This window comes from Acomys minous (genome assembly GCF_964271855.1).
Source record: "Acomys minous genome assembly, chromosome: 3".
NCBI lineage: Eukaryota > Metazoa > Chordata > Mammalia > Rodentia > Muridae > Acomys > Acomys minous.
The window spans coordinates 50,788,564-50,932,742 of record NC_140485.1 but is presented as its reverse complement, the minus strand read 5'-3'; the positions used below and the strand labels follow the sequence as shown (position 1 = coordinate 50,932,742).

The following is a 144,179-nucleotide window of genomic DNA, read 5'->3' as shown; positions in this document are numbered from 1 at the left end:
ATGGAAGCACAGGAGAATGAAGGAGAAAGGAATGGCAGAAGGGCCAACCAAACTGAAAACTTCAAGAAAATTCCATAAAGAATTTTTACTTTATAAACTTTGTTTTAAAGAGAGAGAAAAAGAAAGAAAGAAAGAAAGAAAGAAAGAAAATGAAAATGAAAAGAAATAGTCAAGATAGATATTGGTAAGTTCAAGAAATTTATCTCTTGAGGTCCAACCATAACTTCTTCAGTATACAACTTTTTTTTATAGGATCTATGTTTTCAGAAGGTGTATATTCGACAGGTATATTAGCAAATGATCAATTCTTCTGTAGATGATATGAAAACAATTTGTCTCTCTTAAGAAAGTGTAACTCCTTTCCAACTGATTAGGTGACTCATGTTTTGCAAATCCTAGATTCTGAAGATAATTTTAGTAATAAAGGAAATTGAAGACATTTTGTTAATCTGAGATACTTTTGGTGTATTGTCCTTCATAATTCATATCATGATCGCTGATAAAATAATTAAGAGTTTTAATCATTTGGCTGAAATGTATGTAATTTGCAGAGCACATGGGATCACTAGTCATGTTCATAAGCCATTTTCTTCAATGCACAATCAGACTTTAATTACATTTAGGACAGCAATCATTTTAAAAAACTGTAATAATTAAAGTTTACTGATATTGAAAAGGTAGGCTAAAATAGTGGTTATTTACTCAGTAACAACTATTATTTATAACAAATCTTACATTTTTTATAAAGTTAGATTTTTTAAGACCCTATATCATTGTCACCACTATAAAAGAGATGGCCTGTGGCAAAAAATGAAATGGTGATGTTTCATTTTAGTGAATCCTATGACCTTATATATCAGGTTTTATGCCAAAGAGTTAAATAAGATCATGGCTGTCAGGTGTTAAGGCTGAAGTAGGAGATGCTATTTAAGATTGGGAGTTGAGAGCTTGGTCTCCAGCTGGTATTGCTATTTTCAAAGACACTTTCTTTTGTAGGGTTTCCAGATGTGTTGTTAAGTTGCTTAAATGGGATGTTTCCAATTTCTTTATAAAGGCACTTAGTGCTATGAATTTTCCTCTTAGCAGGGTTTTCAATGTGTTCCACAGATTTGGGTATGTTATTCTTTCATTTTCATTGAATTTCAGGAAATCCTTAATTTCTTTCTTCATTTCTTCCCTGACTCACATGTTGTTAAGTGGAGAGTTGTTTAGTTTCCATGTGTGTGTAGGTTTTTGATATTTCTGTTTTTGTTGAAGTCCAGCTTTGAGGGTTGCTTTGTGATCAACTTTGGAGAAAGTTCCATGGGGTGCTGAGAAGAAGGTATAATCCTTTGTGTTTGGGTGAAAAGTTCTGTAGCTATCTGTTAGATCCATTTGATTCATGATGTTGGTTAGTATCGTTATTTCTTGGTTTAGTTTCTGTCTCGCTGACCTATCCTTTGGTGGAAATGGGGTGTTGAAGTCTCCGACTATTAATTATTGTGTGGGGATCAATGTGTGGTTTAAGCTTTGTTAATAGTTCTTTTAAATATGTGGGTGCCCTTGTATTGGGAGCATATATGTTTAGAATTGTGATGTCCTCTTGGTTGGCTTTACCTTTGATGAGTATGAAGTGAACATCTTCCTTTCTTCTGATTAATTTTTGTTGGAAGTCTATTTTATTAGATATTATAATGGCTACACCAGCTTTCTTCTTGTGTCTGTTTGCTTGGAATACCTTTTTCTAGCCTTTTACCCTGAGGTAATGTGTATCCTTGTGGCTGAGATGCATTTTTTGAATGCATAAGAATATTGGGTCTTGTTTATGCATCCATTCAGCTAGTCTATGCCTTTTTATTGGAGAATTCTTTAGGAAGGGAGCTTAGCTTTATGAAGTCAGTCCCTAGGTGTGGATTTGAAAGTTAGTCCTGATCCCAGTAGAGTATGTAAACATGTTTTTGTTTTGATCCCAAGTATGAGTAGTAAAACAGATTTGTTTGATGGTGTGTTGTGTATGTTTGATGGAAACAGACTTGTGGGAGGACACATGGTGTTTGTCTACTAGAAAAGGAACTTCCTCTTATGGGAAGCATGGTATATGCATGCATATATATATATATATGTATATATATAGTATAGAATATATATAGTATAGAATATAGTATAGAATATAGAATATATATATATATATATATATATATATATATATATATATATATATATAGTATAGAAACATCCTAGTATGGACTCTGAGATGAGAGCTCCAAAAGAAGAAGCTTGGCTTTTTGGTTTTGACATCGTTTGCTATTGTTTGGCTGTTCATCGCTCCTGTTTGAGATGCTCCTAGAGAGAAATGTTCCAGAGAATGCTTCCAGGTTCCAGGCTACAGCTGCTGTGGTTGTAGTCACCTCTGCTGAATGCAGGTTTGGTATTTAACAGGTTTTCTGAAATCCTGATTACAATTGCTCCAAGGAACTGAATCTAAAAATGCCTATTTCTCCTGTTCCCATTAACATCTTTTCTCTCCTGTCTAGAGTAGGGAGTTTGGAAGGAAGATATAAGCATACTTTTGTATACTGATACAAATCATGGTCATGTAAAATACTCGTCTGATTTTGCACAAGAATATATATCCTAAGTCTAGCAGATAGATATGATTCTATAGAAATAAAAGGTAAAATGGTTAAATAAGTTCTCCAAAAACCTCAGAGAACCACAGAATACGGCATTTAAAAATGTTTTTATTATTCTAAAGATTTTTTTGACAACAAGACAAATTAATTCCTGACAACACTTGGCTGACCTCAAAGAAGATGATGAGCATCAAAGAACCTCCTTATGGAGTTGGCTTCAAATGTGGCAAAAAAGCAACTGGGCAAAATGTCCTCATTTCTGCCACAGACAGAATTCTGCCTAAAAACGGGCAAGCTAGATGAAGGCAGAGTAGACAGCTGAACTCTGCCAAGACAGGGTAAGCAAGTCCTCAGTAGTTCCTGCCTCGCTAATAAGTCTGGCAGATGTATTGGGCTAGAAGGCCGAAGATGAGGCTCCAATGTTATAGAGATTGCTGAGTAACTGCTCAGGCTATAAACTGTCTCAGTCATTTTTTCATTTTGGAAGCTGCTAACCTGCACTACCAGATCACCCAGGCATTTAAGTTTTATTCCTTCTCAAGTCTTTGAGGGAGGGTGGAAGACCAGATAGTTTAGTCTTTCAATTAAGTTTAGTACGTTAGGGGTTAGGATGTTTTTAGATCAAAACAGATATTTTAAGTTAATAGAGTTGAGATATGATAGATATCGAACTTCATTCAGAAATTTAGGTCCAACAAGATAGGAAAGACGTTTCTTCAAGTTTGACAAATAGCCAAATCACTATGAATGTAACATTTATATAACTCATGATTGTCTCACGGCTTACCTACTGTATGTAGTTTGTTTTATTCATGTGTAATAAAATAATTATATGTTAAAAAAGAAAAGGTGGATAGGAAGAGACCCGTCATAATTATCTAAAAGATTAGTGCCATTAAAGATAAATCAATATCTTTGAAATCAGCCTAACTCAAGTTTTCAGGACATGGGCATAATATACCGAGATTCTTTGCCAGATTGTAACATAAATGGCCTCTAGCCAAGTGCCCAATAGCCTCACTGTTGTTCACCGCTGGACCCATATAAACCAGTTTCCTACTGTCTACAGTCTTTTGCCCATGCTCTGCACTCTGACAAGAGAAGTGCTCCACCAACTAAAGGGGCCAACTGATGAAAATTCATTTTAAAAGAAAAGCACTGAATATAGAATGCCACTAAAGTGGGCCAATATGTTCCCTCACATCTGTGGCAGAACGGGTCCAAACTACACGTTGGCATCAGAATTAGCAGCATGGTCTATGTGGTACTGGTTTTTCGCGAATGCAAAAATGCAAGAGTTAGTAGGTTATATAGGTTTACACATGGTCCCAGAAAGCTGCTGAAGTGAAACAATATACAGGAGGGGCAAGCCTTCCAATGCGATTGTCCTCAAGAGACCATTGAGAGAATCTAAGTCGAGCCTAATTTGCAATGGAGACCCACAAAAGTTGGGGATGCCAGAACAATGCAGCTTCCACTAAAAAAAAAAATAAAGGCTTCAGGGATGGAATGGAGTCTGCTCAAGAGAAAAACTACGCAAAATTGGAGGGTCAGGGCCTCTTAAACCACGGTAAGCCCCAGATGTCAGAAATGGAACTTAGGTACTTATCCTGTTGTGTTCTAGTCTTTCTTTCTGTTCTCCAATCCTCCATTTTGGAGCAGGAATAGTTACTTGTTCTATTGCACTATATATATTGGAATTACGTAACAATTTTTGTTTGTTTGTTTGTTTACAGAAACTCACAATAGAGTTTGCCTTGAGTCTCAAAATAGTCTTTGAATTTGCAACTTCTTCACAGTGTTAGAACTCCTAAGGCTTGTAGGAGTTCTTGTATTACCTATAACAGGTAAAGCAGATGTATGTTATGTCATGGGATGACCATGAGTCTTTAAGAATATGGTATAATAAGTTATGGTTAAAAATTATGTATTGAGGTGTCAAGTTGACAACGTCTGAAGGAATTTCCAGAAAGGATTATCTGAGGATCTAAGACCACCCTAAATTTGAGTATCACTATCCTATGGGAATCCCAGACTAAATAAAAATGTGCAAAGGTGAAAAAAAGAAAATGAAAAAAAGTTCAAAGCCTTCAGGTCCCAGTGTTTTCTCTTCCATCTTCCTCTCTTCTTCCTTAGATGAGGAGCGTCAGAGACTTGGACATACCTCCATGAACTCTGCCTTACAGTGGACCAAAAATAACCATCCAGGAATGGTGAAATGAAACCACTAAGACCATGATCTAACAGGAAACTTTTTTATCTTTAAGTTATTTTTTTCACATGTATTATCTCATGAGGAAAATCTGTTTAATCCATCAAAAAATGTTACATCGTGACAAAATGTACCAATGAATCAATGCCGAAGTTCAACTCACTGAAATATAATTTGGTTTGCAATTAGTATTTAATGTTGTCTTTCTGACTTATTGAATTTATTAGACTAACATTCCACATTGCTTTTGTTCATGCTTTGACTTCTAGTCAATATTTTGATACAACTATCTACAATAACATATTCTTCCCCCATTTGTAGATTCATGAATTAGTTATAAACAAGTTGCTAATTAAATTAAAGCATATTTAGGAATGTAATGGAATAATATAGCTAATTTTATAGGTTATATGAATGCTTCTTCTCATTAAGTCATTATGATTTTGAAATACTTCTCACCATTAATACTATATATATATATATATATATATATATATATATATATATCAAAATTAAATTAGTATTTTGTTAAAATAACCCTGATATGATTAGCATATAGTTAGCTAATTTGCACTCATTTGATGAACTTGATTCCTATATGTCTCTACTATGCAATGTGTACTACCATGTGTTGTATAAAATAGTATGGCCATCTTAAACAAGCAATTATTTCTTTTAACTGTCTGTTATTTTTTATAGATAATGACATATTTCTTTGTGTCAAACTTCATTATATTCCATCCAAATAAGGCAGAATGAAGTCTTTATGAGGAAGCTTCTTTAAATATGTGCTTTAGTTTCCTGTTTTAATGATACACTGTGCTATTTTCTGTAACAATGCTCACATCTGCAAACCCCGGTAAAAGTATTTCCAATCATGTCTGTTTGCTGTCCTGTATGTACGGCCCAGATTATAAGAAAAAAAAACCTTAAAGACTCTAGGGGAAAACTAGTTCAAATGCATAGAAAAGTGATTTAGAATAAGAAAGGAATCCCTAATTCTACACGGATTCAGGAGAATTACCATTTAGATTCACTGCTGACCTGGCTCAGGAGATTTGTTTTGATATTAGGGGAACGTTTTTTGTATCAGCATCATCCCTTCAAGCTACACTGTTACTGCATATTTCAAAAAATTGCAAACTAATAAAATCTAAGGGAATCCTTCAGGTTTCTGGAGAGTTTAAATTCCACATGCGCAGACTGTCAGCTTTAAGTAAGTCATGCAAAACTCTATTTAAATGATTCCGTCTTTGCCTGAATGTGGGAAATGGGAAATGTTATTTGGTAGTTAGAATAAAATGCTTTGAATGTTGAAGAATAGATTAAACCTGCTCACAGTCACTGAGCAGAGATAATAAGAGATGATTTGAAAGTGGAAATAGTCATTTGTGATGGGCTTTGCTGTTAACACGCTAGCATGTGTGATCGCATTAGAGAGAGCATGGGTGAATCCAGTGAGCAATCCTGCCTCCTTGTAAATGAGTCATCCACCAGAGTTTTCTTTCTGCTGAATTTTTCCAGCTTGCCCTTGACTCTCACTCCCTAACCAGCTCAACCAACAGAGACTCAAAATGGAAACATGGCAATGAATGCAAATCAGGAAGCCTGTTGAAAAAAGTCCATTGAACAGAGCTTAGCCCAGTGATTTCTAACTGACAATCAAGACCTAAGCAAGAAGGCAGCTCAGAGTGTATTGCTTCAAGCATATGCAGTGAGGAGCTGTAGGGGATGGTTTGTTGTCATGCAAAGCTGACTTCAGGGCCAGCTATGTCTCCATTTATCCCTACTAAGAAAGATAATACATTTGTTTGACTCTTAATTTCATTGTTGATAAAAGAAATTGCAAGAGAAATTGCAAGTTTAATACACATCTCATAATAATTTGAAATATGCCGTGCAAGCTAACATTTAGGCTCTCAGAGGAAGGACAGCAGGCTATCAAGAAGAAACTTGATACCCTATGAGCATATAAAGGGGGAGGAAGTCCCCCTCAGTCACAGTCATAGGGGAGGGAAGTAAGGGGAAAATAGGAGGGAGGGAGGAATGGGAGGATACAATGGAGGGGATAACCATTGAGATATAACAAGAATAAATTAATAATAAAAAAAGAAGATGCCTATTTCTAAGCAAATTTCCAAAAAAGCTATTTAAAAATCAAGATCAAAACAATGAAAAATGTCTAAATTAAGTGTTTTGGAGATCCTTTGAACATAAAATCAACATGTTAAACTTTCCCAATAATTTCTGGATTACTGAAGGCTTATTACCTTTGTAACCAGCTATGTATTTTTCCTGTTGAAGCCTGAAGTACCCAGAGACAAAGATGCCTAGACACATTTCTCAAAAACACACTTACTTTGTCCTATTATCTAAGATATACCATGTTTCCACACCTATAGGATTTTTAGTAGCCTACCATTTGCAGAGTATATAACTCCCTGTGTCACATCTTTCTCTCCCTGGGTTTGACTTCAGGGTTGGGTTTGGGAAAATAGCTTGCACCTGCCTTTTTCTTTTCTTTTCTTTTCTTTTCTTTTCTTTTTTCCTTCTTTTCTTTATTCTTTCCCTTTTAAAACCTTTTTTGGACTACCTTTTCATGTGAAATGCTTTCTGTAGCCTGTCTATCTGCACTGATTAATTGCTTCACAAAATATCTGTTGCTTGTTGGGCAAACTTGCATGTTTTTAAAACATTGGAGGAGTGTGTGTGTGACATGGTAGTAATAGAGCGTAGAGTAGCAGGATACACAGGATTCTGAAGGGAGAAACCGGACACATGAGAAGGGAAGAGGGGAAGGATAACCATAGGAGCTATCTACCTAAAAGTACCGACAGCGCCTGTAAATCAGTGTGCAAAATATAGAGCTTAAATGACATGTTTCCATTTGGCCTGATAATGTTCTTTACAAGAGCCATAGACAAAAAACATAACACCATGAAAAACCTTGCTTTGAGCTGTTAATCAGAGCAGTTAAAGAGACTCTCCAAACATTATAAGCTACTACTATTGCTCTTGGTTGTCCTCCAGAAGATAACTGAAAAGTAGGTCCATATTACTGATGACACTCTGTATTTCTGACACAGAGCCAAGAAGTCCCTGAGTTAGAACTCACCTAAATTCTTCCTCCTGGAGGAATAGCTATCATGGAACCAGAAGACAACATTCACATTCAAAGTTCCAAAGGACAGAAGTGGTTTAAAGTCTTACCCCACTGTACCACCTGCAAACTACAAGAATGACCAACATGGTGCAATAACCCCAAGGGTGCGTTAAGTGGCACACACATCTTGGCGGTAAACAACAGTTCTCTAATTAGAATAAGACTCATTCAACAAGAGGGAAATGATTTCTGGTACTTGAAACCTAGCCAACTACCAAGGGATAATGAAGTCATAGATCTAAGAAAATAATTTATGATGACTATTTGACTAAACCAACATAATCTCTAAATATTTATACTTATCCCCACAGATACATGTAGTCTTCACCCCCACTCCACCCCCAAGCCTATCCAATCAAGGAAACTTCTCTTTAGAGCAAATGGAGACCATTATAGACAACCACAACCAATCAATTGTGAAGTGTGGAGCCTAGTCCAAACTGATGAATCTACAATACAATTCCTACACATAAGGCACAGGGATAATTTCAGAAGAGGGGATAGAACAACTGTAAGTGGCATATAAATAATTAATTAGTTGTGAGGTTGTGTCTTCTTGGAATGTCTGAAGTTACATGCATAAAGTCTCAACAACATGACTGTTTAAATATGAAGTGACCAAGAATGAAATTGATATGCTAATGTGGAAAGGGAAATCTCATGAAGAGACCTCAACACGAAGAATTTTAGGTAACTAAGTATGCTGAAATGAGAGAAATTGTCTTCCTTAAGGAGAAACATACCAATTGGTTATTCAACACAAAACAATAATCCCTGAAGTCATATGATACAAGTAACAATATATGGAATTAATAGGTTGTATTTGTGAACACACACACACACACACACACATTATAATAGTCAATTAAAAATGAGTCCACAATTTTGAAGGAGAGAAAGAAGGGCTATGTGGGAGGATTTGGAGTGAAGAAAGAGAAGGGAGAATTGATGTAAACATAAAATAAGAAAGTAAAATTTGTTTTCAGGAATTGAATTAAAGTCTAAGAAAGTGAGGATTTTATGTTCTAGAGTTTAGTACCTACAAGATAGCTCGCTAATAGTTTCTGCTAATCTTTTTAGTAACTGATTTGACTCATTTTAGTTATCAATTGAAGGGGTTTAAAGAAGTTAAGTAGTTATCTGTAAAATTTAAAGTTACTTCCGAGTCTATAGTGCTTTAAATTTCTTGAAAGCAAATGTTTCCATATTTTGCATTTAGATTATTGGAGCCAAGTAAGAAAGACTTTTTCAAGTGAAATAGTGGCAATTGTAGTTTTGACTAACTCCACCATAATCACCACCCCTTAAAACCCAGTCATCTTATACTGTACAATATCACTCCCAAGGAAATGTTTATGCATGTAGTCAGTATACATGATAACATAAATATCACAGAAAAAGGTTAAGATGATCTCTAAGATTCCTACCCATATTGAATACCTCCAGCATAAGCCCCTCCTCTAGCATATGAGTCAAACTTACTAATATTGTATTTTACAATACGTATTTATATCATAATAGCTGGCAGAAGATATATTTTAATGTAATTCATATTGCTAATAAGATTAATTCAAGCTCATTCAAAGGGGAGATTGTTCTGGATGAGCCTGACATAGACAAAAAAATTCTCAGAAGCAATCAGACAGGAAATGCAGGGAATTATTCCTGCTTACATGGAAGAAGGTTGATATGAACTTAAAGTAAGTGAACCATGTACCAAGGAGTCAAGATCAGCCTTTAGGGGCTATCCCATGGGAAATAGCCAACAGAGCAATGAAGAATTACTTCCAATTGCAAGCAACGAACTCTATGACAGTCAGTCATCTGGATGGAGAGCTTGAGACTCCACGGATGTAACAGTCCTATGTGGTGCTTTGATTACATTCTGATGGTGCTTTGATTACATTCTGATAGGACTGATATCAAGGAAATTGATAAAGTTTCACCTGGACTCCAAAACAACACTCTTAACATGTGGCAAATTATTTTTAAAGTCATAGAAAACAGGTCTAAATTAAATGTTAAAGAAGTAAGTAAAATAATATTTTAACCAAAGAAGCATACATTAACTTAGGTGGTAGGAAGGGTAATACCAGTATTTTATCTAACCTACTAGGCTGTGTCATATGTCATTTTTCCTGTACTGGTTTCCTCCAAATCAGACTCTAAAACATGGATTACTATGCAAAAGATTTATTTTGGCACGATGTTGAAAAATCTGAGCAGAAAACAGAAGAAGTCAAAGAATAGAGAACTTTGAAGCCAAAGGCCAGCAGTGGCCTTATCTTATGTGGTGCATTCTACCACACAATTATATTCTAGTCTTCATAAGCACTTGGGCCAGAGGAGCAGATCCTAATGACTCAGTGCACTCAAGGACAGACCTTAAGCCTTCTCTATGAAGCCAAGGACGGTTATCGGAATAGAGACACGGATGCAGATGTTAAAAACAAAAGTAACAAATCACTTCAGAATTGTAAAATGTTGTAAATCAATCTAGGTTGCATATCCATGACGTATATGAGCTGTTGAAATATCACAAGAAACAGCTAAATAAGTGAAGTGCACGTTCTAAAAATGAATTATCATAAACTTGGTATGACTATGTGTGTCTGTATTATGGTTACCAATCTTGAAAGGACACCTGTGTTCCAGCCACCACTTTATTTACACGCTGTGGTTTAGGTTCTAGAAAGAAAAGTCAAGATATTGGTGGTATACCAGGCTGTAGGCTATAATACAAAATTAAGATGCTTAACCTTGTTCAAAGCTTCAATTCCCAGTTTCTAAAACTCAGTTATACCATTTTGGTTAATGGTGAAATAAATAATTTTGCTTGGACAGTCCATATGTTAATGCATATTTCAGGTGGTTGTTTATTTCAGACGAGAGATAAGGCTCCTCCACAATACTTACAGGCAAGGACACCTAACAGGAGCTTGTGTGTTTTTTATTTTAATTTTTTTTTATAATTTATTTAGATTAGATCCCAATTGTTATCCCTTCACTTGTATCTTCCCGTTCCCATCCTCTCTCCCTCTTTCACCCTATTCCCCTCCCCTAGACCTTTGACAGAAGGGGATCCCCTTCCCCACTATATGACCACAGCCTATCAGGATTCCCCTTCCTCTGTGTACCCGCCAGGCCTTTCCACCAAGGGGAAGTGATCAAATTGGGGGCACCAGAGTTCATGTCAGAGGCAGTCCTTTTGCCCCCCACAACCATGGAGAATGGGCTGTCCTTTGGCTAGATATGAACAGGAGGTCTAGGTTACCGTATGCATTTTCCTTGGTTGGTGCAGCAGTTTGTGCAGGACCCCTGGGTCCAGATCCACCAGCCTTGATAGCCTTGTTTTGGGACTCCTGAACACTCTGTGTCCTTACCAATCTGTAGTTAAAAAACAGATAACTAAAGCCACATCAGGTCTAGAAGCCACTTCTCAGATCAGCATCTCTTCTTCAGAACACGTTTGTTTTCTTTTTTCCTCTGTAACTGTAGTCAAGGAGGATAAAGTCCTTATTTGCAAAGTTTTGACTAATAACCTGAAATATCACAGAAACTGTTGGGTATTTTTTTTTTCTTGACTTGTGTTTACTTGGATATCAATTTCCTGGCTGTATAGGCACATGGAATTAACCATTAAAAAATAGAAAAATATTTTTGGTCTTGCGCCTAGTCTTTAGTGGCTGAGCTATCTCTCTAGGCTACCTGGATGAGACCTGATAGGCTGTGATCATATGGTGGGGGGGATCATAAGCCTTCTGTCAGAGGCTTAGGGGAGGGGAAGAGGGTGAAAGAGGGAGGAAGAGGAAATGGGAAGATTCAAGTGAGGGGATAAAAATTGGGATGTAATCTGAATAAAATATTAAAAAAACAAAAAATAGGAAAATAATAGTAGTAGTCTCACTATATATAACATATCTAAAATGTCAAGTTGGATTTTATCAATGAACCTCATATTCTCAGACAAGGTAGATACTGAGCTGCCATGTGGATTGCAGTGAATTATCCAAACCCTGGTTGCAACACTTACAAGTGTTAACCTTGCATACTTCAAAATGCTCATTAGTAGTACATGAGATATCTGGTCCATAGAGGAATGTTGTGACAACAAGTAGGAGTGTATCATTAACATGGAGTACACCAGCATGCTCATCAGCTTCCCCAGACAACTTGAGCTAAGCTGCTACCCTTATGTGGGAATCCAAACAAACTAAGGATGGAGTGTGCAACCCTGACTCATCATCAGCTTTAACAGTGGGTGCTGCTTCTAATGTCATCCAGTTCCTGAGATCCTGGAAGAGAAAGCTGAGCATTTGTAAGCATCTTTGGTGTAATTCTCAGCAGCCAGTGGAGATGTTTGGATTCTTGCTTGAAATTGAAATGTCAGGAATACATGCTTGCTGCAGAGGACAGACTTTACACATTTCACACCTGGAGAATTTAACTGAAGAATGATGTGATTTTTTCTTGTTTGTTTACTTTTTTACTTCATGAATTAAAGTGGCTCAGTTTAAAGATATTATCTCCTGGCACTTAGTGGAATGCTTATTTATTCATGATATTGGAACACTACTTATTGTTTAATTAGACTATTGAGCAATGTATATGGATCACCTCTCTCTGTCACAACAATCCATTGAAGGTATACAGTACTATTTGGGGTTGATAAAATGGTTTTCTGTCTAATCTCTGCCCACAGTTTAGTGTTTTATTTTCTATAGATTCCATTTACAGATTATTCCACTTTTAATTATATCAGACACTGAAAACATGCAATGCTTAATAAACACTTACTGAATGAAATAGTAAGTGCATGTATGCTAAAGCATTAGTGAGGGTAATGAATGTAGTCAAGATTGGGATTAAGAGTGAAAAAAGAGCAGTCTGACCCTGATTCCTCAGTGTTTAGGTGTCAACTGACACTATTTTCTAATGCAAAGTCATTGCAAATGGGCTGAGAAACTTATTCTAGTAGCATCTCAATCAATGTGAGCTCTCCCCTCTTCCTTCTCAGATCTATGGACTTCTTGTCTATTGAGAGAACAGGCCCCATAAAATAGAGACACACTGCTCTGGCTCATCCTCTAGGGGCTCATTCATACTAGAGAGCTCATTTAATGATTTACAACATATGAATAATTTTCCCTTGGCAGGAAATCTATTTAAAAAAAAAACAAATTAAGATCAGTTACTTGATGCATTTGTGGGAACTGGTCCAGGAAAGCTCATCAAGGGATTACTTTGTCACGTTGTCTTTTAACAATCCAAACTACCTTTGTCTTTGCTTCTTCAGATTGGAGTATATCTTTGCTGACTCTTATCAACACCATTATCACTAATAAAAATAGCATCAGGCCTCTCAAAAACATATAAATTAATAATAATAATGATGATATATGTATAAACACACACACACACATATATATTTCATGACATTTCTAGGGTGGAGATTTGAGTCTTGCATAAAAGAGTTTGGTATTTATAGTAAAATCTGTAGCTATTAAGACATGAGTAGGGTGAGGATGTGAAAAATTCAGAACCCTTATGCATTTCTGGAATGCATGAAAAAATGTAAATGCTGTAAAAAAACAACTTGGCAACACCAGAGAATGCTAAATACAGGAATTATTGTGCAGTTCATAGATCCTGATCTGCAGCATTGTAACAAAGAGGGTAGAAGTCAGGGACTGAAATATGTGCATGGATGCATAGGATCTTGAGATAATAATCACAAGCCAAAAGATGGAAACAACCTCAGCATCCATCAGTACGTGAATGGGTGAGTGAAGATTGTGTCAAATAGGAGTGATGAAATGCTATTCATCTGAGAATGGGTGAAGGTCAAAGGTAGGATATAATAAAGACTAATCTTGAAACTTTTTACTAATGTGAACAGCCAGTCATATTAAATCAAATATTATTCAATCCTACTTCTATTGTTACTAGAATTTGGCGAAATCCCTTTGTGGTTTTCAGATGATACTTGGGAAAACAGAGCCTCTTCTTGGGTTTCTTAATCAAGTAATTAAAAATAGAGAAAAAAAAAACAGACTTAAAAGGAAGTTTGATGACAATGTAAAAGAAGAAATCAGAGAAGGCCTGCTGTAAATCTCAGCGGCTATGGAGATTACAAAAAAAAAAAAAAAAAAAAAAAAAAGGAGGGAAGAAAGAGAGAAAGCATGCCTTTAAGGTACTGGCTTGTACCACTTCCACATGGCACCAGGCAGCCACGTCAGATAGGAAGGGGTAACTTTAGGGAAAGAGTAAATATACCAAAGATATTATAAAAGCATACACAGATCTGGCCAGCATCCAGAAGAAAGAAACAGTAGAATAAAAAGTGAAAGTTGTTCTTTTCTGAGACATGTAGAGAACCAATCTAACGTCACACTGTCTCAGCTGGTAGGAGCTCCAGTGGCAGGAGGGCTATCTGGGAAAGAAAAACACCGTATCTCATTGGAGTAATAATTCTTCTGCCTAACTCCTTAGAGTCCTTTAAGGTGAGCCTGCTTTCCTAGGTGTAGTCACACATAACTAAGTAGTTATCTCTACTCTCTTGACCAGAGGGACTTTTCCCTTAATAGACCATTATTGTTATTCATTCTAACATTGTGAAACTGATACAAAATTGCCACTAAAAGCAAATTAAGATAGAGGCTAGGAGAAAAAAAGAAAAAGGAAGATAAGGCTAACATTTAGTAAATTCCCATGTGGGAGGATGGGAAGTTTTGGACATACGTGGTAGTGGCTGTGCAAGTTCCGACTGTCATAATTGTCACTTAGATTTTGTATAGCTACAAATGCATTACATATATCATAAAATAAAGGTTAAACTGTATAGAAGATAAGGGGAACTGTGGGAGTGGGAGGGTCAAGATGAAGGAAAGTAGAAGGATGTCTTAGTTTGGAGTACTACTGATGTGATGAAGCACCTTGACAAAAGCAACTTGGGGAGGGAAGGGTTTGTTTGCTTTACTCTTGCACGTCACTGTTGATCACTGAAGGAGGTCAGGACAGGAAATCAAGCAGAACAGGAACCCGGAGGTAGGAGCTGATGGTGCAGAGCCATGAAAGGGTGGTGCTTACCAGCTTGCTTTCCATGGCTTGCTCAGGGTTGTTCGAGCATCTTCCTTATAGAACTCTGGGACACCAGCCTAGGGGTGGCTTCTCCCACAATGTATTGGGCCTTTCCTCACCAATCGCTAATTAAGATAGTGCCCAACAGGCTTGCTTACAGCTTCCATGTTATGGAGGAGTTTTCTTAATTGAGATTCCTTCCTTTTAGATGACTATACCTTGTGTCAAGTTGACATAAAACCAGCCAGTACATATAAGTTATCAACAAATCAAATATTCATTAAACTATTTACTTTCCAAAACCATGTACATCATGTGTACATCCTCATCCAGTAAGAGTTCAGGCTTAAAAAACCAAAGTGTTTTTTTTTTTTTAGCTGTATCCCTATGATATAGGGATTATTCTTCTCTTCTCTGTTACTGGTAGGGTCCCTCCTGTTACTAGTTTGGCCAATGAAATTTGAAAGGTATTTCCTGGGTTGAACTTTTAAAAAATACGTGATATTTTCCTGAATGAGGAATGTTCTATAAAGAAGCAGGCCTGTCAGTCATTCTTTCTCCAGACTTGGACTGCCTCTGGTAGAAGAAGAAAATGATCATTAGTAAAGGTCAGAAAAGTAAACTAGAACTCAGTATAATTTTTAAAATCTGTAGAAGTACTGTTTCTCTGTTCCAGAATCAACAGGCTTAGCCTATAAGACTCCTTGTGACAAGGACATAGTTAACTAGGGTATTTCATAGATCCTTTCCCTAATTATGAAACCAAATATCTTACACAGATTTTCTTCGGTCAGCTTGAGTCATGGCCTAAAGGTAGAATAGAATAGAGCTACATCTTCTCAAGTTTTTCACCAGTAGAAAGCTAATACAATTTTAGAATTGATTTTAAATTTGGATTGGCTTTGCTCATCCTGAGTAGTGGGCCAAAAAACCCAGTGTAGACTAAGCACTTGTTTTAGAACTGTAGGCCCAGTGTGTGCTCCTGAATGATAGTCTAGCATTCATAACCAGGAATTTTTTACTTATAGAATTTAAAGATAGTGTGTATTGGACCTCATTCTTTGAAGAAATTGGTGCCAATAGAAGCGATCACTTCCCCTTGGTGGGGTAGCCTTGCCAGGTCACATAGGAAGAGGATGCAGGCAGTCCTGATGAGTCTTGATAGGTTGGGGTCAGTTGGTAGGGGAGGAGGGCTCCCCCTTTCTGAAGACTAGGGGAGGTGGATGGGGAAAAGAGGGAGGGAGTGTGGGACCAAAAGGGGATGTGGTAGGGGGGTATGATTTGGGAAATAAAGAAATTAGACATAGGTGTTTGCAGACAGGAGCCTAGCATAGCTGACTTCTGAGAGCCTTCATGTAGCAGCTGATGGAAAGAGATGTAGAGACCTACAGCCATACATTATGCAAAGCTGGGGAGTCTCCTGCTAGAGTGGGAGGAAGGAAACATTAAATATGTTCTTCAGCTACAAGACTTGTCATTACTTTTCAAAAGGAGTAACATCCTTTGTCTAACTGAGGGAAAATGCTCACTTGCCATATGTAATTATTCTCCAATTTGTTTTTATTTACAGAACTCACAACTGGAGATTAATGTTTTGTTAAACATATTTTGGGAAATATTGTTCTATAAATAGCTTACAGCTTCCAAATGGCTTCTATCACAGACACTAGAATCTCACTTCTTTTTAATTCATCATAAGTATAAGAACAAAAATTATATATATACTAACACAAGACAAGTGCCCTGAGCCATAAAAGTGAGGAGACAAATACCTTGGGAGTGTCATATTCAGGATCATTGTCCTGTGGGGAAATCACAAGAAAGTGAGATTAGTGCACTGGACTTTGAGTTTGTAGTTTGTTATTGAAAACTCTGGGGATGTTTTGTTGCCATGCTATATCTGCATATAAACAGCCATGTGCCCTCAGTCTGGGGAGATGGCTTAGTGAGTTTAGTGTTTACTCACTTGTAAACACCAGGCATGATGACCTAAAATCAATCCCATATGGAAGAAGAATAGAATCAACTCACATAAATTGTAATTTGATGTCTACACCTGTGCCCTGGCATATGTGCACACATGTGTCAATCAGGCAATGAATTAGCCAATTAAAGAAAAAACAACAACTGTTCTCCAGAATTATGGGGATATCTTGTAGAACTTCATCCCAGACTGCCTTCACTCATCTTGTGAAGTCCTTACTTTCCAGACATCTTACTACAAAACTCTATCAGCATAAAACAGCAGACCCAAACTACATCAGCAGACAATGCTTCCTTGGACTATGAAATTAAACTCAGAGAGATGGTTTTCATATACTAGAAATATAATCTGTAAACTCAAGACAGCTGTGGGAAGCTTCTACGCTTTCAATAAAAAAAGAGAAATCTAGAGAGATGCTACATATAGGAGAAATTATTCAATACAAAAATCATTTTTACATTGTTACTTTTTGAGATAACATTTACATTTCCCACTAAAATAAATAAAATTCAGATTGGTCCTGATAATATTTTGTCGAGCCTTTTTAATTGGCTTTTGTCCATTTTAAAGTTCCTAATTAAAAAGACGTAGATGAAATCCTAAGGAAAGCACAAATAAATTTTCATATAATAAAGATAGAAAATTGAAAATGATTGCTTTACTATTCAACCTAATGGGGAATCTATAATGATCCTTCATTATCTGTGAGGTATTTACGGAACACATCACTTACGCTCTTAATCAGTCTCTGCATTGGTAAGGTGGAGATAATGTGACCACTGGTTATGCCACACATACACAGTGACAACTAGATAAATGGATATACAGAATGTACCTAGACCCATCTCTCATAGTTCTGCTTTGAATTTTCTAAGGAAACTCCACAGTGACCTCATTAGGCTCTGCAATAATTTTGTTTCGTTGTTCTGCCCAGTCTAAAGAAAATTTCAAAGCCAAGCCTCTAAAAATAGTTCCATGTATGTTATTTTCCTCATAACTTTTGGTCTTCTGAAATTTTTTTTCTGAGTTACTTTCTTTTTCTTTTTCTTTTCTTTTCTTTTTTTTTTTTTTTGCTTTCTTTTATTTATTTATTTTTTTATATTAATTTATTCTTGTTACATCTCAATTGCTATCCCATCCGAAGAGACGTGATACCCTATGAGCATATACAGGGGAGGTAATCCCCCTCAGGAACAGTCATAGAGTTACTTTCTTTTCTTCAAAGCTGTATTTCTGTGCCTTCAGCCCCTAAGGATTATTACTGTGCAGAGGTTCTTGCAGTGCATTGCTCTTCAGAAACTGCTGAAGAAGTGAAGGCTCATCTTGTCTGATTTCTTAATTCTGGAGATCAAATCTGTGAGCAACTTATCACCTACTGTCTGAAAGTCCCATTCAAAAAATTCATAATTATTTCTGCTCTTGTTTTTCAAAAATTTAAAATTAATTTTTATTCATTAAAGGTATTTGACAATTTAATGCATGTACAAAATGCAGTCTGATTATTCTAGCCTTTCTTATTTTTCTTCCACCATTTTGAATCTTCTCTTCCCTAAAAAATCAGAATAGGTCAAAATACACAAACAGAAGGAAAAAGGATTACAAAAAAGGCACAAGGAACAGATATAGACACTGTGTCCCACTTGCGCACACAGTCATGAATCTCATAAAAGCCCAAAACCAGGATATATATATATAAAATCAAGGGACCAGTAGGGTAAAAACAAAAGAAAAGAAATAATATAATAATTTAAAAAATGTAAAAAGAAAATTAAAAGGATAGAAAGAGGACCAATAGGACATTATAAGTCAGGGAACCCCTGAAGATTCCATTGAGTTTTTTTCTGTTGGCTGTCTGCTGCTGAGCATCCACCTTACGCTTAAAAGTATTTTGTTTCTCCAGTGAGACTCTCTTAGAGAAAACTTAAATTTCTGTTTCTAAGTTTTAAAAGTTTTGATAAAAATATAAACCCAGTCTAGCCTATCTTATCATTACTTACATGGAATTTTTAGTTTTATTGCTTTTTTATTAATTATTGAAGGAGGAGACCCATTGTTCTGGAAGCTTTAGCACTTGTTCTCATTAATATTTTCCTGTTATGTTTTCCCCATGCATGGATGTCTTCATATTACATTAAATTATATCATCATCTTAGATGAAATTTCTACTATATCGTGAATTATATTATTCTAAATTAAATTATTTAAATGTGTGTTAAAACAAAAAAACCAAATTTCCAAGTGATTTATTTATTATTTGTTGATATTTGAGTGACTATTCTGTGTCCCATTTTTATGTTATCACTTTGTTTACTTGAAAAATTTTGTTTAGTGTTATAGTGGATAATCTTTTAACACTGTATAAATATGCAAAATAATGTGACTGAGTAAAACACAATTATAAGTCTTACTGATTCTACCTGGTAAAGGAAGGTGAAGGGAAGTTTTATCTGGCACTAAAGTTTCCAGTCACATCTTCCATCAATACTCAAAAGTCCAGTTTCTTGTGCATTCTAATAAAGAGTATAAAATCTCCAAAATGGAAAGGGAATTTTAATCACTAATGAGTGTAAAAGATACAAGTCTCCAAACAGAGTGTGATAGTTCTACTTAAAGTTTTTTAAAGTGCATATCTCTTGGCTTTAGATAAGTTGGTTTTTTTTTCTTTTTTAATTTAAATTTATTTTTTAAAATTTATTCATGTTACATCCCAATTGTAGCCTCCTCCCTCATCTCCTCCTGGTCCTACCCTTCCATCCTCCCTCCCTCTTCCCCCTCTTCCTTTTCCCTAGTCCTCATAGAGGGGGAGCCTTTATCCCCTACCAACTCTCCCCAGCCTATCAAGTCTCATGAGTAGTGCCTGCATCCTAGTTCTCTGGGGGCTGCCATGTCAAATGCTTTTTTTTTGGCATCTCAGGAAATAATCGTTTGTTTTTTCTCTCAATTTGTTTATATAGTAGATTGCATTGATTGATTTCTGCTTATTGAACCACACCTGCATGCCTGGGATGAAGGCTACTTGGGCATGGTAGATGATAATTTTGATTTGTTCTTGGATTCAGTTTGCAAGTAGTTAATTTACTTTTGGATCAATGTTCATAAGGGAAATTGGTCTGAAATTCTCTTTCTTTGCTGGGTCTTTGTGTAGTTTAGATATCAGGGTGAGTATAGCCTCATAGATGAGCTTTGTAATGTTTCTATTGTTTCTCTTTTGTGGAATAGTTTGAAGAGAACTGATATTAACTCTTCTTTGAAGGTCTAGTAGAATTCATCTGGCTCAGACATTTTTTTGTTTGTTTGTTTGGTTTGGGTTTTTTGTTTACTTGTTTGTTTGGGCTTTTTGTTGTTGTTGTTTTTGCTTGGGAGACTTCTGATAACTACCTCTATTTTCTTAGGGGATATAAAATTATTTAGTTGGTTTACTGATCTTGATTCAACTTTAGTAAGTGGAATCTACCAAGAAAATTGTCCATTTTATTTAGGTTTTCAAATTTTGTGGCATATTGATTTGTGCAGTAAGAAATAATAAATCTTTGGATTTCCTCAGTGTCTGTTGTTATGGTCTCCTTTTCACTTCTGATATTGTTGATTTGGATAGTGTCTCTCTGGCTTTTGCTTAGTTTGGCTAAGTGTTTTTCTATCTTGTGGATTTTTTTCAAAGAATCAGCTCTTGGTTTCATTAATTCTTTTAATTTTTCTCTTTCTTTCTAGTTCGTTGATTTCAGCCCTTAATTTAATTCTTTCCAGCTGTCTACTTCTCTTTGGTGTGTCTGATTCTATTTTTTCTAGGGCTTTTAGGTGTGCCATTAAGTTGCTTTGTCTCCAATTACTTTATGAATGCACTTAATGCTATGAACTTTCCTCTTAGCTTTCATTGTGTCCCATAAATTTGGGTATGTTATGCCTTCATTTTCATTGAATTTTAGGGAGTCTTTAATTTGCTTTCTTATTTCATTTCTGATTCAGTTGTCATTGAGTAAAGAGGTTCCATCAGGTGTAGTCTTTCTGTTATTTCTGTTGTTGTTGAGGTCCAGTTAAGTATATCATGGTCTGATAAGACACAAGGGATTATTTCAATCTTATATCTATTGAGGCTTGCTTTGTGACTGATTATATGGTCAGTTTTGGAGAGGTTCTGTAAGGTGCTGAAAAGAGGTAGATTCTTTTGGGTTTGGGTGAAAGATTTTGTAAATGTCTGGTAAGTCTATTTGATTCGTGACATCTGTTAGTGTCATTATTATTTTTTTTATTTAGTTTCTGTTTTGTTGATGTGTCCTTTGCCGAGAGTGGGGTATTTAAGTCTCCCATTTTTAATGTGTGAGGATCAATGTGTGGTTTATACTTTATCAATGCTCTTTAACAAATGTGGGTGCCCTTGCATTTGCGGCATAGATGTTCAGAACTGAGTTGTCATCTTGGTGGATTTTGATGAGTATGAAATGTCTTTCATCTCTTTTATTACACTTAGTTGAAGATCTATTTTATTAGACCTTAGAATGGCTACTCCATCTTTCTTCTTGGGTCTATTTGCTTGGAAAACCTTTTTCCAGTCCTTTTATTCTTGGGTAATGTGTATCTCTGTGGCTGAGTTGTATTTCTTTTATGGAGGAGAAGGATGTATACTGTTTATACATCCATTCTGTAAGTTTATGTCTTTTTACTGGAGAGCTGATTTTATTGATATTAAGAGATATTAATGAACAGGACTGTTAGTTATTTTTATTTTGATGTTGGGTGTGATGGTGTGTTTGTCTGCTTGTCTTCTTTTGATTTTGCTGTAGTGAGATTATTTATATCCTGTGGGGCTGTTTTGAGGGTGTAGTTAACCTCCTTGGGTGGGAGTTTTCATTCTAGTATCTTCTATAGGGCTGGATTTGTATATAAATTTTTGTTTAAATTTGATTCTGCTGTGGAATATCTTATTTTCTCCAGGTATGGTGATTGAAAATTTTGGTAGGCATAGTAGTCTGGATAGCAACATGGGGACCCTTAGGATTTGTAAAATGTCTGTCCTGGCCTTTCTGGCTTTTATGAACTCTGCTGAGAAGTCAGGTATGAGTTTGATACGTTTGTCATTATATGCTACTTGGCTTTTTTCCCTTGCAGCTTTTAATATTTCTTTTGTTCTGTACATTTAGTGTTTGGATTATTATGTGTTGGCAGGATTTTCTTTTCTGGTCTATCTATTTGGAGTTCTGTAAGCCTCTTGATTATAGGAATGATTATAGGAATTTCCTTCTTTAGTTTGGGGATATTTCGTCTATAATTTGATTGAACATATTTTCTTTGCTTTGGAGCCAACAATCTTCTCTTTCTTCCATTCCTATTATTCTTACATTTTGTCTTTTCTGGGTTTCCTACAGTTTTTGGATGTTTTGTGTCAGATATTTTTTAGATTTAATATTTTATTTGATGGACTCATCAATTTTCTCATTTGTATATTCTACACCTGAGATTCTTTCCTTCATCTCTTATATTCTGTTGCCAATGCTTACCTCCATAGGTACTGTTTTCTTCCCTAAATTCTCCTTTTCTAGGGTTTCCTCAATTTGTGCTTTTTTTATTGTTTCCATTTCTATCTTTAGACATTGAACCATTTTATTGACTTCCTTCATCTGTTTGTTTGTATTTTCATGTATTTCTTGGAGTGATTTATTCATTTCCTCTTTTTTTTTTTTTTTTTTTTTTTTTTTTTTTTTTTTTTTGGTTTTTCGAAACAGGGTCTCTCTGTAGCCTTGGCTGTCCTGGACTCACTTTGTCGATTCATTTCCTCTTTTAGAGCCTCAATCTATTTGGCTGTATCTCCCTCTATTTCTTTAGGAGGCTCCTCTTTAAAGGTTGTCATCATCTTCATTAGCATAGCTTTAATGACATTTTCCTGTGTTTCAGTTGTGTTATGGTATCCAGGACTGCTTGCCAGTTGCATAACTGGTTTCTGGAGATCACATGTAGCTCTGTCTTTTGTTGATTGTATTTTTATGCTGGCCTTTAGCCATCTGACTGTCATTGCTATCGGCTGGTTCTTTCTGGTGCCAGCTGGAGTTCTCAGGGGTGTGGGAAGAGCCCTGGATAGGGAGTTGGATATTACTGGAGGAGTGCTCCTTGGATGGGTTGGTATTGTCTCAGACTGAGAGGTGGTTCTTAGGCTACTGCCTATGGCTCTCCTCTGATATATAGTCCTTAGAACCAACCCTGCTCCTCAGGAGCCTGATGCACTCCTCTCATCACAGAAAGTTCCAGATTCAGCTGCTTCACCACTGGTTCTCTTGCTCAGAGGTTAATGAGATCCTGCTGCCCAGACACTTTGCTTATAGGGTACAGCCATATTGGAAAACCTGTGAGCTCAGATGTCTGGTTCTTTTCCTTTAGGAATCTAGTGGCTCTTTGGAGCAGCATCTGGGGTTTTCTCTGTGAATCTGAGGCATGATGGGGTCCAAGGTTGGAGCCATGCATCTGGAAGGTATCCACACACAGGATGGCGGTAGTATGCAGGTGGCTAGAGGTTGAGACCAAGTTCTACTGAAACCAAAGTTTGCTTTCTTCTTAACATTCTATGGAAAATTGAGTATTTGGACTCTAGCAACAGATCAAAGACCTACACTATTAGACTCTGACTTCAAAGAACTGGATGTCTTATGTATCTTTCTTGGGCCACAGACTCTTTAACTGAAAGTAAAATTTTGAGCATGAGCTACCTGACATATTTTATTTATTTTCCCATCATTTAATAATAATCAACACAAGAAAATATGTTCCTATGCATATTTAAAACATTAGGAAGTTAGAGTGTTCCTTAGCTTTGTTGCCATATTAATATCAGTTAAAATCCTGTTTGCGCTAGTGGGTATGTGCTCCTTAGTGGCTGATCTAACCTTGGGTTTCAGGCTTAATTTTTGAGAATGAGAGACTAATGTCTTGCTCCCAGAAGCTAGTAATTTATAAATGGGTTTATGGGTATAAAGTATATAGTATACTGATTAATTATATAAATTGTAGTGATGTGCCCAGATCATGAGAACCCCCCCAAAAGGCACCCTCAGGACTCGATACCAATGCAATACACATGAGAACCTTTAATTTTTCAAATTGTACAGGGCTCTGACTGTCACCAATGCTGAGCTGAGGACTCTGAGCTGAGGGTAAATTTATAGGTTCCTATCTGTTCCAGCGCTCCAAAGCAGGTAGTTCCAGCCTGGCAAGTACCTATTGGTTGAGTAACACAAGGAAGGCTACAAAATAAGGCACCAAGGCCACCCATGGCTCAGCTATCTTTGTTCTCTTTGTTCACTATCTTGGGCAGGGAAGTGTCTGGTTTCTTAGTAACCCTATCTCCAATGGGCAGAAAGGGATGTGGCCATAAAACTGGGTCTCCTAGCAACTCTATCTCTGGTGGGACACTTTGGGTCAGTCGCTAGGCCAAATTATCTCTGGTGGGTCTCTTCTTTGCAGCTGTGAGCCCAAATTTCCTTACAGCTATGTTTTTACCTTTTAAATCTGTTTCTTTAAGGGACTTTACAACCCTGAGGTAGGCACCAAGGCCATGTGTGGTTCCAGCGGCCCACCCAGCTATACGGCCTTTGGCTATGTGACCTATGTAGTTTCAGTGGCCATCCTGGTGGGTTGCTCTCTGGGTCTGCCTAACTGCTTGTCACTTATACTGAGGATTTAGCCATTTAAAAAAAATCTTTTAGTCCTCTCAATAGTTATATATATATTCTAGGGTCATGTAGCTCTTTTACATTACACTCTCTATATGTTCTCAAATAGACTATATTTCTACATACCTTATCTGATCATGTTTATAAGTATCATGGAGAACCAGGATGACCCAAGACTTTCTCAGAGACCCTGATGAAAACAAAACAATCTTTACTCCTGTGTCCTTGTCCTGGAGCATATATGGAAAGGCTAGTCTAGAGATGAAAACCAGTGCCTCAAAGAATTGAAAGTTAAGGTTTCTGGGGATGAAATTCTTACCACTGGGCTGTGGTTCTCAGTTTTTAGGTAGCTGTGTAAGGTATCCTCTCTTCCCTTTGGCAACACTATCTGACATAACTCTATGCTGACATTAGCTTCCTACTCCCCAATACTATACAGGTTGCTGTACTTCTTAATAAACTAGGTTGGCCTGAGTCATCAGTTTATGTAAGAGCTCCTGCACCCACTATTGTTTTTCTCCTCTTTATTTTATTGTTTTCTTTATTTTTCATCTGATCCCCTCACTTACCATTTGGCCACTTGGGACCCTTATTGCTGCAGGTTTAGGTCAAAGCACAGTCATTTAATTATTTTTTTTCTTTTTTGAAAAGATCAATATATGGCATAGAAAAAAAACTTTTGTGCTGAGATATTAGAAAATCAGCATTTTATGGGGCGTGTTTAGAAATTTGTTGGTTTCATGAAATTCATTAACATTGTGAATTTATGGAAAGAAAGATAGCTTTTCTCTGAGGCTCAACATTCAGGCAATAGTTGAAGTGAGGCTATTTTTACTCTTTTGACCTTTTTTCTTTAAGGGTGCTCTAAGTTTCCAGTTGACAGACATTTATGCCTCTCCTTCAGAACTGCAATTCACATAAGACCTGAATCATCACAGAGATTCACCATAATTATTCCATGAAGATCTAAAAAAATGAAAGAGTAGTTACTTATGTGTGCTCACTTTCCTCTGTGTAACACACACACAAGGTGTGTGAGGTTTATGAATCTGAAATATATGCTATATTAAAATCTGAAATTTTTAGAAGGATATTCTTTCTTTAGGATGTAAAACCCTGTTTACACAGAGGTTTGCTCAAAGTTTATGAAAAGAAATAATTAGAGCTAGTAATGGAAATAAAAGATTATTTTATGGAAAACTAATATTGCTGTAGATTCCCTCATTATTTCATGGAGTTTTAAAAACAAGTGCAAGTAGAGAGTAACACTTTACAAGAACAAAAACCATAAAGTTCAACTATTGTTAATTTGAGATTTTAGTAAAACAAACAAACAAACAAAATACTTCTGTTCAATGCTTAAGTATTCAAATATGTTTTCTCATCACAGAAAATAAAACTTTTGACTTTGACTGAAAATGTCTTTTATGAATTCCCGAGAATAATGAAGTCGACTATCAGCAATTGAGAGATAGAGATGAGGGCAGTAGAAATGATGATTATGTCTGTAACATGCATTGTATCTCTCCTTCTTTGATTATTAGTGGTAATTCATGCCCCCTTTCTATCTGGTGTATCTTTAGTGATAGTTGCTACCCACTTTCAAATGTCATGATGCCCTATGCATGTAACAGTGGCAATATCTTTATTAATGAAATTTAGCTTTTGAAATTTTTATACATTCGTATAATGCATGCTGTTTATTTTCAGCTCCTCTTTCCATTCACCTTTCCTACAAGTCTTTTTCCCAATCTTGTGTTTTTATTTGTTTGGTTTTGTAAGTCTCTTCAATTACTCAAGGCCATTTCTGTGACTATTGCTTTAGAAGCATGCATTGGAGGTTAAAGGGATCACCAGTGGTTACACAGCTAAATACAATGATTCCTTACCCCGGAATCTATCAGTATGTAATATAGGTCACCACAAGGTTAGCTCCTTTTGATTCTTGGCTACTCACAGGGGCTAGTCTTGCATGGTCCCAATGCAGATGCCTTGAGATTATTTGAAACAGCTGTATGAAAACCTAGTAGATACACTTCATGGCCCTTTTCCCTACCTTCCATTTGTCTTCCATTGTTACAGTATTTTGTATCCGTTCTGCCTACAAAGCAAATAACTGATATAGGGAGACTGAAATGTACTTTAAACCTGCCAGCACTTTGCCTGGCAGAGTCTGAACTGATTCTAATCTACTCTAAACATTATTAACACAGATATATTCCAAGGACTTGCCACTATGACCCCTGGGCCAGTCTGCATCAAGTCCCACCCTCCTCTTCCAACCATCACAACACCTCCTCCCTCTCTAACCATGCAACTTTTCTCCCCCCCTCCAGGAAGCCCTGCCTTTCACTTCCTGCCCTTCTGCCCAGCTGATTGGCTAAATGGAGCTTTATTGACGGTTTCTACTTTCACTCAGCATTCCTCCACATTCCATTATGTGTTTTAAGGCTTGAAGAAGGTAGCAAAAGTCTTGTATAATGCTAAGCCACAAGCTGTCGTGTTTTCTTTGCACTTTGAGCAGTCATAATTATCTGAATTTACTACAAAGAGAGGTTCCTTTGATTATAGATGAGAGTAGAGTTCATCTCTCTTTATATATATAAACACAACTGTTAAGAAGACAATTTGACGTATCAGTGTTGCTAAACAGTAGTAGTAACATCCTTCCATAGAGCCGAAGATGTCTCCAGCAAGCATTGGTTCAGTTATTTAAAATACCACTGCCAAGCTTAGGATATCTCCATAAAAACTGTTTGCAAGGAAGGGCCCAGACACACCCCCAAAACAATGTTCCTGTTGTAGAAGGCACTTATATTAGATTCAATAAAGATTATATGCAAATATCAAGGAGCTATTCTTTAACCATGTCTTCATCAGAGATGAAGAGGTAATCTCATTTAAACACAGCCTACACAATAAACAAAACTTTCATCTTGCAAAGTGTTCTTTCACACATAGATTCATGATGGCTTTAGTTTTAATTCTTTTATTTATGTTATGATTCAATCTGTATAAACATTTAAGTGAGACCTCTAAAAATGTCTCACTCCTGCTTTAGTACCTCTGTGATATTACATCTTCGTCCTATATTTGCAATCTACCTAATGACTGTCTTAACATTGCTACAAAGACCAACATTACCACCTACCTCTTTTCTTGCAAAAAATGTGAGACATCTTTTCTCTGCCACAGATACTGTTAGACTCACTTGAATAAAATTTTAGTGGCTATTTTGAAGAGTAATTTACAACATGAATAACATTTATTTGGGGTGGTATCTGATATAAAGTTTTAGAATTATAGATTAGGATTCTAGAGTGTCAGAATGCTCATAGATATTTTAAAATGTTATCACAATATCTATAATTGGGTCTGAAATTAGATTGATAAATTAGTTTGTATGGAATAATTTAACTAATAACATAAAAATATAAAAAATTGTAATTTAGAGAAAATATCTACCTATGGACTAGGAGTTGTTAAATGCAGCAAGATATTAGGAAATGATATCTTGAGAAAATATATTTATGCAAAGAGATTTGGTGATAAGAGAGTATAACTAGAAATTAGGAGAATAAATAAAGATTCCATTGTGTTGGACTTAATCTATATTTGTGTTTGAGAACTGATTAAAACTTTTTCATGATTATGAGTTCCGGTTGTTAAACACAGACATTATTAAATTTTCAATTAAAGGAATATTTCTTCAAACAATGCTAGTAAATATAGTTTATCTTCTGGTTAATGTATTGTCTTTTCTGTTATTTGTATCAGAATTCCATTTTAGGGGAAATAAAGAATGCTGTGTTACTGTGCATCTTTTCAAACTTCACATTCAATAATGTCATGTGAGTCATTGTCTATGACACAATGATGCAAGTATCATCCTTACATCAGGTGGCAGAAGATATAAATTATAGTAGCTCTGGCAATACTTTCAGCATCTAAATTTTAAATATTTATCTTCTGCCAATGGCATAAAGTGAAGTGAGTTTACCAGTTTACTGGCACATGCTCAAGTCAGCAGTAGCCCATTGTTCCTTAGTGATGACCTCCATACATGACAAATAGTGATAGGCTTAATTGTATGCAAATCTATTAGTAGCTAAAGAGGCAATGAATTTGTGAGTGAAGTGTCCATGTCATTTCCACAAGACATTCTTTCCTAGTACTCTTCACCAGACTCTGGCCCTTGTGTTCTTTTTATTCCCTATTTGGGATGTTACTTGAACTTTAAGGGGTGGTGTGTGTGTGTGTGTGTGTGTGTGTGTGTGTGTGTGTGTGTGTGTGTAAGAAATGCCTCATTAAGGGTCAGCCATTCCACAGATATTGATTCCCCATAGTCTGGTGAACTGTGAACCTCTGTATTAACTACCACTCACTACAGAATGAAGTTTCTGTAATGAAGGCTGAGAACAGAACCAATGCATGGTGTAAACATAAGTGTGTATAAAGAAGTTTGAATTAGAAAAACAGTGGTATTGGGTTCTCAACTAAGACCTCTGACTTCTCCAGCCACAGGCTCTTTACCAGATTGACAATATATCACATGAATTTAGTCCTATGAAATGGACCTCAAATTGAATGAAATTTCTTGGTTACTTCCATAATTAACAGAAAAGCACTGGTGACATATCTTGTCAGGGAGGGTCTTGTTGTAGCTCATAGTCATGCAAGCAACCATAGTTAATATTAGTGAGTTTCTAAAATGGGACATAAATTTAGGATGGGTCATGCTAGAAAGAAGGGTTTCATCTCAGGAGAGAGGAGGAAGAGAAAGGGGATGAAATGACCATTTTTTTATACACGTGTATAAAAATGTTGAAGAGCAATCAATCAATCAATTTTAGCAAATTAAGTAACAAGGAAGTACATTTTGTCATGATCTCAGAAAAAAATATTTCTTTGAAAGTCTGCATTTGTGCATGATACACATAGAGATGGGACAGAAAATGAGAGAGAAAGTTAAACAAAAATAATAAAGTGAAACAAGGTAAAACTTCCATAAATTTTCCTATGCCTGGTTATTATAAAACTTTATTATACTGGAGAAATATAAAATATTTAACAATGTGACAATTCTATAAAACACAAACCTCCATTCAGGAAAGACTCTCTTTTTGAGAGAATTTATTTATTTATTTTATTAATTAAACATTTTTATTTTTACACACACACACACACACACACACACACACACACACACACACACACACATGCACACACACTAAACTTCCTATAGCAAGAAGAACCATGACATAATCAGGAATTATATAAATGCTACATTCTTAGTGTTTTGACTATTTGTATTTGACAACCTTGAGGAAAACATCTTTTCTATCTTGGGGCATCTAAAATTCTGTTTGTAAATTAGTATCTATCATATCTCATTTCTATCAACTTAAAACACCTATCTAGACCTAAAAACATCTTACCCCCTAAACAACTAAGCTTCTTTGCACAATAAATAGCCACATTATTACTTTACAATTCCAGATATATGCCTAATGTGTGATTGTAACTGAATTCTCTAAGATAGAACCGTAAGGGTATCACTTGCATGTTAGATTCCCAATGCAGAGAAAACCAGTCCCAATAATATGATCCTGAGCAGACACAGGAAACTGATGTTTCTGAATGTCTATCCTTTGGCTCTGAACCCCATTGACTTTGCCAATTGCTGGACTTTTATGACCAATATAGTCACAGAATTTATGTCTTTGTGAAATAGATATTTAACATATCCTAAATTATAAAGTATACTAGACACACAATACAACAAATTGTGGGTTTTCTCCAATACATACCCACATGCATTCAAGCAGAGATATGGACAGGAAATACAAAATAAACAGCGTCTTTATGCAATCATTTTTCTCACCTCTCCACTATGCTCCTCTACAGATACAGTATTGAAGAAGAAAATAAGAGGAAGTGGTGAGAGGAGGTTGGACTTTGAGGCTATTTTTACTCTAACTTCCAAGATTTGATAGGTCATAAGAGGCTAGGAAAAGGGGATTAGAGACCACAAAAGAGTAAGGAAGACAAAACAGGAGGCTTAGAATGATGAGAACTGATTGTTTAATAAAACAATGCCAACATTACCTGTTAAAGATGTCAAGTATGCTCTTGTACCTTTGGCCCTTTCAGCCACTGTACCTGATCCTCCTCTCTCCCTTCTCCATTCCCTATCCCTCTCTCCACAAGGCACAGCTCTGTCTGATCATGTCCACTGTGGATTCTCCAAGGTATCCCTGCCTATGGCTACTCTATCCTTGATGTCTACAATAAAACTTTCACCTCCACCATACCTAACATCAGCCATGTTTCTAGTCTTTCCCCTTTTATTTCCTTTACTCATTAACATTTTACTGTCTAATTTTGAGAAATAGTCTTGAGCTTACTCAGCCAGGCAGGCTGGAACTTGAGATCCACCTGCCTTAGCCTACCCATTATACCAGATGACAGGCCTGAACAAGATATCTTCTTTTTCCTTTGAAGACTATAATTGGAAGGATGTCACCGCCACCGGCACAGCCATTATCACAATGCTCCCCAAGGGGCCTAGCTGTCTCCACATGGTTTTAAGACAGACCACAGAGCTAGAGGTAGCCTGGCCTGTGTAGCACCTACTTACTTAGCACTGCAGCCTGCAGGCTGTACTGTCAGATGGTAGGGTGATTATGACTGGATGAGCCAGATCCTCACATTGCAAGTATGTTCCTGCCTCACACACAGTGGCTTCAGCTGAAAAATCTCCTTCCTCACATCTCTTATCACATCCTGGAATCTTGTACCATCAGCCAGGGTCCCTCACTCTGGACCCACTGGCGTCCTGTGGAGACCATGGAGGGAGTACCCTTACTTCCCTCCCCCCCTACCATTGAGACTATTAGCACCATGTAGAATGTGAGCCCAACCCTCCTGATCATTGGCAGGAGCCAAAGGTGCCTTTCAGGGCACCCAGTTAGGGTATATAGAGGTCAGAACATCCCTAAGGTTCTTTTTTTATGAACGCAGGGATAAAACAAAAGATGACCCTGGAACTGCAGTGTGACAGGCCTGTAGATAACCTGACTATGTTTGTGACAACCTATACCTCAGCTGGGGATGGGCCCTGGAGCTTGATTGTGCCTCTGGAGCCCTGGTATCCAGGGCAATGACACCCACTCCAACATCTGATGTGTTATTTCTAGACTGTCAGGAGCCTGGGAAGCTCAGCCTGTCAAGACTGCAAATGCACCTTAGAGTGGAAAAGAGTGAAGCACAGGGTCAAAGGATCTCAGGTCTCTGACATGGCAACAAAGGCCCAGCCAGGGTGAGTCAGGGAATGCTTGTAAAAGACTCGCTTGGAGCTCCTAAACTGAGAGAGGCAGAGGTGGGAGCCTGGTTTTGCCTAGGCAGACAAAGTGGCTGCTTCAAGAGCAGCCAGCAAGCCTACTCTCACAGATGAGCACCGTGGTGGGCAGAGCAGCACTAGAAAGATGGTGGCAGCTACGGGGCTGACAAGCCAGTGCAAGGTAGAAGCTTGCAGTTGTGGCTGCTTCCTATGTCCTCATACTAGACATGCTTCTTGTGCATCAGAGGAAGAAGATCCACTGTGGGGAAGTATTTTGAGCTAATAATGGAAAGAAGTGAACTGGTAGTTAGGTACTGTGTCCAAACGTCCTACTGTCGCTGAAACACTGAACCACCTTAAACAGCCTACACTTCAGCAAAGAGCTAGCTGAAGAAGAAGTTACAAGATGTCATGGTGGGTCGTCACAAGACGGCCTTAGGGAAGACCCTATGAGAGGGAGAGTTGGTGCTGCATAGGGGTCCAGCTCAACCAGGATGACAACGTCCTCAAGGGTGCCATGAAGACAAGGAAATTGCCATCTGCATATAATCAGACTAGATAGTTTCCTGAGTGAAGCTGTCTACCAGGAGGAATTTGACCACCCCAACATCATGACGTTCTTTGGAGTCTGTTTCCGCGGTTCTGACTAAGGGGATATGGTTTCCCAGAACCTCTAATCATCTTGCCTTTCATGAAACATGGAGAGCTACACTACTTCTCCTGGATTCCTGCTTGGGGACCAGTCCATGTTCCCACTCACTCAGATGGTGGTGAAGTTCATGGCCGTTGCCAGGGATATAGAGTACATGAGCACCAAGAGAGTCATACACTCATTCCCGCTGCCAGGAACTGCATACTGAATGCATGTGTGGTCAAGTTCAGGCTCTGCAAGATCAACACTGAGCACATTGCCAAGATGCCAGTCAACTGGGTCGCCATGGAGAGTCTGTCAGATCATGTTGGCATACTTTTTTATTCTTTATTAATTAATTAAACATTTTTTAGTTTTCCTTATACATTTATATTATTACACATGTATAGCATAGGCTACCAATAGCAAGAAGAACCATGACATGATCAGGAATTATAGAAATGTTACATTCTTAGTATTCTGGCCATTTGTATTTGACAGCCTTAAAGAAAATATTTTTCCTAACTTGTGTGTCTAAAATTCTGAATGTAAATCAATCGCCATCATATATTGTCTTTATCAACTTAAAACATCTATCTAGACCTAAAAACAACTTAACACCTAAACAACTAACTTTCATTGTAAAACTAAGCTACCTGGTCTTCAACTTCTTCAGAGGCTTGAGAAAGAAAAACTTGATTACCTGAGTATGCCGGAAGTGTAGGTTAGTGGCTTTCCAAATGAGAAGATGACAGAGACAGTTTTCTACCTGAATAGTGACCCAAAACTATAATGTTGGAGCATCTTCTTCAGACTCCTGGCCCAATATATCTGACAGACATATTTGTGAGGCAGCAACTACTGAGGACTTGCTTACCCTATCTAGGCAGAGTTTGGCCATTGACTCTGCCTGCATACAAGCTTGCCCTTTTTTAAGGCAGAATTCTGTCTGTAGTAGAAACAAGGACATGTGGCTTGTTTGCCACATTTGAAGCCATCTCCATAAGGATGTTGGCATACTTTTAAATTCTATTTTTATTTTGGATTCCTTATATTTCTTTCTCCCTTTTGCACACCCTGTTCCTTCCAACACCCCAACACCTAGTTAGAAAACTTTTTAATTTGATGCCATTCTATGGTGATCACAACACAACTACTAATAGTAAAATAACACAAATGTAATATCTCATTGCTTATGCTTTTGTATTATGGGTTTTCTGGATATTTTCATTTTGTTTTACTGCATCATTTGTCAACCATTTTCTACCTTGTTTTGTGTTGTAGCAGTGTGAAAGTGGACACTGACCCCCAAAGACCATTTTTCTTCACATTCATTTTATTTGGTTACAGTTAGATTAGGCCAAGACAAGACAAGGGCAGGTAAGAAAGGACACATAGTCATAAAAGGAAATTTAAAATTTTATCAATGGGACCTTTTCTGTTTCCATCTTCTCCCCCACCTCTCCACCATTTCCTCTTCAATTCCTTCCTGATCCTCATTTACCCCTCTGTATTTTTCCTTCTTTCCTGCTTAATTTTTTTCTCCTCCTCCTCAACTATCTTATGAGAAGCAAAAAGAGTGTTTCTATATACATATCTGGGTAAACAAACTAACTCCTTCTTTCACCCAGACAGAAAAAATTGGGATTGGGGACAGATATATAACTATTCTTAATCTTCTATGTATGCCTTCTCTGCTCAGAAATGAAGACATCTTAAGGAAATGTATCAAGGTTAAGGTAATATAATGTTTAGTCCCACTTGTGTTGGGGGTTGTGTGCATTCTGGTATACTGGTGCTCTGTTTATTACCAGTGGTAAGTTCTGGACCTCAAGATCTGTTCACAGTCCAAATGAGTGTACTCTCATGTACATTAAACATTGTTGTGTAAGGTTTGCTCTCTAGTAATCTCTGATTGGTCAATAAAAGTCCAGAGAGCCCACAGCTGGGCATAAGAGAAGTAGGTGGAGCTTGAATTTCCAGGTTCTGTGTCTCATGTAGGGACCACAAAGATGGAAGGAGAAGAAGACAGAAAAAGCAGAAAGAGGAGGAAGAAGAAAGAAGTCACCGTGGGTCAGTACGGACCATGAGCACCTGGCCATGAGGGAGCCTGAGAGAGCAAAAAGCAGCCTAGAGGGAAGTACATGGATGTAATACTGGGGTGCATGGCTGGAAAATAGCAAAATAGCTTAGAGGCCTCACATCTGCCCAGCTCTAGTGCTTTAAGGCTTATTAAAAATCTAAAAAGTCTCTGTGTCGTTGGGGTAGAAACCCCAAATAGATATTTAGAAGCAAAGGAAGGCATTGCAATCCCTGGAAAAATAATTCTACTATACTTTTTTCTTCCAAGTGGCTCCTCCACACCCACACACATCCTCACCACGCTTTCTACTGCTCACATTATTACTGCCATCATCATTAATACCATTGATAGATTTTAGCTATAAAACAATCCTGGGAATCATTTTGGTTCATTACAAAAATATTGCCCCTTGGTATAGATAGGTCATTGACAGGGCTCTATACTTTCTCAATGTAGCTCAGATCCCACTTCCCTTTATCTTAGATATGTATGTCAATATCATAAAATTAGTCCTGTCCAGGTCAACCAAGGTCAAGTTATATCATTGCCTGACCTTAAACACATATCCTTATGAAAGACTTATGGAATCAGCAACAACTAATTTAGAAAAGGAGAAGTAGCCTTACTTAAGACTCCATTCTTCTGTGAAAAGTCTGGTGATATAAATTAGTCCACCCAATCTGCTTATTCCCTGTAATTAAATCTGCCTTAAGAACAACTGTTTCAAATCAAAATATTATGCCATTGAAGTCTTGATTTCCAGGAAGCCCGTGACATCTCATCCATCAAAGGGATATTTAAAAACAGCCTCTTCTTTGAAAGACAGTTCCACTGAATGGGCTTTGCCTAGGCTTGTATTAAGGGAAATGGGAGTTGAATTGGCAGTACTTGTACAACGTATAACTCCTATTACTGTGCTCTCAGGAGCATAGGGATTTGCATGGCTTAGCAGACTGGAGGTTGTAATGATGGGCTAAAAGTGAGTTGGCAGCACATGGAGGTCTAAGTATGTACTAGGCCCATAGACTTCATATTTCAGAATTCAGCTCTTAGGAGGCAGGCAATGCTTTTGAGGACAAAGCTAATAGTGCCTAATTCCTTGGGTGTTCATTGTAAAATGCTATTATCCATGTTAAGGTAATTTGCTATTAATATCGATGAAATGTACAATGCTATAAAAATTTCTACTGTAATGCAGCCTTCATAAATGTATATTTCCTTTCAACAGCTCCTGCTTCATGGTCTGAATTAATAGTTTTGAAGATGAGAGAAAATTTTTCTGCATAGCCCATCACTACATAGGCACAAATATATGGGGGCCTGAGAGATTATTAGTTACTTAGTACTGACCCTGCCTTCATCACATAAGTGCAGAGACGAATCCAAAATCATTTTAGTTCTGCTAACATTCCTGGTATATAGCAAGATGTTTCTGTTTTGGGGACCACTGATGATTAATAATGTTATTTTGTTCTGTCAATATTTACAACCAGAAACCAAGAAGCTTGCTATAAACTGGGCAGAGGTGGCAGACACCTTTAATCCCAGTCCTTGGCAGGCAGAGGAAGGTGGATCTCTGATTCTGAGGCCAGCCTGGTCTACGAAATGAGTTCCAACGCAGAAAAAAACGTGTCTCAAAAAGCAAACAAAGACACAAACAAACAAAAACTGACCTATGTTTGGGATGCAAGACCAAGTTAATAATAAAGTAAATGTCATCTAAAACAATTTTAAGCGTAGATAATTAAAATAATTTTTATAATAATATTTTAATTTTTATAAAACAATAGATTGTACTGCAATACTTTCATGAATGACTAGAGCATATTCCACCATAGTCACCTCCCCTTTACTACTCTTTCTTCCTACTCAACCCTATCTTTTATTGTGTCTCACCTACTTTCGTTTCTTTTACTATGCTCTATTTATTTTATTATATAATATAATGTGTTAATTATGATGCCATTGAGAGACCAGAAGAACTAAAATTGGATTTCAGGGTCACCTGGGCAAAGATTAAGAAATAGGCCTACAGGAGATAATCTGGCCAGCTGCAGGTAGGTACCAGCAACCAGCCTTGTTGCATTCCTTTTAGCCCACAGGATAGAGAGAGAGAGAGAGAGAGGGATGGAGGGAGAGAGAGAGAGAAAGAGAGAGAGAGAGAGAGAGAGAGAGAGAGAGAGAGAGAGACAGAGACAGAGACAGAGACAGAGACAGAGACAGAGACAGAGAGACAGAGACAGAGAGAGACAGAGAAAGACAGACAGAGAGAGACAGACAGAGACAGAAAGAGACAGAGAGAGAGAGGGCAAAAGCAAAGAAAACAAGAACCATTAACCATTTGTGATTTTGGCACCCTCTCACAACCAATCATTTAAAAGCATAATTTCCCTTTTATATCTGAAGCAACAGGCACTTGCCAAGCTGGGCCTCCCCTGCTTTGGGCACACTGGTAAGGAAAGGAACCTATAGATTTATGTTCCGGGCTCTTTTCTGGATACCACTAGATTGGTGATTGTCAGAAACCGGCTGGAGTCGGAAATTAAAGACCCTCTTGTGCTTCCATTGGTTTTGTCTCCTGTTGGTCTTTCCAGGGTCTGGCAAAATGGGCACAACACCTCAATCCCCACTTCCTACTTGTGTTATTATTTTGTGTGTGTGTGTGTGTGTGTGTATGTGTGTGTGTGTGTGTGTGTGTATACTCTTCATATGAGAGAAAACGTCTGCTGTTTATATTTATAAGTCCAACTCATATTTCTTAACACAGTGATCTCAGTGTTTTGCAAATTACATTATGAAAAATACTGTATATAAATATGCACTTTCTTTGTTCATTTATCCTACAATGGGTACCTTGTCAGGTTCACTAACTTGATTGTTCTGAATAACACCGCAGTGGCTTTGGTACACTGCCATCTTTATCATGTGCTGACTTACATTCCTTGGCAGCAGTCCCAGGAATTGTACTGCTTGATCATAAATAGGCTTAAGTTTTTGAGAAACTTGGATGCTGATTTCCCCACTGACTGTAGTAATTCCTGTTACCACAGTGTATAAAAATTCTGCTTCACTAACATATTTACCAACATTTTGTTTGTTATTTCCTTGATTTCTTGATGGAAGTCATTCTCACAGTGGTGAGATTTAGCTATTGGTGAAATTTCATTTGTATTTCCATGAGGTGCACAATTTTTTTTCATGGCCAGTTATGGTTCTTTTGAAAACTTCCATTTGTTTGTTGATCAGACTGCTTGCTCTTTTTGTATTCAGCATCTTTATTACATAGTCTGTATACTATTCCTTGTCAAAAGACTAAGCTTACATATATTTTTCCTGGCTGCAGGAGGGAGGGGCATGGGCTCTTCTTTTGTGATGTCTGCTGAGGAGGAAGGTCAGCTGTGTGCTTCCTCTGTCTCTCTGAGCTAGCAGGCTTTCACCTCAGCATCTTACTCCTGAGTCATTATTGGTAAAATCAAACAATTGAATAAAAAATTATACTTCTTATGTTTGTGTTAATGACCTATGCCTCTATTATACTCATGCAAAACTTTAAATAAAAGCAGTCCCATGAACCTTCTTCTTCCCTTCATTGTGTAGCAAACTACCTTGCAGAGTATTTAGGAACTGCTGAGTGAATTGTGAGTTAAATGATCAGGATTTGTGTCCGCTGTGCCTAATCGATGATTCTAAAGCACCAAGAAACAGACTTGTTTATTAATCAGATCCTGCATCATTTGCAAATTCTGGTCTTTTCCAAATTTCATTAAATTGTGGATTTCTATGATTGATTGTTATATTAGTATGCTCTTGTTACTATTGGCCTTATTAAACAAAGAAAGTTGTAAAAAAAAAATTGCCTGTTTGAAACCTTCAGAAATGGCTTAAAAAACCTGAAATTTTGCACACATAAATCTGGTACGCCAATGTTACTTATCTGTCAAGGGGTAGAATATTCTTCTCTCTGTCTCTGTCTCTGTCTCTGTCTCTGTCTCTGTCTCTGTCTCTGTCTCTGTCTCTGTCTCTGTCTCTCTCTCTCTGCCAAAAATAGTATTCTTCAGCTGAGATGCAATGCAAATAGATGTCCTAAATTTGCAAATATTTGTTCAGTACTGACACTAGATGTATTTAGTACCAAAACTTGAACATATTTTAATAGATTACCTTCATCAACAGACAATGAAATAGTTTGGCCTGCTCAAACAGAATGATGAATAAATAGATATAGCTGATAATACTAGAGAGAAATATGACATAAATAATGGGAAGCTGAAAGTAATAGTAGAAGTTTATGATTATCAGGTTGAATCTAATATGATATTAAATTTCAACTGGCATTTCAAGAGCAGCCCTAATTAATCAATCAGTAATTGCAGCTATGATTACCAGCTGTGATTATGATTAATTTACAATATTGATTGAACCTCCAATAATTCTGGTGTGTCCTTCCTCATAGAGTCTCTGCTGCATTAAGTTGGATTTGGGAAGCGCAGTTATTAAAAGCAAATAATCAAACTCTTTACTCTCATTAGGAATCTGTCCTCAGGGATAAGATTTGTGATGGCGGAACTGTGGATAGTTTCACAGTAGGAGAAGCCTGAGAGAGGACGACATTATGCCAGAGATTATTTTAATAAACAGACTCATTGCAGAGAGACAGTGTATGTTATAGTGATTCATTTACTTCAAGCTTACATTCATTACACCCCCTACTAGTTGAGCCTCCTTTCATTATAACAGTATGATCTCCTCATCCCAGCTCAGTCACTACCTCTTTCAATCTTATGAGCAGACCAAAGCAATATGTCTGTGCTTTTTTTAAGTGCCATACTGAAAAAAATGGTTAAGTATTCTATCACTGTGTCCTTAAGTCAACGGTACACATCTGCTCTTACATCATGAACAAGAAAGTCTTGAACTATATTTTCTAATATACCCTGGACCACATGGAAGTGCACAGCCATATTTCTAGGGAACAACACAGCTGGGAAGGGAGCATGCTACCATTACAACATATATAAACGATAGGCAGAATTTCTCTTAGAAGTTTTTCATAATGAAAGTCATTGGGATCCTTAGAAAGTTTAGTAAGCCTGAAATTTTGACTAAATTTCAAGAAAAATTAAAAGAAGTCTCAATGGACACAACTTGGCACTGTGGTTTTGTTTTTATGTACTTGAGGAGTTTGAAAGGATCTATCTCATAATATTGAATAAATAAATTAGTATGACTGGTAATGATTAAATGAGCCCCTTTAAACATTGTCTGAGACTGAGATTTGTCATATATTAAGAATTGGTTTACTATATACATTTAAATACTGTATCAAATACAAGATATTAAACTATAGACATGGAATTCTTCCAAATAACCCTATTAGGAAGGTACAATTTTAACCTAATTTTAGAAGCATGGGAACAATATTAGAAAGGTTAGTAACATAGTTGGATCCACAGAGTGGATAACAACCCAGAGAACTTAAACTCAGCTCACAATACCATGTTCTTAACACAAAGAAAGTTCTGACTAATTTTCAGAAAAACAGAAAGGCTAAATTTTACTTATCTACAAAATAGCATGCTTTGAAATACTAACACTATTTAGTGAATAAAGTGACACAAATTTGTTATTTAAAACTCCTGATGGAAAAGCCCAAACTCAGTACCATCAGGGTAATGATAAAGGAATAATCCCTTTGGGGAACTATAGAGGAGAACCCAAATTCTTATTTTTGTCACTTTCTGGAGGCCATGTGTATCTCTTGGTTGTTGGCCACTTACTCCATCTTCAAGTCCAGCAGCATGGATTTGTTATTGTTTGCCATGTTACTGACTGACTCTCATACTTCCCCTTTAATGGAATCTATAACTACATAGGACCCATCAACTAACATAGGCCACCATTACAATCTCAAGATCCTTGACCACATTGCCAAGGTCTCTTTTTCTATGCTAATGAACAGCCATGGGAGTTAAGAGTCTGTTGAGCATGATATCAACATCACAATGACACATTATTCAGCTCTATAAACCTGAATATGGCCTATTCTGGAAATTCCTTATCTTCAGCTAAATATTTCCTTTCAGTTTACCAAAACCACATTGGAATGGAACCATATTTCCATTACTAGGATGGCACTAATACTGCATCCATAAGAGTAGAAAACTTAATCAGGTTACTTTTTATGATATTGGTATTTATGCTTGACAAGTACTGAAAACACATAATTATCATTTCATTATTTGAATAAAAATTATAGTGATTGTTTAAAAATGTAGTTCACTTACATATACCTGACTCTATTGCACTCAGAGCTAGCTTTCATAGTGTTAGAAGGTGCTATGCTACTGGAGTCAACAAAAGTCTTACCCACTTTTAAATGCTATAAAATATAATCATGCATACCTTGGCAAAACATTCCTAGTGGTGGCATCATGGCGCCCATACTTTGGGAGTAAGAAACAGGTGTCTGATTGGATTTAAGGTCATTTCAATAGAAAGAAACTCAATCCTACTACTGTAAGCATGTCCAAAAAACATGTGGTCTTTAGCAACATTATTTTTAAAAGCAGGTAACAAAGGCAATGTATATTGAGACCATCATTTGGGGGTTTTAATTTAAATTTGTTATTTTTGTACTAATATAGACCAATTTGTTAAGCTTAGTTTTGTGAAAGTAGCACAAGTCTATTTTATATTTAATGTTTTTGTTTTTGTGATGAACTAATTAGTATGAAGATCATAAAATTCTTTCCTAACTATAAGCATGAACAGGTGGTGGAGTTCTGTAATCTTATCTACTGGAAAGTTGAGGTAGAAAAATGTAACTTCAAGGCCCACTTTGGTTACACAATGAGTTCACAGCCAGCTAAGGCAACTTAGTGGTACCCTGCCAAAATGATAATTAAAACATGGGGAGCCAAGACTCTTTTCAATGTTATAGCTTTTGCCTAGCATGAAGGAGAGAAAGGAATCAATTTTTAATACTGTTAAAATAATTGATTATTTAAATAAGAATAATTAACTTTCTCCATTTGGGGAAGTGAAATAAAAAAGAAGTGTTTTTTTCCTGTTATTCATGATTTAATCTACTAATCAGTTTACCCTGATATGTTGGCCATTGAGATTTAGATAATTTGTTATTAGTGTCCAACCTTCCTGATCAGTAAGATTTGAAGTCTGAGATACTAGGGACCTGGTTTACAAAATAAATAAACAGGATTTCTACTGGGAAGTCTCAGACATGCAAACTAAAATACAATACTTATACTTGGGAAACATCAGCAAGGGACAAAAATTAATTTCTATAAAATGATATGATCAAATAGTTTTCAACCTTTACAAACATGAAGAATTCATTCAACTTCAGCAAATGATTTCATATCTTACTAATCCTGTACTGTTCTCTGAGATGATTACAAAGCTCTGACTCACTAACGCTCTAACAACAACAACGAAGTTATTCCCTTGAGCAAGAACACTTTTGAAAAACTGCATAATATCCTTTATCTTACAAACTGAGGTGAAGGTGGTAAGCTAAAGTCATCAAAAGAGAAAAATTGTTTTGATGGTTATTTACCAGAGCACTTTTAACCATTTGCTCTCTTCTGCGATTGTGAAACGATAAAGAGATTTTTTGATTTGATGCAGCTCAGTCTTCTAAAGGTTGTCATTATTAGAAAGATGAAAGAAGGGTCAGAGACATGTCCTCACACACCTTCCACTGACAGATAACTAATGGATAGAAAACATGCATTTTTCATGATGCAAAAAAGCTTTCAAACAAGATGTCCAAAAGAAGTGCGGCCTTACATCTCACAGTGACATCCCACAACATCCATCCCTTGTGAATTTAGACCACTTCCCTCAACCCAGATCATGTAATTGTAAGGCTTTCTCTTTCCCCAAATCCTTGAATAACAAAATAGCTTTTAAAGTGCTCCAGAATTTTGTGGCCTAGTTGTTCAATCTGCCAGTATTTGGTGACAAATGAACAAGAGAAAAAGGACATCCATCATTCTTTATGCTTAGATTCTGACTCTAGTTATAAAGGGACAGAAAGCCTCCTATATTTATATCTAATACTTGGACACTAGGTCTTTCCCCAACAAAGACATGAATACCTCTTTTTGCATTGAAATGAAAGTGGTTCCATCCAGAAATCAGCAAAATAAATCATATTCTGATTTCAATTACGTTGATATAAGAAAAGGAGTATACAATTGAGTGAGCTTATGTTTCATAATAAGAAGGGGATAAAGACAGAGAGAATTTCAATGGATCAGACCTTTAAAGATTAGAAAGCATGTAGAGAGTATTACTCATATGTGATTCACCAAAAGTGCCTCTCAGCTCTTGACACACTGAAGTTTGGCATAAAATAAATGGTGTGATTACCACATTTTAGAGACATTAAATCCCAAAAAAAAAATCAATGTTTATGCACACTTTAACAAGTTCATGAGAAAAACCAAATATCTCCTTTTTGGGAACTCCCTGTCCATCTAATATTGAAATACATACTGTATATGAGCTCATTAACTAGAAATTCCAGGTTACTTGTAGGGATAGACTATTGTGTAGGGATAAGGCTGATTTTTGTACCCTCCATATCTGGTTACTATTCTTGTTCTGAGAATCTCCCATCTCTGTGTTATGTAAACACTGCTCCCCAATTGTACACTGATGTGCTGATGAAACAGCTTCCAGCAAATTTCTAAGCAGGGGAGAGAATAGAGTTGGACTTTCTGACAGCCATTGGCGGAAGAGTTAAAGGAGAAAATAGTGGATTCAGCCACAGGAGAGGTCCAGGAGACATCAGGAGAGATAACTGGAACAAGGAAAGTTATAAAATGCAAATATTTCTGGGGTATAAGCTGGGAGGAAGCCAAATTAGGTGAAGAGGTTAAGAAAACACTAATAACAGCTCAGTTCTTTTGCTGTTCACAGCACAAGCTTGTTTAATAGTGTAGAGTCTCATTTATTTGTCTCAATTGTCACTAGGTTAAGAAAGAAACTGAGAAACAAACACAGCTATATAAAAATGACATTAACATTTTGGCATACCAAGCTTGGACAGAACTCATACAAATCTATCCCAAATTTACATAGAATATAACTTTAAACAGAAAGCAGTTTTTTTAGCTCTCCTCATTAAGAGAGAAACTACAATTTGTAAGGCAGGAGCTCACAGAAGCTCCCCCCACAAAGCCTCCTGCTGCCTTCATAAAACCAAAAGCTGATACAAATCCCAGAAAGGCAAAATAGAAGCATTTTTAAACCCCTTTCTAATAAAAAAAAAAAAGTGGCTCTTTAACACCAGCAAGTTTCTCAGAGCCAGACTTTCCTATGCAGAAAGCTAAATCCCTTTGAGAAGGAGCTCTGACTGGCCAGACTCTTGCAGACCAGAAGAGCAAACACTTGTGGACACAATAACTTCTCAGAGTGAGAGAGGATCCAGAAAACACTGAGGGATGTAGAAGGAAAATCTCTCCCTGGAAGCAGGAACCAAAGCCAGCTTGAAAAGCTTCAAGCATCTGAACTGGTAAGGTCAAGAAGGGAAGCTGGGCCTAAGAAGGCAAAGTCCTTAGGGAGAGGTTTTGAGATTGAGATCATTTTCTCTGCTGAAAATGGAGGAAGACACAGTAACACAGTGCTTCTGGATTCCATTTGCTTTTATTTCCCTTGCCATAGAAATAATTTTTCAGTTATAATTTGTTTTGTATGCCTTCTATTAGAGAAAACAGAATAGCACAGACTTGGAGAAAGAAGAGACTGATAGGTGAGATACCAATTTAAAGGCCATGGAACAGAGGTTGGAGGAATCCTTCAATCGAAATAGGGACCCTTCAGAGAAATCCAATAAGTGACTTACAGTAACACTAAGAGCAGTAGTTCCAGATGAGAAAACCACACAAGGTCCTAAAGAAATTGCAGAAGGGAAGCCCATTAAGCTGCTGGATAGAAAGGCTTTAGCTATAGGCTGACATGGTCAGACTGGGTATTATATTGTATATTATATATTATATGCATATTGTCAAGGTACAAATAATAGGTGAAGGTCTGTTTGCTAAAGTATGAATGCAGATCCTACTAGCTGTTGCCTTGAAACAAGGTCATATAATGTTTTGTGTGTTATGTGTAGCAGAGTTTGGAAAAATGCACCATGCCTTAAGTTTATATTCAGAATTTCAATTGGCCTTTTCCTCAAATTCTGGAAATCATGATTCGAAGTTTACACATGTGTTAGAGATGGTGATTGTCTTAGTGATGTCTTTGCAAATTGGTGCTGATGGTGATTATTCCATTGGAATAAGACAAACTTTTAGACATTATGACATGAAGCCTGTCAGAGATATAAATTATAATGCTAGAGGTCAAACAGTTATGAAAAGATCTATCAATATGTTTAAAAGGTGTCCACAAGACAGAAAGTCAATATATTTCCCCCAAATAGATTAAATAATGATTTATTGATTTTAAGACTTTTAAATGAGACAAATAGCACATTTAGTAAGATATGGTGGATTTTAGAAAAGACTGCTGAATTATAAAAGCATATAGAGGTTTTAATTCCAAAATGGAAGAAGGAAATATGTTGTGTTGTGGAGGAGAATATGCTCTTGTCTCCACAGGAAACAAAAAACTATGAATTCCATTCAAACTGACGGAAATCAGATTTGACAAGGGGAGATCTCCTGAAGATCTTGGCTACAGACTGAAGGAAAGAAATCAAGAAGACCAAACAGGACAGGTAGCATGATTTGCTCATCCATCTACATGAAAACAACTCTGAGACTCACTGACACATAAATATGTCTTCAGCCACAACTTCTGTTATGCATGGCCAATAAATCTTGGGCTACAAATTACTCAGGACTTCTCATGCCATTCTTTTAAATGGCATAGATACATTTTTATTTTACAGTTTGATTCCTTTCCTGCACAGAGAATAGAGAATTATCTTTAACTGAACTTTACTCAGGGAACAGTCTATACTCACATTAATATAAAAGTGTTTAGTACCTTTAAAAATTAATACAGTGCAGAACAAGAGGACCAGACACTAAAAAAAGACAAGTATCTCAGGTGACCTAGCTTACAGCTTGGGTCTCAATAAGTGATTCCTCAATAATTTGCTTCTGATACAATTTCAAAACAGCTATTTAGATTGTTAGCCTCACAGACTGTTCCAGTCAGGACTTCAGTTAAGCTACGAACTTTCTCAGCATTCAGAGGGTGGACAGAAAAGTCATAACTAACTTTATTAAGACTGAAAAATACCCCAATTTTCTTGTCCCTCAAATGGAGAACTACATTCCAAATCAGCAGAAAGCTATTTAAGAAAACTATGCCCCGTTCCCAAGATTGGGAGGAGGAAGGTTGGGTTTTTTGTCATTCTATGGGTGATAGATGCTTCTTAATGTTTTAGAGGAGTTGGCTATAGGAATGATAAATAAAAGAGTAGATTACTGAATATATTTTGAGACCAAAGAACTTCAATAAGCCAAAAATCTTACATTGGTATAAATCCTCATATATTAATATAGACTTAAGATTATATTAGGTTACAACATGGTAAGGTCCTGTACCTCTGTAATTCTTAAGCCTTCAATGTTACATTCTAGTCCTTTTGAAAGCTGCTATTACCAATTCTTTAGGATAATTAAGAAATGCATATTAGCAGTCAGATAATCAAACTCAGGATCATGTTAGATACTAGTTTAGTTAATTACTAAAATACATTTCTTAGATTTACAGAAAAATATTAAAAACAATTCAGATAACTTGATAGATAGATGGCTTTCAAAAATCTCCAGGATCTACAGAGTATGGCATTTAAAGATTTTATTAACTCTAGGCTCTTTGTCAATGAGACAGGTCTGCTCCTGGCAGCACTCTCATTCTTCTTCAAAGAGCATCAATGGTTTCACATGTGGCAAGAGAGCCACTGGGTGAGAAAATGTCCTTGTGCCAATTACAGAATAGTGTCCCAAATGGACAAACTGGATGCAGGAGAGTCAACTGCTGAACTTTGCAAGGACAAGGCACGCAAGTAGTTAATAGTTCCTGCTTCACAGAAAAGTCTGACAAATATTCTGAGCCAGAAGGCTGATGATGATGCTCCAACGTTATGGAGAAATTTGGGGGTACTGTTGAGGCAGACAAATATCTCTGTCACTTCTATACTTTTGGGAGCTGCTTGCCTGCACTTCCTACATATTTAGGTAACATTTATTTCTTCTTAAGTCTCTGATAGGGTTTAAGAATAAATAGTTATTGTCCCACTGTAAAAATTAAGTTGTTTAGGATGATAGAAATAGAAAGAATGTACAATACTTTATCCAAAGCTGCCAAATATACAAATGTAAATCTTACCTAATAGTTTTCATATTTTTTTTATTATTCAACTATTTTGTTATTGTAAGAGAAAGAGCCTTTTATTAGACCAGAAGCAGGAGATACATGGATAAGGTTGTTTTTTAATTCAAAGGCTTATTTCTGATTTCCCCATATCTCTTTGCAATCCTTGTTCTGAGAATTTCCTGTCTCAATGTTATATAAATTCTGTTCCCTAATTGTACCCTGATATGCCAATAAAACAGCTTTATACAATAACTGAGCAGGGGAGAAAATGGGGCTGGACTTCCTTCCAGGCAGAAGGGGTGGAGTTAGTGGAGGAAATACAGAATTCCACCATGGTAGAGATCCAGGAGACCTCCAGAGAGGGAAGGTAGCAGGAAAAGCAACAAATGCAAGTATCTCTAGGGGAAAGCAAATTAGCTTAGAGGGTTAAGGGTAGAGTAAGAACTACTCAGTTCTTGGCTATGAAGCTTATTTAAATAATATAATAGACTCTCAATTATTTGTGTGATAACTGAATTAAGAGAGAAATTGAGGGAAGATACAAGTGAAGGGATAACAATTGAGACATAATCTGAATAAATTACTTAAATAAATTTAAAAAAAGAAAAAGAAAAAAGAGATAAATTGGTAAACAAACACAGTTATATACAAATAACATTAACAATTAAAAGACAAGTCAGAGTATCCATGTACTAAAAATAAATGGAGTCCACTTTTAACCAGTTCATAGAAAAGCAGTTTTAGAAAACCACAGTTAAAATTATCCTAGTGTACACTTGGTCTCTGGAAAAAGTGTGAGAAGAATGGGTCTAGAGAAGACATGGCAGTCAGAAGAAAGAAGACATTTTTAAGCATCAGGTCTCAGGTAGAGAAATCCCTACCTCAGTAACAGTTTGCAATAACTTGATTTCATTTTCATTTGGATTATTACTGCTGTAGGTTGCTATGACATTATTTTGGAACCAGCCGGGGAAGCTACTATACACATACAGTTCACCATTTAAGTAGGGACAGCACTTTTCTTATGCATGTTTCAAGAAAATAAAACAACAGCAACAACAACACCAAGAGAAAGCAAAACAAAAGCAACTACAACAACAAAAAAAGACAAAACAGATGAACAAACCACTTTTTTTTCTACTTAACAACTCTGAGCGACCTCTCTTCTGTTATGCTATGCTTTTACCGACCAAACTTGTGAATTCAGCTTCATGCTTATGTCCACAGTTTCTATTTCCTCAGATTACAAATTGATAGCAATGTATAAAGACAAAGAAATAAGGAACAAAGATAGGAATGTCTAATTTCAAATTGTATTATTTTATCGTGGGAGGGCTACATATACTTTGGCACACATATGGAGCTCAGAGAATTGCTTGAGGGAGTTGGATCTCTCTATCATACATGGGTTTTGAGGATCCTTCTCATTAGATCAGTACTACCACTATGAGAAAAATGAAGGAAGAAGAAGTTGTATTTGTACATCCATCATACTTTTTTATGGCTCCAAGTCCCTGTGAATTGAGCCCATCTTAGTGACCAGAATAAAATAAAAACCCTCTATAATATTATGTGAATTTCAAGTGTTAACTTAAGGTTGAGGGCAAATTCCAGAAATGATCCCTTTCAGAGAAAAAAAGAAAAAATATTTTTTTTTCTGTGTGCATGTGACAGAACATAGAGAGTGAAAGACAGCAAACAAAGGGACTAAGGATTTTAAAACAAGTTAGATGAGTTAGCATTAAAACTGGTATTACATGAAGTTACCATGATGATGAGCTCTGAAACATCTCATAGGTTCATATATAGACACTCTTCTTTTTTTCTTTCTTTCTTTCTTTCTTTCTTTCCTTCTTTCTTTCTTTCCTTCTTTCTTCCTTTTAGTTTTTTGAGACAAGGTTTCTCTTTGTAGCCTTGGCTGTGCTGGACTTGATGTGTAGACCAGGCTGGCCTTGAACTCACAAAGATCCACTTGCCTCTGCCTCCCAAATGCTGGGATTAAAGGCATATGCCACCAAGCCCAGCCATATAGAAACTCTTAACTGAGCCAGTTTCTCTCCTAGATTTGCCAGTACCAAGGTCAGATATCATAAATTTTGAGTAGCAAATCCTTAGGTTTTTTTACTTTCATATAATATTAGCACAGGTAAGTTAATATAATGAACTAAAAATCCAAATGAACAATTGAAAGGAGAAATAAAACTCCAGACAGTGGATGGGTATATACTTTCTTTGCTATCTTCAGTTGCAAAAAGACACAAAACAAAGATATTAAAATGTTTATGAGCCTTGCAAGCTTCGCTGTGGGAAAGCATTTACACGGCCACTTTATACAAAAATGTCTGCTTACATATGTGCTTCCTGCAGCAAAGTGAAGTTCATTAGGAATAACATAAACCCTTTAAGCCAGCTAACTCTTAGACAGATAAGAATCCACTGTGAACATGTATTTTGTGAATCAAATTGTAGAAGTCAGTGCTTGTCTTTCTTCTCCACTCCTAATAGAAAATTTGCAATTTTAGAGATTCTAGAAAAAATTGCAAATTATTAGAGTCTGATTGTATAATGACTATGATTAGCCAAGTATAGAAAATTACTTTTGAAAAGCCCTGCAGAAACTAGCTAAATATTAGATATGTTAGAGAGGGTTCAATAAGATATTGCAAATGTACTTAACTGAATGTTTTCATATATAATGATTTTGAAAGAGGTTAATGAATATAATGGAAAAAGACAGACAAAAAAGTATCTGGTTCTTTTTTTTTTTTTTAAGTAGCTAGTAAGATGACTTAGCTGGTATGGACCCTGCTGCCAAGCTTGAAGAACTGTTTTTGTTTGTTTGTCTGTTTTTGTTTATATATATATATATATATATATATATATATAAAATTTTGTATACATTTATATTATTCAAATATATAAAATAAACTACATACTGCAAGAAGAAGCATGAAACAATCAGTAATTATATTGATGTTATAGTCATAGTGTTTTGGTTATTGGAACTGTTTTTATTGCCAAAATCCACCTTGTGGAAGGAGAGAACTACTCATTAAGGTGTCTGACTTGCACACATGCCATGACATTTGGGCACTAACATTATATATATACACACACACACACACATGTGTAAGCACACATACAATGAAACATAATATAATTTTCAAAGGTGGATATTTACATAGAAAGAACATTTTAATGAAAAAACAAAATAAAGCAAAAAGGTAGCTAAGATTCACAAACTAGAAAGAACATGTAGTGTTTGGGTCTCTGGGTCTGGGTTACCTCACTCAGCATAATGGTTTCCAGTTCTGTATATTTACCTGCAATTTTCATGAATTCATTTTTCTTATGCTTGCCATTATGTTGAATATTATGAAGGGATTTTAAAAACTTTTTCTTTCTCTCTTTCTGTATTTTCAAACACGTTCACAACCAAAAATGTTTTACTGTTAAGAGCAAAGAAATGAAAGCTATTATTTAAACCACCCCGTGGAGAACTTTTTCTTTATCTAATGAATTCTTAAAGCTGTATTATTTGCCAACTGTTCTGTTTGGAAACAGTGAGGGAAATGAATCTGTAATAAGTGAAGGCAGCATACAACAAAATGTGACCAAACCCATAAATCCCTTTGCTTAGCAAAGCAATTGTGTGTGTGTGTGTGTGTGTGTGTGTGTGTGTGTGAGAGAGAGAGAGAGAGAGAGAGAGAGAGAGAGAGAGAGAGAGAGAGAGAGAGAGAGAGAGAGAGAACCAGAATCAATTACTGTGGACTTTCATATCATTATGTCTTCAGAAGCTCAACTTGTGGAGTTGGAGCTGCGACAAAGTCACTTGGAATGGGCAGAGGGGCTGAAGTTAAAAAAAGAAGGTCGGTTTGACCTGAAATTACTTCATTTCACGAATCATTATGCTATGATCCTGTGCTTGAGGATAAGCAGTTTAGGCAGGGTCATGATTTAGCAGTCTCTTGAGACCCTCCTGTCTAATTAGCATGACTCTCAAAGACCTGAGCTCAGCTCATTGCTCACTGGACCTACAGGATGAGAACGCATGCTTTTCTCTACTGTCAGCACCGTGCCAGCTTTATTAGCCGTGTGAGCATGGTACCAATAGAACTTTATTTTAGTCTCTGGAAACTCAATGGACAAAATTTGGCCAAAATAACAATATTGCCCTAAGAGTTGAGAATAACGCACCTCTAGTACTCAAAGGGCATGAGCAGATTATAGACATGTTTTGTTTTGTAAAGCATCTGCCCTGATTCTTTGGGGAAAGAAGCATACCCTGTCTCTGATGGAGGCCTTACCAAAATGCCAGTTGCTTAAATCTGTTAGCCATTTGATCATTAATAGGTGCTGCTTTGACACCCCTGGGCGAAGCCTCAGTTGTTGGAGGGTTTGCCATGTGATCACAAAGACATTAGTTTGACTCTCGCAGCCATGTCAAAGTCTGGGCTGCAGTTGTGCTCATCTGTAAACTCAGTACTTGCACAGCAGACAGGAAGAGCCATGAGGCTCTGACCAGCCAACTTAGCTATATCCGTGAGCTCCAAGTTCAGGGAGGGACCCTCTGTATTTGTGTTTTTTTTATGGGATTCCTGAGTGTACAAACCTGTGTGTCTTTGTATTTATATAGGCTTCTTATGTTCCCCCCTCCCCCATTGGATATTTTTCTTCTGTTTTGCCTATTTGTGTGTTTTGTCCTATTCCAGTTTATTTGTTTCTGTTTTTGAATTAGTATTCTTTAGATGCCTGTTTGTTCTTTATGTAGAGACTCGATGAGTGTGGATTTGGATGGGAGAGGGGAGAGGAAGAGCTCAGAGGACTTGGGCGAGGGGAAACCATAATCAGTATATATTGTATGACAAAAGCCCCAGATATATACAAGAAAAGAAAAATATATGGGGAAAAGTGGAATGTGGAATATAAAGAAGTGAATGTGGTACTCCAGTATCTTTCTCTGCCCTCTACACACCCAGAAATGTGTACATATATATGAACATATATCACTCAAACATGCACACACACACACACACACACACACACGCACACGCACACACACACACAGACACACACACACACACAAATGGTACTTTAAATGGTAATTGCTCATAGTTCTTTGGACTTAAGGAAACAAATATATAAAGGCTTCCAAGAAGTGTTTTTGTATATATACATGAACATATACATATAATACACACACACACACACACACACACACACACACACACACACAGTGGTACTTGTTCATAACTCCTCTCTTTGGAGCGAAGGAAACAATTAGGAATATAAAGCCTTCTAAGAAATGCCTTTTCCCATTTATTTATTAATCTCCTTACAGCCTGATCCCAGCCCTCTCCCTCCTCTCCTCCTGGTTCTGTCATCATGCCCCCTTCTCCCACTCCTCTTTCTCCTTCTTCTTAGAGAAGAGGAGGCCCCAAAGAGATATCAGCTCACACAGGCACCTCAAGTCTCAGTAGGGCTAAGCATCTTCTCCCACTGGAGCCTGACAATGCAGCCTAGCTAGGAGGAAGGGTCCCAATGTCAGATAACAGAGTCAGAGACAGACCCTACTCCCACTGTTAGGGGACCCACATGTTGACCATGCTGCACTTCTGCCACATCTTTGGTTGGTAGTTCAGTCTCTGTGAGTGCCCACGGGCCCAGGTTACTTGACTCTGTAGGTCTTCCTGTGTTGTTTTAACCCCTCTGGTTCCCTTATCCTTCTTCAGATATTAGGCATGTGATTTAAGCTTTCTTTCTTTCTTTCTTTCTTTCTTTCTTTCTTTCTTTCTTTCTTTCCTTCTTTCCCTCTTTCCTTCTTCTTTTTCAAGACAGGGCTTCTCTGTGTGGCCTTGGCTGTCCTGGACTTAATTTATAGACCAGGCTAGCCTCAGATTCACAGAGACCCACCTGAGTTTGCCTCCCTGAGTACTCAGATTATAGGAATGTGCCACCACACCTAGCTCCAAGAAGTGTTTTTAATGTACCACCACATGTACATGTCTACACTAGCCAGCTAAAGGCATCTTCATCAGCCTGTAAATTCTTATGTTTAATAACTACTAGACATCTCAACTTGATGCCTCATAAAAAAATCAAAAGAATATGCTAAACATTAATCATGTGATCTCACTGTTTTCAACCTTGGAAATGAAGGTCCAATTTTGTATGGAACTTCCCAGGTTTCATATTCTATACTCAGACTAGTAGCATCTTTTTGCATTCCTGCATTAGTTAACTCATTTGCCATAACTCCAGCATCAAGTATGGCTCTATAAAGTGTTTGGACTTGCCTACAGTGATTGTTCATATATGACTCCTCTTGTCGTTAGTCATGCTTTAAGTCTGTTATTACTCACTAAATCAGAGGATGTGGCTTGATAAAAGTAGATTTTTGGGAGAAAGTATGGCTCATTTTTATAGAATCCATATTTTTCAAAAGTAAGATGATACAGCCTTAGAGCCATAGCAGATATAGATAAACATGGGAATAAATATAAACTGCCCTTTATAACCTGGTGAAAACCCGGCCTTCGTGTTATCTGAGTTGATCCATCAGAAAAAAACCATCATGGAAGAAGCTTCATTAAGTTACATGACCTGCAGGAATTTGGAGAGAGACCTGCAGACACATTTCTGTAGTAGATTTTTCTGTGCTCCTTCAACTCCTACACTACAACATCTTTAAGAATCCTCTGGTGATAATTAACGACACTGCTCAGCTTTGTTTCTTAATATTTTCCCTGATTTGTGCCAGCATTATAACTATTAACTGTTCTGCTATTTAAATTATGCTGCATTTTAAGCAGTGCTTCTGGGAGTGGTATGAGGTATTCACTGGAGTATATGATGGGCAGAGATCTCACTGGACCAAATGTTTTGCCCTACACACATATGTTCAGCCACATAGAGCTCTATGACAGCACTGTCAACTTAACAAAACCTGGAATTACCTTGGAAGAAAGTCCAAATGAAACAGTGTATACTTTGAGTTGTATTGTGGGCACAATAATGAGAGATTGTGTTATTAAATTAATTGATATAAAGGATATATACCTCACTGGGCTGCACAATACACTAGACTGGGGTTCCTGATCTGGAAAGATGAGACTGAGTCAGGCAAATAGGCCTGTATGCATTCAATTCTTTCTACTCAGGACTGTTGATATGATGTAAGTAGTAACTTCTAGACTTTTTGCCTCAACTTCCCTACTGTGATGAACTACAACCTAGAAATATGATCTAAGACAACCCTTTTACTCCTTAAGTTGCTTTATGCCAAAATCATTTATTATAGCAACAGTGATTAAGGTAGAAAGACTCTTTCAAAACTTGACTATATATTACCCCAAACCAATAGATTCCATTGAGTTGGCTGCCAGTGACTCTCCTGTTTCTAGAAGATGACAGTCTCTTACAGCGTGTTATCACATAAAAATTAAGGTGGCTACTATTTACTCTACACACATCCAGAGTGGAAAGTATTCTTTCAATTCAGTATTTAATTTATTTTTTTATTGTAACCCTATATAACACAAATCATTTGTGCATTCACTTGGCACATGTCAATAAGAGAAGACTAGTGAATTTAAGCATGGTGTCCAAAGACATACATTACCTAGAAATCATAAAATATGAGAACTTACCCTGCTCCACAATGCATTCTTTTTTTTTCATCTTTTTATATCTATTTATTTATTTAATATATTTTATTAATTTATTCATATTATATCTCAATTGTCATCCCATCCTTTGTATCCTCCCATTCCTCCCTCCCTGGCATTTTCCCCTTACACTCCTCCTCTATGACTATGACTGAGGGGGACCTCCTCCCCTTGTATATGTTCATAGAGTATCAAGTCTCAGCTATTTAAAAACAAGGAATTCCCAAAATTTGTGGACAAATGGATTGAACTAGAAATGATCATAATGAGTGAATTCACCCAGAAGCAGAAAGAGTCAAATGGTATATGCTCACTTATATCTGGACACTAGTCAAAGGGTCATGTCCCATGAAAATTTTCACTTACCAGGAAAGTGGGACAGAGGGGAAGACATCCTATGGGGACTCCAGGTGAGAGAAGCATGGGAGAATGGGATCCAGAAGGTCTACAGTGCATTCTTATTCAACAATGTTGAAAGTCTTTCTGTGATATGAAAACTAGCTAGTTTCGTCCTCATCAAAAAAGTATGTACAAATATGTACCCCATACACTTAGGCACACAAATATATACATACACACATATATGTACATATATGTTGTTTGCATCTAATGCACTCACATATTCACTGTCATTTTATTGTGCTTGTAAGCTTTAGGCTTTTTTTTTAAAATAATTTTTGTTGGGTTGTAATTATTTTAAGAGAGGATGATTACAACATTCCCAGAGAACAGTGAAGAGAACTCATGCATCTTTCCCTGAAATTTTGATGAAATATCATGCTACCAAAAGAACATAACCTTGGAATTGCAGAGTTCTTATTTCACATAGTGAATTGGTTATCCACAACTAGAGCTAGTTCTTTTTTTTAAAGCATTTGATTTAATTTTAATTTATGTACATTGGTGTGAGAGTGTCATATCTTGGTGTTACAGACAGTTGTGAGCTGGGAATTGAACCCAGGCCCTTTGGAAGAACAGACAGTGTTCTTAACCACTGAGTCATCTCTCTAGCCCCCTTGAACTAGTTCTTATGCTTGTTGAATCTGAGTTCCATATCACAGTGATTAGTTTTTGTTGCTGTCGTAAAACATCATGGTGAAAAACAACTTAACAAAGAGTTTCTATTGGCTTTCATTTCAATGAGATTTTATAACAGCAATGACAGTCTGGCAGCAGGCTGCCTGGGTCAGAAAGAGGCTTTTTACCTCAACTTCTCATAGGAGCTAGAAGTGGGGTGAGGCTATAAATCTGAAAAGCCCTTCCTAATTGATGGACTTTTTCCTTCAAGGCTGTACCTCTTGAGAAAACTTGAAGATTCCATAGCCTTCCCAACAGCACTGCCAACTGGGAACCAAGTGTTCAGATATCTAATCTCATGACGGGGATAGTTTTTCATTCAAATCACCACACACCTATAGACTGGAGCAATTATCTATGTCTGAATTTTAATGACTGAGATATCTGTTATCTCAAGGTTTATCACATATTTTTCTTACGAATTAGTCTTCCCTAGTTTCTACTTTGTCTTTATTTCTACAGTAACGAGCAAATAATGCCACGTTTTTATCTTACGGACATTATCACAGATGTTCCTACAGGTTAATTTCTTGTTGCTTCACTGAGCCCATATTCTACTTGAGCAACTTCAGCTCCATTAGCTTGTTTTTATTGTTTGTTTTCTGCGGTGGACATATTCCACACTCTGGGCCTCTGCCTCTGCTTCTGTTTGGTAGCATATTTTCTAGCCATTTATTGGATTTCCTTTCTCATCAAATTTAAACCTTTCCCCAAATATCATAAAACTCAGGGTAAGCTTTATAATAGCTTACTGGAATTTACATGACCACCACTTAATTTCCATGCATGCCTTCTGAGATTTTTTTTTTTTCAGTAAGTGATGTGGCTGAAAGGCTTTGTTGATGTATATATTCCTTACCCAATGGAGGAAAGACCACCTGAGCTTAGAAATGCTTGTATTGAATAATGATTTGTTCCCAGTATCTTGTACAGTAATTGGTACATAATAGATGCTTATCAGATATTTGTTGTTGCTGAAGAAATGGCTCAGTGGCCAAGAGCTTGTATAGTTCTTTCCCAGCTCCCCAATCAAGTGGCTTATAGTGCTCTATACCTCCAGTTGCAGAGGTGTCTAGCCCTTTCTTCCTGCTTCCATAGACACTGCTACTCACTTATACAGACCCACACACAGACAAGCATAAATAAAAATAGAAATTATTATTTAAATAATAAATATCTGGTGAGAAAATATATGATTTCAAAATGAGTATTTTTAATAGAAACTCCAAAGACAACAAAGGCCACTGCAGGCTGTGTTGAACCAAACATGTGGTAGAACTGGGTAGACAATTAAAGAAAACTGCAAATAGAATAATTCTATTAGGAAAAGTAGACTTCCAGACATCCATTTGAAATCAGAGAAGCACAGTTTTCTAAGTGTATTTACAGCCATGTGAATGAATTAAGGTGAATAACAGAAAAGGAATTGGATATTTGAGAACGTATCTGTTCTTTGAACCTCTCCCACATTGCTGAGAATGCATCAAACAGAATATTCCTGTTGTAATTTAAACATTTCCCCATTTTTATTTATACCATATATTAAAGAATTGCCACTTTTCCAAAAAACTTACACTCTAGATTCAACGTAACCCAAATTTTTGTATTTTTTGTTTTCTAAGTATATATACCTAGACAACCATGGGATGTAATAGGATTTCTTCTGTAAATAGTGATAATAGCAATATCTACCTTACTGTGTTACTGGAAAGTGCTCAAATATTCACTATACTCTTTTAAGGGAAACATTTAGCTTGTAATGTGAGCATGACATAACAGATCTTTAGTTTGAATGAGAAAGGCCCCCATAGGCTCATATACCTGCATGCTTTTCCCCCACTTTATGAACTGTTTGAGAAGGGTTAGGATGTGTAGCCTTGTTAGAGTAGGTGGATCCTTGTTGAAGAAAGTGTTTCTTTCTTCCTTTCTTTTTTCTTTCCTTTTTTTTTTTTTTTTTTTTTAAAACAAGGTTTCTCTGTGTAGTCTTGGCTGTTGGCTGTCCTGGACTCACTTTGTAGATCAGGCTGGCCTCTAACTTGCAATGATCCATGTGCCTCTGCCTCCTGAGTGCTGGGATTAAAGGCATGTGCCAGCACACCTAGCTTAAGAAGGTGTTTCCATGGTTGCTAGCTTATAGTTTCATATGTAGCTTTCAGTTCCATGGCCACTGTGGCAGCAATCATGGCAGCAGGCCAGCATGGCACTGGAGTACTATCTGGTAGCTTATATCCTTATCCACAGTCATCGATCAGAAGCAAAGGCAGAGACAAAGAGAGACAGACAGAGATAAACAGACAGAGACATGATCTGTTAAATCAAATAGGAATAAGCTAAGCTATTTTGTTAATTTCATATCCAATATTTCTCTACTGAAGCTCTTCTTTTCTTTATGAAACCCCAAGTTCTCACTTACAATTTCCTACTCTTTAAATGACAGCATTTCTTTCAAGATGAGTACTTACAACAAATTCCCTAAACTTCTTCTTATCCTAGAAAATCTATGATCATCTCCCATTTTTAATGGACAACTTCTCATGATTCAGTATTATATTTTTAGGATATTTCCCCTCTGCCCACGTCTAATGCCCTGTGTTCTTTTCTCCCTGCTTATAAGTTTAAGGTGGCTCCAATCACATGTCCCTACAAGTTGTTTTATTGAGGCGTCTTTGGGGATTTTTAAAAGAAGTGTTTATTTTTCATCATCTACTCTTGGCAGGTCCCCCAACCTTTTGAGATAAGGGAAAACTGGACACACTCACAGTATTCACTGTGGAGTTTGACATAAGATGGAAAGTAACCTTGGACATTTTTAAATTTACCTTTTGGCCATTTGTTTGTATTTACAAGAAAATATTGAAATATTAGTTTTTTGTTTTGTTTTCTTGTTTGTTTGTTTGGTTTTTACTTTTCTGTGCCTTAAAGACAAAGTAATTGTGTTCATTTACATTTATTGTGCAAGATATTGTCTGAGATTCCTGGAGTTACTATGAGATGTCTGACATAAATTTTGTGGAAACCCAACTATTGTTATTTTAAATATTCCTCATCTTCTTTTCTGTCTAAAATCCTTTTTGTGCTTGATTTACTCACTTTGTCATTGTCATGTGGTTTCTGAACATTCTGCCCTAATCTTTTTCTACTCTATTGTCTGGGTTTTTGTTTGTTTGTTTGTTTGGGAGCTTTGGAGGCTTGCACCAATATAACACAAGTTCCAACATCTATTACTGAGGCCTGTACAATCAACATAGAAGATGACTAGAGACATTTCTCACTCTATTTTTATTTTAAATACTAAGCATACTTCTGTTGTTTCTTTATGATGATTGATTTCATTCTATGCTTGTATTTAGTGCTCCTGCATTCCTTCCTGTTTTCTACTATATCCATTGATTTACACATGAAGTTTATTGTACAAATGTTATATTAATTTCTGATAATTCCAGAATCTACTTTTAATGCTTGTTCTGTATCCCATATTCTGCTTTGTAACTTTCAGTAAGTGCTGCATTTCCCCTTGTAACTTGACATGGTATATTAGGTGAAATGCTCTTCTGTGCACAGATGCTAGGTAGAAAGTGTGGTGTGAAAAGAAGCTTCTACTAACGTACAATTAAATCTTTATATTTTAATGTGCCTATGCTTTTGGACTGTGACCTTCACAAGGGCTACTCAGTCCTACTCTTTAGGTGGGAGGAAACAGATGGACTTAGTTGTTATTTACACTTTTCCAGGACAGTTAGGCTGGCATAAAAAGTTAGCAAGTCAGATTACCTTGCTAATTGGATTGTATTGTCTCTCCTGAGGGCCAACTTTTATAAGAGAAATAGTAGATTTGAATGTATTTCAAAATGTTTCCAAGGATACTAGTATATTCCTGTTCATTCCTGCTCTACTCAAAATAGAAAGCAAACTGAATCAGCCTAGCTGTCCATCTACTGGTGAACAGTGATGAAAATGTTTTTGCAGTGCATATATACAATAGAGTTTTAATCATTCATACAAAAGAAAATCAAAACTATGAAATTGTAAGAAAATGGATAGAACTAAAAATAGATTATTAAACAAACTATGGCTTGTAAAAACACTCTATGTTTTCTCCAATGTGAAAACATAGCTTCTAGTTATTATGCACGTGTCTGTGTGTTTAGGGACCAGGAAACTAGAAAAGTGGTTGGAAGCATTCTTAAGGAGCAGGGAAGGGTCGTCGAACGTATGTGATATGAAGGTAGAAAGAGGGCTACCAGGGAGGGAAGGGGTTAAAAGGGAAAGGAGATAAAGAGATAGGAAGAAGGAAAACATGGGAGAGGGTCAACATTAACTACATATATATGAAAGAGTCCTTAAGGAAAACTATAACATTATTAGAAAATTGAAAATAATCCCTTTGCCTTCTATCTGCCAGCAACATGAGGAGATTTTCTTCTGGTATTTATAGTGAGAGTCCGACAGAGTTCCTGAAGGCAAAACTCAGAAATGCCCATCCAGGAGCCCTAAGATTGAGTCTTCCTCTAGTTTTCAAGTTTGATTGGTCCACATGGAGGCTCATTGAGACATCAATTTCATGTTTTCTTTCCTCATTACCAGCTTACATGGTAGTTTCTGTAATCTTATAGCATATTGGTAATTTCTTACCAATGAAACCTCTTTAGTCCTCGGAGGAGGCTCAAAAAACACATACTGTGTAAGGACATAAAGAATATAGGTAGCTGTGTTTTTATCAGCCTACCACGAAGTCCCTAGGAAGTGGTATATCCAGAGACATGACATTTAATATCCTTTAGAAAGCTGTAACCAGTATCCAGAAAGTAACTAGCATCAATGAAGAGGAGAGAAATGTGTAGATGGGAAGAAAAATTAAGAAGACAAAATCTTTCTTGGGATCAGTAACCGTGCAATGTTTTAATACTTTCAACACCAGCATCACATAGCATCCAAGAAAATACTAAATAGACCACACGGGGGTATTTTTATTTCTATATGAGCATTTTTTAATGATGTCACAGAGACATATTAACTAATTTCATTTTTAATTACTTTCACCGAGTGGAAGAATTATAAGTGGTTATATTTAGAACTCATTTAATTAAAATGGATAAACTGTATTCTGAATGCATAATATAGGTAATCTCACTAAGTTCTACTCTAGGCTATACTGCTGATCTAATTAATAGGAAGGGTTGTAGTGTGTTAATGAAAGGAAAGGCAAAGAGCCCTTTTCCTTTATTGTGACTGTAAGCCATGTGAGTTCTGAGCAAGAAGGGAGTGGATACAAAGGCAGGGTGTGTTTCTTCGGTGCTGCAGTGACATTTCTTATCATTCCAGCATAACTGTGCCAGAGGGCCTGTAAATAGTATTTGCCGACAGCAATTTTACACATTCATAGTATTCTTTGATGTCTAAGCTAGACTCAGCTGACAGAGCCCCTGAGGTTATCTTTCTGCTTCTTCCACAGGCTGATAAACCAGTGTGAGGGATTACAGAAAAAAAAAGAAACTCTAAACAGCTGAATTTAGTAAACTTTGAATTAAATTAACCTTAACAAAGCCCCTAAGTGTCAAGCAGTGGGCACCCAAATAATAGTCATTGACTGGGGTGAGGGTCACTACCACCAAGGTTGCAAGGTATCATCTCAAGAAGGAAAATTTACTTGCAAGAAACATTCTGGGTAGATTTTACTTTATGCTTCTATGAAGGAAAAAGAATAAAAACTGGAGGCCTCATGCTCTGAATATGAATAATATGAGATAACAATTTAATAAGTATTGAAGTCTTATTCTAGTCACTGGTTACAGGACATTTTTAGTATCTTGTTTTTTAATCACAGCAGGATACAACCTATAAAAATCACTGAGAAAACTAAGTTATAGATATATCCAAGCATTCATAGTCAGTAAGAGGTGGAATATTAAATAATCATAAATGCCATATCAATTATCAGTAATTATAACATTAAAGTTTTTCCCTAGGAGATAACATGTATGTGTCTGTGTAACTACAGTATATATACACCTATGCATATGCATATGTGTGTGAGTTGTGTGTTTGTGTGTGTGTGTGTGTGTGTTTGACATAGATTATGTAAAAATGTGACAAGTTGCAATTGGGGAGGTCAGGGGACAACTGTCGCTGTTAGTCCTGGTTTTATGCATTGTTTGAGACAGAACCATTCTTGCTCTTTATTGTTGTGTACATGAGACTAGAGACTAGATTGCTCTGCCCATCTCCTGGCAGGAGTATATTGGTATAAAATGAGTATGGCTTTTATGTGGACTCTTGGCATATGAACTCAGGTCATAAGTCTTACGTGGAAAAATCTGAAACCGCTAGGCTAATGAACCAGTTCTTTCACTTTGATATTCTTGATTTCTGAACAATCTCAGAGGGACATTTTCTGACATCCCAACAGTGTAGGATGGTTGGGAAAGGGGAAGAGTGGACACGGATGTTTAGTCAGTTTCCAGATTTGTCTCTGTCCTGTGAAACTGCATGCATTGTACTGCGTTACTTCTTTGAGTCTTCATTCCTTTGGAACATGTCGTGCCTTTTCAGAAATTCTGCTGTTTTCATTCTGGGAATTTAGTCAAGAAGACTTAACTTATGTTCACATCTTTCTAGAGTTTATTCTTTCTCCCTTTGTAAGGTTACTTTTTGTTATGCCTCTGTAGAATGACTTTCATGTTGATGTCATGCCAGCTTGAATGACATCCAATCTCTTCAGGGTAGCACATGTGGCATTCTGTGATTTTGCACAGCTTTATCTAAGAAACTTATTTCCATGTACTTTAGCATCCCTGATGCCCACCCTATAGATCATACACACACACACACACACACACACATGCGCGCGCACACACACACACATATATATATATATACATATATGTGTATACATTCATTTAATCTATACAAGCTACCTGATTCTGCTTTCAAAGATGTGTATATACACATTTGCTATTAGTCCTTATTGGTGTTCTGATTATTTTCTGCTCTGTGGCACTCAATTTCATTTCCTTACTTACCCCACTATAATGTTATACTTTGGACATTGATAGGGCTGTATGTGTTAAACTCACCTCTTGAACAACATGTCCTGCCAGATGGATTCTTAACACTACATCTCTTGGAGTGTTGAATATATTTTTGTATCAATGATTTATTTTATTCTGAAGCTTCCACCTTCTTTTAAACATTTACTATTTTAAATATTTTTTTTCATTTTACATGCCAAAGACACCCACTTCCTCCTCTCCTCCTGGTCCCACCCTCCCTCCCATTTCTCCCTTCCTTTTCTCATTAGAAAAGGAGAGCCCACCACTTACCTACCCATCCCAGCATATCCAGTGACATTGAGATTGCAGACATCATCTTCTGCCTAGGCAGTCCAGCTAGGGAAAAGTGATCCACAAGCAGGCAAACAAGTCTATGCCAAAGACAGCCCATGCTCCACATGAAGACCAGGTTGCCCATCAGTTACGTATGTCTTGATGGCCTAAGTTTAATCCCATGCCTGCTCTTTGGTTGATGCTTAAGTCTCTGTAAGCCCTCATAGGCCTAGGTTAGTTAACTCTGTTGTTATTCTTGTGGATGTCTTGTCTGCCCCAGGTTCTTCTGTCCTTCCCTGCAAGTCTTCCACAAATCTCCCTGAGCTGTACCTAACGTTTGGTGTGAGTCTCAGCATCTGTTTCAATATGCTTCTTGGTTGGGCCCCCTCAGAGGCTCTTATCTGCAAGCATAACACAGTAATTTTCATAGTGTCAAGGGTTGGCTCTCTCCTATGGAGTGGGTTTTAATTTGGGTCACTGGTTGGCCATTCCCTCAATCTCTGCTCCATCTTTAGCCTTTTTACATCTTGTAGGCAGTGCAAAGTTTGTGTTGAAGGTTTTGTGGATATGTTGGTGACCCCATCCTTCCACAGGAAACTCTGCCTAGCTATGAGGTAGCCATTTCAGTTTCCATGTCCCCTGCTATTAGAATTCTCATCAAGAATCACCCCAATATCCTCCCAAGGGCCTCTCCTGACTCCATCTTTTTCCAAAGATACACTCCTTGGTTTCCCTTCTTTCTCTCCCAACACTCTCATCTCTCACCCCGTCTCTCCCCACAGCTGATTCCCACCCTCATTCCCTTCCCCACACTCTCTCCCACCCAGTACCAGCATGTTATCCCTCTCTATTTCAAATGTCTATTCTATTTCCTCTTCTGAGTGGGATTCATGCATCCTCTTTTGTGCCCTTCTTTTTACTTAGCTTCTCTGGATCTGTGGCTTGTAATACACACACATATGTTACATGTATACATACATATACATGTAACATATGTGTGTGTGTAGTATACAATAGAGTAATAGCTGCCTACATTGCATTGTGAAGTGCATGTATTACTTTATAATTAAAGCATAAAAGAAAATTCTCTGTTAATGTAAAATATACTATTATGTGTTATGTACACCATTTTTTAAAGTGATAAAACTTATATATCAACTACTGAGATTGCACTGGAGAGAGAGTTACAACCAATGGACCAATTTCAGAGATGTGTCTCCAAAACAAGGCCTCTTAGCCTATGCCTACAGGCAGGTTCAGGGATTGGCAGTCGTACTTGTTATAAGACAGAAAAAGAGCTCAGTCGTCTTGCTCCACTCAGAATAGTCTCTCATGGATTCTTTGTGCTCCAGTCACCTTCCACCCTAAAAGCAGTCAAAAGGCTGATTATGTTTCATTTCTTCTCTTTAGCAGATATAAACACCAATACTGCTCACTTCTATTGGGCTTCATGGAAAGTCTTTGTAGTGTTTCTGTTTCTTTGAGAACACAGTGATGTTCATTGATGGAACACTTTGTTGCTTTATTTGTTACTATGAAAGGTAAAGGGGAGATCAATAAAATATAGTAAGAAAAGTCATAATCAAAGCTGACAATCAATAGGTTTCAATCAACCATATAATGTATACAAGGAAAATTTCATTTTACCTGTTTTACTGTTTGTTAGTCTGTCTTTGCCTAGAAGGGCTTGGTCTGTGTTTTGCTTTTTACTTTTTATTAAGTGTATGAGTTATTATGTGATTGTTATCATCTTTTAAAATGAGAGACAAAAAATGTCATGGGAAAAATTAAAGTCAGAATTGTAGTAGAATGCCTTTCCCTGTTAGCGAATCCCACTTCTGTCCTCAAGGAAAAATGGTGATGTGAGTTATTTTATTCTGCGAAGAGTAAAGAGTGTGATAGACTTGCCTAAAATGCCTCTTATGACCCAAACCTTGAACGTGCAAATTGTCTAGAATTAGGCAGAGTATGCATTGCCTTTTTCTAAGACATAAGTATCTGTAGTTTAGGAGAAGAAAGCCTCCAGCAATCTGAATCATTATACATTTGTGCCCTGGTGAAATGGACAGTGCTGTAGTCATTTTAGCAGTGGCAGTTAATTGGCTCAATTCTGCCAATAAAAGCATGGAGAATGATGACACACTTCAGTTTTATAAATACGCAAAAATTTACTCAAAAAGGCTAGCTCCCTAGCAACCATCTTCATTTAAAAAAAAAAACACAACTACAACAACCTTCAGTGGTGTGAACAACCATTTCAATCCCTTGAAAATAACAATAGTGTTTTCCTCCTACTGTCCCATCCCAGTGAATATTAAATCTTCTTTTCTTGAAAAGAAAGAACAAATCAAGCACAGACTTTGCCTTCCTCAACTTTGCATTAGTGGTGATGGCAGGTTGGGCAGTGTCTTTGGGGGCAGCCTTGATGCTTGTTTTGCTTCCTGCATTAGACCTCAAAATACCCCTGAGGTTTAATTATCTTTCTATATTATTTTTCACTACAAAGCCACTTACTCTTTTACTGTGTTGCTGTGTTGAAAAAAAATCTTCAATAGATGCATTTTTTTTTTCCTTAATGGTAAAGGCAGAATGACTTCAAAAGATGGAGTGCTCTTGCTTTATTTTCTTTGACAAAAGGAGACAAATGCTTTGATAGTTTCAAGGTGAAGTGAAGTCATGGGACTGGGGTTCGTGTAGAGAGAGTCTGAATTGGGAATTGGCTTGGGTCCCTTCAGTTGTCCTGTACTCTTGCCTCTCGTATAAGGCTCATTTTAGTTTCTGGTTATGCACAATATATGTATTTTGATTCTTCAAAAGATATGGTGTTTCATGAAAGCTCTAGTTGTTTGCATGGACTTTAGATAGGATAGATTTAAAATGTACATCAAAAGTGGGCTGAGGATAGAGAATCAAGAAGATTTTGCACTGATATTTTAAGAAAGAGAATAAATGTTATTGAGAAGTAGAGCATAATTCACTTGGCATTGTTGTTGTGGTTTTTAATTTTTCTTTTCTCTTTTTTTTTTGGTTGCTGTTTCAAAGTTCTGTTATAACATGGCTGTACATATATACTGAGGGCTATAGTCTGAACATTTGTGGTCCTCCATGATCCAAGCATCAAAACGCTAATCTGCAGGATGATGGTAATAGGGAATGGCACCTTGGTAGGTATTAGACCAGGAATTTAGACTCCTTATGATTTTCTTCATAAAAGAGATACCATAAAACTGCCATAATCATTCTATCATGTGACCCCACAGCAAGAAAGCCCCATTTCTGGACCAGGTATATTCCAAATTCCAGATTAAAATTTGCCAAGATCTTGATCTTAGACCTCTAGCGTACTAGGCTCTGAGAAACATATTTCAGTCATTTATTTATAAGCTACCCTAGTTCATAGCACTTTATTACAGAAACCCTAACAGAGAGTAATTTTATGTCTTTACCACCTAGAGATGGTGGGATTGTTTTATTCTTAATATTATAGGGAAAACTTGATTCTGGAGCATCTCCTTTTCCTATCGTCTATACCTGGACATGGGCATCAGAGTCTAGCTGGAATGTTATAGCTGCTTTAGTTAGAGTTGCATAGACAACAATGAGAAGTGAACGTGAGGACCGTGAGGACAAATAATTAGGAAAATCCACTGGGAAGGAAAGCTTGGGGAGAGAGAGAGAGAGAGAGAGAGAGAGAGAGAGAGAGAGAGAGAGAGAGAGAGAGAGAGAAATAAGGCAGCAACTGTCCATATTTCTGCTGATGTGAAAATCAGAAGAACATGGGAAGAAATATTTAGGAACAAAGCTAAATAATTCAACTGATGTTAAGCAATATTTATTTGAACTCTACTTCAGCCTGTCTATCTGGGAGAACAGGTACTTATTCAACTGTTGATGAATTCATTCCATGTTCCCTCTCTTCTATCACTCATTTATTCATTTGCTCATCCATTCACTCATGCTTGGAGATTATTTATTTATTGAAACAATATAGAATTGGAAGTAGATAGGAGCATGCAGGCCAGAAATGTATTCAGGATAAATCTGAAGGTTAGTGGAAATGTTGAGAAGAGAATGCTAACTAAGTGCTAACACATAAACCCACAACACAATGACTCAAAAAGTTAAGCTCTTTATTTTCTCCTACCAGAATTTATTTATTAATTTTTATTAATCTCCTTATGAATTTGTGCTCTTGGGACTTTAACCAAGAACCTTTCTGATGCTAAGCCAACAGTCTTATCACTGAGTAGAGTTTAGACTGGGTAAAGGAGAGAAATGTGCCTCATGCAAATATTGAAAAGTGAGGTTTCCCCTATAAATGACCCCTGTAACTACTCAGATACCCCTGTCAAAGTTTTGCTTTATCTTCAGCATTGTTGAACTGATAAATAGAGAGAAAGGGGAATATAATAAAAGTCTGTAAAAAAATTTTTTAGAAATGGCATTTGTCAACTTCTTCCACTTCCTATTGTTCAGATCTCTGTTACTTAGGAATTACAGAACTTAGGTGTCTATTTGACCAGCCATGTGATCTTGTGATTGAAGAAAAGTACGGCCTTAGTCTCTGAGCAACAGACATAACTTGTCTGATCCTGACCTTTTAGATTGATACTTCCAGGACTGCATCCAGATAAACTTACCTCTCTAGAAAATGAAAGTAAGAGATCAAGAGCAGAGGATTTTTGTAATGCTAGAAGTCTCCATAAAAGATGGATTTTATGAGCATTTCTGTGATCATTCAATGCTCTTTCCAGGGATCTTTCTCTTAAGGGATGATGGTACGATCTCTGTCTGGATTTTTATGAGTTGATGGTGACAGTGACTGTGAGATATTTGAGTGAAGCGTTCATGGGCAGTCAGAATGGCACTCATAGTACAAGACAACACTCTGGTAGAATAGGAAGAAGCCAAGGTAAAAGGCTATCTCTGATTGGGCTGGGGAGTTCAAATCCCTCAGTCTTCACTTTCACATGCTGGTGTTTTTTTTTTAGCGTGGAGTAGTGATTAATCCACGAATTATAAGTAAGATCTCATGTTCCATGATGTTAGAATATATTTAACAGTATAAAATGTGATAGAATATATTTGATTTACCAGGTAGTCTGTAGGATTTATGATTCACAATTAATTCTTAAAATAAAGATGTCTTTTATGTGGCAGCTAATAGTGCATTTACTGTACACACTGGAAATGTAAGAGTGTTCCTTATGTAGGAATCTAGCTGTTTCTGCCACAGTAGATAACCATGTAATTTCATGCCCACTTTGCGTGCTTCCAAATGAAGGAGAAGTTTAAAAAGATAGCTTCCATTAGACAAAGCAAAAGCTGCAATTGCTGTATTTCACTAAGCCTTATTCAATGGATCATTCCTGTTTATGTCACCCCAAGTACAAATAAACTCTAAAAGCAACTAATAAAATATCTCATTTAATTTAATTATAACTTGAAAACAACTTTAGTATTTGCAGGGTATTATGTGGTCCCACTTTAATCTGTTTCAATTGAACAAGTATGCTAATTTCAACGTTTATTCCCATTTGACAGAGAAGTCACAAGCTGAGAACAAAAGCAGCATGGAGTCAAATGTATCTGTGTCCTTATTTAAGGTTGTGTTATTGTCAGCAATGATGTATGACTGCTTCAGTGAGAATGTTTCTTAGGTATAAGGAAGGGCACTGTCCTTTATGCCCATTTTGAACTCTTAAGTAGTAGTTTTTCATAATCTAAACAAGTTGGTGTCCTACTTATGTTAGGACAGTCCCAGTGACAACCATTTCAAATATTCATATATCAAGATCATTGGTATTTTGTAGCAATAACTTGTCACATATAAAGTGAATGTATTTATTTGTTCAATAGGGAAAAAAGTGGCAACGTGACCAGGGCTTGCACACAAATCACAGTCCATCTTAAACTTATTATTAGTAACTGATATTTAAAAGTTAATGGGCCCTCCCTGTGAGTGTCAAGCTGGGAAAAAAATAATTGAATTCAAATATGTAAATATTTAAACCTACTTAAGTTGATTTTGTGAAGATGCTGCTGCTGCTGTTGCTGATGATGATTCAGGTGAAGGAATTAGGAGATTATTGAGCAGGGAGTGGGAGTCTGTTTTCTGACACATGACTTTATATTAGCTTTTGTGAATGAATGTGTATGTGTGTAGATATGTGAATGTTTTTGTGTGTAGATGTGTGTGTGTGTATAGTTTATCATCTAGTATAAGTTACTTTTGATAGTAAATATTGATGTTATCATAAGTATGCATAAATTGAAGACATCCCAAACAAATAGTTGTTGTGTTCACCCTCATCATAATGAAAATGTATTTTGCTTTTCTTAAAAAAACAACAGTATTGCACAATTCTATGACATTTTCAAGAAGACAAAAATATATGGACAAGATACGTATTAGCAGTTGGCAAATGCAAAAAGTTGGCTAAATTTTGGTAATAAAGAAACAAAAAAAAATTAGAGAGTAATGGGACTAACTTGGTTGGCATAATTACCCCATGGATGTGTGATATTCTAGCACTATATGCTCAAAAGTGGATTTTACTAATGTAATACACATGGGTTCTTCCTTGTGGATTTTACTAATGTAATATACATGTGTGTTTTTCCTTGCAGACCCTAGATTAGATTGCAGAAGCTAGAACTCCTGATTTTTCCATTTTCATTTTTTAAGTAGAAAGTATGCATTATGGGTGTTTCCCTTTTTTAAAAGTATATTTTTTGTTATAATTTATTCAGATTACATCCCAATTGTTATCCTCTCACTTGTAACTTTCCATTCCCCTCTCACTCCCTCCCTCTTTCACCCTTTCCCCTCCTGTAGACCTGTGACAGAAGGGACCTCCTCCCCTACCATATGACCGCAGCCTATTAGGTCTCATCTGGATAGCCTGCTTCCCCTTCCTTTGTATGTCCCTGGGCCTCCTCAACATGGGAAAGTGATCAAATTGGGGCACCTGAGTTCATGTCAGAAGCAGTCCCTTCTTTCCCCACAATTGTGGAAAATGAGCTGTCCATCTTAAAATTAGGAATCCATGACTCCTGTGCAAGAATCAGTTATTTCCAAGGACAATTCCCCTGATAGGTTCCCCAGTTCCAAGTGGTAAGCTCTAAACTCATAATTACCTATAAACAATATTAAATGGATTCAGTCATTTATATACATAATCTATATGACTAAATGATTATATAATAATATAAAATACATATATTATACACTACATAATATATGATAATATAGTAATATATTATATACAGTGATGATAATATTAAAGAAGAAAAGGTCATGGATTTGAAAAGGCACAGGGGATATGGTGGGAGGTGGAGATAGGAGAAGAAAGGGAATAGAATTATAGAATTAAAACAAAATGAATAAGGTAAGAGAGTTAGCAAATCCTACAGCACTAGTAAACGCTTGCAAGGGACTCGTTCTGTTTCCGTTTTTTAATATAAATGGCAAAGTGAAAGCAGCATTTAATCTCTCTGGAGGGCAGAGCAAGCACTGCAACCACTTAGTCACAACTGCCTTAGAATCATTCTTCATAAGTGAAGAACTGGAGAGGAAGTTTCTCACCTTATTGTCACACAGCACATGGCAGGGAAAAATGTTGTTGTACTACTACAGAGTCTCCTATAATTTGCTCATGAAGACAACAGAAGCCAGAGATGCTCAGTAAGGGTGATACTGAGGTAGCTGATGGAGGGTGTGATGCTGAACCTAGGAGCAGAGACTATGTAGGATACAGAACATGGGAGTGTTTCATGAACCATTCTGACAAACTAGAATGCAAGAGAACTCTCAAAACAACCTCCAGGTAATATCATGAGTACTTGGGAATTACAGTTTCTTACAGAATTTTAAGCAAAAATAAAGTATACATTTTTTTCTCTACTCTTATTAATACCCCAGCAATTATATGCACTGCTTGGTGAGGCCAAGTAAACGTGTGTTATTATAAGATAAACCAGTTGTTTTTAAAACATGTCCTTGATGGCTCAAGGCATTGTCATGTTGTCAAAGTGACTTCTGCTTAGTTCTATTTTCTGTAGCTTAAATTGAATACCAGAGACCGGTAGTTTACAAAGCACACACATTATTTCAGGTCCAGAAGCTGAGAAATCCAAAGTATAGCCAGTATGTGCTTGGCTTCCGGTGAAAGTATTCTGATGTCATAGTTGAGGCAGAATGATGATAAAACTTGGGTATCTATTCATATTGTACAGCTACCGATGCCATTGTGGGTGTCTAAATCAATTGCCTCCTCTAATTCTAATAGCATCTGCAAAAGCCCTACCCCTGAGTTTTATTAACATACACATTTGGGGATTAAATTGAATGAACATCATTGGGACACTTTCAAACCATAGCTGTAAACTGTTCAGTGTTCATGTTTCTGAGCTCCGTGGGACTTTAAAAATGTTCTTGTGTACTTACTGATAGTTCAGTTTTGGCTCAGTCAGTTTTGCTTCTGTGTCTTCCTATGTTAAAATGATTATGATTTTAGTTTATTTAGAGTATATAGGTATGTTCTAAGAAACCAGCTCTAAAATTAAAAGATTCTATGATTAAATTTATATTACAGAAACCTAAAGCAGCCTTGTATCACAATATATAGTAAAAGAACATGGTACTCCATGAGAAAGACTGAATTATAGCCACCTTCCTTCCTGTGGAAAGCCAAGCCACATCTACATGTATGCTAAGGATGAGGCCTTTCAAATTTTTCCTTACTAAGAAGAATGTGTGTAAGAATATGACTTAGAAGTAAAATGAGAGACCTGCTCTACGTATTGTTTCCACCATGTAACACAGAGCGAGCATTCAATATGCTAGCTGTTTAGTGCCCGGCCTGAAAATGCAGTATTATAAACTGCCTTGACATCTGAAATTGTAGATACAATCCAGCATTCAAACAACTCTTCTCTTTTTTTTTTTTATGCCGTAGAGCCTGAGTGTGATACCAATTCATGCCAACAGAGGGTCTCCTACCTTCCATCCTCAAACGAGCTAATCCCATCCTCCACCGGGATGGAAGGTCTGTCTCCCGTAGCCTTGAAATCACCAGTATGTTCTTCTATTAAAATCCCCGTGTGTCATCCTATGGTATGCAGCTCATCATGTTCTGGCTTCCGAGTCTATGTGCCTAGTAAGTTGATCTGAATCTTGTGAGTCACAGGTCCGACACATAGGCTTCCCTCTAGTGGTGAAGAGGAGGCAATCAAACCATCTCCTGTCAAAACTTCTAGCAGTTGCACATGACATGATATTAGTTAATATTCAGTGCACCGTCAATGTGTATATTAAAGCTCCTCAATTTAGAAAATAAGGAACTCTACAGACTATAGCACTGAGGCTGAGTCTCCGTGGACTTACAGTTCGAATATCCACAATGCTGTGATGCTGATTTCCACTTCAGTTTACATAGAACTGCCTATAGCATTCAAACAAATTAGCAGATTATTACAGATTTTGTAAGTTATCATGTCTAAAGACTGTTGGAGGAGCTGAACTAGGACTTTAGCTTCTTGCATAAACTTATGAATATATATATATATATACATATATGCATTGTATATGTGGATTTGGTTTATGTGTATACATATATAAATGTAATACAGATACACATACTCATATAAACATATATACATACATACACACACTCATACATATATATGGATTTAAATAAGAAAAGAGTTTTGAGAAAGGATATAACTAGATAATTTTGCACTTCTGCTACCTATATTCAGCAGAGATTCAACTGGGGGGAGATTGAAATTATAATAACTAGAAAAATATAAGAAAACTGACAGAGGTGGTACCCATAGATGTTTAATGTACCCACATAGTATAGGCCATCCCAATGCTAAAGATGATACAGTCTCTCAGCTAAATCAAAGCATGCTGCCATTGTCCCCATGACCTACACAATTTCACCACAAAATCACCAAAGAGACTCTTCCACGTTTGTCTGTGGTTTAAGTTATCTCTAGTATTATTATTGCATAGGTCTCTTTTGCCAGTGACTGTCACATTGTTGCTGTGACCATTGTTACCAACAGTTACCCAAAGGTCACAATGTCTGATATTTACATCACTTTCTGGTGAAGAAACAGCTCAACATTCTCTGCAGTTTTTTATGGAGATCATGCTAATTATCGAAAAAGCCAAGGGTTTTATTTTTCTTTTCTTTATAGTTTGCTTATGCTCCTCAGGTGAGCCATGGGCCTGGCATCATATTCTGTCCTGTTTCTTCTTTTTTTTTTCCTCCTTTATTAATTTATTCTTGTTACATCTCAATGGTTATCCCTTCCCTTGTATCCTCCCATTCTTCCCTCCCTCCCAATTTCAACACTTTCTTCTTATGCTGGCAAACTTGTATCAGCAAAACCATTAACATCAGTAAATGCACACAGAAGGTCTGCAGTTGCAGTGACTCCCATTTGACCGGAGGGCTTGCACACATATCTGCATTGCTCACTGCATAAAAACCTCTCTAGTGGGAACAAGGCCTGTGCTGGAAGCTAGGTCTTTTTTTCCTGGAGAAAACAGGCTAGAAGGAAGAAGGAGAATTATACTTACTAAGGCTCTCAGTCAGAAAAGCAGATCCAGTAAAAGACAAGGGGCAGATAGATGCTGGAATATGTTGGAGAAGAAATTGGCATCAATCAGGCTGGTTGTGAGCAGATAATGGATGTCCAGAGATTTCTCAACAGCCCTGTAAAGGCCTTAGCAAGACTTTCATTTCCAGTACTCAGTGCCAGCAACTTAAGAAAGGGGTACTGGGAAGAGACTTGAGATCACAGTTGTCAAAGCACAATGTCCTGTTCATTGACCTCTGTGGTAACTTGGTCAGAACCCCCAGATGGGACAGACTTAGCCTTTCTTTAGGACAGAAGAAAGACAGAAGCCTTAAGTAATGCATCCCAGGAGTCTTTGCTGCTGCTTTTCTCTTCATCTGCTTGATGCCCTGGCTGCTTCTCAGCAAAGACACCTGACTGATTTTTCTATCACTCTTTAATAGTTAATCCCCACCTTGTCGGTTAAAATATTTCAGCAACTCCCTCAGGCCAGATAAAACCGAGTAAGTTTAAATTAGATGCCTCAGCACCATCAGTCATTCAGAAAGCTTCCAGACAGAGCTAACATACCATCTCACTCATTATAGACAGAGGGTCTTGAATGAAACCCCTTAATGGGCCTTCTTCCTGACTCTGGGGCACAGTGCAATACATCTGTACTACACCTCAGTAGGAATTTCTTCACAGTCCTTTGGAAAGAAAATTTCGTATTAACATGAAACCTCAACATTTCTCAACACTGTAAAACTCTGCTTTTAGCAAAGTGCTGTCAGCAATGCTGCAAATCTGATCCTGTTACCCCTGTGCTAAAACACATTCAAGGATTCCTGCCATTCGTCACTGCATGCTGCCCTACTTATGCTTGCTGGAATGCAAAGGCTAGTGCAATTCAGATGAACTGATCTTTTGCAGTCTTACCTAGTCTGTGTAATAGCCCCAAACACTTTTATACCCCCCATCCAAACAACTCATATACAACTTTGTTGAAAAACAACATTTTGGTCTCCACGTCCATTTACGGAAATTGTACCCATCCTTTAAAACCCTTATCAAGTGCTACCTTCTGCACTATGCCTTTTTATATCTTGAACATGTACAGAGACTCTCTACCCTACATATTATCTGGGTCTTCAATTGTTTAAATCTACACAAATTTCACCTCTGAAAGTCTTGTAACTTGGTTTCAGGTGTGCTCAGTTTTGTAGCTTTCGTTATCTATGGACATCTCCATGAAGCACGCCATACTTTATTAGCTGTGTTCTACCCACCCTTTCTTATTTTGTAGCCTGCATCTCCTCTTTGATCTTTGCCTACATCTTTTATCTCATCTGTATCAAACACCTTTTAAGTAACAAAAACAATGTCATGGTTTAACAAATGCCAAGCCTTCCAGTAAAGTTCTGAAGAACAAAGTTTGCTATTGGCTGCAAGAATTATTGCACTATTGTATAGACTTTGGGTGGGAAAAGCCAAAAGCAGGGCTAACTGCTATTAGTGTTAGTAATGCCAACTCATTGAAAATGTCTGAGGAAACCAACCAAGTTCCCCAGCATAGTCTGGATGAAATTCTGAGGAACTCAGTGACATATGCTAAGGATGAAATGAAAGTGAAATGGCAGCATGTCCTTAGGTCCCAGGATTAATGCTAAGCATAACGACCTGTTCACTGGAGAAATTCAGCAAAGGAAGAAGTGGGTATTTTTCATGAAGGGGAAGAAAGATTACAATAGTTCAGATATGAGCTCATTTGGGCTTAGTTTCACACAATAAAAAATTAATTTCATATTGGCTAATGAGTTTTCTCAGTGGGTAAAGATTCTTGCCACCACTCTGTCAATGATCTGAGTTTGACTCTAGGAACCTTCATTGTAGAAATAAAGAACTCTGACTTCCATGCATGCATTATCACACACACACACACACACACACACACACACACACACACACACACACACAGGAGGGAGGGAGGTAGAGAGAGAAAGAGAGAGAGAGAGAGAGTGAGTGAGTTGGGATGGAGACGGGGAGAGAAAGATACAAAAAAAATACGAACAAGTTTTTTAAAGCAGTACCATATTAATGGCATTTTCCCAGCTATATTTCCTTTTAGTGTTTAATGAACAGATTTTTCCTTCTTATAGCTATTTTTTAAGATGCAGAATAGTGAACTCTTACCTATTTCTTGACATCCTTTTCTAAGTTGCCTCAGGACATTTTGAGTTGCTACAGTCGCATCAGTTCACAAATTGTAAAGCGACTGTGTGCTTTTCACGGAGCCACAACTGAAATGGAGTTTGAAAGAGCTTATTTATCATCTATAGAGACACTTAAACAGTAAGCACATAGATACAAGAAATGTAACAAAGAAACTCAGGAGAATGCACTTTCCATTCCTTCAGAATCCCTAACTCAAGAGATTCAAACCATTGAAATGATATCAGCAATAATTCATGTCAGCATATATTTTATAGCAACTTAAGAGCATAAAAAATGAAAATGTAACACTTTGGGAGAAATCAGAATCCACACCATCAAGCTGAGTTACAAAGAATTTTCATTTTATTATTTTTTAAGCACATGGTTAGCTGAATTGACTGAGTTCAAAATATTTCTGGTTCCAGATTCCTTAGGATCTCACAAACAAATTTCATTCATTGATAACTATGATAATTTTAGGTAGTTGATCTGAAATAATGCTGGAAACATTCTTCAAATTTTAAATTTTTGAAAACTTTATATGTGAGCACTGCATCTACACATGTAAGCACCTTCTTTTACATTCCAATTCCTCTCATATTCTTCTCCCTCCCATATTCATGCCTTGTTTTTGTCAATTATTTTGTTACAAGCTGGGCATGGTGGAAGATGCGAACATATGTATATGTGTATATATATATATATATATATATATATATATATATATGTTGGCAAAATGGATTACATATCAGTAAATATATTATATATACATATGCATATGTGTGTATATTCATATATATGTATATACACAAAATTTAAGTATTCTAATCCCGTTATATATGTATATATAATATTTATATAACATAGTGTATATCCTCTAACTCTAATCATAAACTCAAAGCTAATGTGGCCTGTAGCCTTTCTTGGTCATGTGTAAACTCTAAGTAACAATTAAGACTGCCTTTAAAGAAAGAAAGGTTAGGTGCAATGGTATTGCAAAGGAAGAAATGAGTCTAATCCACTAAGCCATGAACTCCAAGATCAACGTGACAGGTTTCTAAGGTGTTAAAAACAATCCACCTGGATACTAAATAAATGGAAAAACAAAAGGCTCTATTTATAATTATATATTATGTAATTTATTTATATCTTTATGCGTAACTAACACATATTATATATAACAGTGAAAGAACTGATTTACAAATAACCACATACTCTGAGGACATTTACCCTTTTCATTTTTAATTTGTGGTGTAGTAAATTTAAAAGAAATTGTAGTCTACTTAACTTGGAATTACTTAGCTACTAAGTGGTTTTCAGTTGGCAGGAATGTGAACGCTTCTGTTTTATGAAGATATTTTTGGTGACAATGTTGGAGTGTAAAAGGGGAAAGGGAAAACTGACAAACTCCTAGTGAAGGATGGTGGCCTGAAAAATAGGAGGAAAGGGAGGAGATGCACTGGGCAGGCCAGGTTATTCAGCAGGGGCTATACCTTGATGGCTGTGAGGCAACGGTTTCCTTTGGTACCTGAGCTTGTGAAGTAGAACCATTAGTAAAGCATCACTGGGAGTGCAGAGCACATGGGAAGATTTGTGGATGTTCGGGATGAGAAACAGTATGATCCAGCACATGCTGAGGAGACCAGCAGGGGACACCTTCTAGGTAGACATGTTTGGGTAGTGCTTGAGTAATTCAATATTTTACCCAAGAGAGACCAGATGGATATTCAGATTAAGGACTCCTTTTAAACATAGATGCTACTGGAGTTGTTTATCTTTCAAATGAAGCGTCCAAATTTAAATTTCTTGGAAGTACTTAAAGCCTTATGCATTGATGAAATAAAGAATAAAGTAATGTCTTAGTGGTAGAATACTCTTCCTGAAAGGAAATGTTGCACCGACCTTCTTTTGCTACCCTGAAAGTGAAATTCTTTATGTATACACAGCTAATGGACTATGAAACACTTTTCTAAACCATACATGACTTTAGGATGCATGTTCTACCCTGGCACCTTGCTTTAATACTTCTTCTGTTTTCCATATGTCAAGGGATGAATGAACGTTTTTGTCACATGCCGTCACGGCCATGACATTGTCCTTTGCAATGGTCATGATTATGGTGCCAAGTGTCTTTAGATTCTATCTTCTGAAAATTTAAGGTAGAATAAAGCTTCCTTTTTTTTTTTAGTTGTTTCTGTGAGATATATTACAATAGCAATAAAAAAAAAAAACCCTGAATAACACAGCTTAATCTAACAGCAGGAAAATGACAAGAGTTCAATGAGGGAGGATTCAGTAGATATGCACAGAAGGGAGGAATGGTCAAGAGACTGAAGAGGGGCTGGAGAGGCGGCTAAGCACTCAAGAGTAAGGAGTCCTCTACCAGAGGACCCAGAGTCAATTCCCAGTATTGACATGGCAGCTTCCAAACTCCTGAAACTCCAGTTCCAGGAGATATCATGCAGTATTCTGGCTTCTGTAGGCACCAGGCATGTACATGGTACACAGAAGTATATCCAGGGAAAACAAACATGCACACAAACAATGAATACAACAAATAAAGAAAGAAAGAGGGGGGGGGGAGAGAGGAAGGAGAGGGGAGGGAGAAGGATCATGGATCCAAGTGTATACAGGATACATTTTCATCTAGAAAATATAAATAGGTTTTTATTTTTTTCCACATTAAGATGATGACTAAAGTAAATTAGAATGTATTGAGCATTTAAAAATAAATTTAAAGTAATTTAAAATGTGTCAAGAGTTCATAGAACAATTTTAGTGAGATTGACATGGTCCCTTTGTTTTAAATGCATGTAATTAAACATCATGCTATATAGTACAAATGTAAGCATATTCCTCCTTGGCAGTTAAAAATAACATTAAATGTACCAGAGACCATTCAGAAGATTTTCAGTATAGGATGAAAATCATGACCACCTCAAGAAGAGCCTGAGCAAAAGTAGGAGGCTAATAGTAGTGTGGGGCCAAAGAAACTGATTTGAATTAAATCAAAAGAGAAAGGCATGTGCTGTGAACTTAATCAAATGTCCTATACCTTTCCTTACTACACTCATTTTACAGATTGCTTCTCATGGCATTGTTTTTTGCTTTTTCTTTTTAGGTAGTGCTGATGCAATGAACGTTGAAGAATCATACACAGGAAGAAGAATGATAAAACACAATATGAGAGAATTGACAGTTACTGACCATGGGCCAGTGAGGTTTTGACTCAAGAGATCAGGGTTTGTTGTTGTTGCTGTTGTTGTTGTTGCTAAAGTATAATTTAAGTAGCTTACTCACTTAACTCAGGAGTAATCACTGACAGAAATTCACATACCATTTTCTGCATACTTTGAGTTTATATGTATGTTCCTCTTTGCATAAGAAATTACACACACACACACACACACACACACACACATTTCATGTATATCCTATATTTTTTAATCATGTAGTATATAAGCTAACACTGGTATTTAGCTTCAGTTGCCAGTACTTTTCCCATCTTAGAGAAGTCAGATTTGTATCTGTAATTTCATACTCATTCTGGGAGAGAAGTAATTACCCAAGTCATTTAAATTCTATTAATTCATGCATGCATCACTATTCATGAGCATATAAAGTGAATATGTTGTAGGTACATATCATAAGTATGTGGCTGTGTGGGCTTGTATGTGTCTATGTATTCCAGTAACTGAATTCCAATAAATTAAAAGTTAAGTGAATTCTGATGTGATTACTACGATTTATCTTCCTAGAAATTATTGGGCAACAATTCCTTCCTCATTGAGGAGGCTCATGAGAGACATAAATAAACAAACTTCATGTCTGTGAGAGCTGAAACTTGCAAGATTTGTGAAGGGTCCTCTTCAGGCTTATAAAAACAAAACAACTGCGTGAAGAGACTGACCAACCCAGCTACCTGCAGCAATGTCCAGGAGAACCGTTGAGCCTCCTGCAGATTGTAAAAAGAGCTCCAAGGTTCTAGTTTTGTGAGTTATCACCTGTGTTGATGAAAGCTTTTTGGTTACACTAATGTATTAGAATCACATCTGCCCCCATAGGTAACCCTTCACCCATACTCATATAAGTTACCCCAATAAAAACTCATTGGTTCACCAAGTTGGATTTTGGTATAACTTTACTTGGTTCTTTCATGGGTTCCTTTTGGGGATTGTGTAAATGTGTATTCTGTATCTCCAGAAGAAGTCTCTGACACAGCAAAATTAGTAAATTTGACATGTGACATAATAGCATTGGCTGAATAATAATTGAAAAGAGAATAGCTATCCTTAGAATAGACTTTTTCTATTCATCACATGCTTTCTCTGTTGCCCTGACAACAAACTACTGTAAACAGGGAAGGTATACCAGGAAGATTAGTAGAAGCCTTTGGTTAATGATGATTCTGACACTCCATGTCACCAGGCTCTGATGGTCTCTCAGTTTTATTCCTGAGAGCCTTTTTAGTTGCATTACACAGAGCTTCACCAGAACAAGTATTTACAAATATTCTTTTAAAAAATGAAATGGTGAACAGCATTGCTCTCAGAACCACTGCTACAACAGATTAGTTTTACTACTGATACTAGCAAAATTCCTTGGATTAAGCCCCCCATAAATGACCTGCACCTGGTTACTTGTCTGTCACTGCACCAGCATTGTGGGTAGGATGACAAAGGCACAGATATATAAGTTATTACTCCTTAAAAGCTGACATGGAGAAAATGGTTTCTTTTACATTTCAGCAAGAATTCACTATCTGCAGCTCTTTGTTTACTGGCAAGAACTTGCAAATTTCCTGCTGTCTATGTTGGCATGCTAATGGATGTGCTTATTTTGTGGGTTTTCTTTATGCAATCATATTGTTGAGATTTTATTAATGAAGATTTCGTGTATAGAAGATGGAGGCATCTAGTCCTCTGGCTAAAACAATGATTTTTCCTACTTTTTCACTATCTTCTGTGAGGCTAAGGTGTCAGAATTCTACTGAATCCTCAAAAAATATTTTAAAAGTTAAATAAAATTTATTTGGAAAAGAATGAAGCTCAATAGATCTACAATGCAAAACCCACATTATATGTAAAGTTCTCCACACAGCATCTGGATAATCTGAAGCCGATTTTTGATATTTCTTTATGTTAAAAGTGTTTGCTCCTTAGCCTAAAAAATCACATTAACACTAACATCTGCACTGGTAAGTTTGATATTACCTCATTCTCTTCTAAAATTTTAAAGTACTTTTTATTAAAATATACAAGTAAAAGTCCATTATTGTTTGTGTAAATCTTGTGTCAAATTATTATTTTCCAGTATAAAACCTGCTTGGTATTCTGTAATAAAATGAGTTCATAGTTTTATTATTTTACTTCTAAACATAATATTGACACCAATTCAATGAATAAAAATTTCCCAAAAGAAGTTTAGTGAATGATATCTTAGTTTGATTTCTATTGCTCTCATAAAATAGCATAACTAAAGGAAAATTTAGGAGAAAGGGGTTCATTTAATTTTATAGCAGACAGTCCATCATGAAGAGAAGTTAGGGCAAGAACTCAAGACAGGAACAGAACAAGGGCCATCAAGCAACACTGATTACTGGCTTGCTGACCTTGGTATGCTTTCTTATAACACCTATGGCCACATGGCTAAGCAGGGCTCTGCCCACACTGACTTAGGCTTTCCCATATAAATCATTAATTTTTAAAAAGCCCTAGAGTCCTGCCTGCGGGCAGTCTGGTGGTGGACAATTGAAGCTCCTCTCCTGGATAGCTATAGCCTGTGTCAATTTGAGAGAGGAAAAAAAACCTGGAAGCACATTTTTATATTATTATTCTGATAAAAATGTATATTAAAAAATAAAATTAAAACTGTTAACAGATGCTTGAATCAAATCTACCACCATCCCAGAGGGCCATGCCATGGCTTGCTCTTCCTGGTGAAGCCACATGCTCTGGGATTGCCTAAACTTAAAGTTTCTTCTTGTTACCTGGCTAAGGTGAACTAACCTTGGGTTACCACATGTGGACAGTATAAAATAACTATTTCACAAGGACCCAAGTATGCTAAGAATAATGCCATGGGGTACTTGGTTGCTTATTCTTTCAGTTTTTCTATCATTCACAGTCTTGTCTTAGAATGTTACAGAGATAATATAGGAAAAATAATATCTAGAACATAGCATGGTCTTTTGTTCACAGGAAAGAGTGAACGGAATTATCTTTTGTACATCATCAGAACTTATCTAGTAAAAAGAAAATCTGAGCTGGTATGCATAAAATTCTTCCTTTTACATAAAAATTGCAAAATATCTACATAAGATTCTATTTAACATCCAGACAAAAATAAAGGGTAAGGATGCTGAGTGAGTGTTAGCTCAACCAGTAAAATGTTTGTGATTCAAGTGTGAGGACTTGATTCAATCCCCAGAATATATGACGTCAAAAGTCTGGCTGGGCAGTGATGAATGCTTTTAATCCTATCACTTGGGGGGCAGAGGAACATGTATCTCTGTGAGGTTTACGCTATCCTGGTCTGCAAAGTGAGCCCAGGACACCAGAGCTCTGTTCCATAGAGAGCCTATCAAAACTCTGTCTAAAACAACCAAAGAGACCAACCAACCAACCAACCAACCAGTCAGTCTAGTGATGTGCACTTGTAATCTCAATGTCAGGGAGGCAGAAATAGGAAGGTCTTCTGGAGCTAATTGGCCCCCAAACCAAGGCAATTGTTCAAACTTCAGATGGAACCAAACCAAACCAAACAACAACATCAACAATAACCTAAGATGGATTACATTTCTGAGATGACACTGAGGTTGAGAACCATCCTCTGCCTGCATGAAATGCCCAAAAATTTACCAAAACCAAATTATGTAGGAAATGATGGGAAAAATAGAAAATTTGAATCTTATATCAATAATGTTCATGTTTAACTCAGCAAATCCTTAATTCGTTGAGTGTGGTAGGTAGTAGGCGTAGTGAAGGAATCATTTCGATAGTCATTTGTTAGTGTTGTCCTAAGAAGTATGTTGAGATTCTTCTCAGTTGCCTCATTATATGCACACACTGGCATTTCATTGGGGGAGACATATGCAACATCTACAACATTCCCCTAGTTGTCCTAAATTCAAATGATACTTTACTTTAGCATCTCATCATGGGGAAATGGACATAATTAAGTACTCTTCAAAGAAAAATAGACTCTGATACTGCAAATGCTATTAAATATTTACCATTGCAGTAAATTCCTGGGTAGAAAATGATTCTACCAAAGTAGATCAAATGAGAACATCACATTGCCTTGTAGCAACTGTGCATGGTTCTATCAATTATTAAACAATATATATCTTTAGGCATAAAATATACATGCAGAAGCTGCATAGTGTAGAATCTGAAGAGTATGAAAACAAGCTTGTCTAGAATCTGTTTTCTGGTCCTCCCAATTTTCAGTCCAGGCAGTAAGTTACTTTGCTCATCTGGGCAGGTAGAATTGCCTCGTATGACAGTTTACCCCCAATCTACAATTAAAAGGAAAAATGAAAAAGAAATAATTGAACAAAAGATGAGAGTTTAGTCTTTTTTATATGAAGTTTTAAATAGAACTAATCAAGAAAAGGTACTGGGTTAGAAAACTAAATTGAGTCATGTAAGACTCCTTGTGACTGAGCTAGACTTAGACAGAAAAAGCAAAAAATATACAAGGTACATGTCTCTAGAGAATCTCACTAGGCATGAAAATTGGGACCACCAGAAAAATTGAGCCAGCTTAAATGACAAAGTTAGCTTCTATTGAAATAGCACCAAGGGTCTAACTTTTGAAAGCTATGAAGATGGTTCAGTTGATTGGCCATCTGGATTTGAACCTCACATTCCACTAATTGGAAAGAGAGAACTGACTTCCAGAAGTTAACTTCAGGACTCTACATACAATCCATGGGCATAGCCATACCCCTTCAGACGCATACCCACATACTTACACACCTGTATCAACACACTCTTACCTGTATACCCACATCTTCAAATATTAACACCACAAACGAACAGAATTAAAAAAAAAATAACTATGGTATACCTAGGTTCCAAATGGGAGATGAGGCCAGACAAGCCACATATTTGAAAAATGAATTGTTTAAAAACAGTAATAGGGCATGTATGGTAGCTTGTATCTTTAAATCTAGGACTCAGTAGGATGAGCTGGGGTGAGATAGTATCTATGAGTTAACGTTATCCTCTGATACATATTGAAGTTTCAGGGCAATCAGATAGAAAAGGGGGAGAAGAGAAAGAAGAAGAGAGTTAAAGAGAGGGAGAAAGGGGGTATGGAGGGAGGGGTGAGGGAAGGAGAAGGGACGGAAGGAGAGAAACCTACTCTTAATAAAATAGAACAAGTGAAAACTGGGGACACAACTCAGTATAGTATTGTCTAGCATGCATGAGTCCTTAGAACTGTATTCACTGTACCTGATATTGCCTATAACACTAGCACTTAGAGGTGCAGGTAGGAAGGTAGAAATTCAAGGTCATCCTCAGCTCTATAAAGTATGTTCGAGACCAGCTTGGGATATATTGGATCCTGAAAAGGGGCTGGAGCTGTGTGATAGCTCAGTTAGTAAACAAATACAAGGATCTACAACCATTCCATGGAAGTCACATGAGAAATCCTGTTATGAATTTAAAACATCTATCTAGACTAAAACCAAGTTGATGGAGATGAGATATGACAGATTTTGATTTACATTCAGAATTTTAGACTCACCAAGATAGGGAAGAGGTTTTATTCAAGGTTGCCAAATACAAACAGCCAAAACACTATGAATGTAACATTTATATAATTCCTGATTGTTTCATGGTTCTTCATTCTATATGTAGTTTACTGTATATATACATATAGAACAAAAAGAAATCCTGTTATGGTGACCTGCACTGAGTCTCAGTACTGGACAAAAGAGATAAACAGATCCCAAGACCTAAGCATCTGTCTGGCTTAAATTTAGGATGAGCTACAGGCCAGAGAGAGATTTTGCTCTCACAACAAACAAGAAAAGGTTGGGGAGTTCCAAGACGGTAGGGACTGGACTGAGAACCACAGACTGAAAAAACTGCCAAATGCTAGGTGACTGGGTTCCTGTAAAGTGCAGACCACAGGCGGGCCTGGCCCCAGGTCAAACAACAGCCCACGGAGGTCCTGAACTCACTCCTCAGCCTTTGAAATGGAGACCACCTGTGACTTCAGCCGGCCTTTATAGCCCAGGCACAGTGTGTGGGACAGTTGAACACTGGAGCTCCTGACCTGGGGAAGTCTCAGGAAAACAGGTGAATCTGTCCTTGGATATCCCCTCTTGCCCCACGCCAGTCCAAGGAGACCCCCAAGATGACTGGGCATCCCATGCAATGGTGAACATGGTGCCCAGCTACAGTGTGCATGGTCCAGGTGGGTCCAGACTGGAGCCAGACAGCCTGCCTCAGTGGACTGAATCTGCAAAACTGGGCTGATAGAACTCGGCCAGGGTAGTCTCCATGCCTTGGCAGGGACTCCCAAGCTTGTTGGAGAAGCTGCACTCCCTGAGGGTCTGGAAGGGGGTCTGAATTGCTGCCACAGCTCAGTGGGACTGAACTGCCAAAGGTGCACAATTTAGAGTGGTCCACTATCTAAACTGGTCCAGGCAGGAACCTGACTGCAGACCACAACAGTCCAGACCTGTACAATTGGGCAGCTAAAGCCCAGCCGAGACAGTACCCATGGCCCGACATGGACTCCCACGCTTGTGGGAGAAGCTGGACTGCCCTAGGGGGCCTGGAATGTGGTCACAACTTGATAAGACTGAACTGCCAAAGGTGTGCAATCTAGACTGGTCCAATATCTAAACTGTTCTGGGCAGGAATTTGACTATGGGCCACAGAGGTCTGGGCCTGAACAATTGGCCAGGTAAAACCTGGCCTGGCCAGTCTCCGTGGACTGGCACGGTCTCCCACACACTTGGGAGAGGCTGGATTGCCCCAAGTGGTCAGGACAGAAAATCAAACAGCGGCCCCCAACACAGCTGATATGAATCTCCTCAGTAGCATGAAAGGGATCAGGCAGAAGCCTACCTCTGCTGACCGAGCCAGGAACTTAAAGTGTAAAACAAAGTCACCTGCAGCAGAAACCAGTTCACCTGGCGGTTCCAAGGAAGAACTCCCTGATACCCCCACAGGCAAGGACAAGTCACCTATAATCACTCACCAACTATCCACTCTCAATAACCAGTAAAGGACACCAGAACCTACCACCCAACATCAGAGATAGCACAAAGACTAAAGAACAGCTTAAGAATGCAAACAACAAAAACCAAAACAACTCGGAATCTCCAGATCCCAGCTATGCCAAAGAAATCAACCCTGAGAACTCAGACGCAATCAAAATAAAAGAAAATGGCCTCAAATCCTTAATAATGAAGATCATAATGGAGGAACCAAATAATATCTGTAATCAAATGCAGGAAGATGGAGCCAAACAGGTGGAAGACATAAAAGAGGCCTATAGAGAGGCACTGGAAAATATTCAGGAAAATACAAACAACCAGAAGAATGAAATCAAGAAAACAGTTCAAGATCTGAAGATGAAAATGGAAACAGTGATGAAGGTACAGACAGAAGAAAAACGGATTGAGAGGTCTTAGAGAAGAAAGTAAGCAACATAGGGTGAGCTTCTCTAACAGACTCCAAGAAAAGGAGGAACGAATATTGGGACTTGAAGATACAATTGTAGAACTTGAAACAACCATCAACAAAAATGGTAAATCTGAAAAATTCCTGACACAAAACATCCAAGAAATCAAGGACACTATGAAAAGACAAAACCAGAGAATAATAGGCATTGAAGAAAGAGAAGCTGCCTGACTCCAAGGCCCAGAAAATATGTTTAACAAAATCATAGAAAAAAATGCCCCTAATTAAAACGGATGTTTATAAACATACAAGAGTCCTACAGAACACCAAATAGTGTAGACCAGAAAAGAAAATCTTCCTGCCACTTAATAATAAAACACAAAATATACAAAACAAAGAAAATATTAAAAGCGGCAAGAGAAAAAGGCAAAGTAACATACAATGGCAAACCTATCAGAATTATACCCGAATTCTCAGCAGAGACCATAAAAGGCAGAAGGGCCTAGACAGAGGTCCTGCACACCGTAAGAAACCACAGATGCCAGGCCAGACTTCCATACCCAGCAAAACTATCAGTAACCATTGATGGAGAAAACAAAATATTCCATGACAAAAAAAAAAAAAAAATCAAACAGTATGTAACCACAAATCTGGCTTTACAGAAGTTACTAGAAGGAAAACTCCACCCCCAAAGGGACATGTGAAAACCAAAACAACACAGGAAATAAATAACTACACCATCACAAAAACACAACCATGCAAATTGTCTATTGTAACCAACATCCAAAATTAAGGGACTTAACTGTCACTTGTCATTAATATCTCTCAACATCAATGGTCTCAATTCTCCAATAAAGAGACAAATTAACTGAATGGATGCATAAACAAGATCCAACATTCTTCTGCATTCAAGAAACACATTTCACCCAGAAGGACAGACATTACCTCAGGGTAAAAGGCTGGAAAAAATGTTCCAATCAGTCATAAGAAGCACGATGGTATAGCCATTTAATATCTAATAAAATAGGCTTTCAACCAAAATTAATCAAAAGGGATGAGGGAGGACACTTCATACTAATCAAAGAAAAAAATCAACCAAGATGACATCACAATTCTGAACATCTATGCTCTAAATACAAAGGCACCCACATTTGTAAGTGAAATATTAACAAAGTTTAAACCACACATCAATCCCCACATGTTAATAGTGGGAGACTTCAACACCCCACTTTCACTGAAGGATAGGTCATTGAAACAGAAACTGAGCCAAGAAATAACATCATTAACCTATGTCATGAACCAAATGCATCTAACAGAGATTTACAGAATTTTGCACCCAAATACAAAGGATTATACCTTCTTTTCAGCACCCCATCGAACCTACTCCAAAATTTGATCACATAGGTCACAAAGCGAGCCTCAACAGATACAAGAAGATTGAAATAATACCTTGTATCCTATAAGATCACCATAGTCTAAGGCTGGACTTCAACAAAAGCAGAAATAACAAAAAGCCTGCACACACATGGAAACTAAACCACTATTTACTTAATGACACCTGGGTCATGGAAGAAATAAATAAAGAAATTACATACTTCCTGAAATTCAATGAAAATGGAGGAACAACATACCAAATTTTTGGGACACATTGAAAGCAGTGCTAAGAGGAAACTTCATAGCACTAAGTGCCTTTATATAGAAATTGGAAACATCCCACATAAGCAACATAATGACACATCTGGAAGACTAGGAAAAAAAGAAACAGAAACACCAAAGTGGGGTAGACTTCTGGAAATAATCAAACTCAGGGCTGAAATCAATAAATTAGAAACAAAGAGAACAATTCAAAGAATCAACAAAACCATGAGCTGGTTCTTTGAGAAAATCAACAAGATAGACAAACCATTAGCCAAACTAACTAAAAGGCAAAGAGACAGTATCTAAATCAACAAAATCAGAAATGAAAAGACAGACATAACTACAGACACTGAAGAAATACAAAGAATCATAAGATCCTACTTCAAAGGCATATATGCCACAAAATTTGAAAATCTAAGGGAATGGACAATTTTCTTCATCAATTCCACTTGCCAAAATTGAATCAAAATCAGATAAACAAACTAAATAGCCCTATTTCCCCTACAGAAATAGAAGCAATAATAGATAATCTTCCAACTAAAAAAACCCCAGGGCCAGATAGTTTCAGTGCAGAATTCTACCAAAGAAGAGCTAATACCAATACTCTTCAAGCTACTCTAAAAGATAGAAATGGATAGAACATTACCAAGTTTATTCTATGAGGCCACAGTCATATTGATACCTAAACCCCACAAAGAGTAAAAAAAAAAAAAATAATAAGAGAGAGAGAATTTCAGACCAATTTCTCTTGTGAACATTGACACAAAAAACAAAATACTCAATAAAATACTCACAAAATGATTACAAGAACATATCAAAGATATCATTGACTATGACCAAGTAGGCTTCTTCATGCCAGGCACTAAGGGATGGTTTACTGTAGAGAAACCCACCAATGTAATCTACCATTTAAACAAACTGAAAGAAAAAAAACCACATGAACATATCCTTAGATGCAGGAAGAGCATTTGACAAAGTCCAACACCCATTCATGTTTAAAGTTTTAGAGAGATCAGGAATACAAAGCATGTACCTAAACATAATAAAGGCTATATACAGCAAGACAATAGCCAACATCAAATTAAATGGAGAAATACTCAAGGAAATTCCTCTGAATTCAGGGACCAGACAAGGCTGCCCACTTTCCTCATATCTCTTCAATATAGTTCTTGAAGTTCTTGCTGGAGCAATAAGATAATAAAAAGAGATCAAGGGAATCCAAATGGGAAAGGAGAAAGTCAAATTATCCCCATTTGCAGATGATATGATAGTGTATATAAATGATCCCCAAAATTCCACAGAGAACTCCTACAGCTGATAAACACCTTCAGCAAATTGGCTGGATATAAAATTAACTAAAAAATTTCAGTAGCCTTTGTATATACAAATGACAATTATTCAGAGGAAAAAATTTGGAATGCTACACCCTTCACGATAGCCACAGCAATATAATATATCTAGTAATAACTCTAACCAAGCAAGGGAAGGACTTGTTTGAAACAAACTTTAAATCTTTGAAGAAAGAGATTGAAGATGACATCAGAAGGTGGAGGGATCTTCCTTGTTCATGGATCAGGACAATTAACATAGTAAAAATGGGCATCTTACCAAAAGCAATTTACAGATTCAACGCAATCCCTATCAAGATACTTGTACAATTTTTTAAAGATATTGAAAGACCAATTCTCACCTTCACATGGAGAAACAAACAAACAAACAAACAAAAAACAAGAAAAGCTAAGACAATCCTATACAACACAAAATCCTCTGGAGGAATCTCCATTCCCAATATCACACTGTACTATAGAACAACAGTAATTAAAACAGCATGGTACTGGCACAGCAATAGGCTGGTTGGTCAATGGAATTGAATCAAAGACCCAGAAATGAATCTGCAATGGAATTGAATCAAAGACCCAGAAATGATTTTTGACAAAGAAGCCAAATATATTCAACGAAAAAAGGATAGTATCTTCAACAAATCGTGTTGCTCTAACTGGATGTCTACATGTAGAAAAAAGCAATTAGACCCATATTTGTCACCATACACAAAACTCAAGTTCAAGTGGACTAAAGACCTCAACATAAATCCAGAGACACTAAATCGATTAGAAGAAAAATTGGGGAAGAGCCTGGAACACATTGGCACAAGAGACACCTTCCTGAATGGAACACCAACAGCCCAGGCTTTAAGGTCAACAATTAATAAATGGGACCTCTGAGGTTGAGAAGCTTCTGCAGGGCAGGAGACACTGTCAACAGAACAAAGCAATAGCCTACATACTGAGAAAAGATCTTCACCAATGCTACATCGTACAAAGGTTTAATATCCAAAATATATAAAGAGCTTAAGAAATTAACCACCACCAAACCAAATAACATAATTGAGAAATGGGCCTCAGAACTAAAAAGAGAATTCTCAAAAGAGGAATATCAAATGGCTGAGAAACACTTAAAGAGATTATCAGTGTCTTGATTAGAATAAAGTATCCTTCATCTCTTCTGATTAAATTTAATTTGAAATCTATTTTGTTGGATATTTGAATGGCAATGTCTGCTGGTTTCTTAACTCCATTTGCTTGAAATACAGGTTTTACCATTCTTTCTACTTAAGGTGATGCCTATGTTTAAAGCTATGAAAGATTTTCTTGAAAGCAACAGGTAGAGGAATGTTATGTCCTAATCTACTCAGCTATTCTGAGTCTTGTAGTTGGAGAGTTGTGGTGATTATCACCTAGAGTGATATCACTTAGAGTTCTTTTTTTTTTACAGTCATGAAAACCTTACAATAATAAATATATATGCACCAGACATTGGTCCACCCAATTTTGTTAAACACATATAATGGAATTAAACATACCGATTGATAAAAGCAAAATAAATTGTTTAATTTAAAGTGAAAAAAAAGAGAAATTATCAGTGTCTTAAGTCATCAGAGAAATGCAAATCAAAATGACTCTGAGATTCCATCTCACACCCATTAGAATGGCTAAGATCAAAAATTCAAGTAACACCACATACTGGTGAGCATGTGGAGAAAAGGAACACTCCTTCATTGCTGCTGGGAATGCAAACTTGTACAACCACTTTGGAAATCAATCTGGCACTTTCTCAGAATACTGAGAATAGGGTTTCCTTAAGACCCAGCTATTCTACTCCTTGGAATATATCCAGAAAATGCAACACCACACAACAAGGGCATATGCTCAAACATGTTCATAGCAGCCTTATTCATAATAACCAGAACTTGGAAATAGCCTAAATGTGCCTCAGTTGAAGAATTGATAAACTGTGGTATATTTACACTATGGAATACTACTCAGCTATTAACAACAAGGAAATCCTGAAATGTGTGGACAGATGGATGGATCTAGAAATGATCATACTGAGTGAGTTAACCCAGTAGCAGCAGGACTCACATTGTATATACTCACTTATATCTGGATAGTAGCCCAAAAGGCATGTTCCACAAAAGTCTACTTACCAGGAGATTGGGATAGATGTGAGGACATCATACTGGGACTCTAGATAAGAGAGATATAAGAGATTGGGAAATAGAATGACACGGAGAATCCTCAAAACCTATAAGAAGAAAATCATGATGAGTGGATTGGGGCCCAGGGGGGTCTGCTCAAACTATTGCACTAACCAAGGACAATACAAGTAGTAAACAGAGTAATCCCTACTCTGATCTACCCAATGGACAGGACATTCTCCACAGTTATGTGGAGAGCAGGTGGTGACTCTGACATGAACTCTGGTGCCCCATATTTGACCACCTCCCCTTGGTGGGGAGGCTTGATGGCACTCAAAGAAAGAATAAGCAGGCTACTAAGATGAGACGTGATAGTCTATGAGCATATAGTGGGGGAGGAGATCCCCCACGGTTTTAGACCCAGGGGAGGAGAATAGGGTAAAAGAGGAGTGAGGGAGGAACAGGAGGATACAAGAGATGGGATAAGAGTTGAGTTGTAATCAGAAAAAATTAATTAAATAATAAAAAAGAAAAGGTTGAAGGTGTCTAAGAAACAATATCAGTGTTGTCCCCTAGTCTTCATATAAATGTGCATATATATTATATATGTGCACAAACACCTATATACATAACAAATATCCACATCTACACAGACACATATATGCAAACACACATGCACACACACACACACACGAAAGAGACTGAGAGAGAGAGAGAGAGAGAGAGAGAGAGAGAGAGAGAGAGAGAGAGAACTCTCTTGGTCTAAGAATGGAGGACACATAAGTGACAAAATAAAATGGTCCAGTTTTCAAAAGGAAACTGCAAGCATCTCAAATATATTAAAACTAGAATATGAAACTATTATTAAGTTATAAATAAAAATGGAAATAAACAATTGCTTTAAGCTAAAAAGTAATAGCACTTTGCAGAATTTTTTCAATGATTTTTTATCACAGCAACTTTCCTATATTACCAGCTGTTTCATTAGAATTAGGTAGAATTCAATAAGAATGTAAAGACCAAACTCTTTAACTTTTGTTTTTTGTTTTTTAGGGGGTTTAGTTGTTGTTTTGTTTGTTTTAAAACTCCAATATTTAGATGGACTGGGCATTTTCCCCATCATTCTGACAGTGCAACCTTCTAAATGCAAATAGAACCATCTGACTGGCTCTATATACTGTTATCTACTTATGTTAATTATTAATAACATACTTAAAACATAATGTAAATTCTTTAAGGATCAAACAAATTTTATGAAATTCTTTAACAAATAATTGTATTTTTCTTTAGCTTCGTTTTTACTTGTATAACAAGCATTTTTAAAAGCAAAATATAATTTAAAACTAAAACATTCTAATATCTAAAATGACTATATATTACTGACAAAGTTATTTCTTGATTGGAAATAAAATAAATGTGTGCATGTTTACTGTGAATTTTTAACAAGTACGGTATAGTATATAAGGAAGCAGAATAACATATTATCCCATGTGATCATAAATTCATTGCAAGTATAGTAATTCCAGGTTCATTAATGTTTAGTCTTCTGGAAGTTATGAATCACCTTAAAGTCAAGTTATCATTTTTTCTTACATAAATAATGCATTCAGCAATGTAAATATACAAAACTTCTGTATACAACTCTAGTGATTTTCACAGTATTCCTTCCCACAAGGGAACTGTCACGCTGAAGGATAGTATAAGATTTATAAATTCAGTCTTTGAATATGAAAATTTACTCTGAAAAACTACAAGCCATTATAATGGTAGAGAATGTAGACAGTGGACCCATATCTACTGCCTTGTCATACACCATGCTACCTTGTGAGGATGGATGAACATGGCTGAGTTGATTACTTTATATTGGGCTAAAAGGTGAAGAAAAGCATCATGTAAAAGTTAACACTTGCCGGTGGTGGTGGCACAGCCTTTAAAACTAGCACTTCAGAGACAGAGGCAAGCGGATTGCTGTGAGTTCAAGGCCAGCCTGGTCTACAAAGCAAGTCTAGGACAGGACAGTCAAGGATACAGAGAGACTCTATCTCGAAAAACAAAAACAAAACAACAAAAAATAGTTAACACTTGCATCAATGTATAATCAAGACTTTATCAACATGATCTTTTCGGCACTGGAGAATATTACTTTAAGATTAAAATGCCTTACTTGGTTGGTTAAATGGCTGTATAAATATGATTTTGATCAGGTTTTTTTTTTTTTTTTGGTGTGTGTGGGTGTGGGGCTGTTCCATCCTTTCTAGGATTCAAACACAGGGGCTCATGAGTGAATGCTATGCAACTGTTTCCTGGTAGCTACATCTCCGTCTCTGAGATTTTTTTTCTCCATTAATGTATTTATTTATCCACTTTACATCCTGATTGTAACAACCACTCCTCCCAGTCCCTTTCAGGCACACCCATCAACCCAACTTCCCCTCTTTTCTTGACTGCCTTTGGGTCTTATTCTAGTGAGATTTCTAAAAAAAAAATTATCTATCTATCTGTCTGTCTGTCTGTCTATCTATCTATCTGCCTATCTATCTATCTATGTACTTCCCAATCTCAGCCCCTTCCCTCATCTCTTCTGGTTCCACACTCACACCTTCTTTCCTTTTTCCACTCCTCTTCTCTTCAGAAAAAGGGAGCACCCTCAAACCACCCCAGCACACGAAGTTGCATCAGAGTTAAGAGCATCCTCTTCCACTGAGGCCAGACAAGGCAGCTAGGGGAAAATAATCCACAAGCAAGCAGCAGAGTCCTGTCAGAGGCAGCTCCAATTCCACCTGGTAGGGGACCCACACAAAGCTGGAGCTGCCCATTGGCTCCATATGTACAAAGGGCCCAGGTTCAGTCCATGCCTGGTCCTTAGTTAGTGCTTCAGTCTCTGTAAGGTCCTGTGGGCTTAGACTAGTTGATTGTTTTGGTCTTCTTGTGGAGTTTGTGTCCACTCTGGGTCCCTCTATCCTTCTTCCCACTCTTCTCCAAGACTCCCTGAGCTCTGTCTAATGTTCAGCTGTGAGAAATAGAATAAACTTTGGAAATGGATGAAGAGAGGGAATTGGGTGGGAGTGGGTATGAGGAAGGGAGAAAAGTGAGGATCGGGTGTGGGGAAAGCAAGAGTGGGTGGTAAGAGAGATGGAAGGGAGGAGAGAAAAAGATGGGGGCTCATCTCCGAGACAAGATAGAGACCTGCCTAGGGTTAGCTCCTGGGCGGATATAGGGGTGGGGGGACTGTAGCTGGGATTCCTAGCAGTGGGAGAACATGGAGCTGGAGGTGGCCACTTACTAGCCTGGCAGAATCTTCCAGTGGAGGGAAGTAGACACCAGCCCAAGATTTACCCTGCCTAAAACGTATGCATGGTTAAAGATGGAGCAGGAGTTGAGGGAACGGCCATCTGATGACTGGCCCAACTTGAGACTCAGTCCCCGAAACCACTATGCTTACAGAGAGGAGCCTAGCATAACAGCCCTCTGAGCGTCTCCACCCAGCAGCAGATCAAAACAGACTCTCAGATATTTTTTAAAGAAGTTTTATTACGTCTTCCCATATCGGTCTGTCTACAATTGTATTTAGATCAGGAAATCAACAAAGCTTAGGAAGAATTTATTTTATTTTATATGACAAACATCTTCCCTCATTTGTGCCTATTTTGACATTCAATTGTCTCATCTTATCTACCTCGGTTGTTTATAATAATTGCTCACTTAATGCAATGGTATCCTGGCTGCTTTTAACAATTTATTCTATGATTTTCAACTTTTCAAATAATGATGTGTCACTTCTTTCTCACAATAATAAATGCTGATATTATTTCATTTCATTTCATTTTATTTTTTATTTTGTTTTATTTCTCTGTGTAGCCTTGGCTGTCCTGGATTCTCTCTGTAGATCAGGTTGGCCTCAAACTCACAAAGATACACAGGCCTCTGCCTCCCTGTTTGAGTGCTGGTATTACAAGCATGCTCCACTGTGCCTGGCTCATGTTTTTCATTCTTTGACAATGTCCTGCTTAATGAATTGTACGTCCTTTCATGTGTACAGATGGCCCCATGCCATTTACTCACCAACATTATTCTCCCACTGAAACACTTCCTACCAATGATTCTCTTTCCTTCTTTTATGTCTTGTTACTCTGAATGAACTGCATTTCAGTAGAGTCGCTTGTACACATGTGAGTGGAAAGTTATTTACGAGAGGAACGGAAAGTTATTAAGGGCCACCCTACCAAAAGGCACAACTCTTTCCCCAGCAACAATGAAATGCTAATAATTAATCAAGTGTTCTAGGGATTCAATGTGGAATTTCTGGGATTCTCCCCATTCATGATGATATGTTGAGGGCACTAATCTGTAAGTCTTATTCAAATAACCACAGGTGTACTCTGAATGTGACATGCTGCCCATACAAACACGTGTTTAAATACTTGTTCCCTAGATGATGATCGACCTCTGGTTTAAAAAGTTCTGTTCCATTTACTGGTTACTCTCGTTTCCCCAGTTATCGTCTGTCTGTCTATCTATCTATCTATCTATCTATTTATCCATCTATCACCTATCTACCTTATTATCTAGCCTATCAATCTATATATCATATGTTATCTACATATCTTTCTATCTGTACATTCATGTATACACATATATAAACACATACAGTACACATATATCAACATATATTTATTTTCCTACTGTAATGAAAATGAACGCTGAACAGCTAGGTTGCGTGTCTTTCTGCCACTCAAGCCTGACAACCTTTCTAGTTTCCTGGTTGGCCTCTTTCTTAGCGTGCAGGCATATTAACAGATTGTAAGATCTACTATAGCATCAAAAGCCTGTGAAATCCCACCTGTTTACCACAACATTTCATCTATAGGATAGTGATGGCTCAGATATATTTCAAAGATTTTCCTTTATAATAAAATCTTGCCAAGGAAGCAGGTATGATATAGAATATAACATTCTCCTGATATGGAACACAAATGAGAGTTGAGGAGAATCAGTTTTGATGCTGACCTTCAGCTGACTATTATAATATGAAGATTGCACAGAGAGTTTTTATTCCCCTATGCTGATCCCCTAAGAATTGGAGGTCAAGGGCAAGTTTTAAGAGGTGAATAAATAAAAGTTTGTAGATATGGGGTAGGTAATGTTGAAAACACAGCATTGACTGTATGGGACACTGGAATCATGACTAGATCTTGAAAGGTAAAGGAACTGTGAGTGATTATTGAAAAAATAATTTGTATTTCCTTCCATTCTCTCTCTAAGACTCTTTAAAAGGCAAACTATGCAACAGTAATATTTTCTGTCATAATTTGGAAGGCAATATGATGTACTTCATTAATTATACTTTAGTGGGTCATAGATATACTTGACATACTACTGAAAAAGCTCAAAACATAGTTTGCAGGTTTCCAAGCAAATATTATCAACACAACACCTTCATATCAGTAAAATTTTAAATAAACTTGAAACAGAATAACCAATTAAAGCACAATTTCAAGGCAAAAAAATCAACTGAAGGGCACATTCCTGAAGCTTTATATAAATTGTCTATTCATATTGGTTATTAAGAAAGTCCCAAGAAAGGCTCCTTTGGACCAGATGGCTTCAGATAAGAAAAAGAAAAGGTAAAAACATTTGAACAAATGTTGATATGTTCAGAGTCAGTGCAATTAACTTTAAAGTGTAAGTTATATAAAATATCTCTTAAGTTTCCTGTTCCCTGTTATTCACACTCTTGGGTTATCTCCATTTGGTGAGGAGGAAGACTGAGAGCTGTCTCTGAACATTAAAGCACGAAAACAAAGTGAACTATGCCCCGTGGAAAGACATCTTGGCACCCAGTATCTAGAGATTCTTCTGATTGTCTTGATAAATTAAGGGTCATTGCTGAGGTAGGGCACGCAGCAGGAAACCTGGACACCCTTTTATAGTAAAAGAACACATGTAGCAATTAGTCCTAAGGATACATGAAGATGGAATTTGAAAGCCACTCAGGAAAAGGGAAGAAGAGATTCCTCTAAACATGAGCCTACAAAAAACATAATACTTACATGAGACTGATTAGAACTTATGAGACTATGCAGACAACTCAGCTGTGTTTCAAATTTCAAATAAAATAATTAATAAATGAATGAAAAGTATAATCCTAAAAGTATGGGTCATTGTTTTGGTGAGGTTTTATTGCTGTGAAAAGACACTACGACCAAGACAGCTCTCATGAAGGAAGGCACTTAAGGAGGTGGATTACAGCTTCAGATGTTTAGTCCATTACCATTATAACAAGAAGCCTGGAAGTGTGCAGGCAGCCTTGGTGCTGGAGGAACCAATACTTACACATCTTGATCCGAAGATAGTGGACGGAGACTGTGTGCCTCAATGGGTACCACAGTGACTTACTTCCTTAAACAGGGCTACACCTTCTTCAACAAGGCTATACGTCCTAATAGTGCCACTTCTTGTGGCCAGGCATTAAACCACATGAGTCAGTGAGGGCCATATCTATCCAAACCACCACAGGCATTAGCCCTATGAATTTGCAGTCAGTTATTAGCCAACACAGAAATATTACAGGTAATAGTATACATAAAAAATAAGAAAAGATACAGAACTTAGAAAAAGAACTGTTTGTACAACAACACAAACTGTCGAGTGTATTCAAATGTATTAGTTATCTTCTCGCAGCTATGGTTAAGCACTGGCCAGAAGCAATTTAAGTAAGGAAGGGTTTATTACGGCTTGCAGTTAAAGAGACTTATTTTGTGACATTTTGAAAGCTGTGGCAGCTAGAGCAGAAGTCATAGTCGCAGAACATTCCATCAATAACTATCTGTGTCTATATACATGTATACATGAATGTACAGATAGAAAGATATGTAGATAATGTATGATATATAGATTGATAGGACAGACAGGTAGATAGATAGACGAGAGATAGATAGATAGATAGATAGATAGATAGACAGACAGACAATAGAGATTTATTTTAGAGATATCCTCATGTCAAAACTAAAGAATAGAATTGGGGAAGGTGGTAAGTCACATTCCTTTTAGGGTCCTTTTTTTTTTTTTTTTTTTTTTTTTTTTGCCATCTAGGCTATTCTACACAAGGGGCAGGGGTTGGAATAGTTAAAACTATGCTTCTAAATCTACCTTCACTTTTTTTTGCTTTTATGAAAAAATTTCCAAACTGCTTTCTTTATGCTCTTATTTTTTATGTAAACTCTAGATTTTAATTTTTGTTCTTTCTATCTTTAAGGAGGACAAACAATGCATAGTTAAGCAAATGTTTTGGGAAGGCAGGCTGAATATTTCTGATATACTACCATATTAAATTCTTTTTTTTTTTTTTTAGTGTCCTTGAACGTTGTTTCTTTTTTCAACAAAAATACTAGAAACAGAACACTGCATATTTTCCCTTAATGTGTTTGGCTGAGCTCTGAGATAGAATTAACATCTCAGATACAAAGAGATATTAGTTCAGTGATCTTGTTGTTAGCCATCATCTTTCAGAATTGCAGTCATGTCTTGGAACTAAAGGAAAGAGTCATTTTAGGGAGGACAGATGAAAGCCTTGTGATTATAGCCCTCCCTTTGCTCCCTGCCATGTGCTGCACTGATGGTACTGAGGTGTGCTCTCTCCCATTTGCTTTCTTTTCTGCAAGAAGACAGGATCATACTGTATGTCAAGGAAGATTTATTCTTGTTGAAGATTTATCCTTTTGAATTCACTTGTAATTTTTTTCTCCTGCAAGAGCTAATGTGAGCAATAAAGAACACAAGCTCATGAAAAGACATCATTCTTCTTGTCAGCTGTGTCTCTACAATTCAGTACATTCACACAAAAAAAAAATGCTAGTAGTATCTGAGATGAAGGTGCAGCCTTCTCAGCACTCACTCTGTTCCTTCCAACCCAACACTCTTTCAGCCACTTCCCAGGGAAAACAGTCACTTTGTCATCTTCATATTTCATCACAACAAAGGGGTATTCAATGCAAAGCAAAGTCTTCCACAGAATTCAATAGTAGAATCACCTGAGTTTTGTTTTCATTTCAGGTTAGCATCTTTTCTGCAAGCTGACAAGCAGAGTTAGGCATGCCTCTTTATAAGTAGTCTTTCTCCAAAACTTTGTCTTGTTAGCCAGAACAACTAATGACTTCAGTGGGCAAAGAGGAAAATCACACATTTATTATTTTATTATTTTTCACAATATTAAATTTTTGGGAAAATGTTATTTAATGCCTTCTTCTGGTTAAAATAGTAGTCTTTATTTTTAAATATATTTTATTAATTAATTCATATTACATGTCAGTTGTTATAAATAGTAGTCTTTAATAAAAACAGAACATTAATCTATTTCTGTAGTATTATTTGGACAACTATTTTTTTCACTAATGGCACATAACACATGGCAGTAGGATCTGGTACATATAGAAAGAAAACTTCAAGATTGACCCAAGGTGAAATAATTCCTCATCATATAAGTCACTGGGTTTCAATGGATTAAAACCCTTTACTGATTGGCATATTTTGAATTCGATTTTTCAAATATTTGGTAAAGCATACTTTAGATTCCTTCTATTAATACACCTTACATTGAAGAAAGGAGTGTTAACCATTATTTCTAGTAAGGACTAAATTTGATAACATCACTAAAATATGTTCCAAAGATGGCATTGGGAAAGATGGCATCTTCAAACATGGATAGCAGTATTATTAGCACATTGCAAGAAGTTCTTAAGTCTGCCCCCTTTTCCCTCTTCATTTTGATAGCTCTCTCTGAAAATGACAACACTTTGTACAACGGTTTCCCTTTTGGACCCCAGAACATGCTAACACTGGCATATTATTTTTGATTCTGTTTTAAAATTAGGTAGCAATGAGTTATGTCCCTGGTGTTAGCACATTTGCTTGAGTTTGAAATACCAGATAAGATAATGAGACCCCAAGAGCGACCAATAAAGAAGAAGGGGTTGGATGGAGTGATGATTCTGTCTCCAGAGACTCTCAGTAGTTAAGGAGATGCTTAAATGTTCATTCCATAATGAGTCTGATTTCCCAGTGTTTTAATTGAAAAGTAAGAGTGAGTTTGCCACTTTGTAAGGTTTATTTAAAGGCACGGTATAAACGGATAGTGAGAGGAACTAACCTTATCTCTCCAAATGGAAATTGGTCACCAATGGGTAGGGTGAAATGCATATTCTTTTGACAGGATAGAATAAACAGGCAGGCCACTGACATGTAATGAGGTTTCTTAGTTGCCAAAAATTGAACAATCTTTTCACAAGTCTCAGTAATCTTAGAAATGGATAAATGATGTGCACAGCAGGAAATCTGTCATAATGCAGTAATTTGATTCCTACCATACTTCACTAATTTTTAAAGGATCATTGTAATAACATGAAAAATATGCATTCCTCATAATGTAAAATTTATCCAGGAACTTGTTTCACACAGTTGTCTGTATATAACTGAAGAGCCTTGTACTTTGCCAGACTTCTAGCTATTACTCATGCAGAAGGTGAAATAGATAGGAAATTAATCCTTGTGTACAGCCTGACAGGTCAGCATTAGAAGCAGATTCATGACAAATGTAAAATAGAATATTAGAGATATATGATTCATTGTTCCTGCTTCCCTTTGTAAAGTTTGATTGTGAGATTTAAATGTTTGTCTCTTCTGTGAGTCACAGTCATGTCATCATCAAAATTGACAAAAAGTAGGAGAGACAGTTTAGCCACTTCAAAGCTTGTAGCACCAGGCAGGTGACCTGATTGTGATGGCCAGGACACACGCTTGAGGAAAAGAATCAACTGCTGAAAGAAGTTGCCCTATGATTTTGCCATGTGTGCTACGGCCTGCATATACCCACATTTACATGCATATCTCTCCTCTCTCTCTCTCTCTCTCTCTCTCTCTCTCTCTCTCTCTCTCTCTCTTTCCCTCTCTCTCTCACTCTCTTCTCTTTCTCCCCCCTCTCTCTCTCACACACATAAACACACACATAAAGACCACTAATAATAAAATTCCAACAATAGGGGCTAGAGATATGGATCAGAGGTTAAGAGCAGGAACTCTTCCAAAGGTACAGAGTTCAATTCCCAAGAGAGTACATGGTGGCTCATAACCATCCACAATAAGATCTGGTGCCATGGGCTGGAGAGATGGCTCAGCGGTTAAGAGCACTGGCTGCTTTTCTGAAGGTCCTGAGTTCAGTTCCCAGCATCCATATGGTGGTTCACAACCATCTATAATGGGATCTGGTGCCCTCTTCTAATGGGCAGGCCCACATGCAGGCAGGATGTTGTATACATAATAAATAAATAAGTCTTTTAAAAAAGAGATCTGGTGCCCTTTTTTGGCCTAAAGAGTAACATGCAGATAGAACACTGTCTACATAATAAATAATAAATAAAACAATAAATAAATAAATTTAAATTTGTAACAATAAGAGAAAGATAAATATATAAATGACTGTTCTCAACTGAAAATCAGCACAAAGTACATATTAGTCTTTATGATGCATTTAGTCATCTTTTACAGAAATTATATCATGTTAGATACTATAATAAGAGTTAGAAATTTAAAAATATGTAAAAATAATTTTGTCTTCTTTTAGAAATAAACAGAGATATTAGCAAAATGCTTTAAAATGCAAAAGTATTATTGTAGGTATCATGCCAAGGGATCACAAATAATGAGTAAGGTCACACATTTTAATCACTCTCTCTACGAATGTATTTTGGATATAATGTTTTCCCCAAAAGAGTAACTACTTCCTCACTAAGTGTGTATTCTCACCATGACTGACCTTATAGTACTCTTTTTTTGTTGTTGTTTTGGTTTGGTTTTTCAAGACAGGGTTTCTCTGTGTAGCCTTGGCTGTCCTGGACTCACTTTGTAGACCAGGCTGGCCTCGAACTCACATTGATCCAGCTGCCTCTGCCTCCTGAGTGTTGGGATTAAAGGCGTGCGTCACCACACCCGGTTATAGTACTCTTGAAAGAGTTTGCACAAACAAGTTCACAAATACAGAGTTCTAGTTATACCAAGTTGGCCAAGAAACTAATTATCCCTTTTCTCTAGAATGCTGGCCATTATCACTCTTAGAGCCTCAGATAACAAATCTCCACAGTAGAAATCTTCTATTGATTTCCCCTGAACTTACAATAGCATCCACTGTGCTCCTCCTCCTTGTGTGCTATCTCAGAAGATATCTAAAGCACCTCTACCATGTGGTCCAGAAATATTGCTCTCCCTTTCTTCTGTCATAAGCATGTTCCAACTGTAATTGTTTGTGCTGTGACACAATTAAGCTTGAGGCCATCACTTCTGTCCTGGGCTCATTCCAGGGCCATTTGTTTTTCCTATATGAATGGACAATTGTCAGAGGTCACCTCTGTTTATTATTCCTTAACGCTGATCACCTAGCTTTGTGATAAAGGGTCTTTAACTGGCCAGGAACTTGCCAAATGGTTTAGACTTGCAAGACAGAGAGCCCCACTCTCCACTCAACTGTGAAGAATGTCCTGTCCATGGTCTAGATCTGGGTAGGAGTTCGAAAGTTTACTGTACATATTGTCCTTGGCTAGTGCCATAGTTTGAACAGAACCCCTGGGCCCAGATCCACCTGTCATAATGTTCTTCTTGTAGGACCCTCTGGATCCTTCTACTTCCCTGTTCTTCCTTGCTTCTCTCTCCTAGAGTCCCAATAGGAAGTCTTCCCCTCTGTCCCACATTCCTAAGTTAAGACTTTCATGGTGACTATAAAGGGGAAGAAGGTCCTCCTCAGTCATAGTCATAGGGGAGGGGAGTACAGAGAAAATGGGAGGGAGGGAGGAAGCAAGGAATAGGATAACAATTGAGATGTAATATGAATAAATTAATAAAATATATTTTTAAATGCAAAATTATCATTAAAAAAGAAAAACAAAGAGCCACAGAGAGCCACTGCCTCTGCACTCTAAGCACTGGGATTATAATCATGGACCATTGTGTCTGGATTTTATCTTTTGGAGATCAAATTTGCATCATCTTGCCTGTGTGGCAAGTGCTTTGCCACCAGAGTTATCTCCTCGCTACCTGCTTTCCTCCTTGTAGTCAGATTTACTCCTTATGATCATTTGGACTTTCCAGTGTGTTTTCTTTGTGACTTCATATAGTACATTCTACCTCTACATTGTTAATTCAATAAATGCCATATTTGCAAGCCATAGATGATAAAAAGACATGTAGAAAGTATATGAGAAGCATCATCCTTGAATAGTTAATGCAATTTCACTATGTTTTCTATAACTTTGTAATTGGTGGGTAGGTTCAAAAACACACTGTAGGCTTCTAGATTAAAAAATAAGTATATATATTTCCTTCATTTGAACTCATGGAACCTAAAAGGTCTTAATTTAACCTTTCCCTTTTAATCTATGGAGATTAATTATTGTAGAGTCAACAGCATCTAACACATTTAAACATCAGGACGAAAGACCATGATGCTTATTCCAATCTAACATAAAAGTGATTAATTTACACACTCATTTAAACTTTGCAATAATACTAAAACCTTTTGAAAAGTACATTTTTACAAGTGATGAAACAGGTTAAAAGATGTCAATATCATTGTCCTTAGTTATCAGGGAAATGCAAATCAAAACCACTCTGGGATTCCATCTTACATGTACCAGAATGGCTAAGATCAAAAGTTCAAGTGACAGGAGATGCTGGCAAGGATGTGGAGAAAGGGGAACACTCCTCTATTGCTGGTGGGTATGCCAATTTGTACAACCACTTTTGAAATCAACCTGGTGCTTTCACAGAAAATTTGGAATAGTGCTACTGCAAAACTCAGCTATACCACTCCTGGCATATACCTGAAAGATTTTCCACCATACAATAGTTTTGTTCAACTTTTTTCATAAGAAGCAGAATCTTCAACCCAGACATCCCTCAACTGAAGAATGAATAAAGAAACTGTGATACATTTACACAATGGAATACTACTCAATGAGACCTTGAGATTTGTAGGCAAATGGATGGAACTAGAAATGAAAATCTTGAGTAAGGTAACCCAAACCCAGAAAGACATGCATGCTATATACTTACTAATAAGTGAATATTGGCCCAACATAGATGTCCCCTGAAAGACTCCACCCAGAAGGGGATCTAAAAAGATACTAGGTCTTGCTGCTGGACTCTGGGCAGAGCTCTGAGAGTGGCATGGAAAAATGGGAGTATAAAAGGACCCAGAGGATTCAGGATGCCCACAAGGAGACTATCAAGGCTTTCGGATCTGGACCTAGGGGGTGCCTGCACAGACTGTTGCACCAACCAAGGACAATGCATGCAGCTAAATTAGACCACCTGTTCACATATAGCTAATGGACAGCTCATTATCCACCACTGTGGGGAGAGCTGGGACTGCTTCTGTCATAAATTCTGGTGCCTTGATTTGGTCACTTCCCCTTGGTGGGAAGGCCTGATGGGCACACAGAGGAACAGGAAGCAGGCTATTCAGATGAGGTTTGATAGGCTGTGGCCCTATGGTGGAGGAGGAAGTCTATTTCTGTCAGAGGTCTAAGGGAGGGTAATAGAGTAGAAGAAGGTGGGATCATGGGAATGGGAAGACGCAAACAAGGGAATAGCTAATGGGGATATAATCTGAATAAATTATAATATATTAAAATTAAAAAGAGTCTTTTAAAAAAGACAAGCAACAATTCAAAGTTTAGAGTCAATATCACTAGTCTCCGAACCATCACTATTTAAATTATCTCATATCTTTTCTTATTTCTCTTATATTTCAAATATAAAATTTATCATATGGCTCTGACATTTCCCAAGTAAGTATTTATGATTGGAAGGCCTTATTTTGAACTGCAGCTTTCCCTTATTGAATTTTTAACTTGAGCAACCTCCAACATTCATGGGTCAATGTCATCTTGCTTCAGATATGCCTGTGTTGAAGAAACTTGACTAGAAGACAGAGATCAGGTTTTCCCCCACTATAAGATTATGTTTAGATTTAAGGTTGATGCATCAGCTAAATGCTTGCATTGAAAATCAATACCACCTTGCATGCTTTGCTGACTCAATACCACTCTCTCAGTCAACATTATTTATATAAAAAACAAAACAATGTAGTATATATTTGTACTGTTTGTTGTCTCCAGATTTTTCAGGCTTAACAATTCTCAATCATTCATCTTTAGTCCTGCTGTAAAGTAGCATTTAATAAGTGAGAAAGCTGAGACAAGTTGGCCCATAGCTAGATATATACATATACCAGTGCCCACTTCCTCTAGAGAAGCATCGGTGCCTCTCAGGAAATGCTAACATGGCACATACAGTATACAGTTTATCTATCTGTCTGTCTATCTATCTATCTATCATCTATCTCTCTAATATCTATCATCTATCTGTATATTAGAAGTGGCAGAAGAGTGTTCTTTCTTCCTTATAAGGTCATATTCTGGATATGATAAAAATGAAGAAGACCACAAGTATGTCATCATGTACTTTAATTATTTGAAGAGAAAAGAATGTCAGCAGAGATAGGCCTAGAATGCTGAACTCAGAACTTCATCAATGGATGCAGATTTGACTTGCACGTCTATCTACTTGGACCTTCAATGGAAGTGGGTTAAATCTGCACTAATTCTAGACCTGAATAAAAGAATAAAGAGAATGAAAAGGGAGATGGAATTAGTGGCATCTCTTACATCACATTTTAATTTTAATGCATGAGCAATTAAAAGTGTTTTCCTTTTGTTTGGTACTTCCTAGTTTATCACTTGTTTATAAGCTATATCACCAATAAGAAAACAGCATTGAAAAAAAAAACAGCATTGAAGACGGAAACGGTAAATAGACAAAGAAACATGAGCTCATTAACTGCAGAGAATTATCTGATAGATCACAGGTTAGAATTCTTTTTAGGTATGCCTTAAAATCACAGAAATCACAGTGCTTAGTTAAAACTTCTTACAAATGCCCCTGGAAGAAACTCTTAGAAAAATGGCATTTTTAGCTTTAAATCTCTCTGGGTTACAATATCATTATGAAAAAAAAAAAGCATTTACGTTTTATATTCACTTTAGCCTACCATTTTGTACTGAATATTTAATAAACATTTGATAATAAACTATCATCTGATATAGTTGACTTGATAGTTAAGTGTTAAAATCACATTTTCACTTGGAATTTTCTCATCCATCTCTATCAAATATAAACTCTGCTATATAAGGTCAAATGCTTTTAAGTACTTTAATTCTTACTCTAGCTGTAGCTCCATAATTCCTTTATCTTCATAGGATACCTTGAGCTCAATAGGCCAAAGACTTGCTGAGTATCATAGGATCAATAAGTGGCATAGAAATCCAGATGTGGGGATATTAGAACCCTCCCTTGAACCCTCCAAAAAAGCTGCAAGGCTATTTGTAAACTTTACAATTTCTTCACTCTATTTAAGGCTATGTGTAACATAGCCAGAAAACAAATTCCAAAATACTATGAAGATGAATGTGAAGGAAAGCTTGAAAATTAGAGAATTCGTGGTATCCACATTTCAGAGACTTTGACTGCCATTCTTGCTACAAATCCTCTACAAATGGTTTTTATTTTTGATCACTAATGTTATTTTTCAGATAAAAGAAACTAATTATCCATGTTTGGACAATCTTATAATACTACAATTACGGATGAATGATGCACCATGGTTGATGGTTTAGCGCAAGTTACATTTTGTGTTTGGGTTCAGTGCACCCTCTACAAAGTTCTACTGTTATCAAGAAATTCGTCCACATTTGAAGCTCTTTGAATTTTGTGCAATTTGGGAGAAGAACTGACTGGCAAATCTTAGAATCATTAGCAATGCTTTCAAAAAATTTTAATTTATTATAATTTATTCAGATTACATCCTGATTATTATCCTCGCGCTCATATCTTCCAATTCCCACACTCCTCTCTTCTACCCTATTCCTCTCCCCTAGACCTCTGACAGAAGGGAATCTCACCCAGATAGCCTGCTTCCCCTCCCTCTGTGTGCCCCACTGGGCCTCCCTACCAAGGATAGTTCACGTCAGAGGCAGTCCGCACTCTCCCTGCAACCATGGAGAATGAGCTGTCCATTAGCTATATGTTACAAAAAATTTATCTGTTTGGCCTAGGAAGCTGATAACTGACACAGAGACTGAAATGTGCTTCAAATCTGCAAGCACTACCCTGGGCAGATACTAATCTACTTGTAAACTAAAATAAACTACTCTAAATCTCATAACATACATATATCCCAAGCACTTGCCAATCTGATTCTCGGAGGCTTCTTCCTCCTTCTCCCCTCAACTGTCAACCCTCCTCTCTCCCAGTCAACTGTCAATTCTCCAGGAATTCTCTAGGAAGTCCCGCCTTCCACTTCCTATCTTTCTGCCCAGTTGATTGGCTACACGGCGCTTATTGACAGTTGTTCCATCCACTCAAGACATTCCTATACAGCTGAACAGGAGGGTCTAGTTTTGGGCATGCATTGTCCTTGGTTTGTGCAACAGTTTGCACAGCATCCCTCTTCCCCGTCCAGATCTTTAGACCTAGTCTCCTTGTGGCGCTCCTGAACCCTCTGGGTTGTTCCTTGCCCTCATTCTTCCATACCGTTCTTAGTACTCCAATCAGGGTCCAGCAACAAGACCCAGCACTTGTCCCATCCTCCGCATTTTTTTTTTAAAGCAGATTTTGGAGTCTCATGTCTCCACTTGATTTTTGTTTGAGATTTGTCCTCTCAATCCTGCATGAGCTTACACCAATATCTTTTACCATCTACTGCCCTCATTAAAGGCCACACCTGTGAGACCACCTGATATTGGAATTTGACCCAAGTGAAGACTTAATAAAGCCCCATTTTTTACAATTAGTTGCAATCAGACATTCCACTATAGCAATAGCATCTGAATAACACAGATCTAGTCTTGGTTCTTACAGATATTAAAAGTAGCTCATGTGAAATTTTTATGGGAAGAGAGGGTAGGGAATATAACATCAAATGAACATCATGAAATCCTCATTGTAGCCATCTTTTGAAAATTAAAAAGATAGTTTAAGTCTGGATAAGTAGAGATCTGTTTAAATTAGAAAGAAAAAGCTGTGTATATTTTGGTCCTAAGTCTTTATTCCATGAGAAATATGTCAAAGCTGGTTTACTTGCAACAGTCAAGACTTTCTACTGGCTTAGTGCTCTAATTTTGCTTTATTTTTTAATGTTTGTACATCATAGCAGGTAAGATTAGTTCAACTAAATTTTGAGATTTTCATTTAGTTTCTCTTTTTTATATTTTATAATTACTTCTTCTTTTTTAATACTCTTTTTTTTTATTAATTTATTCTTGTTACATCTCAATGGTTACCCCATCCCTTGTGTCCTCCCATTCTTCCCTCCCTCCCATTTTCCCCTTATTCCCCTCCCCTATGACTGTTCCTGAGGGGGATTTCCTCCCCCTGTATAGGCTCATAGGGTATCAAGTCTCTTCTCAATAACCTGCTGTCCTTCCTCTGAGTGCCACCAGATATCCCCCTCCAGGGGACATGGTCAATTGTGAGGCACCAGAGTACGCAAGAAAGTCATATCCCATTCTCCACTCAATTGTGGAGACTGTTCTGACCATTGGCTAGATCTGGGTAGGGGTTTAAAGTTTACCACCTGTATTGTCCTTGGATGGTGCTTTAGTTTGAGCAGGACACCTCTTTATGAGCTATTGGCTGTGAAGTAATAAATGTGATAGTAATTGTATTTAATCTGTGGTCTTATAGAATTCGCATTACAGAAACAGTTGAAAAGAAATTTACTATTAAACATGTAATTTTTAAATTTACACATAATAATTAAATCTGTGTTCCTATCAAGAGAGTATAACATTCTTTTTTTAGGTAGTTTGTGTGTCAAATTATTTTTCTTTCTGGAATAAAATAGTTTCCCTTAATATCCTATTGTATTAGTCAGATTTTTCAAAAACAATGTGGTATATATCCAATGTCAATCAATGACCTGAGAACTAGGAACATTAGTGTCAAAGGATGAGAAAACAGGTGTAGTAAGATGAAGATGGAGAAAAAATAATTTTCCTTTGTTGCATGAGTTCCAGATAGCCCCTCACACTGGGTGGTCTACACACAGATTGATGTATGAATTTTCTTTACTCAGTACACTGACTCAACTGTGATCTTACCAGAAAAAAAAATCACCCAGAAATGACATTTGACAAGTTATCTAAGGATCTCTTATACAAGTTAATTGATACACAAAATAAGCAATCACACATGTCAATCTTAACTATAACATGTGGTAAAAACATATAACATGTTATCACATTAACATATATGTATATGTCTTCTATGTACAAATAACCTGTATATGTACATATTTGTGTGAATAGTCTATATATAATTTCATTATTCATATAAATACTTTAAATAATGGAAATAGAAAATAAAGTCCATTTTATAAAAAAAATATATTTTAGTAAATTATGTGTGATTTAAAATTGTTTCTCAAGTGAATTTATTATCACCCATGAAGTGTTCTGACTTCTGAATAAAAGACTTATTGAGGGATCTTAAATTATGCTAAAAGATAGGAATTCAATGTATTAGATCAGTAGACTTTTCCAAATCTTATATTGCATTATGGTTTATATAATAGATGGATTTTGTAAATAATATCTCAAAGGGAGTATAAATGTTAAAAACACACTTTAATTTGATAAACCAGAGCAAAAGAATAAAAACACATTATCAAGTAAATTAGTCTGTTCAGAAAATGTTTCTGGAGTCCTGACCATTGTATAGATGTTTGGGAAACAGAAAGTGTATGAATTCCCATATATTCCCAAAGACTATCCAATGAGGAAGGGATAAATCTTTCATTCACCCATATCTTCATATAAGAGAACAAGAGAGATTTGTGTCTCATTCTTTGTGAATTCTGGGTCCAGAATGATTGCTAGTGATTTTTGATAAATGCCATTAATTGTGTTATGTCTTTTTTCTGTTATAAGTTATACTATAAGTCCTCATAAATGTCTTAAGCATGACATGTACCTTCTTCCCTTTAAAATAATGGTAAAATGGAGAAGGATTAGACTACCTAGTTTGTGTTCTTGGCTTTAGACTGGTAAGTCTTAAGATAACAATATAAATGAAGTACTATAATTTATTCTGTAAGAGGAAAATTAGAGTTTCTCATAAAGTTGTCAATATATGATAGCAAAAATAATGAGATAGACATTTACATTAATTACAACACTAATTATATAATATTTTATATTATTTATTGTGCGACTTTTTTGCTAGTTTGTTTGTTTGTTTGCTTGGTTTTATGCAACTTCATAGCCTACGCTTACCTCCAACTCACGATCTCCTGCTATAGGTTGCTTAAGATTACAGGTTGGAGTCATCACACCCAGATTTCAAATACAATATTAATTAAGATAAGCTTTCAAATTTTTTTACACCTATGAACGAAAATTTTCCCATGAGTAGTATCACTTTCTCCCTGAGAGGGGAAAATGATTACACATCCATTGCTAATTTCTTAGAATTAGTAATTACTCAGGGTTAAAATTAAAACATGATTCCACCCAAATAATAAGCTTTATTTATGATTAGATCCAAGCTGATGCTTATGTTACCATCAGGGCCAAAGTTGGAACCCTAGGGTGCTGGCACATAGCCATTCTCCTCTTGTTAAATCCTACTTGGCTCTGATGTGAGTGTAAGATGTTAGGCAGATGTTATCAAATATGCTTCAATGAGAGTAGATCATAAAGCTCTTAAGTCATTTATGCCTCTAAATGTCAAGTAACTAAATTGATATTCCCATCTGCTTGCAACCTTACTGTGGAGAAAGGAAAAACGAGGAATGGAAATTCTAATTTTCTTTCAAAACGACTTCAGTATGTTATCATGCCAAGGACATCTATTTTTGATGATTTGAGTTGTGGAGAAGAGGATAGATAACTTTAGTGATTCTTTTAAATTATATTTCTTTGAAATTCTAAATAATTATGTGCATTGTCTACACCCATACAAGCCCAGGAGTTTTGGAAGTAGCAAGATGATTTTTAGAGGCAAATGTGAGAAAATGCTAGGTTAATTGGAAGAATTCTGTCACTGTCAGAAGTAGCCTCCCGTGCTTTCTCACTAATAGTACATTATTCCTTTTCCCTTGCATCAATTCTCCCTGTCAACATGAACCATTCTTCACTTTATTAAGCATTCTACAAGTTTACAAAATTGCTGTCCTCTGAGGATGTGTTCATGGGAAATGCATATTATGCCCTTACTGTAAGTTAACACCACTCCAAATCATTAAGATAACTTTTGGCCCTTTTAGTTTCTCTGCTCTCTACTTAATATTAAGATTTCTGCTTCCCACATGAGAATGCTGAGATGCAGACTGGCTACAAAGTCCTGGAAGATAAAACTCATCAGGAGCAAAGCAGATGGAGGAATACAGGCTACCTGGAATTTCTGAATTAGTTCCAGATTACAGATGTAACAAAGTGCTACAAACTTAGTGAATAAAGAGCCTTCCAGGGGCCAGGAATGGCAAATAGTTCTTCCCAAGTTAGTGTATAGATATCAGGGTTGTGTTCCTTTTCAAGACTGTTGTAGGCAATCAATTTGATGTCCTTTCTGGAATCTGGAGGTTTCTTGGATTCTTTGTTTCAAGGCCACACCATCTCCAAAGCCATCATCAGACTTGTACTTTTCATGTTACTATCTTTCTGATTTATCTTCCTTTGCCCTATTCTACTTTCAAGGATATTCTCAATTATATTGATGCCATGTGAATAGTTCAGATAGCCTGTGTAATTAGTGGTCATATTCATTTGGCCATGTATTATGATGCACTGGCAAGTACCAGAGATTAGGAAATATTCATCTTCCAGGGGCCATTATTCTGCCTGCCACAGATTTCTACCTTCAATAATACGTCCTTGTTAAAGAATGTCTTATTGGTATGAGCTCCCTCCTACTGAACAATTTAAACTTTCACTGGGTATCCACATGAGCAGGCAGTTTTGTCTATTATTAACTATTAAGAAGATAGGCTCACAGGACTGGAGAGAGGGCTAAGTAAGTAAAGTACTAACCGTCCAATCATGAGTACCTGAGTTAAGATACCTATGTCCTGAAAAAATATCTATACATGGTTGTCTTCCTCCATAACCCAAACTATAATATGGAGCTAGGTGTGTCCCTGGTGCTTGGTTGCCAGTCAAGCTAGCCAAAGAAAACTCTAGCAGCAGAAAATCTCTAACTATACAAAATAGCTGGAGTGTGGTTAAGGAAAATACTGAGTAAGGTAACTCAGACCCAAAAAGATTAATGCCACCTTCCCTCCTGTTTATGATCTTAGCTCCAAATCGTTAGATATGTGTATAGGGTCTATAGTAACAACAGAAGTCAGCAAAGTTAACATAGACTGCTAGGGAGCAGAGGCTGAAAGTGTTACACAGGTGCTACAAATGACAAAATGGAATAAAGGGGAAGAAACTTTAACTGCAAAGGAGGAAAAGAGAGCATTTGCAGAGGGAGAGAAAAGGAAACAGAAAGAAATAACACTAGAGTGTTTGAAAGAGCCATATGAGGACATATTATTTTATATAAATTTAATGACATTATACCATTTGGAGTAACAATAACCACCCCTCAATAGCCAAAGTCTAACAAAATCACAATGTTAGGCATGAGAAACCTCCCATGATCAAGGGACTCAAAGACACTCCAAAAGTAAGGTGGTTCTGGGCCAACAGGGCTCCACACAAACTATTGTACCAACCCTGCATGAAGTAAACCTAGATGTCCTGTTCCGAGCTAGTCAATGGACAGCTCATTCTCCACAGTCATGGTGAGAACAGGGACTGCCTCTAAGCTGAACTCTGGTAGCAACAATTTGATCACTTCCTTTTGGTGGGGAGGCTCAGAGGCACATGAAAGAAGGAGAAGCAGCCTGTCTTGGTGAGATATGATAGGCTGTGGTCCTACGGTGGGGGAGGAGGTCCCTATTTGTCAGAAGTCTAGGGGAGAGGAATAATGTGGAAGAGGGAGGGAGAATGTGAACTGGAAGATACTAGGTAGGGGAAAACAATTTGGATGTAATCTGAATAAGTTATAATAATAAAAAACCCTAATATTGGCTGCTATTGGTTGCCTCCCAGAACTTGAAGATAAGATGCTATTGCCAAAGACATCACATGCTTTGCACACAATATTATATAGGTCAAAAACAGAAGTCACACAGTTGAGCAGGTAGCAAGGAGACAAGGATTTGATGTTGAGAGAGGAATATAGTCAGAATTCTCAAAAAACTAACATAATGGGAAGGAGGGAGGAATGGGAAGATACAAGTAATGGGATAACAATTGAGTTGTAATCTGAATGAATTTTTTAAAAATCAACAAAATGAAAACTACACCACAAAATTAAACTGTATTATATGGCAATATTTACTCCAAATCTGTATCTAGTATCAAGATGTCTTGATGGATAGATCTCCCTCCAAAATATGTAATAATAAAATTTGGAACATTTGGAAGAATTCTTTTCATTTCCTTTGTAATAATACCACTTAGAATAATTTGAGACATCCAGGACAACTATATGTATATATATTGAAGGACCCTGAAAGCAGCAGATACCTCTGGTAAAGCAGACTTCTGTTTGCAATTCAACCTCAGAGTTATAAATCCCTGTGAGGCCGGGCGTGGTGGCTCACACCTTTAATCCCAGCACTCGGGAGGCAGACACAGGCGGATCGCTGTGAGTTCGAGGCCAGCCTGGACTACAAAGTGAGTCCAGGACAGCCAAGGCTACACAGAGAAACCCTGTTTTGAAAAAAAAAATCCCTGTGAGAAATGCTTTTTCTACTGATGTCTCACAAATCTTTGATGTATCCCTTTGTATTGACTACCACAGAGGGCATCATGCATTATCAGATTTCAGACACAAAGGTTGTGATATGTAACATTTGTATATATCACTAGAATAAATTAAAAAATGCTTAGCAGTACATATTAAACCATGGCTGTCATTGGTGCATTGATAACATTTTAGGATTCATGAATTACAACATTGCACACCTCAATTATATATGCTGCCTGTTCTAGGACTCCTCACATTATGAGATAAGCCACCATTAGAGGGAATACTTATCTATTATTATATGTGATAATTTTCCCAGCACTATGGCTTTGTTGGGAACAAAGGTGATGCTTAGTAAACACTGGTGGATAAGTAAGCAATCCTCATTTATAAATGAATTAATCATAATTCTGAATTTCAAGGGTTCCTCATATCATCATAATAATGACAATGACTAAATAACACCCATAAAAGAATAATAATTAGTTTTATATAACTTCTGCCAATTTTAGAGGCAACCTAATGTTTTCATTTTCATTTAACATCTTATCTTTTGTTTATTATACTTACCATATAATTGTGTATAGAGAAAGACATTTGCCCATGGTATGCCTGTGATCTGTCAAAGACTGGATTCTGCTCAAAAGACAGTCTTGGTTTCTTATGATATAAAATGTTTCATCATCTTCTACAGTAGAAATTAAGTAGTCAAGTGATTCTAGACAACTGATTGTTTGTTTTCCTGAATTAACTAAGCCAGACTGAAAAAACTAGTAATTGTGAATTCAGGGACATGGCCGACCTGTGGTTAGAGGTAATAAAAATTGTGAAGTTACAATAAAACTAGATTTTGTGTCATGGCATATGGTTGTCACACGGGACTCTAATTAAGCCTTGAATTTCTCAACATTTAGAAATTAGACCACAAATGCAATTCCTAGCTTGTTTACCCATTTCCATGATTGTATTTTTGCCCCTAAAAAAGTATTACTTGTCCCAAATCAAGCAGAAGAAACCTTAAGAGAACTATGCCCCATTTCCTTTAAGGGGGTCTGGTAGGCTTTTGGTTGCTTTCTTGTGGTATAGAGGGTTATTTACAATATGAGTTGATTATAAGTTATTATTGGTCTTATTTAGAGAGAAAACAAGCTTGAACTCAGGGAGATCTATTTTTCCCTTTATCATCCATTCTTATCTTTGGGGATTTGGATTGAAAAGAAAGAAGGGAGGATATAGAGATATATAGGCAAGACAGAACAAAAAGTGGCTTAGTGAAGCTAATCCTCAACTTAATGCCAAGGTTATTTTTAATTCACTGGTATAGAAATTTCTATATAGCTGCAAAATAAGTTTATTATAGAAATCAAGTGTAAGATTATTCTTCACACTCATTATATATATTTCTACTCTGGTATGAGGTATTGTAAACATATAACTCAATTACGATACAAGGTTTATTTCTAATACTTTGAAAGTGCTATTGCAGGCTGTTTAGGATAAATAAGTTATACACGTTAATTCTTAGTTGATCAAATCATGATCAACTCAATTACTAGTCTATTTTTTATCACATGAATATACATCTTAGGTGCAGCAGATAGATATGATTCTACAGAATGATAAGGTTGGATAGGTAGATAAGGTCCTAAAAATCTCAGAGACATGCAGAATATAACATTTAAAATGCTTTTATCATTTAAAGATTCTTTGCCTATAAGACAGGATAACGCCTGGCAACACCCAAACTACCTCAAAGAGGGTGATGAGAATCAAAGAACCTCCTTATGGAAATGTGGCAAACAAGCCACTGGATAAAATGTCATTTCTACCACAGACAGAATTCTGCATAAAAGAAGGGTAAGCTTGGATGCAGGCAGAGTCAATGGCCAAACCCTGCCAAGAAAGAGTAAGCAAGTTCTCAACAGTTCCTGCCTCACACATATTTCTCTCAGATATATTGGGACGGAAGGCTGAAGATGATGCTCCAATGTTATAGAGTTTTGGTTGACTGTTCAGGTAGCAAAATCTCTCTGTCATCTTATCATTTGGAAGCTGATAAACTGCACTCCCTATGTGCTCAGGTAATTAATTATCATCCTTTTCAAGTCTCTGATGTGGTTGAAGACCAGATAGTTTCATGTTACAATTAAGCTTAGTTGTTTAGGGGTTAAGATGTTATTAGGTCTAGATAGACATTTTAAGTTGATAATGATGATATATGATAGATATTGATTTACATTCAGAATTTTGATGTGCCAAGATAAAAGAGGTTTTCTTCAAGGCTGCCAAATGCAAATAGTAATAGCCAAAACATTGTGAATGTAACATTTATATAATTCCTGATTGTTTCATGGTTATACTTTCTGTAGGTAGATTATTATTTTTTTGAGTAATAATACAAGTACATATGTAAAAAATAAAAAATGTGTAGTAAAAAAGATATCACCATATAGACAAAGGAGACAAACAAAACAAACAAGAAATCCAGGTCCTGAAAAAGAAAGACAGTATATAGTGTAGAGGGAACATGGAAAGTTAGGAAAAAGTAGATCTACAGGAGTTTGAGGAACAGGATTGAGAATTTAAAAACAAACTGAATTACAAAGTAAATTTCAAGATGGTTCCAGAATATATGATACTGCCTAATTTTTTTCTAAAAATACATACAAAAATAAGTAGACAGGGATAATATATCCATATAACTATTTTGATATATTTAAAACTGTCACAGGAGAGGGGAGTGAGGGAAAGTGGGAGGGAGGGAGGAATGAGAGGATGCAAGGGATGGGATAACAATTGAGATGTAATATGAATAAATTAATAAAATATTAAAAAATGAATATACAAATATACAAAACAGGTAAAATGGGAAAATATATTATTCTTAAATATTGAAAACACACTCATTTTTACAAATGAGATTCATAACATTTCTTTTAAAGATCCCTACAACTCTTTCTCTCTCAGTTCTTTAGGAGTAACAACAATCGTGAACAATTTGTTCTAATGGTTTCATATACTCATTACAACCAAATCATGTATATTTGTTTCCTAATTAAAAAGATGTCGTCCTAGTATTCATACCCATTTCCATAAACTGGATTATCTATTCATTTGTGTATATATATATATATCAGATTCTTGTGTATGTGCATACATAAATATTACTCACCATTAGAAAATCTATGTAATTAAATACCTTGGCTGAATTATAACATTTAACATCTCTAGATTATTTTGTATAAACACATACATCAATGTTCATTGAATGTATTTTCTTTGCTTTCCTTCCTAATCTCTTCTGAAAATCATATACAGTTCTCTTTTTAAAAGATTTTTGTATTTATGTATGTTATTAATTGCTTTTGGGACTGTGTTATATGAACAGTTTTACATACACCTGCTATGTTGACATTTGTTCCCCCATACCCTCTATGCTCCTCTTTTCCACCCCTTTTCCACCTGGTTGCAATTGTTCCTTAGTTTCACTTTCATGTCATATATACATATATGATCTTACATAATTACATAAATTCTATGAACTACAATGAAATAAAATATGACTTTTTTTTTTTTGAGGACTGGCTTAATGTACTTAATTATGAGTAGCTCTTGTTGCATTCATTTTCTCACTCATGACATAACTTTGTTTATCTTCATGGGTTAAAAAAGATATTTTGTCTAATTACTACAGTTTCATTATACATTTCTCTGTTGTGTGACACCAGGTCGTTTCTACAACTTGGTTAGTGTAGATAAAGTGGTAATAAACACTGATGAGTAACTATCTCTCCTATGTATTGACTTGGAGACTTTTGGGCAAATAATTAAAAGTGGTATAACTAGATCATATGTTAGTTCCATCTTGCATGTGTGTGTGTGTGTGAGTGTGTTATATTTCTATTGCTTTAGAAAAGACATCATGACTAGGCAAACTAATAAAATAAATCAATTAATTAGGCTTGTGTTTTTAGAGTATATAATTGCAGAGGAAAAAAACTGGATTTAAAACAGTTGAGAGCATACATTTTCATCTCTAAGGAAGACGGAAAGAGGGCATTGAAATGGTCTGAATCATTTGAAACTTCAAAGTTGGCTCCCATTGGCACACCTCCCCCAACAGTGCATCACCTCCTAAGCTTTCCCAAACAGTTTCACTAATTGGAGACCAAATACTAAAACATAGGCACCTACAGGGTTATTATCATTCAAAGTGCCATTACACAGACACAGACACACACACACATACACACACACACACACACACACACACACACACACACAGTGAAGTATACAATATTTTGACATACATATATATAATAAAATAAATAAGCAAATAGCCTATCTACATCCTCTTTTAAGGTGTTTCCAGTATACAATAATATGTCATTGACTGCAGTCCTCATTCTCTGGGTTGGATTTTTATTCTTAATCACCCCATGCAATTTTAAGTTCGTTCTCTGTAATCTCTAAGTATCTATTTATTTACAAGCTTTTTATTTGTTCATTCTATGAGCACATTATGAATAAGGAATACTAGTGGATGGAAGAAAAGGTTGTCAGCAGTGGCTGATATATGCTGATTTCAAAAAAATACGGGTGTTTTCCTTCTATGCTTAATTTTTGTAATTATTTAAATAATTGAATTTAATTATTTTTGATTATGTAGTTTAAATGTATTTTATTAGTTCTTTGAGAATCTTGTATCATGTGTTTTGATCATATTTACCTCCTCCTCCATTTCTTTCCAGATAGCCTCTTTTACCTTCCCAGTCAACCATTTGCTGTTTTATTTTCAAGTAAGTTCTATTTGTGCTGCCCACATGTTCTTGGATGTGCAGAGTATAATCAGGAACTACAGTCTTAGAGAAATCTCTTTCTCTCCAGCAACTAACAATTGTCAGTAGCTCCTTGGCTAACAGTAGCACTCTGTGTCCAACTCCAATCTCCATCCTGGGGTTTGGTTTGGTATGGGCTACAAAAAAGACATTTTCACACTGGTTTTCTTTTAGACATCGCCTGCTACTGGCTTTTACATTATTTTTGTCTGTCTTCTACAATGGTCCCTGAGTCTTTGGAGTATGGGGTGTGATACGCATGTTCTATGTCTTCATTGTTATTTAGAGTTGGGCGGGCATAATCATTTTTCTCAGGGTTTCAGCTGTGGTTTCTTTGTTTCAGTATAGTCTTAAGGTTTACTCTGAGAAATGAGCTGTGGAAGAATAAAGATAGGATGGTAGTAAGGCAAATATTGTGGGCTTGGAGGTTAGTCTTATCAAATTTTATAAAGTTATTAATAAAACTATGTGTTTGCCTTGTGTTCATTCAGAGTCTCAGACAGAGCCACAAAGGCTTCAGGGTGTAATATATATCAGCTCAAGCTCTGGGATAATATAACAGGTAATCAAAGAAGGCTTTATAGCAAAAACAGTATGAAATGTGTGCGTGTGTGTGTGTGTGTGCCTCTAGATAATGCAAATGGAGTTTATAATTCATTTGCATGAAGTAAATGTTCCTCTTTACCACTGTCTCCCATCCATTGTTCTCTACCTTTCTTCTTTCCTTTATCCTTTTTGGTCCTCCTGTTTTCTTTTTAAAACCACACAAAACAAGCAAACAGCAAACACAAAAGCTGTCTCATTGTTCCTACTGAATGACTCATAAAACATTTTCCATAATAAAATGAAATGAAGTGAGGTGAGTGGAATTGGGAAAACAGGTTGGGAGTTGTAAAATAAAAAGATAATAATGCAAGTTGAATCAATGTAAGATTCATCAAGATAAAAGAATGTTTACAGATTTGGATGAGAGTGGGCAATGAAACCCAGTGTTTTTAAATGCAAAGAAAACTTTCTAAAAATTAATGTTTGTAGTTGGACTTTCCTAATTTTAGGTGTTCATGGGAGAAAATTGTGGCCTTTTTGGAATAATGATCCAAAGTATTATACAGTAGACATGGAATAATGATGTCTCTTTGAGAAAGAGAAAATTAAAACATATAGGAAATTCCGTTAGTCATTTTTCAAACAGAACTACTATGGTACTCAGTGGGCTGTGTTCTACTTTCAAAGTAGCAATCATTAGGTTCAGCTCAGTTCTTTCCTTTAGTGCCCCAGATGTGACAACCTTTGACTCTTACAAATGTACGTGTCTGTTTTTAACAGGCTTGTGCCTGCACAGGGAGGCCTGCCAGAAACACATTGATTAAAGGGCCTGGCATCTATTAATAGAATCACAGATGGAGACAGAAGTGTTTTAATTCAATTATCCTTCAAGACCTAAGGAAGTGACTTTTATTGATCCTCCCAACTGTCACTTTGGGTACTCACAAATGGAAACAAAATATTATCTTTTCGTCTTTCTGTGAATTTTTCACGGTAACTATACTTATTGAATATATGCTGTGTGTGAGGTAATTTTCAATCATTCTAAGAACAGCAGGCAATATCTTTTTTTTTTACCTTTTATATATTTTTTAATTAATTTATTCATATTACATCTCAGTTGTTAGCCCATCCCTTGTATCCTCCCATTCCTCCCTTCCTCCCACTTCCCCCCTACTCCCCTCCCCTATGTCTGTGTTTGAGGGGGACCTCCTCCCCCTGTATATGCTCATAGGGTATCAAGTCTCTCCTTGGTGACCTATTATCCTTCTTCTGAGTGCCACCAGGCATCTCCATCCAAGGGACATGTTTAAATATGGGGCACCAGAGTTTGTGTGAAAGTTAGATCTCCTTCTCCACTCAACAGTGGAGAATGTCCTTTCCATCGGGTAGGAGTTCGAGGTTTACAGCCTATTTTTTCCTTGGCTGTTGCCATACTTTGCGGAGGACCCCAGGGCCCAGACTCACCTGTAGTTCTCCAGGACCCGCTGGATCCTTCTATTTCCTCATTCTCCCAGGCTTCTCACAACTAAAGTCTCAATAGGATGTCCTTTCCTCTTACCCACTTTCCTGGTAAGTACAATTTTTCATGGGGACGTACACCTTGAACTAGTGTCTCGATATAAGTGAGTATAGTATATACCATTTAGCTCTTTTTGCTTCTGTGTGAACTCACTCATTATGACAATTTCTAGTTCAATCCATTTGTCCACAAATTTTAGAAATTCCTTGTTTTTAATAGCTGAGTAGTATTCCATAGTGTAGATGTACCACAGTTTCGTTATCCGTTCTTCTTGGAAACAACTTACGTGTCCAGCAGGCAATATCTTAATGATAATATAAATAACATGTTTGCTGCTAATAGGCAATAATAATGGGAATTTTCCTCATTTTGCAAGGAAATGGAAAATGTAACCAGTGAACTTGCATCTTTAGTATTGTAGGACAGCAAATTTGTAGGATATATATGTTTGGTATATATTTCAGTACATACCATATATTTAATATAATTCAATATATATTAAATACAATTATATATTTTTCAAGCCCCAACCTATGACTACTTGACTATTTCAAGATGCTTTCAAGCAGCTAGAATTTTTTAAATGAACTGAATTATGTTAGGCACAGGAATAGTAGTATGAATACTTCTGCATCTTCCAAAGAAATTATCACTGTGAGATACAGTATTGATGACAAGATAAAGCAAGTATGGATTACATGTGGTATTTGCAATTAGAGGAGATACAGGAGTCACAGTGGTTCTTTGGGGCTCTATTCCCTTCCTGTGAAAGACCTACAGAAATAGAGTAAAAGTAATTTCAATGATGAATTTTAGAGTTAAAAAGATTTTGGGAAGGTAGACGTCCCATTCCATAATTCAAATCCTAGTAGAATGTGATGTTTCTTTCTCAATTTCAACCTTAACCCACTAATATAACAGATCTATAATTTTCTGTTAGTTTCAAGAAAATGTATAACATTGAATCTATCTAATTCAACGAGTCATAGAAGACACTTTAGAAGTGTAATTGAGCTGACTTTCAGAAGGATAGGAAGAGGAAGCTGACAAAAACAAAACAAAACAAAACAAAACAAAATAACAACAACAATAACAACCATCCAAAAGTGAATGAGAGTATTGCAGACAAATGAATGGGAAAGTCTCTTGACACGCTTTCTCTCTCCCTCTCTCCATTCCCACTTTCTCTCTCTCCCTCTTTGTGCTGTGCCTTAATTTTCATCTTTGGCACACACACACACACACACACACACACACACACACACACACACATCTATCTATGATATATAAACATATAGTGGGGGTTCATATACACACACACACGCATATGTGTGTGTGTGTGTGTGTGTGTGTGTGTGTGTGTATGTATGTATGTGTTATGTGTGTTTGTGGTGGGCACATGAGTATGTGCGTATATGTGGCCTCCTATATGTTTTGATGCCAGAAGAAAACTTTGATTCTCAGTCATTACTTTTTACCCTGTTAAATACAGGGTATATTATTTTCCACTGTATGTATACATCTTAACTGGGCTGAGAGTTTCCAGAGTCTCATCTATCTCTATGTTCCATCTGCTCATAGGCACCGTGTTCATTATAAATGTTAAGTTTTTCATGATTTCTGGGGATCCAAACTCAGATGCCCTCACATGTAGGTATCAAAAGTGTTTACCTACTGAGTCATCTTGTCTATTCCAGGAGATTCTCTTGTTAAATAAGGCATATCCAATATGCTGAAAGTACTAAATATCTATGATAAAGAATTTTAAATGTACAGAGAAATAAAAATCATTGGGCTTGAACAGGCAGGGTTTATGGGCCAGGTTAACCTAAATACAAAAAGGAGCCATTGACATGTTTAATTATGAAACACCAGGTTCTTGTTTTCATTATTCTAGCTAATATGCCCAGCACAAATCACAGGGTATTAGTAACTGTTGGAATGCATGGTTACTGAAGAGGTAAAATAAATATATCAATTATATTAATGTCATAACTGGAAGCTTTAATGATTATTGAAATACAGATTCCAAAGCCAAAATTTAGACATCACAAGTGCTATGACAGTAACTACATTAATATACATTACATGTCTATTATCATCAAATGTAATATTTTTACTGCATATTCCACTTTTAATTTGTGCATGCCATGTGCGTGTGTATTTGTTCAATTGAGCGTACATGTATGTGAGTGCACATATGCACATGTCCCAAGTTTGCTGTTAAAATTCTTTCTTGATCTTTCTTCCACTTTATTGTTGATGCAGGGTCTCTCAGCCAAACCCAGAATTCACCAATATGAGTGAATTCAATAACTAGATTTCTCTGGGAATCCCCTGTCTTTTTTCTTCCATGACTGGAGTTACAGGTGGATTGCCAAATCCACTCACTGCTGTTACAAGTACTTCTGCAGCAAGCACTTTACTCACAGAGAAATCTCCCTAGCCCTCACCCTCTTGTGTACCCAACATCATGGCCTAAAGTAAGTGACCCCATCTCTTGCCATGTCATGCTCTTTAGCCTTTTCTCAGTATCTGATTCTCCCAAGGCAGGAAGAAGTTGTCTTTCTATGTGTATATGCTTTAAAACCTGTCTTGAAAGTCTATTTGCTGTATATAGGTGGTTTTACTCAGGCTCTCCATTAATTTGTATATCTGCTTTTAGGTCTTCTGTATTTAAGTGCTATTGCTACTGCTCTTTAATGCATTTTGAATTTCCATAATAATAAAATGCCTACTGGTTTGTGGTTTTGACTTCATGTATTTTAGAAAATGTGTGTGTGTGTGTGTGTGTGTGTGTGTGTGTGTGTTTGTATGTTTGTAAGTGTGTGTGTGTGGTTTCATATCAATTTTAGGAGTATTAGTAGTTCTGTGAATGAGTTCAATAACATGTTGACAGAGATTACAATCACACTGTAGATCTATTAGATAATAGTTATAATCCTTTGTGTTTGAGTGAAAAGTTTCTGTATATATCTGTTAGATCCATTTGATTCATCATGTTAGTTCATGTTGTTATTTCTTGGTTTCGTTTCTGTTTTGATGACCTATCCATTGGTGAGAGTGGTAAGTTATTAATATGTTGGCATCGACATATGGTTTAAGGTTTGCTAATAGTTCTTTTACAAATGTGTGTGCCCTTGTATTTGGAGCATAGATGTTCAGAATTTTGATGTCATCTTGTTTTTTTATTTTATTTTTTATTTTTGTTTTTTTACCTTTGATGAGTATGAAGTGTCCTTCCTCATTCCTTTTCCTTTTGATTAGTTTTGGTTGAAAGTCTATTTTATTAGAGAATAAAATGGCTACACCAGCTTGCTTCTTGTCTCTGTTTGATTGGAATACCCTTTTCCAGCCTTTTACCCCAAGGTAATGTCTAAACTTATGGCTGAGATGTGTTTCTTGAATGCAGAAGAATGTTGGGTCTTGTTTATGCATCCATTTAGTTAGTCTGTGTCTTTTTATTGTAAAATTGAGGCCATTGATGTTGAGAGATATTAATGACCAATGACTGTTAAGTCCCTTGATTTTGATGTTGGTTGCAGTAGAGAGTTTGTGTGGTTGTGTTTTTGCAATGGTGTAGTTATTTATTTCCCATGTAATTTTGGTTGCAGCTTGTCCCTTTGGTGTCGAGTTTTCCTTCTAGTAACTTTTGTAATGCCGGATTTGTGCATAGTTACTGTTTGAATTTGCTTTTGTCATGGAAATTCTTGTTTTCTCCATCAATGGTTATTGATAGTTTCGCTGGGTATAGTAGTCTGGTCTGGCATCTCTGGTCTCTTAGAATTTGCAGGACATCTGTCCAGGCCCTTCTGGCTTTTATGGATTCTGATGAGAAATCGAATGTAATTCTGACAGGTGTGCCATTATATATTACTTAGCCCTTTTCCCTTGCCGTTTTTAGTATTTTTGTTTGTTCTGTATATTTTGTGTTTTGATTAATATGTGGTGAGAAGTTTTTTTTTTTTCTGGTCTATCCTGTTTAGTGTTCTGTAGGTCTCTTGTATGTTTATAAACATCTCCTTCTTTAAATTGGGGAAATTTTCTTCTATGATTTTGTTGAAACAATTTTCTGGGCCTTGGTGTCAGGTGTCTTCTCTTTCCTCAGTGCTTATCATTCTCAGGTTTCATCTTTTTATGATGTCCTTGATTTCTTGGATGGTTTGTGTCAGGAAATTTTCAGATTTAGCCTTTTCTTTGATGGTTGCTTCAAGATCTATGATTGTATCTTCTTGTCCTGAGATTTGTTCCTCCATCTCTTGGATTCTGTTAGAGAAGCTCACCTCTGTGTTCCTTGTTTTCTTCTCTAAGCTCTCTTGTTCCTGTTTTGCTTCTATCTGTGCTTTTATCACTGTTTCAATTTTCATCTTCAGATCTTGAACTGTTTTATTGATTTCTTTCATCTGATTGTAGTTTCCTGAATTCCTTCCAGTGCCTCTCTATAGGCTTCTTTTATGTCTTCCACATGTTTGGCTGCATTTTCTTGCATTTGTTTATGAATTTTATTCATTTCTTCCATTATCATCTTCATTACTATGGATTTGAGGTCATTTTTTTGTATTTCAATTGTGTTTGAGTTCTCTGAGTTGCTTTCTTTGGGGTAGCTGGAATCTGGAGATGCCACATTGTTTCAGTTTTTGTTATTTATGTTTTCACACTGGTCTTAGTCATCTTGCTGTCTCTGATGTTGGGAGGTAGCTTCTGTTGTCCTTCAGTGGTCATAGGTCGAGGGCTTTTGCCTGTGGTGATCAGGGAACTTTTCCCTGGGACAGGCAGGTGACCTCGTTTTGGCTCCTGGAGACTTTGCTTCATACTGTGAGCTCCTCACTGGGTCAGCTGAGGTAGGTGCTGGTGCTATGTAGCTCCAATATTTGTTTGATGTAGTGTATGTAGAGCAAGTTATCCTGTCTTTGGCTGGGCTTTGAATACCCTACCCACAGGTCTTAGAGCTTTGGGTTGTAGGCTCAGATCACCCTAGAGTGCCTGAACCCCCTGCAGGCTTCTAATAGTTGTTTAGTTTTCTGCCTGCTCCAACCAGGTACTGGGGCCTAGGTTCTGTCTGCCAAGGAAAGAAGAGCTACTACCTTCTGATTGCTGTTGGTTGGCTAGATTTCTGACCTTTCATGACTCCATGCTAGGCTGTGGAGCTTGGCTAGGCTGCGTCCACTGTGACTTATTTTAACAGGACAGTCCTCTGGGGCCAGCAGCTAGACGTCTGCCTGGCCCCACTCAGAAAGCACCACTGTGGCTGGACAGTGTGTCCACAGCTGTCTGGGCCCCATGTGGCACCTGGTCTTTCAGTGGACTGGCACGAGGCAAGTGGGTGGTGTCTGGGGACCGATCCACCCTTTTCCCCAAGATTTCCCTAGGCCAGAGCTCTGATGCTTCACTGCTGGGATGATTGCAGTCCCATATACCCAGTTTATGCTGCCAATCAAGGCCACAGCTCACACCTCGCAGCTCACAGCTCTCATACAAGGTCTAGTCCAGACTCTGGGGACTAGGCCCACAGAGGTGGGCCACTGACCAGAGGTCAGATCTTCCCGTGGTCCACACTGTGTGTATCTCTCACCCAGTGATCCCCTTCTCCCATAGTCTGTGGCTCCTGGTATTATCTGCTGTCTCCTCTGCAGCTCAGACTCTGTGTGTCTTCATAGCTGCTATCTTGGAATTGTCCTCTTTAACTGAATTTTAACCAAAATATAATTATATCACTTCTTCCTTTCTTTTTACAGCCCATCCCAGCTATACTCCCCTCAAAATCTTCTCATGTCCCTCTTCCTCATGTTTACAGCCTCTTCTGATTTATAATTCTTGATATATAAATGTGTACATGTGTATGTTTGTCCACAAATTTCACATATATAACATGTTATATAATATATTATAACTTTCATATGTATCCTTATGAATTAATTTGTTTGTGTTTATAAATTCAAGCCTGATCACTATGCATTGAACAACCAATAAGAGGCATCCTCCCTAGCAGATTTTAATTTTCCAACAGTCAATAGTTACTTGTAGATCTTTGTTTGGGTGGCCTCCCATGAAATCTTTCTTACACACCAACACAATGATTGATATTGCCATTATTTTGGTCTTGTTAATGTAACAAATTATGGCTAAGACTGTTTCACATCAAACTTCCTTGTAGTTTGACTCTTAAAATCTTTTCACACCTTCCCCTACTATAATATTCCTTCAGTTAAAGATACTGTGATGTAGCTGGGCTCCCCACAGTGCCATGAACTTTGCAATTATTATCCAGGTGTGGTTTTCCATTATGGTCTCCATTTGTTCCAAAGAGAACTTAATTGATGAGGGGTGGTAGCTGTACTTCTTTGTAAGCATGCAGATAAGACTTAAAATATAGCTAGTAATTAATGATGAAGGTCTAGCAAAGCTAAAATAGTAGATTCTTTTCTGAGATACATGACCCCACTAACCCTGGACATATGAACAGGCTTCTAGAAGCAGGTCTGGCTATCTTTTAGTGAGCCTTAAGTCCAGATAGAAAGCCTTTTGTTACATCTTACATATGTGTACCATTAAGGTCAGAGATTTTTTTCATTGGAATAAATATAAATTGCTAAGAGATAACTTTAAAAGTTTTCAATACTCTTAGCAATTAGGAATATACAGTTAAATGAACTTTGATATTTTATGTCATCCTAGTGAGAATGACCACGATCAACAAAACAACTGACAACCAACAATGGCAAGGCTGTGAAGACAGAGGAACTCTCCTTTACCTTTGGTTGGAATGCAAATTGGTACAGTTGCTCTGGAAATCATTATGGAGAATCCTCAAATATTGAAAATATATCTACCATAGGATTGAGCTATAACATTCCTTGTTATATACACACAGGATTTGACTTCTTTCTCCACAGGCACTTCAAACATTTTAATTGCTACTATACACACAACTGGCAGGAAATTGAAACAAACTAAATGTCCTCCAACAGATAATAAATAATAAAAATTTGATATGTATAAACACAATAGAACACTAATCAGTTGTAAAGGAGAATGAAATTTTCTGGTAAATGATTGTGCCTATAAAGGATTATACTGAGTGAGGCAGCTAAGACCCAGAAAGATAAACTCTAAATGTTCTCTCTTATCTGCAGTTCCTAGCTCTAAATTCTCAGATGTGAGTATAAAACATAAAGTAACCACAGAAACCAGCAAAGTATAAATGGACCATGAGGTTGAGGACTTGGGAGGAGAATAGCATGATACAGGATAATTTAAGTGAGAAAAGTAGAATAATGGGGAGGGAAAGCAGTACAGGAGGATGAGGGACAACACACACACACACACACACACACACACACACACACACACACACACACACACTATAGAAAGTGAATTGACAATGCTTTCCACAAGAACCACAGACTAGAAAATCCCCAGTACCAAACAAGAGAAATCTCCTATTGAAGAACCCTTGTCCAAATGATTCCCCAAACAATATAAACAATCAGTATAATCCCTGATTGCCTTTCAGTGGTTTATTGTGATTTCCTTTTGGTAAGGATACCACACAAATAGTACATTATACTTGGATGATTCAAACTGGACCTTTGGGGTACCAAGGGATAAAAGCCTTTAAACACTCCTACTCTGTCTTTTTGGTTTTTTTTTTTTTTAACCACTCTGTCTTTAAATTGGACAATTTAGTTCATTTACATATAATACAATTACTTGCAGGTAAGATCTTCCTATTACATTCTGTTGCTTAGTTTCTAGTCTTTTATTTCTTTTTGTTACTTTTCCTTCATCTTCCTTTGAGGTCAAATCAATGTGTATAGCAGTGGATTTTTGGCTACCACCTCAGTGTGTGTGTGTGTGTGTGTGTGTGTGTGTGTGTGTGTGTGTGTGTTTATCTATTGTATAATTTTTTAGCTTCTAGTTAACAGAGTGGTTACAAACACTGATTATAGCAAGTGAGTTTCAAATAATAGCAAGTTATCTTTGATCACAAAGTCCAAAAATTAGATAGCAGGTTACCAAGAAGAGACTTGATACCCTATGAGCATATACAGGGGGAGGAAATACCCCTCAGGAATAGTCATAGGGAAGGGGAATAAGGGAAAAATGGGAGGGAGGGAAGAATGGGAGGATACAAGGGATGGGATAACCATTGAGATGTAACAAGAATAAATTAATAAACAATTTTTAAAAATTAGGATATTTAATTTCTTATGCTGGTCCCTATTTAGTTTCTACACTTCTTTATTTCTCACATTTTTCTCCTCATTTGTCTGTATATTTTCAGTTATCCTGCTTTCAAGCTCACTTATGTGTTGAGGGGGAGTGGCTGTGTAGCCCTGGTTTCTGAGGTGGGATCTTGCTCTATATCTCAGACTGGCTCAAACTCATGAGCCTCCAAAGCATAGAAATTAGAGGCATATGCAACTGTACTAGGCTCTTTTTAATTTCCTATTCATAACTGATACATCTTCTTTTTTCAGTAAAATCTTTAGCTCTAGAATTTCTGCTTGACATTCGGGATTGTTTTCATCTATTTTTTTCTCATAAGACACTTTACAATTTCCCTTTCCCCGATTTCATTCAGCTTTATAAAAACAGCCATTTTTAATGTCTTAAATTTTGTGCATATAGATAATTAATGATTTTTTTCGGGCATTTTCCTTTATCCTTCAATGATGTCATGGTTCCTTAAAATATTTTGCTGCTCTATGTTTCATGACTATGCCTGGTATTTGTTCCAATCTTTATATTCTGATTTGCTGTGTATAACCTAACAAAGATTCTACACAGACTATTCTCTCAGATTTCTGCATTACTGCTCACTCAGTGGCACCTAAACCTAAATTTGCCATGGATTTCTGGTTTCTAGAGCATTACTAACCCTGCGTTGAAGAGAAGTGCATCACAAATTCTTAAAGCAAGCACAACTGGTGTCTTAGGATGGACTAGAAAGGATAATCTGCCCACAAGCCTCCTGCGCTAAGGCAGATACAGTTATCTCATGAAGGGATACTGTTCTGTAGTCAGGATCTATGGGATTATTCCCACCACCTGGCTTCAGGGCAGTTTCTACAGGTCATCTTTATTTTTAGAGGCAATACATTTTTAAAACATAAAAATAAATCATTGGGGTGGGCAGTAATGGCACAAACCATTAATTACAGCACTCAGGCATCAGAGTCAGGCAAATATCTCTGAGTTTGAGGCCAACTTTGTCTACAGAGAGAATTCCAGGACAGCCAGGGCTACACGGTAAAATCCTGTCTTGTAGAACCATAAATAAATAAATAAATATAAAGTAAATCACATGTGAATGATGGAGCCGGGTCTCAGAACATACCTGTTCCTATCTAAGTTATTAATCTAAATTAGTTAAAATTATACTTAATTAAGTATACATTTGAATGATTATATTTACAATTTAACTAATCATATGATTGTATATTTTTGTGTGTTTCAACACAGACAAACCTTGCTTCAAATCTTCTAACCACAGATGGAAAACATGTTTGGAAACAATGTAAAAAAATCCACATTTTTAGTACTTCCTTTCATACATCAGATTCTCAGGGAGTATAGTAATATTAACACTACTCATAACAGAGAAGTCATCTTTAAATTTATCCAACCCTTTTCATGCTGATTTCACATTCTTTCTGGATCTTTCTATTATGGCTTAATACGATACAGAATCTGGAAACAACCTAGATGTACCTCTCAGCTGAAGAATAGATAAAGAAACTATGGTATATTTACACAATAGAATACTATTCATCTATTAAAAATAAGAAAATCTTGAAATTTGCAGGCAAATCGAACTAGAAAGGACCATCCTGACTGAGGTAACACAGGCCCAGAAAGACACACATGGTATATACTCACTTATAAGGGTATATTAGCCACATAATACAGGATAACCACACTACCACACACAGACCTAAAGAAACTAAGTAACAAGGAGGACTGTAGGGAGAATGCTTACTTCTCATTCAGAAGGACAAACAGAAGAGACACTGGAGCAGTTGAAGAGAAGAAACAGGAAGGGAGAAAGTCTCTACCCTGCAGAGGATCCAAGCAGACACTGAGACACACTGCCAAACTTCAGGGTGGAGCACAGGGAGTCTTAGGGAAGAGTGAGGGAATAGAAGAACCTGGAGGGGTCAGGAGCTCCACAAGGAGACTAATAGCGTCTACAAATCCAGGCAGAGGAGGGGAGTGTTTCAGACACTGATGCGCATACCAACCATGCACAGTGAGGACCTAAACCATCTGCTCAGATGTAGTAGATAGGCAGCACAGCCTCCTTGTGCATCCCATAATACGAGGAGTAGGGACTACTTCTGACATGGACTCTGTCCCACACACATTGATCACGTCCCCCTCGTGGGGCGGCCTTGTCAAGCCACAGAGGAAGAGGATACAGGCAGTTCAGATGAGATTTGTTAGGCTGAGGTCAGATGGTAGAGCATGAAGGTTCCACTTTTTGAAGAGTAGGGGAGGAGGGGAGGGGGAATGAGAGAGGGAGGGAAGGACCAGGAACTGATGATGGAGGGACCACAATCAGGATGTAAAGTGAACAATGTTTTTTAAATTCCATTGCAGCAGTTAGCATAGAACCCCTATCCTTTTTTTTTTTTTTCAGCTACAAAGATGTTTGTATTCACAACTAGACTTGACTATAGTCTATTTCCTATTTTGCTGGGTTTATTCTGCTCCCATGCTTCTTTGGTTCCTTGTCTCCTGGAATATATTCCTGGATTTATGATAACTTGCCAGTATTAATTTTGTCATAAAACACATTTATCTCTCAAGTGATGTTTCTCCTCCAGGAAATATGACCTTTGAGACCTTCGGAGCTCATTATTATTGGCAGTGGCAGATGTCCAACCCTCATCAGCTTGCTATGACAGACATGCCCACTCTTGCTTGACATCCCACATTCTGTCTGACATCTACAGCTCTAAGAGAATCTTTGTGACTGCCTTATGAAAGTACTTCATCCCTATTGATAGGATCAATGTAAAACATTTGTATGTCAGTGTGTGTGTGTGTGTGTGTGTGTGTGTGTGTGTGTGTGTGTGTGTTTTGAATGAATTAGTCTGTATATTAAGTACTTTGGGGGTGATGTTCAGTTATCCATTTTATAGATTTTATAGTTATTGATTTTACATTGTGACTTAGATATTAATAGCAATAAATGTTTTTCTAAGGTATCTGTTTCTAATCTTTCTGTTGAATATATCTTTTCTTAAAAACTTTATTATTTAACAAAATTTTCAGAGCAAAACATTATTCATAACTCCAAAAGAGTGTCTTCCAACAACTACAATATGATGCACATATGAATGAATAGACTGTGACAACACACACAAGACCCACACAGGTTCAAGTTAGACAAAATCCCAGCACTAAAAAAGTGAAGTAGACACAGGGTTCCACCCTTAACCAAGAAGCCACATGTGATTGATATCTTCTGAGAAAAGAAAGTTTTCCTCAATGGAGAGTATGTCTTTTAATTTGTTTATTTCCTTACTTATATTTCATCAAAGGCCACTTTGGGACATCTATTTGCTATGAAAAATCAGGAAAGTAAGCAATGCAGTAACTAACAGTAATGAGAATAGTGTTAATAAGTGGTATTTGTTCTAAAACATTTCAGCAATTAGTGAGCAAGTGAAAAAACATACATAATAACAATTTAACTGGTAGATACCATTTCAAAAAATTCCATCAGTTTCTCAATAAAATAAAATTAGAATTCTCTAGTCAGACCCATTGATTACTGGTACTATTAAGACATATAAATTAATCTGTCAGGATAAAATTGTCTACTTAAAAAATAAGATTAGAGGAAAATGAAAACTTTCTGGAGCCATTTCTTGATGCTATAGCATGCAGCTTGGATGGTACCAAAACTATAGTAGTATCTGTGACTAATAACAACATAAATAAGTGAACCTGGAGGACAATAGATACACAAAATAGATCAGGGTGGCCATCCAAACACCACAAGATCTCACTTGTATCTACAATATAAAATGTCATATTTCTGGAAATCAAGAATTGAATGGCCTAACAAAGGTCTGGGAACCAGAACTGATGATGTAGAAGAAAGCTTTTAGAAGATCCCCTGGAAGCTCATGAGTCTGAGAAGCTTCTGTAAGGCAGAACCCTATATTTGACAAAGGTTTAATATCCAAAATATATAAAGAGCTCAAGAAATTCAACAGTATCAAACCAAATAACCCAATTAAGAAATGCCACTCATAATTAAACAAAGAATTCTCAACAGAGGAATACTGAATGACCCAGAAACACTTAAAGAAATGCTCAGTGTCCTTAGCCACCAGTGAAATGCAAATCAAAACAACTTTGAAATTCCATCTTATAGCCATCTACATCCATCAGAATGGCTAAGATCAAAAATGCAAGTGCCAGCACATGCTGGAGAGGATGTGGAGAAAGGGGAACACTCCTTCATTGATGGAGGAAGTGAAATCTTGTACAACCACTTTGGAAGTCAATCCAAAAAAAAAAATGGGAATAGGGCTACCTCAAGACCCAGCTATTCCACTCCTTGGAATACAACCAAAAGTTGTTCCACCACACAACAAGGACATATGCTCAACCATGTTCAGAGCAGCCTTATTCGTAATAGCCAGAACCTGGAAACAACCTAAATGTCCCTCAGTTGGAAAATGGATAAAGAAAATGTGATACAATTACACTATGGAATACAACTCAGCTATTAAAAACAAGGAAATCCTGAAATTTCTGGATAAATGGATGGAACTGGAAATGATCATACTGAATGATTTAACTCAGACTCAGAAAGACTCACATGGTATATACTCACTTATAATTGGACACAAGCCCAAAAGGGATGTCCCATGAATGTTTTCACTTAACAGGGGATTGGGATAGATGCACAGACTTACTATTGGGACTCCAGATGAGAGAAGTATGGGAAAATGGGGAAATACAAGGATCCAGATGGTCCTAGAAAGCTAGAAGAAGAACATCATGATGGACAGATATAGACCCAGGGGGATCTGCTCAAACTGCTGAACCCCTTTTCAGATCTAGCCAATGGATAGGACATTCTCCACAGTTGTGTGGAGAGCGTAGACTGACTCTCTCATGAACTCTGGTGCCCCATATTTGAACCACTTCCCCTTGGTATGGAGGCCTGGTGGCGCTCAGGAAATGATAAGCAGGCTACCAGGATGAGGCTTGATAGGCTGTGACCACATGGTAGGGCAAGAAGTCCTCTTCTGTCATAGACCTAGGGGAAGAGAAGAGGGTGAAAGAGGGAGGGAGGCAGGAAGAGGAAGATACAAGTGAGAGGATAATAATTTATATGTAATCTGAATAAATTAATTTTTAAAAAAGAGAGAGAAAAAAAAGAAAAACAGCAACAATAAAGAACAACCATAGGCTGGCTAGTAGCTATGGGTTTTTTTTCATGAATACACTGTGTAATGGAACACCAACAAAGCCAGAATTCTAGTTTGTTTTCTGTTGCTGTGAGAAACATTCTACTAGTTGCCCTTCTATTGCTGTAATAAAACAAGGCAACATGTGGGAAAAAAAATCCCCTGAAAATCATGTCGTTTATACTCAAGGACAAAAATCTTGATTAGTTGAAATAGTCTAAGACACTGTATTCTAAATATTTATAGCACAAAAAAGTAAGATAAGTAATATATTAATTAACTTGTGTAGCTACCCCAATATATTTATTTTTTTAAATATTTTGTGGTTTATAAATGATGAAATGAAATACTGTATCTCTTCATTGTAAGATTTAATCAAGAGCCATGGAGAATGTATACTCACTGATTATGATATAATCATTTTTATATTCTTAAACATTAAACATGTTTTCTCATCCTGAAAATGTACTTAGCATCTTCATAAGTAGAGAATATGTAGAATCAGTGCAAATGAAAGTCATGCATGAGATACCTGCAGAATTCCTGGTGGTGAAGTCCAGGGATTGATGCCAGCTTGTGTTTGTTGCCCTGCCTATATTCGTTAAGGTTTTTATCATCTCACTAGAGCATGCCTGACACCTGTAATCATTATTTATATGTGTGCTTGCCAGGTTATCTAACTTACGGCACCAAGTTACCTTCATTCACGTTGGGTAAAGAATGGGAGTGCTAACATGCAGTAGTATAATTGCATCTGCGGAATCTATGCAAAGAGTGGAAAATCCCTCCTTACTTCGCTCTCTTTCTTAAATTTGTCTATATCCTTAAAACATTCAACTATATTTCCCTCAAGATTACATAATGAATCTGAAACAGTCTATTATGCCTTAGTTAACGTCATTAAAATATTGTTAAGACCTTAGAGTTTAAAAAATCTAAACTGATTTAATTCCACCTACCTTTGATGATTGGGAATTTTCTATAATACTCCCATTGTGTAGTAACTTACTTTTTGAGAAAACGTCTCAATTATTATAATTTAAATGAAGATTTGAGAGCAGGAAGTAACTCCCTTAAACGTCTTTCCAGTAGCACTTTTCCAAAATAAGAAGGAAACCAAGGCTAAGGGAATAAATGACCAGCCTGCAGCTGTGTTCATTAGAGGCCGATTCCTCTACTTGCATTCAGTGGTTTCTCCCTTACACCTCTTTTCAGTCTCCTGAGGCATCAATAGCAGGTCCTGACTATTAGAATTTTCCTTATAATAAGCTCAAATTCATCTCTCTGAAACCTTCTTGCTCCATTGGTCCCTAAAAATGAAAAGAGATGAAGAATGGGGTTAATCTTACTTTGAGATGATCCATATTACTTTTTTCAGCTTTCCTGTCATGTGTTCCCCAGGATGAGGATTTAGTTAATATCTTCAAACTAGTCCTCCTATATTGTTACTTTCTCAGTCACCCTCTCCCTCCTTGACAGTCTCCTAGGTGTATTGCCGTTTGTTTGTTTGTTTTTTTCAAAAATAACTCTAAGTGAATGTGACAGAAATGCCATGTCTTCACCGGTTTAGAGGTTGTCTCTGTAGTTCCCATGAGTAGGGAAATATTTGAGTCTGACATGATTCCTAATGTTTGCAGGAATCTCAGTAAGGTGGAGGGATCCAAATCTTGCACACCATAAATATATCCATAGAAAATGATAATATCTTTGACACACAGTCTGCTTTTTCCAGCAATTTTTTGGAACTTCATGGAAGTCATTTAAACACTTTGACCCTGTTTCCAACTGTGTGTGTGTGTGTGTGTGTGTGTATGTGTGTGTGTGTGTGTGTGTGTGTGTGTGTGTGTGTGTGTTTCTGTGTGTTAAGGCTATAATTCTCAAATGCAGTGATTCCTAAGAGTAAAGAAAATATTGTATATTACAGTCACAGTGGGACTTTGATTCTGAGTATTCCACCATTCATGGCTGTGTGAATTTTTGTCAGCTCTTTCTCTTTCCAGTGTTTTTTTCATAAAATGAATGTGTGAATGTAAGAAGGGAAAGTGGAAAAATATATATTACTGAAGTTTTGTGGTGGTTAAATTACATCTGAACCAATAGAGCATACATACCTTCTTTTAGTTGTGTCACTATATAGTTCATATCTTTTTTAGTGATTGTATTATGAAAGTCACCAGCTGTATCTCATGTACATCAGACATGCAGGTTTTATAAAAGACACCCTTTCTTTCTTTCAAAGGTCTGTGTAGCTTCTGCTTAATTAGTTCTTGATTGGGATTGATGGAATCAAGCATTCTGTACAATTTTAGCAAGCCCAAAAGAGGATACCCTTGAGCAAGTGTTATAAAAGCCAGCCACCAAGACATCTCAACATGATCTCTTCCAATAATGAGCTGTTTCTAACTTTATCCACATCACAGGCACTCAGCCCATTAGCTGGTTTGAAGAAGAGGTTGGAGCACCAAAGACCATTATGCGTGATCATTGATTTTTTAAAAAGCTGCATCTGGGGATTATCAACCCAGCAGGTTACAATAGACAAGCAGTAGATGTCTTTCTTTGGTTGAGTATCAAGATGACCTAGCTCAGATTAAACTCAGGTTAGGAAAAGGCGATGTTTTCCTGCTTTTAAATACCCACAACCACCTCTTCCCAAACACCTTAAATGAGCTTCCACTCAGGGTAATGATCCTTTATAAAAGACACATTTCCCTTCCATCCTGTTCTCTAGTCATGACTTGTCCTGTTTCTTCACAGTTTATGTCAAGAGAAGATCTGGTTCAGTGATTATCTGTAATGTGATCCAGGTTCTGCCTCCCCCTTTCCTATCCACTGAGGTGATTGATAAGTCCTCTAAAATTCGGACCAATATCACCTCCATACTTACTTCTACTTGCACAAAGGCCTCGAAGGAGATGGTAAAAAAATTTTTTTTAAGTTTTTAATAGATTATACACTTCTTCGAGCAAAAAGAAATAAATGAATGACTGGGAAGTACTAACTGCAGTGAACGGTGTACCTGGACTTGTGAATGTTTCCGTAATCACAAGTCAACATGAGCAACTGACAGCTCCATACAGACTGTGTGCTTACTGTTATCTTCGTGGGTCCTGTGCTCATCCATTCTTAGCCAGCATGTTTTATCCCATTGTGAGCATTATGGGATGACCTCACAAGGGATAGCTAATATTTCAAAAAGGCTCAGCATTTCTAACCTTTTTTTAAAAACCTCTGTGCTACAAGTTATTAGTGGACCCACTCCATAAAGAGCAAACTGAGGCAGAGACATTTGTCCTTACTTGAAGATTTTAGGCCTAAGCACCTCAGTTTAAACACTCGAATAATGGTTTCTTTTTTTTTTTCGTTTTGTGGAAAATGTATCATTCATCGAAAATAAATAAATACTTTGCAAGTTATTCTAAGGTCTATCTAAACAACCATATTCGGAAGGTATTATCTCCATTTTAAAGACAAGAAAGTTAAACTTTAAGAGTATTAGTTTTCTTAAAGCGATCCAGCTAACACAGGGTGGAAGCCAGTTTCCAGTTGCGGAAGGGATCCTTGGTACTTATGATCTTTCTCTGAGGAGACCTGTTTCTCAGTGGAGGTAATTAGGCACTCCTTGGTTTCATCCCTCACTTAATCCTTTTGAAGTTAATAACACTTTCAAACCAGCTGTGTGCTACATTCTCACTACCTGAAGTGGACAAGTGAGATAATGAGGAAATCTACTGCAGAGGACTGTGGAGAGGATGAAATCACCTCTTGAGCCTAAAGCTGTTCGAACAGAGCTTGGTGGACATCCCCACAGAACGAGGCCCACTACTGTTTCGTCGTTGCTGTTGTTGGTGTTCTCCACAGCAACCCAGGCTACGGTAAAAGTCATATTTTCAAAAGCCCTTGCCATATTCAGGCAGGACTCTTTTTGGTGTGCATACTTCCTCTGGGGCAACAAAACTCATTACCTTCTAGTGAGCAAATGCTGGCAATGTGAGCCACGCCATCGACCTTCCTTTCCTAATAATACTCCAGTGCTCAGCGTATAGGACTTCTCAAGGTGGCCTTGTTATCGGCACCCTTCTTTTGCTCAGCTCCTTCCTGAGTGTCCAGTTGTCACAGTGAAAGCCAATGAGTTCTGACAGGCTGAGAGGTTTCCCCAGGGAATCTCCAGCCAGCCAGTCTCTGCCATTAACAATCACAGTGTGAGTGTTGCCTGCTGGTTCCCTACAAGTCAGGCAGGTCCGTGCCTCGCAGCCAGGCACTCCCTGGTGTCTGCAAACTGACAGGACAGCGCAGCATGCCTCTCTTGTGCCACAGCGCAATCAAGCCAAAGGTCCTAGCTACCAAATTAGGATTCCTCAGGCCTTCAGCAAGAGAATGCATTTCTCCTCGCTGTCTCTATGTCTCTAACTTGTCTGTTACATTCCTGCATATTATAATTACAATCAGGTGTCAGAAGAATTCTTGGGCAAAAGCCCAGTGAAACTGAGAAGGACAGGGGTGAATCTTTGGAGTGACAGGACTCAAAAAAAGCCCTCATTTACTCGGGCAAGGTGTAGGCTTTGCTGTTAAAATTTCTGAGACAGATTGTCTAAACTGAGAGTTATGTTTTCTTAATTGGGGTATTTGTAATAACTTTTGGTGACATCATCTTAATCTATCTTATAAAGTTCTTCTTTCCGAGAGTATGTCACACAGTTTCTTGACGAGGATCCAGGCTAGGTTTGCATCAATGGTGCTCTTTTTACATCTACTACGGTAGACTGCATCCTTTAACACTGTACTCCAAGTTTTTTAATCTAAGAAAAGAAAGAAAGAAAACAAAGAAAAAGACAAATGGTATTATCCTCACAGGTGATTCTGAGAACATAAAGTGGCTGTGATTTCCAAAAAATGATGGCAAATGCCCACATACCTGGCCCATCTTTGCCTGATTTCATTGATAGCAATCTGCTTCTCCCTATCCTGGGATTTTGGGATCCTGCATTTATATATGTCTTGGCACCTGTTCCTGCTGAAAAGAATGAATTTTGCTTTTGTATTTATATATCTGCTTAATTCTGGTGGGTCTCTTTGAGTTTCTCTTTGTGTGCCTCTCTTTCCCCATTTTGTCCTCTCTCCATGGATTTTTTCTCCCTCTCTCCCTACCTTTCTCACCCTCCACCATGGTCACAGCAGTACCTAGCACAAATAGGTAATGAATTAAAATTATGAGTGCCTTAAAATTCCTTTGTGTTTCTTGTAGTTAATGTAATAAATTTCAGCCTGTTTCCTGGCTTTCCATAGCCAGCATTCATCCCTTTAAGAGTTCCAAGCCCCAAAGCTAAAGTAAGAAATACTAAGCACAAGTTAAGGTTCTGAGCCTCCCAGGGTTATGACTGTTCTTGTTCCACCTGTTTCTTTCCTTCTCATAAAGATGCAGGCAATGGAATGTAGGCCCACACATGTTCCAGGGTATTAAGCTCAAGTCAGGTCCCTATAATAATAACTTCCAAAATGTCCTTTTGACTGATAAAAAAATAAGATGGACACCATACAGAGATCAGGATATGGATTTCTTTTTTTGAGAAGGGGCATAGCATACCAGATGCTTTGCTTTAAATTAATTCTTACTTGTAAGTTTCTAGGACCCTCTGGATCCTTCTACTTTGCTATTCTCCCATGCTTCTCTCATCTAGAGTCCTAATAAGATGTCCTCCCCTCTGTCCCAGTTTCCTGGTAAGTGAAGGCATGGGACATGACCCTTGGCCTAGTATGCAGATATAAGTGAATATATACCATTTGAGTCTTTCTGCTTCTGGGTTAACTCACTCATTATGATCATTTCTAGCTCAATCCATTTGTCCACAAATTTCTGGAATTCCTTGTTTTTAATAGCTGAGTAGTATTCCATAGTGTATCAGTCATAGGGGAGGGGAATAAGGGGAAAATGGGAGAGAGGGAAGAATGGGAGGATAGAAGGGATGGGATAACCATTGAGATGTAACAAGAATAAATTAATAAAAAAATTTAAAAATTAAAATAAAAAATAAATTATTTCTTAGCAATTCTTCCTTCTGCCTTTTCAGTGATGCCCTGCTGTCAGTCAATATTTACTATCTTTCCCCTACTCCTCTTTTTTCCCCCTCTATTCCTCTTTACCACTTTTCTTTCTGGCTTCCTTTGTTTTTGAAAGAACAATTGGAATATAAATAGCTCAGTAGCTGATGTGCTCTCCAATTTCCTATAGCCTACACAAAGAGAAAGCTTAGGCCATACATCAAAGAGAGCCAACACTAAATATTGGGGAACAATGTGCATCTTTAATATCATTTTATTTTAAGGCTATAATTACCATTAGTTTTCATCCCTTAACAGTACTCCTCTTAATAATGCTCAGTGAATCCATAAGTAATTATCAAGGACAATCTGTGTTTTGGTGAAGAGGTCCAAAATAATTATAACAGTAATCTAAAATGCCAATTGCTAGGCAATTATTCAGCCACCACCTAATTATTAACCTGTTTTACCTGCATGATCAACTAAATAACATTTCAATTAGAAATCAGTGTATATTACTTAGTGTCCTTGAAAAGTTTGTGGGGGAAAACACACAGAAATTACACCAGTCTTCACTAGTATTTAATAGATCAATCACATTGGATTTTACTCACAGAACTGTAGGGTAATTTGGATGGCTGGTATCCCAGTTGATTTCAATTAATTTAGCATAATTTTAACCTCAAGTAAACACACACACACACACACACACACACACACACACACACACACAAACACACACACAAACAGAAATTGCCATTTTATGTAGAAATGCAGTCACTGCTCAGCCAACCCTTATGATTTGAGTTGAAGCATTTTCCAACTATTTTGGGAAAACTTAAACCCCCAATGCGAATGATGGTCACTAATTTTTTCCGTCACTAATTTCTAGGAGAGTGGCATCTTTTTATGGCAGGTGATTACTGTAAATATTTCAAAATGGCAGCTTGCTTTTGTTCAATAGGAGTAATCTTAATCAGTTCAGTCTGTCTAAGCAAAGGTTTTGGGATTAAAAGGGTTAATTAGACATCATTAAGTAGGCAATTCTTTCTCCTGTTTATCTTGTATGGTGGGATTAGCCCTGAGAAAAGCGAGAATGAGGACAGCTGTCATTGATAAAATGTAAGGGCCCTCAACATGTCCTCCTGCTGATGAAGTGGCCTCATTCTGTTCTGGCACAAGGGCATGCAAGTCAACAGCAGATGGGGAGAGAGAGTAGAAAGAAAGGTCGGGCAGTGGTGGTGCACGCCTTTAATCCCAGCACTCAGGAGGCCAGTCTGGTTTACAAAGCAAGTCCAGAACAGCCAAGGCTACACAGAGAAACCCTGTCTCAAAAGAAAAGAAAAGGAAACAAAGAAAAGACGAAACTTAGGCTGAAGGTGGTTTTATTGAACACAGAAGAAATGGAGAGGGCTAGGGCAATCCTCTCCTCTGGCTTCCAACTATTGCTTTTGATCAGGAAAACAAGAAAAATGTATATCACTAAGGATACAGAGGGTTGTAAGACACATACAGACTTACATTTTTTTAGATTGGCAAATTTTTCTCTTAATCATAACAATGACAACTGTTTCATTTCTTTGTTTCACCCTATTATGTTTTCATGAGTAACATAATCTAGTATTGTGAACACGAGTGTGGAACAGATGAAGTCATGAGTAAATGTGTGTTGTGGACGTGAACAAGGCAACCCCACTGCCCGGGTAAGATGCTGCAAAATGGCAAAATTACTGGACTGATCCAAGTATGAATGATGTTGACAGTGTGTTTACAGCCCCAGGTTGCAGTAACAACTGTTTCATTTCTTTGTCTAACCTTGATATTCTTTCATTTATACATCAACTAGAATTGTGAACAAAACAGTGAATCAATCAACACCAAGCAACACAGAATGTGACAGACATCAGAAAAAGAATTTATAAGAGTATAATTAACTGTGCAAGCACCCTGGACTATGAGTCTATACAAAGAAGGAGTATTTTGTTCTTATTTTATAACCTCTTTAAGATTGTTCCTCAAGTATGGCTCACTGAGTTCAAACTCCAGCTCTACTATTATTGGCAGAGTGGATTGGATAAATGTATCAACTTTATATTCCCCTGCTTTGTAAAGTTTTGGTGGCTGTCTCACCACTTGCTGTACGAAGTGAATTAGATAATGATATGTGGGAAGTTAAGACTGCAACATCCTCAAATGTGCTCAAACCTGGTAGCCATGGTTACTATAATACCTTCTTTGTTCAAAGATAGAGCATGCATTCCTACCTCCCAGCATGGTGGCAATATTTGAAATACTGATTGAAATGTATGTCATAGAGTAATATTTTACTCACAACAGGGACTCTGCTTACCCAAAAGGTGGACTAATCTGCCTCTTTCCACTGTTTGCTTCCTCTTCCTACCTTTGTGCCTTCATTCAAGGAAGTCAGTTTGTAGAGAGGACCTGGAGTATATGCACTGTCACTCTACTCTAGTTTTTTCATTATTTCCCTCTTCTAGGAAGGACTTTTTCCAAATAAACTCCCTAGAACAAACAAACTGAGAGCAGTAATGTAGAGGTCTCTTGGAGTTCCTGAGATCAGATCATCATCTGTGCTAGCAGATACATCAATATTTAACTTAATGAGAAAGTTAAATATTTCTAGTTCCCTCCTCATTATCTCAAATTCAAAATCAACACCAATATCCCATTTGCTGTTTCCCCAAAAGTTGTTTATGGACAGGAAAAGTATTGCATCTTGAAAAAAATGTACAGTAAAAGCAAGTGATCTCTGTATTTGTTCTAATTGAGAAAGGGTCATGACTTTTCTAGCCTTCTGGGCCAATCTTCAAGTGGAGACTAAAGCACTGTAACAACATCAAATAGACAATAGTAAGTCTGTATGCTGGTTAGTTGAACCTAGCTTGACACAAACAAGCGTCACCTAGCAAGAGAGAACTTCAGTTGAAGAATAAATTCTACCAGATTGGTCTGTGAGGCATTTTCTTGATTCATATAGCAGGGCCCAGATCATTGTAGGCAATGGCATCCCTGGAAAGGTGGTATTGTATTGAATAAAAATCAGGCTGAGCAAACCATGGAGAGAAAAACATTAATGAGGATTTTTCTATGGCTACAGGTTCACTTCCTGCTCCAGGTTCCTGCCAGAAGTCGCTTC

At 37.0% G+C, this 144,179-nt stretch overlaps 1 long non-coding RNA gene across 1 annotated transcript; it reads right to left on the bottom strand.

Annotated features, from left to right (window-relative positions):
• Window positions 1–72,201: 72,201 nt before the first annotated feature.
• LOC311593718 lies at window positions 72,202–138,120 on the bottom strand. Its single transcript, XR_014777809.1, has 4 exons — window positions 138,003–138,120; window positions 136,127–136,293; window positions 75,957–76,063; window positions 72,202–72,403 (listed from the first exon to the last, which is right to left on the bottom strand). It is a non-coding gene; the product is annotated as an uncharacterized lncRNA (long non-coding RNA).
• Window positions 138,121–144,179: the final 6,059 nt, after the last annotated feature.